General features: G+C 35.3%; 4 protein-coding genes and 1 long non-coding RNA gene across 6 annotated transcripts; 4 read left to right on the top strand and 1 right to left on the bottom strand.

The window, feature by feature from the left end:
* The first annotated feature begins 11,140 nt into the window (after positions 1-11,140).
* LOC129940620 (uncharacterized) lies at positions 11,141-11,953 on the top strand. Its single transcript, XR_008780726.1, has 2 exons — positions 11,141-11,602; positions 11,724-11,953. It is a non-coding gene; the product is annotated as an uncharacterized LOC129940620 (long non-coding RNA).
* An 18,404-nt stretch (positions 11,954-30,357) lies between these two features.
* On the bottom strand, positions 30,358-62,908 carry LOC129938786 (yemanuclein). The gene is made up of 8 exons (XM_056046538.1): positions 61,507-62,908; positions 41,395-41,607; positions 40,589-41,330; positions 40,380-40,524; positions 40,074-40,313; positions 32,666-32,752; positions 31,373-32,597; positions 30,358-31,307 (listed from the first exon to the last, which is right to left on the bottom strand). The coding sequence occupies exons 1-8, from the start codon at positions 61,873-61,875 to the stop codon at positions 31,200-31,202; spliced, it is 3,129 nt and encodes a 1,042-aa protein (XP_055902513.1). The 5' UTR covers positions 61,876-62,908; the 3' UTR covers positions 30,358-31,199.
* Positions 62,909-67,366: 4,458 nt separating this feature from the next.
* Positions 67,367-87,976, top strand: LOC129940016 (nuclear pore complex protein Nup133). The gene is made up of 13 exons (XM_056048235.1): positions 67,367-67,621; positions 67,686-67,857; positions 67,917-68,423; positions 68,487-68,670; positions 68,737-68,853; positions 78,142-78,745; positions 78,801-78,996; positions 79,048-79,154; positions 79,212-79,777; positions 79,834-80,186; positions 87,191-87,376; positions 87,445-87,661; positions 87,722-87,976. Exons 1-13 carry the CDS (start codon positions 67,467-67,469, stop codon positions 87,874-87,876), a joined length of 3,519 nt encoding a protein of 1,172 aa, XP_055904210.1. The 5' UTR covers positions 67,367-67,466; the 3' UTR covers positions 87,877-87,976.
* A 404-nt stretch (positions 87,977-88,380) lies between these two features.
* LOC129940017 (chorion peroxidase) lies at positions 88,381-97,815 on the top strand. 2 transcript variants are annotated; one of them, XM_056048236.1, is made up of 6 exons: positions 88,381-88,513; positions 94,970-95,164; positions 95,220-96,711; positions 96,772-97,157; positions 97,215-97,384; positions 97,458-97,815. In XM_056048236.1, exons 2-6 carry the CDS (start codon positions 95,010-95,012, stop codon positions 97,730-97,732), a joined length of 2,478 nt encoding a protein of 825 aa, XP_055904211.1. In that variant the 5' UTR covers positions 88,381-88,513; positions 94,970-95,009; the 3' UTR covers positions 97,733-97,815. The 2 variants fall into 2 exon arrangements, with proteins under 2 accessions (XP_055904211.1, XP_055904212.1); XM_056048237.1 differs by having other exon boundaries at positions 88,418-88,513; positions 94,986-95,164.
* A 27,722-nt stretch (positions 97,816-125,537) lies between these two features.
* Positions 125,538-127,441, top strand: LOC129940146 (uncharacterized). Its single transcript, XM_056048399.1, has 2 exons — positions 125,538-125,817; positions 126,483-127,441. The coding sequence occupies exons 1-2, from the start codon at positions 125,714-125,716 to the stop codon at positions 127,369-127,371; spliced, it is 993 nt and encodes a 330-aa protein (XP_055904374.1). The 5' UTR covers positions 125,538-125,713; the 3' UTR covers positions 127,372-127,441.
* The last annotated feature ends 754 nt before the right edge of the window (positions 127,442-128,195 follow it).

Here is a 128,195-nt window from a genome sequence, read left to right as displayed (position 1 = left end):
ATATTTTGCTTTTAAGCAAAGCGCTTTATTTGTTGTTAAGTCGCAGTGCAGGTGGTCACATAATTAAGCAATTTCATTTGAAACAGGTACTTTTATATTATTCCATGTAAATATTTTATCAAAATGTATTAAAACTGTTTTATTATTAAAAATTAACATATTTTTGATAACAGATATGGGGAAAAATAAAACCTCTACTCCATGTGAAAGAAAAATTATTGTCAAATGCTTCAAAAAGTACAAAAATGTTATGAAAGTAAGCAAATTACTAGGTTTTGGTAGAATGAACGCAGTTAAATATTTTAAAAAACACCAAACCTTTGAGAACCTACCTCGAAAAGCCACGAAAAGCCTCCGGCTAAGGACAGAACATTAGTTAGGCTTTCTAAAGTGGATCCATTTTTAACATCCGTTCAATAAAGAGCCCAAATGGATTAGAACTATAATGTACAATTATCAGCAAGAACCATACGAAGTCGACTTCAAGAAAAAAATTGAATGGACGAATAGCCAACCTGTCAAAAAAAAATATTGCTCTAAGATTGAGGTTTGCTAAAGAACACCTTTATAAAAGTCAAAATTTTTGGAATTGGGTCGTGTGGAGCAACTAATCCAAGTTCAACGTTTTTGGCAGTGACAGATACACAAAAAAAAAAATAAAACATGGAGGGTTTTCCGTGATGGTTTGGGAATGTTTTTCATCATCAGGAGTTGGTCCATTGGTGCAAATTCATGGAAATATGAGAGGAGAAATGTACAAGAATATTTTGGACAGTCATTTAAATAGGGATTATGCTGACAATTGACCGTTAGCCTGGATATTTCAACACGACAATGACCCGAATACATTGCTCTCGGATCGTTAAATCCTGGTTTAAATCAAATTCAATCCAAGTCCTGGAGTGGCCTGTTCAATGCCCGGATCTGATCTAAAAAAGCAGTTGCAGCTAGAAAACCTACGAATAAGGTTTTTTTGGAACATTGTTAAAGAGGAGTGGTCAAAAATAACTCCTGCCCAGTGTTCATTGCTTGTAGGTACAATGCGCAGCTGCATAGAAGGTAAAAAAGTTTTCCTCAATAGGGTTAGTTACTTATAAACGTACTTCATTGCAGATGGCTTAATTACGTGTCCACTTCCAAAATCGATTCAACATATCATTACTGTAATAAGTTTTTCAAAGATATTTTTTAAAAATAAAATATCATCTAAACTTCTAGTTACTAAATGTATATTTTGCATAAATAAATTAATTTATCATTGTGTTAAGTTTCTTCATTTTTAATTAAATCTTTTGCTATATATTGATGGCTTAATTGTATGACCACGACTGACTGCAATATGGAGCAGCTGATTGTGAAACATCAAAGTCAGTGTGCACTAACTTTGTAGCTGAAATTTTTACACTACGTCGCGGTCGAAGGGGAAAATTTTAACTTATTTTGTAGTCGGAAATAGCCAATCAGAATGACTTCACTACGAAGTGACTACACTAGTGAACGCACCCAGTTAGAAAGCCTTGACTACGTAGCCGCTAGCTTATTAGTGAATGTCCACAAATACATCTTTACCTTTCGCTAAGTAAACTGTCAAATTTTGTATAAGAAATGGTTACACAATTTGATAAAAATTCTCCCAACATTTTGGTGGGTAAAATTATACAAATTGTTCTGATAAACTTAACCAGACGTCATTGTGACTTTCAATTACAAGAATTTCACTTTTGTTAAAAAAAATTACACAAAATATAATTTTTGCCGAACAGTTCTATAATAAGTAAATTATTAAAAGCGATTTGTTCAGATAATTGAGAATTCTTTAAATATATATAATAAATTATAATTATGATAAAGAAATCGTTTTTGTTAGAGCAAAAAACAATTTTTGAAGTTTAATATTTGACGTTTTATGAACAACTAATTCAATTACACAGTTATTTAGTTAAATGATTTTGTCATCGAGCCATAAACTCTCCCGTACTACAAATTATTCTGGCAACACCGCAAACGCAATGAACAAAGAAAAATGAAAAAAGGCTGGAGAATTTTCCTCGCCATGAACCTAACCTATAGGATCATTTTTCTCCTCAAAACTTAGGCCCAACTATAATATGCATAAAATTCTAAATTGTAACTTTTAGGAAATAAAAACAACTTGAATAATTTTGGACAAACACGGTTTGTGTTTTGGGAGAAATTTGGTTATTTTTGCACCAGACTGTGCGCGTTGACACAGCGGAAATGGACACGCTGAAAGTGTAGTTGGTAGCAACATCGTCAGTTGCAAGGCAAGAAGCGAGTTCTGTTCATTCTGCAGATTTGAAAAAGCTTGCTAGTGAGAGGCTCGAGGCGATTCGACAAATTGATTGCAGACACAAGTACGTCCTGCTGCTGCTCACTTAAGTCCTCTGTCGGGTCAAAAAGACTGCAATGTTAAATTGAAAGACGCGTCACAAGACAGTTCGTGCCATCAGTCAGATATGGCAAATTTATTGACGATCTTGAATCACAGTCAGGTCCAGGAGTTGCCCTCTTTTTCGGGGCATGATAATAAAGAATGGCCGTATTTTGAATCGGTATTCATATCAACAACGATTGAAGGCAAACACAGTGCCAAAGAAAATGTTGCTCGTCTAAGAAAGGCACTGAAAGCCGAAGGTTACAATCTGGTGAGCGATCGTCTAAGGTATTCTACTGATGCAAACGAAGTGATGGACTCATTACGTGCGTTATATGGGAGAGTAAATGTTTTAGTGTACAGTCTCACTACGAATCTGCTTAAGTTGCCTTCGTCAGAGAGAAAAAAACTAAACACGCTATAAAAAATGAGAGTAAGAGGTTCCAAAGGGACGGAGACGAGGAAATTTGGCTCTCTCATTTAGTTTTTTCTCTCTGCCTTCGTTGAGCTCACCGAGTGATACAAAACTGCGTCAGTGGGCTGTGGTTCTGAATGGGTTTGTTGCGAACATCAAGTCGATGGATATAAGTAAGGAACCAGACAACAGTTATATCCTGACAGATCTAGCCAGTATGTCGTTTTGATTTCGATTTTGCTTTATGATTCGTAATACGGACCCAGAAAATTGAGTTTTAGAAAAAGAATGTTGGCCATATTTCTTTCCAGGAAAAATGTTTCCTTTTCTGTAAAACATTATTTCATTAAAATATGTGTACCCTCATTCTTCAGCTCATTCAGTTATCATCGCAAATTTTCGACTGTGATGGTTAATGCGTAGGACCCGATTAATTGATAAATACTCCAAGAGTAATTCTTGTCATGATGTGTGCTTCCCCAATTGGAAGTTTAGATTCGGTATAAACATTGAAGGTCCAAATTCATTCGTGCTATTACTCGCACACAACAATTTGTAAGATCTGTAAGTCATTAGGACCTGGTACTTCTCGAGCTGTTACGCCATAAAATTTAATTTATTTATTTCAAAAACTCTGAAAATGGTTAAACAAATAGTGATATTTTGTATCATATTCGAGCTTAAGCTAGTTGAATGCATATCAAATATCAAACCAAAGTCCGATATGAAGTGTAAACATCCGACTGCGATCAATGCTATCTGATGGATACATTCTCACGATTGAGTGTTTACATTTCAAATTGATGACTAAGTATTTTACTCTAGATTTTAAGTCTCAGAGAATATTTTTCAGTTTGTATAAGTTAGTTCTTAAGATCCGATACTTCAGGTAACATCTCGTTAGCTGTAAAAATAAATAACACTTTTTTAAAAAAAACATTTAATTTCACTAGCTATTATTTATTCCCCAAAACCAAGCCTTAAAACTAAACTTAGAACTTAAAAGACTCTGGTTTGGAAAATGAAAGCTAGATTAGATTTAAATAATATAATACGCTGGGTATACATGATCCCGGTATCTTAGTTGTTCAATGAAAGATATGGATTATGGAATGACTTGCAGAAAATAGTTATAATTTTAATAATTATTGTAACTAACACGTTTACAAATCTATTTTTTTTTTTAAATTCATTTTTATTAATTCATTCTTAAACCTATCTTAAAGCTAGACAAAAATTCATAAAACTAGCCTAATTATCCAATACTTACAACTAACTTAATGGTTCCATTCGGACACTCTAAGTTAAACTATGACACTAACTACTAATGTCTTTCGGCCCTAAAATCTATTTTACTTCAATTTATATTTTATTTATTTTGTATTTATTAGAAAATTATGAGAAAAAACTAATATCAAGGTTCTTTTTTATTTTTATTTAAAAACTACTTAAATTAAGGTCCTTATTCTACCTTATTCTACCTATAAACTACTTAAAACTAGAATAACCACAGCAGCAAATCTAATATTTTTTTGTTTTTATATTTTACTGTCTTTTTTATGTTTTTTTCAATTTTTAATTTTTTTTTTATATTTTTTTTTTATATTACATGTTTTTTTGTATTTTTTTTTGTGCCACTATGCCTATTCTATTTAAAACTAAACCCTAAAACTATAAAACAAGTATGTAAGCCGGCCAAGGCTTAAAACCCCATCCCGACTACCCAATATCAAGTGCCGATTGAAGCCACCAAAACTGGTTCTCCTGCTTCACCCTATCAGTTCGGCCCCGTTCGGACACAGCCCTACTGAACCGAAGGAGCTCTGCTCCGCCTTGTGCCATGACGTCCCGATTGTACAGGAGTCGCCTATCCACGGTTCTTCGTCTGACGTGGTAGATTAACGGAACTGCCAATCTATCCTGTATCAGACCGCATCTATCTAAAAAGAGGAATGCCTTTGGGGGAATGAAGCCGCTCAAGCGTGCACTCTCAAAATACTCGTCGTTCGGATAAAACGCCCCGAAAATTAAATTGTTGGTCGAAGACATAACTCTTGCAATGTGACCTCGAACGAGTTTTATCACGAAATTGTCAATTCTGATGATTCGAGTCCCGTTGTATAGGACCTCGTTGAATAGTAATGCACATAAGAAGATTCGGCTGTTCGATATAAGCCGGTACAGCGTCGTAAACACTGCCGCTCGAACACCCGAAACTTCTCCATCTGGGAAGGGGCAACGTTGAACCACACAGGACAACCATAAACGATCATCGGCCGTATGAGGGCCATGTAGCAAATTACCTTCACTCTGAGGTCAAGCCGACTGCTCAAAAACAGCTGTTTCCTCAGAGCGAAGGCTCCTCTTGCCCTGGTCAGAGCAGCATTTATATGTCTGTCGAAATATAAATACTGATCTAACCAGATACCGAGGTACTTCACTACACTTTTGCTCGCTAATGGCTGCCGTGAAGATCAACGATCTTGCGCCAATTCTTACACGTATCCCTCGTGGCCCCAGCCAACGGAGTTCGGAACAGAATTGTCTCTGACTTCTGGACATTTATTTTCAGTTTCCAGTCGTCGCAATATCGCTGAATCTTGTCGAAATCACGCTGCAAGAGAATTCTAATAACCTCAACCTTTTGGGCCGTTCTGTACGCAATTAGATCGTCGGCGTACGCAATTGCCTTTGTAAGACTACTTATCAGATCGCTGGTGTAAATGCTGAAAAGAATCGGCGAATTCACCGCTCCCTGTTGAAGACCATTTTTAATTGAGAATGTTGTGGTAGAAGTTACATTGCCACTTTTGACAACAAACTTTCTACCGTTAAGCATATCATAAAGTATATACAAGAATGGCTTGCTTATGCCAAGCCTGCTCAGTTTTAGGTAAAGACCCTCTAACCATACGGTGTCAAAGGCCTTTTCCAAATCAACCAGAACAGCACCTGTGCATTGTTGTTTTGATTTATTCCATTGGATATCAGAAACGAGTTTAGACGCAGCATAAATTGTGTCATGACCCGCCTTGAACCCGAACTGTTTATCCGGAATTATTTTGCTGTCCGCAGCCCACTTAGTCAGAGCCCTATTAATGATCTTTTCGAAAACTTTGCTGATGCTCGGAAGAAAACTTATCGACCGAAGATTTGACGGGTTGGAGTTGTCCTTTCCCTTTTTCGGGAGAGGATGAACCACAGCGGTCTTCCAATGCACTGGATAATATGCATTATTCAGTGCATTATTGAAGAGTGTGGTGAAAATGTCAATTATTTATTTTGACGTTTATAAATCTATATTCATTGAGCTGCTGACACCCGCTGGCTTTTCTTATGTAAAAAATTTCCAAACGTTCTCTATGTTTGGTGCAGTTTGCACGCTTCATCATCGGCTCCAGAAAAAAAAAACTAAATTTTAGTGTGAAAACCGAGCGTTATTGACCTCCTATACTGACTGAATATTCTTAGGTGCTTAGTCCACAATTTATTGCTAAATTAATTTAACTTGACCACTTTATTTCCAGAAGTGATCATTTAAACTTTTCATTTTAAGAAATTGATTTATACCAACAACCAAGTGAGACATTGGGAGCCAATATTTAAGCCCCATCATTGACGCCATACAAGCAGTTTTATTAAAATAAGTATTGAACATTTTTAACTATGTAACTCGTAGCGGAGGAGAAATAATATTAAGGCAATAATATTAAAACCATTTGGACTTCAAACGGGTTTTAACAGAAAAAAGTTTTAGAAAATATGAAAAAAATATATTTGTTGAAAACAGGTATTTTTAAAACTCGAGCAAATCAAAGTTCGGCACTAAAAATAAACTCCCAAGTCTATATTTTATTTTAATATAAATGTATTAAATTCAAGGTTTACTGAATTCTTCATATAGAGTCAAAAACGATCCGGTGTGGGTGAGCCATAAAGCTTATGCAGTTAAGTTGTTTAAGTAAAGATTTGTTAGTAATTTAACGACATTCACCAAAAAGTGGTTTGTTGTCAAAAACATTTAAAATTTGTGTTACTTGAGTAATGCTTTAAATTATTTTGATAAAATTTGTTTCCAAGAAAAAGAGCAAAGATTCAGGTTTTTAAAAAGAAACCTTGTATAAGAGATCTTCAATTTTATATTAAGTTCCTTTTTACTGAAACTAGCCTTCAATTCCATTTTATTTTTTTTATGCACATAAATAATGAACATTGAAGTGATTTTTACTTGCGACACATAGGAACTATGTATATGGCAAATACTTGCATTCGTAAAAAAATTAGAATTAAACATGACATTAGGATGTTAGAAAAGTCAAAAAAAAGTGGGTCCCCCATTCCATCCGGCTGTCTGTCTGTCCTGGCCCCTAAAGCCTAAATCAATGTGCCAATTTGTTTACTAAAAATAACAGCAGTCCCCATTCAAATTTGTTGGTGTAAATTCGAAAATTAAAATTTTTTTTTAGAAATGAAGCGATAGATTTGTTTAGAGCTTTCTCTGATTTTTTTTCTTATTTCGGTTCTTTCTACAGGAAAAACATATTTTGGTATTGCTCCAGAAGGGCACCCCTCATAAGGCCGTTAATTTGTTTTCAAATTTACTCAAGAACTTAATAAACAGATTTCAATAATCTTGTCTATCAATGCAAGCTCTTGTCGAGGGTCAAATTTTCAAATTGATGATGGTTTTTCATGATAGAAAATGTCATATTTTTTTTTAATTTTTGAAAAAAAATTAGCCCGGCAACATATTTCTTTCAAAATTGATTTTCTGTTTTGAAGTGCATTTGCTTTGGATGTTCTAGAACTGAGATTTACACAGCAAAAGTGACACTTTTGTAAAACTTAATTAATATTCGTAGGCTAAGGGCAAATTTTTCCTTGGCATACCGCCATACTGTTTCATACAGGCCAGCTGTTGTGGCACTAAGTGAAACCCAAGTAGGTGAGGATTCCGATCCTGCTGAATTTTTTATTCATGGGTATAGCTTGGTGCCTTTATTCTTTTCCCACCATGGCCTCGCCATATACATTAGGAATTTGCACCAATTCCTTTTTAATAATATGTGGTTTAAATTCTCCGTAAATAAGCAAATCATTCACTACTGCTTCCTTTATCGAAGCCCAAATTTAGACAGAGTATCAACTTTGTTTCGTCCTACCCTCGCACTGAAATTGTTGTTACGGTCGATTTCAATGTACACAATTCTTCATGGTTTCAACATTCAGGCCAGTCAACACCAGAAGGAGTGTGTGCAGAAATCTTCGCTGAGTTGAACCACCTACCTCAGCTAGTCAATGAGCCCACCCGGATATCGGACGTTGAAGGTCGAGCAGAAAACACTCTTGACTTGTTTCTTACCCTGATAAATACACTGTTAGTGTTCTATCTCCTCTAGGCAATTCCGACCATTGTGTTATATCAGCAAATTTCTCGTGTCAAAACTGTTCAGTTAAAGAAAGAGCTCCTAAGAGAACCCTTTGGTAATACGAGAAAGCCAACTGGGACGGTCTCAATAATTACTTCAGGATCTTTAACTGGTCACTATGCTTCCTCGATAGTGACGTTGACGCCAGCGCTGATATGATCACAAGTTTAATTCTCCTGAGAATGAGAAATTTTATACTGAACAGGGTTAAAAGTATCAGACCCAAGGGAAACATTTGGTTTGATGCGAGCTGTAAAGAGGTTATTAGGGCCAAAGAGGTTAGTTTCCGTTGCTATAAAGCCAACCGTACTGGGAAAAGCCGGAAAAAGTTCAAAGAAGCTAGGAAGTCCTGCAACGCCCATATTCGACGGACCAAATTTTTACATGAACAAAAGTTACGGCAAAAAATACTGCAATGTCCCAAAGGCAGTAAAAATGTTTGGTCATTATTTGTAAAAAACATGAGGAATTCTTCCTCTTCTTCGGTTCCTACGCTCGTTGTCAATGAAACTCCTTTTTTTTAGCTCTTTAGAGAATACAAATCTCTTTGCTAGGCAGTTCCCTGCCAATTCTACGCTGCAAATGAGTGTTATGACTCCGCATGTACTTGAGCGAGTAAGTGATTTTATGGGACCAATCTTTTTTCGCACTGGTACTGAAGAGGTGTTCTTCAACGCTGGCAAAACCTATGCGTAAGCTTTTTCATCTGTCCTACTCCTCAGGTCTCGTTCCGAGCGGATGGAAAACGGCATTTGTCCAGCCTATTCCCAAAAAAGGCGAATCTTCCTCACCCTCTTACTACCGACCGATTGCACTTACGTCCCTTTCTTCCAAGGTCATGGAAACGTTGATTAATTATCAGCTCAAGAAATATCTTGAAGATCGAAAGCTTCTTAATGGCCGGAAATACGGCTTTCGTAGCAATAGGTCCACTGGTTCATCTTACCGAACAGTGGAGCAAATCTTTTCATCGTTTTAGAGAAAGTAAGATTATTACACATCATATTTGAAAAGCATTTGATAGGGTTTGGCATCAGGCTCTCTTATCGAAAATGGGTGCATTCGGTTTTCACGAATCCCTGGTTCATGGGATTAGTAATTAGCTTTCGGATCGTTCAATACAAGTAGTATTGAATGGATTCAGGTCTGAAAACCATAAAATAAATGCTGGTGTGCCCCAGGGCTCTGTTTTCTCTCCAACACTCTTTCTTATTTTTATTAATGATCTCCTGTCTGCAGCATCTAATCCAATATATTGTTTCGCTCACGACAGTGCTCTTAGCTTTTCATATTCGTTTTCAGACTCACATCTCTCTTCTTCAGATGTGGAACTGCAACGACAAAATATGATAAGCTCATTTAATTCCGACATAAACAGCATTGTTCAATGGGGATTAAAAAACCATTTGGTACCCGTAAACAGTTCAACCGCAATACTCGCGCTTCTAGGAATGCTCATCAATATACCCTCGAGCCCAACTTTGGTCGTACTGTCAAATACAGAGATTCGTTCTTCAGCCGTACTACGTGAATGTGGAATGCCTTACCACACCCTGTCTTTCCTAGTCATTGCAATATTCAGGAATTCAAAATAAATGTGCACCGACATTTCCTTTTAAACCCTCTCTCCTCTTCCTAGTGCTCTCACTGTGCCTCTGCATAATAAGGGTAGTAATATCCCCTTGAGTGTGTGTTTATTATAAAAAAAAAACTAATGGCTAATTGAAAAACACAATGCGCGTTTCGTATCTATTAATATAAAAGCTTTGAATATCTTGAGAACTGAAGCGAAAAGAGATTCTAAAACGTGTAATTTGTGACTGCCACACAAAAGTTTCTTTCCAGCTTATTTGTTTACCTTAGTTTGTTTTTATTTTATATTCAGAGAAATTATGTACTTAAATCCACTTATTTCCTTAAATTCAAGAACCAAACATTTTTCTTTCTACAGTTTTAAAGTTTTATTGACTCCTTTAAGATCAAACTATATTCCAGCATCAGCTCCAATTTAAGCAGAGTAATACCGAAAAAACTACGTCAAACAAAAACAGAAAATTCTTGATATCAGATTCTTTCTCATTTTCTGGGTTTTGGAATTTTTGTAGCGTTTTTCGCATTAATTTAAATGGCAACAAAAAAGAATATATTCTTTTTGGAAGAAAGCAAAGCTTCAAAACAATTTCGTACATTTCTCCATGAAAGCAATAAAAACTCTCTAAAATATGTGTTTTGCTCTTAAAGATGGCATATTTAGAAAACTGTTAGAATCTTGGAATGCTTTCATAATAAGAAGGTCTTATAAATTAAATAGTTAGAGTATATCTTGCTGCACAATAGCGTTCTGAAATAATTTAATAACTAAAGTTGTCACTTTAGCCCTTGAAATGTGTACATTTAAGGTTAAGATGCACATTATGTTATTTAAATTTTGTTAACCTCCTTTAAAGAACATTTTTAAGATGTGAGTAAAAAATCGTCTATATTTTAAGCGCGTGACCCCTCCCTGATTAAAAGTCTGTATCCGCCCTTGGTTTCCTTTAGCATTTTTTAAGGGGCATATTTTCAAACCTTATATATGATAGAAAAACTCAAAGCTGGATTCGATTTAAGGACATCTTAATCCTTTAAAAAAGTATTGTTCTATTTGTTCAAAAAGAAAAATACTATCGACCGGTGTTACATAAAGTTATCAAGCTCACAAAAAAATCATCCCATATTTAAAGCGTCGTATACTCCCTGATCCAAAATTTTAAGAACAAAGGTAAACAACTTAGCATTCGTGTTTTGGCATTTCCTAAAAATTCTGTTATCATATCATAAATAATTTGGCAGAACATTTTTTTCTGTAAGAATAAGAAATTCCAAAGGTTAGTTCTTGTTGTTGCAGACTCAACATATTGAAAGGAAATAAATAACTTTATCAATAACTTATTAAATACCAACAGCAGCAATCAAACACAAAGGAATGTCAATTAAAATCGTGAACATATCACAGGGTCTTGAGATGGTCCCTCTTTCCACGTCGACACCCTTCTTCAATTCTACGAAAACATTAAAGAATTGAATATTGCATTCTTTCCAAATAATAACATCATCATCATTATATGGTGTCGATGTCGACTCTTGTCAAGTCTTGCGCAGATCTCTTCTATCTCTAAATCGGCAAACTTCGAGAAATTGAATGCGTTAACGTTTGCTATATCATTCAGTTTATCACATACTTCAATAGATAGCAGTTCGCATTTAGAGCATTTTTAGAGACCGGTCAAGTTGATATAGTTAATACTTCTTTATAAAATCAATTTATTTCAATCTTTGCAAATTATATCATACTCAAGATGCCTTGCGGTGGATGTGGTTCTGGTAAGATTGATTGAGATATGGAGAAAATAAGCTCCTTCATGTTTGAATTGTGGGATTTTATTACAAATTTAATGCGCTATTGATTTTTCATGAATTTAAGAAACAATTTTCGTTTTCACAGATTGTAAGTGCACTGCCGAAAAGTGTGATGAAAGGTGCAAGTGTGACCATGCTGGCAAATGTGGATGCAGCGGCGCCGGTGCTGAAAAAAAGGAACCTTGCTGCAAGGAAAAGTCCAAATAAATAAGTTTTTTTTATACCTATATAAAAAGTTGCTGAATATTGAACCATATGAGTTCTGGAGCTGTTATTCCATGCATTTGTTTTGAATATAAAGAAAAAAAATATTGATCGGAATGAGTTTTGTATTTCTTTTTAAGGGCATCTTTAAGGTTAAGTATAATATTGATTGATGTACCATTTTAATGTTCAGTCTGCCATGATGTTATAGGATTTGGAAAATATTGTTAATGATTTGGATATCATCCCGGCGGCCATATAATCGGAAGAATATTTACATACTTGTGCTCCCTGTGGTCTTTTTCAAAAAATTGTAGTTACAAGAATTTTATTTTATGAATTAATATAGTTGTGACTATAAGAGTTTTTTTTAACAAATTTTATTTTTTCGTTTAACCTTCCGACCACAACAGGGGTGCTATAACACCCCAGGCATTTTTATTTGTATTGGATTTTGATTTTGCTTCATTCTTTTTTCTACCGTTTTTCGTAACACAATTTATTAACTTTCCATATGAAGTTATTGTAATGGTCCGATTTGTCAAATTGAAAATTTTGACATTTCTCGACGTTTCAAGGTCCCAAGGTTTTTAGAAAGATGTCTGTGCGTGGTGTGTACTTTCGTTCGTACGTTCGCGCCGTTTTTTTGTCCTCCATAGCTCAAGAACCAGAAGGGATATCAACTTCAAATAAATTTTATTATACAGATAATAAGGCAGAAAGATGCAGAAAACGCTCTCAAGAAAATTGCGTGGGTGGTTTTTTTAACATAGCAGTTTGAAAAAAAGGTGAACATTTTAGTTATCCCTAAATATCTTACGAACCAAAAACGCTAGAGACTTGAATTAAATTTTATATAATATATTGTACCGTGATACCAAACAGGTATATTTTTTGGAAAAAATCAATATAACGGTTTTTTTATAAATCAATAAAACTGAAAAAAAAATTTGTCACCTCCAAAATTTTACGACTGAAATATGATTTTATCTCTAAAACAATTTTGTGCAACGAAGAATAATGTGTTTGACATCTGATAAAATTTTGAGAAAAATCGAATTGACAGTTTTTTTTTATAGAAAATAAAAATCGAAAAAAAACATTACTCAAAGTTGGTAAAAATTGAATATCGATTCAAATATCTTTTCAAAAACTTGAAATTTAGGCTTAAAGCTTATTTTATCTTATAAGAAATATTGTTTTCAACATTTGGTAAGATTTTTAAAAAAATCGAATTGACACTTTTTTTTACAAAAAAATTAAAAACCTAAAAAAAATTTAACAAAATTTGGTAAAAATTGACTTTCGGCTCAAATTGCTTTTCAATAATTAAAAATATTGGCTTCAAACTTATTTTATTTCACAGAAAATATTGTTTTCGATATTCAGTAATTTTTATATAAAAATCCAACAGTCCGTTTTTTCATAAAAAATAAAATCTACAAAAAATAGTACGCAAATTTGGTAAAAATCAGTGTGGGTCGCATCCCAGCCTCTTTTTTTTATGAATTAAGTTTTTTATGTTTTCAACAAAGTATATTAATTGTAATGTTTGAATACAAATTTTATGTTGTACTTTAAAGTATTTTTTTATATATATTTTCTTGGCTGGGGTGTTATGTCACCCCTGTTGTGGTGTATGTATATTTGAAAAGTGTTGTGGTCGGAAGGTTAAATGAAGTTTCAATAAAAGTTTTTGATAGCTATTTTGTGGTTGTGTTATATAAAAGAAAATATATTTTTTCGGTTTCACCAAAAAAGCAACTAAATTGTAACAAACCTTTTAAAATACAATTAAATTGTAACTTTCTGTTTCACCAAAGAAATTAAATTTACAAAATTTGTTAGAATATTCTAGAGGCAAAAGTTCGTGTGTAATTTCCCTCACAAATTTTTTCGCTTCATCAAATCTTAAAAATAGGCAGGTTGGGACGATATAAGGGACTTAAAATTTAGGCAACTTTCTTGTATCTGATTGCCCAGCTGCCAAAAATTACCTTCCAATTAAGGCAACTTTAATGGAAAGTTCACTGGAAAGTTATTCAAGAAAAATCTGCCTAACTTTTAAGTCAAGTCTACTTCTACAAAATAACAGTTGATCATGTTTTTTCATTCAACTGTAAGCTGAACTTTATTACTCTATGATTTATTTATTTTCTCCACAGCTTTATTTAATGTTTTGTGTAAAAGGTTTCCTTGACAATTTGGAAATGAAATAAGGAATATTTCTTTACAGTACAAAATACAAATCGTGAATTCGTGATGGACTTGTAGCTTGCCTGAGGAGTGTTGTGTAGACAATAATTTTGTTGCTACTTTTTCTACTATAAACTTGAAGTAAAGATTTGCGAAGTAAGGTTCTGAATTTGAAATTAATGACATAAGAAAAACAAACGAGTTGCTTTGGTCAAAATGTTCGTTCAAAGAATGAAGTTGACTGCAAATGAAGTCCCTTATGTTTCCTGAACCTGCCCAATGTGAATAACTAAGACAGTAAGCTGGTAAACTCTAGATTACACATCGTGTCACATGAATAGGGTTAATCTTTTTAGTTTCTTATTTGACGAGATTTTTTAACCCCTAAGTTTTTTTTTTGGGAAAACCCAAATATGAAATGAATGAGGTATGTATTAAGTTTCTATTGCAAAAAATATGTTTGATTAAGTTGATAAATACGGTGGTTTTTCCGAAGAAAGGCATACAATGTACATGTCTTTTTGGTCACATGGATAGGGACAAGATCTAAATACCTATTTGCATGTTTAAATTTAGATAAAAGGATACTTTGATTGTTTGGGAGCTTAGAACGAGTATTAATTTGATAGCATCAAGAAGTAAAGGGTAGAGGTAAGGGTTTAACCAAGGAGGTTATAGGCCAAATTCGAGTTTACCGGGATCATACGTTTTATATATAATGTTGTATACAACTACTTCAAGGACCATGAGAGGTATGAAAAAACCACAAAGGAAGAGTCAAGAAAGCCACATCATTTCAGAAAAAGCCAGCGATAGTGAGAGTTTCTACAAATTCAAGGCTTTCCATTAGTAAATTCAAGGCAGAAGTTTGTGTAAATGATAGAAGATCGACTGTTGCGCGTTGATACAGAGTACGACACCAAAAAATTAAGAAAAAGCCACCAGAGAATGCTGCACACCAGAGCCTACGTCTTAATTTTGCAACAAATCACATCAGATGGAATCGAGCTTGGCATGTCTTCGTCTTTTCCGATGAAAATAAATGAAATGGGGAGCAATCACCTATTTCGGGACAGTGGAGCTGGATTTTCAAAGCTTTCAAATTACTTAAAAATCGATTCTGGAACTAGATTTTCCGCAATCTTGGGAATTATTTGGTGGACAACGATGGACTTTCTAACAAGATATATGTTGTGGCCGATACATCAATTTAACACAAAAACACAACTGTTCTCTACGGATGTTTTTCACGACTGACTTTATTATTCTTATTAAAATAGATTCACATTAGTAGTTACATGGGCGCGTTCAAAGACTTCTTGATTTTAAACTTAAGGTTATAACAGTTCTTCGCCCCTTAAAAAAAATAAAAATAGTATATAATTTTGTTATTGTTACAAACATACAGATACATTTTTTCATTGTATATTTAAATCAACAAGAGAAGAATTAAGAATTAAATTAAATAAACATATGTACTTTTTTTTATAATAATTGCTTGAAAATGTAAAGTTAGGAACTTAAATATCTAGTCGATCTGGTGCTTTAATAATACGATTTGATCTTCGTAAAATCTTAATTACATTTTTATTTTGATTACAATTTGAGTCATCATTTATACCTTCACCAGCAGTACAGTTTTGATGATTTTTTTCATTATTCATTGAAATGTTATTATCGGATGTTTCAGTATCTGTAAGCATATCTCCACCATTGTCATGTTGCTGAATGTTAAGTGAAGGAGGATGTTCTTCTCTGGAAACGTCATAGGTTTGTTGATTTTTTACATCTATGCCTATTTGGCGAATCTGGTCAATGTGGCGTTTCCAAATACGATTATCATCCAGTCTTACTAAATAATGAAGAAGTCCTAGCTTTCTTATGATTTGTCCAAATCTCCACATTACTCCACGGTCGAGGTATTCACGCACAGCAACTCTGTCATTGTCAAGTGATCTTCCCCTCTTAGCTTCGATTGAATTGAAACACCTAAATGGTATCATGCAATCAATTCTGGATCTAATTTCGCGTCCGAATACCATCATAGAGGGCGATTTTCCTGTCGCAGGATGAACCATCTTTCTGTAGTCCAAAAGGATTCTGCATAATTCGGTATTTAAATCTGTCGTGTCCGGTCCTAATGTTTTTAATTTTTGTTTAATTGTTTGCACGTAACGTTCTGCCTGGCCGTTAGTTGCAGGGTGGTATGGCGCTCCCATTTTGTGCACGATTCCGTTCATCTTCAAGAATTCTTTGAATTTGTAATTTGTAAATTGAACTCCGTGATCGCTAACTAAAACCGACGGTATACCAAAACGGCTGAAAATATTCCTACAGGTGGTTATAGTTGTATCTGTCGTCATGTTTGGAATTACAAAAACTTCTGGCCATTTTGAGTAAGCATCGACTAAAATAAAAAAAAGCTTACCGAGAAATGGACCTGCAAAATCAATGTGTACTCTTTGGAAAGGTTCAGTGGGTGCTTCCCAACAATGCACGGAAGTTTTAGTTTTGGATTGTAATGTGTTAAAAAGTTATCGGTTTGCATTTCCATTTTGATTTTGTCAAAAGCAGTTTGGCAGCTTTTATTCCAAACAAATGGTACATTTTTCTTAAGTAAATCGTTTATCGGATAAAGAGTTGTACTTAGATTTTTGAAAAATCTTCCGTAGTAGTTTACTAACCCTACGTATGATCTCACTTGGTCCTTGTTTTCTGGTACTGGCATCTGATCAATGGATTCGATTTTATTCTTTGTTTTATGAATACCGTTTTTATCGATTTCGTATCCGACATATTCGATTTTATCTTGAAAGAATTGACACTTGTTTACATTGATACGCATGTTGTTTTTATCGAGACGACTCAAAACTTGAAACAATCTGTCCAAATGTTCTTCATTATCCCGGCCAGTTATCTTGACATCATCGATGAAAATGGATACTCCAGGAATATCGCTCAATAATTCCTCCATATATCGTTGCCAAATAGCTGGCGCTGATGAGATGCCATACATTAGTCTTGTTGGTCTATATAAACCTTTATGTGTACTTAAGGTCAAATAATCTCGACATTCCTCGTTGACTTCTAATTGCAGATAAGCCTTGGTCAAATCAATTTTTGAAAATTTATTTTCTCCGCTAATTGATGCAAATAACTCTTCAATTGTTGGCAGAGGATGCTCATCAACTATCAAACACGGGTTAATCGTGACTTTGTAATCGCCACACAGTCTTATCTGGTTATTAGTTTTCCTTATTGGAACAATCGGTGTCGCCCATGCACTAGCATTTACTTTTTCCAAGATACCATCGTTTACCATCTTGTTAATTTCCAGTTCTACCCCTTCTCTTATAGCAAATGGTATAGATCTATGCCTTACAAATACTGGTTTCGCGTTAGCTTTAATGTTTAATTTAGCCTGAAAGTTTGGAATTTTACCTAAAGAGGTTTCAAAAAGGTTAGGAATTTTTTTTTAAATTTTATCAATCAAAACTGTATCGTCAGTTGAGGTATCGTCTGAATTAATTTTGTTAATATTATTTGAATCAAGATCATTATAACTTATACCTGCCAATTCGTTTAGATTTATGTTTAGTGCTCTTACCCATTGTCTCCCTAATAAAGGATGTTTAGAAATAGAAGTCAAATAAAGTTTTAATTTATACATTATATTTTTGTATCTAACATCAACAGTACAGAATCCTAAAATTCCTACATTGTTGCCTGTAAAACTTTTCATTACAATATCAGGTTTTTCGATAACTTTATTTGGTATGATGTTTTTAAAATTTTCCATGGACATAATTGTGAATTTCGAACCAGTATCGACTTCAAAAGTTACATTTATATTATTAATGTACATTTTTGCAAAAAGTCCATCGTCATTATTTTTTGTTATTTCATTTATTTGAAAAATACTCTCAATTTGGTTTATTTCATTTTCGTTTTCATTAATTTCAACATAATTTGCAAAATTATCACTATTTTTATTCAAAGAAAAACAAACTCTTCTTAAATGACCTTTTTTTTTGCAATATGAACACACCGAATTATAATGCTTGCAATTTGTAGCTAAGTGCAATTCACCACATCGAAAACATTTATTTCCACCATTTCTAACATTGTGAATAGGCCTACTACTACCATATTTATTTTTATTTGTATTTGTATCATTAGGATGTATTTGAGAATAACCGATCCCGTTACCAGACAAACCCTGTCTCGACTTGTTCGTCGTTATTTTGTTCACTGCCGATGTAACATCCTGAACATTTCCGAGCACTACACCACCTTCTTCGGATAACTCGATGCCTTTCGCAATATCAAGTGCCATTTCCAATGTTAATTTTCTCTGTTCCAGGCATCGGTTTTGCATAACTTTTGATTTGAGTCCGAAAACGAATTGATTTCGAAGAGCCGTAAGAAGGTACTCACCAAAATTACATGATGCCGCCAGTCTTCTTAGGTTAACGAGGAATTCGCAGACATTCTCCCCCTCCTGTTGCTTCCGCAAATGGAATTTATAGTTTTCGACGATCTCCAAAGGATCCGGGTTGAAGTGCTGTTCCAATAATTCGACGATGTCTTTAAACGTTTTGTCATTTGGCTGCGCAGGTGATAACTTGTCGCATAATATATCGTAGGTTTCCGAACCCATGAAATGGAGGAGAAAGTCTCTCTTCTGTGCCTCCAGCACATGAAACAAACCGAAAGCACCTTCGAGTCGACTCACCCAGCGACTCCACTTCGTTTTATTCTTGTCGAATGTTTCGACGCAGAAAGCAGCTTGGAATGCTTGAGCCATAGTTATAAATTATAATAGTTTGTTCTTTCTCTTTTTTAAGAACAAAAAAAAAAACGCACTCCTTTTTTATCCAATTTTCGTCGCCAATTTGTTGTGGCCGATACATCAATTTAACACAAAAACACAACTGTTCTCTACGGATGTTTTTCACGACTGACTTTATTATTCTTATTAAAATAGATTCTCATTAGTAGTTACATGGGCGCGTTCAAAGACTTCTTGATTTTAAACTTAAGGTTATAACAATATACCGCAACAAAAGCCTAGATTCAGGTACAAAATGTGAACCTATTACCATGGCCCCAAATTATCTTCTGACCTAAACATCATAAAACATGGGGGGATGGCTTTCAAGAAAAGTCTTCAAAGGAGGACGGAAATAAAAAAAACTAAGAGATTATTGAAGCCATAAAACGGTCCTCTGCCCAAATTTTACTCAACTATCTGAGGTTATTTCAATTGATTCAGAAATCAGGAGGCAGCACACATTACTAAAAAACAAATAAAAACGAAAAAAGCTTGTACTTATTCATATGACATGAAGTGTATGTATCTATGTGACTCCATCCAAGAATATTATAGGCATTAGAATCAAGCTGACTATTCGAGTGACGGAGCCGGTGGCCTATTTTACACTTGTACTTGTAATACAAATTTGTCATCTTGTTTTTCGTACTTATTATACCAACTTTTTTAACAATTGTACTGGCTATCCACTTAAATAAGTAAGTTGAACAAGCAAACCAAAAATATTTACTACTTTTTTAAAAACTAAAAACGAAATCAATATAAAGGCACGCATATTTTAATTGTTGAAAAATCTTTTAACTTTTATTAGACGAAATCTATAATACTATCATCGGAGAGACTTTAGCGAACTAGTGGCTATGGCTTAATTAGCTTACCTTTAAAGTCCTTCTTTTCCGAGAGTTCGGCAAATCCTGAAAGAGTAATTCTTAGCATGAAAAGAGCTTTTTCAAAAATTAGTTGTTCGAATTTGGCATGTAAACTGTAGTTCCCCTGCATTAGTGCCATGACTCGCACAAAAGAATGGCTGAGAGTTGTAAGCCACAAGGCCCCGATTCTCTATGAACTCCTGCGCCACCTAATTTATTTATTTATTCTAGGGACTTTAAAACTTTGACTTTAATTTGTTAACACATCCTTTTACTAATCATCAGACTAACAATATCAATTTATTTAGTAAATTCAGTATTTTTGTCTTAAAAATTTGAGTTCGGTGACCGCACTTTTAAGTAGTTAACTCCAATTTTCGCTCTCAATTCTTGCCCTGGTAGACAGGCAAGAAATATATTTTAGTGCAAAAATTTTAGTCCACATAGGCATAGTCCAAAAAATCTCCGTACAGCAGCCTAATTTTAGTGATTTCTAAAAAAAAGTACTAGATATTTATGCAAAAACCAAAGTTGTAATATTAATACAAAAAGCTTAGTTTCTACCTTATTACCTTTTTACCAAATTTTAAAAAATTGTGATTGTGATTTTCAAAATGCTAGTTTAATAATAATTAATGATAAATATTTTATCTCAAAATCAATAAAAAAAAATGCTGCTGTACAGAGACTTTTTGGACTATGTGTACCAGTTCGTTGTGTAGTGTTGCCATGTCAGTGACAAAAAAGGGTTGGTCGAATTGTCTAAAATATCGCTGTTGTATAGGCATCCGTAGCAAACGGTCCTAATCAGCCAATTCTGTGGCTGTAAGTTTTATTTTATTTTCTATACATTTTTAGTTCGTAATGTTCTTTTTTAAAAAGACAGTGAATTAAACCTTTCATATACAAAGATTAAACAAAAATATACAAATTATTCACAAGAAATTGCTTGGACAATTATGAGACATGCAATAAAGGGCTAAGTATACACAACCGGAAGCTACTACCTCCAATTTAATTTTCGTCCACACATCCAAGACACGAACCAGAAAGAACAAAATACACCAACACCAATTTTTGCCGAATTAAGTTTCCAATTTATCGAAAAGTGGAAATGGTACAACAATGTACTAGAATAATACAACAAATTAAACGTTTCTTTTTATAATTTGAAATTTGAAATGTAACCTTTGTATATGAAATGGATAGTTTATACTCGTATATACAAAGATGTAACAACTTTCTATTGCGGAGTTCAAATCATTCCATAGAGCGGTTTGAATCAAGAGAAAACTTTGAATTAAAGGATTTGATAGGCAAAAGCAAAATTAAAATACGATCCATCTCTTTTTCTTTACAAAAGTTTGACTCCAGTAAAAGTATTTAAATAATATAATTGTTTTAAAAATGTTTATAGTGACATTTAGCATTAATTTATTATAATTATTTTCATATTTGTAATATGGCCCGGAGTTCGTTGTGGAAGAAATACTAGGTATTTAAACGGCCATTTTGTGATTAATTGATATGCAGCCAGTACTTTCTTTTGAAATCATTTAATGTTTTCCTTTAGAAACATAGAAGTTTGTCTTTCTAACAACCATTTTTCTGTGTTTAAGAAATTTAACTTGTTCAAATTACTTTCTTTTGAAATCATTTAATGTTTTCCTTTAGAAACATAGAAGTTTGTCTTTCTAACAACCATTTTTCTGTGTTTAAGATATTAAACTTGTTCAAATTTCAATATAATATTTATTTAACAACATTTTATTTTTGGTTCACATTCAAATCAAATTCGTGGAAAACTGAAAACTCGAACCAAACTTATAATTAATTTTTGCAGTAAATGCTACATTTCCTATGAATAATGATGGTACATAAGGTTTTGCCCTTGGAAAAGAAATTATACTTTTTCGAAGCTTTAAAGTTCAACCGACCTTAAAATTACTGTCCCATCAGGTTTTTGAGTAATATCACCTTTAAAAATATGTAACTGGAACTAACTTTCTAGTTAGTTAGATTTTTCTTGACTAATTTTCCAGTCAACTTTCCAATAAAGTTGATTTAATTGGAAGGCAATTTTTTTGGCAGCTGGCCAATCATGTTCTAGAAACTCGCCTTAGTATCAAGTCCCTTATATCACCTGAACCTGCCCAATGTATATGTAGCTTAAATAGAATTTGAAATTAAAACCAACAATTTAGTCTGAAACGTAATTTTTTAAAAACTTGACACAAGCTTTTTTAAAACTTCATACAGAATGGCATCAACGCTCATGTTACATTTTATAACTAATGAGAATTTCTTCAAAACTTTGTGAGAAAATAAAATGATTTTAACTGTATCGAGAAGACAAGAAATTATTTTTATAAACATAGTAAAAAACTGCTTTTATACTTTTTTAATTTTTTAAAAATTAAAATTAAGGAGAGCTTAATCCATTGATATTGTTTGGTTTGAGGAACAGAAATAAAACTTTATTTTGCTGACCAGTGTAATTATTAAAAGACATTATGAAACTTTTTGATTTCGTTCAACGAAATCGAATATTAAAAAAATGTATCCATTTTATCCACATTTTAAACTATCATTCTCTTAAAATTAATTTTTTATTAAAGTACAAATCAAACAGAAAAAAATATTGATATAAATCATGTTGTTACCAAAGAGTCGGCCATAAATTAGTTTAAAATCTAAGGACTTGGCCGATCTAAGGACTTGGCCGATCTGTTTATTAATATTTCACAACACTTTTCAGTTTGCAACTTTACAAAAAAAATAATAGAACAGAATAGAATAGAAATTCATTTTTTTATATGTAAAATTTAGTTATACAATAAATAATTACAAGTCTTTTATGACCTAGTTTTGAAACCGTCGGTCAGGTTGACAGAAGCGAGAACAAACAAAACAATAAATATAAAAAGTGAGATCAATAGTTTATATAAAAACAAATTTTAATTTCAATGAAAAGATAATGCAAAAAGAAAAAAAAATATGCACTGGAAAAATTAAAAACTCTCTGTAAGAATTCTTTTTTCTGTAAGTCATTGCGCATTGGAGGAATTTGTTAAGTTTATCCCAGGCTTTCGCTCCATTAAGGGTTTGGATTAATCTTCAGTTTTGAATTGGTTCTTCCCAAAAATGTCTAGACGAATTTCTTGGACAATTGGACAAAATCCTAAAAATTGTCCGATATTCTCTCTTTCATGGGTGTTGCATTTGATAGGCAGATCATGTCTGTGAGGTATGTAGTCCAAAGGAAATATCTCATCTCGGTCTCGAAGAATTGAAGAAATCATATCCGCTGAGTTCGTGTCGTCAAAGTAATTTGATTCTCCAAGATTAAGCTCCAACTTACTATAGAAGGCTTACTGCGATGCTTTGGCCTGGTTGATGAAATCTTGCCGATATTTCTCATCGAATTTCGCAACAAGGGAATAAAGACTTCCTTTAAAAGCTGTTATATTGTCCAAATCAAATTCGATCGATTCACCAAATTAGCAAGATCGATCACAGTTTGTACAAAATTAAGTCGATTTATGATGATAAATTTTAATACTCAATTGACCAGCCTTGATGAATCCAATCGGAGTATTTTGATAATGTAATCGAAATGAATCTTGAGCGTGTCGATGAACAACGGTGGCAAACGTGTTTCGATATGAACCAAATAATTAGGCGTTGTTGATAGGAGAGCAAAGACTCGCTTCAAAAACAAACGCTATAGTTTTTCCACATTCTCATATTCTTTGCAGTCCCACACTTGCGAAGAGTAAAGCATAATAGATTTTGCCATAGCTTGAAACTGTTAATATTTTATTTTGTTCATATTAATATTTTTTATTTATTTGCAATGCAGTTTTTCCAGGAAACGCAGAGGGCAGCCTTCGCCTCCTGAAGTTTTAACTTGATATGTTTTTTTCATACAAAGGTTACTTGTTATGGTCATACCGAGGTATTTAACTTCCTTAAACTTCCTGATCCTGGTACTTCCATTTTTCGTAACTAGCGTATCTTCCGTGTCCTTTTCTGAAGATCATTATGTTACATTTGCTAAAGTTGAATGATAAATTCCATGTATCGCATAATTTTCAAGTTCGACGATCAATTCTTGGAGTTGGTTTGGGGATTCCGATAAAAGTTCGATATCATCAGCATACAATTTCTCCCGCAAAGTTCACCCTTCCTCCCGTGTGCTCCACTTATCCTCAATTAATAGAGCGAATAATAGAGTACTCAACGCACATTCTTGTTTTAAGCCCATTGAAGAACTGAAATCTTCGGAAAAACATTCTTCATCCCAGAACGCTATTGAATCTTTAGCATAAAGAGCTTTTAAAATACTGATAATTTTGGAAGATATGCCGATATTCAAAAGTTTTATAAAAAGAGCCTCTCGATCAATGCTGTCAAATGCTGCCTTAAAATCTTTAAAAAAGGCAAATAGTTTTTGTGAACGATTAAAGTACACATTTGCAATATCAAGTAGCAGAAACACCTAATCTTTCAGTTCACTGAGCTTGGAGTTCAAGTTCACCAACGAAGTCTACTGAATATCATACGCGTTTAAAAACGATATCCCTCGTCTTCTTTTTTAAATAATGAGAAAATCACCGACTACAGAAAACTAGGAGTAATGACTCTAAACTCGAAGATTTCATTATAACAGCAAAGAAGTTGGACTCATAAACCGCGGGACTTGAAAAATTCAACTGGAATTCGATCTGTTCCACCTGCCTTGTGTAGTTTCGCTCTGTCTTTCACTGCAATCAATTCTTCTTCCAAAAAGTTTGAATCCAGAAAATTATCTTTGATTTATGGCGAAGCATAGTTAAACTTTGCAAAAAAAAAATAATAATATCCTGCAACGTAAAATTCACAAAATTTGCAAAGTGAAAATACTTTTCAATTTTACAGACTATTTGAAAAGTGAAATGTTTCTAATTAATTTAAAATGCAGACGAATTTCTTTGCTTATTCAGTATAAAGATGCAACACCCAGATATTGGGCTTCATTGCCAGCCTAATGTAGTGTATAAAAAAGCTGTTAGAAGGGACATACACACATATTCCTTTGAATTGTAGCTTATTTACAATTTAGGACAACACATATTCGATGGTACTTTTTGTTAATCGAAAACTCTCTTTTGTCGATAAATCATTTCCAATATCGAATTTAATTCTTAGTTTCACTACTATTTGGTCACTGTTATTGACTTTTTTGCTTTCAAAACATTATTTTAAACGATTCATTTTTGTATGAATTAACCTACGACAGCTTTGCAAAAAAAAAAAACGTTTTCTTTTTGCTATAAACTTTCAAATTCCATTTTAGGATGTCTACGATGTCGATTGCCCTAAAATTCAAAATTCATGTTGTAAGTCCTTTAAAATTAAAAAAAATAACCTATGTCCATTGTGTTGTTAGCTTCTTCATTTCTAAATACAATTTGTATAGTTTATTGCGTGGTGAAACATAAAGAACAAAAACCTGCAAAATTATAAAAATGTTTACTTTTCAGAAAATTCGTAGTACGAGTACTTTACAAATTTGAGTTTGATGAAAAGTAATTTGCAAAGATGCAATGTGAAAAGAGTTTGGTGAAATAGGGCCCTGATATTCTCAAAACAGGTAACTCTAATAAATACGTGTTTTTAAATTAGGGCCTTATGCAAAGTTGAATAGAGCCTTAAACACTGTGTAACCATATAACCGTGGAGAGTTGTGTTAGAGAATTATAAAAAGTACGACTTACACCTTATTAAACTTAAAAGAATGTTTCTTATTAGTTAGGAAATACAAAGAAAACGTTTGCCTTTCTAGTAATCACCTTTATTGCGAGTATGAACTATCAATTGATAATTATCAAAGTAAACTATAAAATTGGTGATAGTTTTCGTAGTTTAAATTGTTCCAAGATTATCTTGAATTTAAATGAAATGTTAAATTATCAATCAAGAATGGTTCAAATTCTTAAAAACACATTTTAATATCTATCTTCGACCATCTCCCTATTATTGTAAAAATAGGACTTGAAGTGTCGAAGTGGATAACATGCGTGTGCTTAAGCTACCGTCAAAATTTGTGTGGGCCAATTCGATGGCTGAAACCTATAGACTTAATATTAACAACCTGTTATTAGAGCGATCTACAAGTAATATGATAAACTTAGAAGAAGTAATTAAACTCTCTATTCCAAACCAAACTCTTTCAGGCAATAAAAGTCCTAAAACAAACTTCAGAAATGAATGGTTTGATAATGAGTGTTTAAAAGCGAGAGGGAAGACATTTGTTTACCTTAGGTCGTTTAGAAAATTCAACACCGCAACTTTCCAGGAACTCTACAATACAACCAACAGTCACTAAAAAAACAGTCGAGCAAAAAAAAAGGAATATTTTGAATCGGAAGCCAAGAACTTTCAAACTGCAATAATCCTTCGGATTTTTGGAAAGCAGAAAATAAAATAAAAGGAATTAAACCAAAGGTAAACTTTGAATTAACAGTCGAAACTCTTAAATATCACTTCCAAAACCTTTTATGCCCACCTATCAGAGTTGTAAAGACTGCAGTCTTTTGGGTAATGCATTCAATTAAGTCGCAGTTAATTAACTAATTTTTTGAATGTAAGTTAATACTGCGACTGGGAAATTTAACTGCAAAAAAACAGTCAGCAGTCAGTACTTACTTTCTGACTTGGCAGTTAAAAAAAGCAGTTAATTGACTAAAAGTTAATTAACTGCAGTTCTTTTAACTGGTTTTAGTCTTTTTAGTCAGTACAAATTCTTTTGTACTGGGGCATTAGAATTTTTAGTCAGTAAGTCTTTTAACTGCAGTTAATTAACTTTAAGTCAATTAACTTTTTTTAGTCTTTTGACTTCTTTTAGTCTTTATAAGTCCAAACATTTTTAAGTAGTGTGAAAAATTCATTATAATTCTGACATACGGTGTCAGAATTAATATGTAATCCATTATTCTTAAATGTAATTTAACGAACTACCAAGTGTTTATTTTGTATGGAAATTATTTTTACCTTTTCAATAATTTTGAAATTTTGGTTAAAAACCACAATAACATTCGACTCATTTTCGCTTTCCAAACTAGTAGAGCTTAACGGCTCTGCGGAATGTGATGTGTCCGTTTTTGAAATGTTTTCCAAAAATGTCGAATCCAGTCGTCTTTTTTTTGCACGATCCCAGAAGTATTTGATGGATGACGTTTTTTGGCGTTCTTGTTTATTTTTGCAGACGATGGACCTGCCATTGAATCATCCAAACAAAAATCCATGGTAATGGGTATACAATTTTTTTTTACTTTAAGCAATAAACCAAATAACTTGCACTTCTTATACACGACTAATAATGATGTTTAAACAATTTAGAAAAATAGAACAGCTTGATTTGGCTTTTGAGAGAATCTTAAGATAATGAACTAAGGTATAAGTAATATGCAAAACTTTGTGCCTTCCAGTTAAAGTTTCATTAGTCAGATATAATTAATAAATCGTTTCTTAAAAAAAAATTGTGAAAAATATTTTTAAATACTTTCAATAATTAAGTTAAGTTTATTCTGTTGAAACAAAATAATAAGGAAAATGTAAAATGTAATTCTTTTTGTCTGTGAAATTGTTCAAATCTTGTATGTTGAACATTACAGATTAAATTGTTTTTTTATGTATTGGTTAATTACATAAGTATTTATTTAACTCATATATTGTACTTTAAATTAAATTCACAACTCTGACTCGTGTAAGTACATTAGGGTGTCGTAATATTGTTCTTATTTGTTTTTCACAAAGGTTTTAAGATTCATATAGTCGCTGTTGCCGTTTATTTAAAAAAAATGTTTTATATTATAAAGGCACAGGCTAATTCGGTACACATGCAGATTGGGAATAGACCTTTTGAGAGGGGGTCCATTTACAATCTTTGATGGGAAGGGCATTTTTTAAAGAATAAATATTTGATAATCAATTATTCAAAAACTATTTGATTACAACTTAATTTTGAAACAAAAGAATTATGTCTTTATTTGGAGGTAATTTAGGCCCATTAAACACGAACTTCTTACCACCCGTAACATATCAATCAAGCAAGAAATAGAAGCATCTGATCATGTTTTTTTCTTTCTAAGACTGAATTAGCATATTACAATGATATCAGATCATTTGGGAAAAACAAAATATTGTTTAATTATTACAACAATATATTATACATACTATACATGAAATCTGAACACATCTTTAAAGGCGTTTTCAAAACGCATCAGTATTCAAACTTTTTGAAAAAAAAAAAACAGAAATACAGATGTACATATTTTACTTTTATATTTATCTCTTTACTTTGTTTTTCGATTTACAATATACTTTCAAACGACTAAAAGAAGTCAAAAGACTAAAAAAAGTTAATTGACTTAAAGTTAATTAACTGCAGTTAAAAGACTTACTGACTAAAAATTCTAATACCACAGTACAAAAGAATTTGTACTGACTAAAAAGACTAAAACCAGTTAAAAAAACTGCAGTTAATTAACTTTTAGTCAATTAACTGCTTTTTTTAACTGCCAAGTCAGAAAGTAAGTACTGACTGCTGACTGTTTTTTTGCAGTTAAAGTACTTTTGTAAGTTAAAAGACTAATTAAAAAAAGTCTTATTCGTGACTTAACTGCAGTCCCAAAAAGACTGCAGTTTTTACAACTCTGCCACCTATGAAGGATTCGTATTTTCTCTACAGTAGACCAAACTATTTTAATGAAAACTTAGATAAGCCAATCTCGACCTCAGAAGTTGAGGAAGCATTAGTTAGGGGAAGGAGCTAAAAGCTCCAGGATTAGACTGAATACCCATGGAATTTTATAAATATAGTTCAACAGAATTCAAGAACACACTAACTGAAACATTTAATAATATATTGGGACTGGAATCGTACCGATTGGTTTCAAGCAAGCAATAATTTACCCGGTTTTTAAATTTGGTAAAACCTTAGAAAACTTGTACGATGAAACTAAACAGCTGTATGGTGCGGGAGCAATTTGTCAGAGTGGTTTACAACAGAAGGTGGAGTCAGACAAGGATGCAAATAAAGTGTATCAATTTTCGCCCTTTACATCTAAGACATAACTGATCACCTTTCAGGTGGAATCACTTTCGCAGGAATGCATATCAAGGCTCTTTTGTACGTTGACGGCATTGTAATCACCCGAATCTATGCAAATGATGATAAATTGAGTTGCGGAATATTGTAATCTTTGGGACCTTGAGCTTAACCTAGCAAATCAAAAATTATGATATCCAAAAGTGATGGAGGTAGAACGTCCAGAGCAGAAAAATGGGAATTTGCGAGAGAATCAATCGAAGTTTCCAAATTGTTTCCAAAGTAAGTGCAAAAGTGCAAAATACCAAGTTTTTGAAGCAGTAGCGAAATACATTTTGTTTTATGGTGCCCAGGCATGGGGCCACTTATACTTTCATACGGTTGAAAAACTGTTAAGATATTACCTTTGTAGAACATTACAACTAACCGGATTTTCACCGAATTATATGTTGATGATTGAAACAGGAACGTCCGCTTTATTTATTCAAACCCTAAAACTAAGTATCAACTATATACTTAAAGCAATTAATATGGATGCAGATAGACTACGACGGAAACTTATTAACTTTGCAGTCACCAATAACACCTTATGGTATAAGGATATTCTGGACCTAGCAGAGAGCTACAACTATCCTCTTCAACTGAACTGGGACTCAAGAACCCAATGGAAGGAAACCCTTTACAAACAAGGACAGTCATAGCACCCAAAAAATTTCATATATCTTTAGAGCAAGAGAAGTGGTGCTTCCGTTCATACCCCATAGAAGTGATCTACCACTCTTTTGTTTAATATGCAACATGGTACAGCGTGGAGATTCCGTAGGAGTATGCCCAGCATTTAAAGACATCAGAAGGAGCTGCTTTGGGAAACCAAGCTTGTCATCCGAAGAAGTGAAAAATGCTTTAAACGGTCCCCACTGGGAAGCTATCAACAAATTTTGCTAAGTAACCGAAAAATGATAATTGATGAAGACTTTTGAATCAGATGAATCGACTTAAACATAAAAAAAAGGAACTTAAAAAACAAATTGAAACTTATGCTAAGAGTGTTAGTGTTATAGTATTAATATTAAATTTAAAAGAAAAAAGAAATAATTAGATTAAAACTCAAGATGTAAATGTACTCAAAAATTGATAGTTCTTGGCAGATAGACGGCTTTTAGCCATGTCCTTATGATAGATAGGATTAAATGTACAAGTATTTTTTGTAAATAAATCTATTTTTGAATTGAAATTGAATATCTATCAATTGATAGTTGACACTAGCAATAGGTTTGAATGTCAATCAAACCAGTTGCAAATATATTTCCTATTTGAAACAACCACTATTTTTCCTGAAAAAGATAAACTGCAGTTTATTTCTAGATTTCATCGGTGTATTTCTTTGAAAATCACATTTCATATGATCTCGGTGCTAATAATTCGAAAAATCCATTTTCAATGACAATCCTCCATTATTTCAGCTAAAATCTTACTTTGCAATGAAGCATATTTTGTTTACCATGAATAATTAACATAATAATTACATGGTTACAATGTACTACACCTCCATGGACAATTTATTAACAAAATATTTGATATAGTCCTACGTTACATTTCTTCTTGGGAGTACTTAAGTGCTGCTTGTTTGCCTTCAGACAAGAATTACTTTTTTCTTTTTCCTTTTGAACAAAATAACTTTTGTCTTTTGGGAACATCGGAAACGATTAATGCATTTAAATGTTTTATTCCTTAAATTATAAATATCTTTACAAAATGTATTAATGTTTAGTAAATAATTTTCATAACATTTTACATAGTTGAAGAAGTGGTTTCTTTTTCTCTTTTACAATTTGTTTTCTTTTTGTTGTTTTTCTCTTTATTTTTTATCATTTTTTCTTTGTATAATATAATCTTATAAATTTGTTTTATTTTTAAATAATAATTAATTAATTTTCTCTTGATATAACAAACATATTTTTAAAGCGAGATGCTCACGGAAATATAACTAAAAACATTTTTTTCTTTTTCTCTATTCTTCTAGATTTTTCCAACGCAACAAGGACCAAAACAATAAAATAAATAATAATAATTGGGTATGCGAAAGGAATGCGAAATTCATGTATAATTTGTATGCGGTTAATTATAAATTATAAGAAAAAGAAAATCACAAACTCTGAAAGTATAGGATATAGATAGAAACTAACTCTAAACAAAAATAATTTGGGGGATGGGGGTTGGTTGTTAGACTTTTGCGGACGCATTAATCGTAGGTTGCCTCTATTGAAAGGGGCCATGTGACTGGTTCGTGCCCTAAAGGCGCGAGGAAAAGTTCTCATAGAGTGATGAGAGTAGAACAGCTGTCGTGGGGTTATAATACTCTTGTCATTGGGTCAAGTCCTTTCCGTAGGCAAGTGGTGATGTGTTTGCATTGTGATTACTGTTCGTAAAAGCCGATATGTCAGGCACAAAGTTGCCAGTTTGTTGCAGCTCCTAAAACAATATAATATTCAATCATTTACAAAAAAGTTTCGGATATGCATAACTCTAAGACTAACCTCAAGCTCTTTTAGAGCTTTCATTATTTTATTTACATCTAAGTCCGTGCATTCGAGTGATTTCTTGGGAACAGTGGTGGCAGTCTTGAGTTTGTCATGCAAACCTGGTGAATCGCTTCGACTTCCGTGATGGCTTGATTTCTTGTATTTGTTCTTGCTGACAATGGGCAGTGAGTGGGAACTACTGCGAGCTTGGTAGACACCTACTATCTCAACACCATCCGACTCGCTACTACTGTCCCGACGAATGAATTCCGCCTTCAACGGTGAGTGGTTGTGCGAATTTATATCGAGACCAGATGATCGACCTCCTTTTTGACGTTCGTTCAGCGAATGCGACTTGCCGGTGGTGTGGTTGATGAGCTGGTTGGACGTATTGATAATCTCAGAGGCGGATTTGAAGTTATCAATATTAATCACGTGGGTGTTGTTGTCCACATTCAGTGAGTTACCCAGATAACCGGCGGAATGTTGCGGCTGCGGAGTGGTGGATACCGACGAGGAAGTTGACGATGGCGATGACATTATGCTGTTTATGCTGTGATCAGTTCGTTTGGAGGGAGAAACCAGATCAATAGGGTTTTTGGAAATATTTACAATACCGGTGCCGGTGGATGATCTATTGCTATTTAGATTTTGGTTTGGATTGGCGTTATTGTTGTTATTGGTTACAGATCCACTTGCGGATTTATCACTCTTCGAGCCGCTTTGACTTTGGCCACTGCAAAGGTTCAATGGACTGCTCGTCGACGAACGATGCAATTTTCCGGAGGACGAGGAGTAAGCCTTCGATGAATGCAAGTGCTCAGCAGAAGCATTACTGTGCGCTGCCGTCGGCAACAGTTTCGTCATATCATTTGGTTTAAGATTGGCGGCGTTTGAGGATTCACTTGAAGACGCCGTTGCATGGTTGTCAGTGGTGTTGATTGATAACTTGCTGCTTGTGGAAACAGCCGATTCTTGATTGAGTAATTGTGATTTTTCCGTCGAACTGAGTGCTGTTCGAGATTCATCGGGTTTTTTGTTCTCTTTTAGTTTTTTAGGTGCGTTCTTCTTCTTTTCGATTTCTCGCTTCAGCTCGTCCAATTTCATCCAACCACTTGGCCAAATATTGATGACTTTGTCTTTAAGGAAGTTGGTAACAAAATCTTCGAATGATTCTTTTCGGGTACGCAGAACTGTAAACGACATCCAACGCACTTGATAGAGATCATACAGTAGAGTCCTGTAGAAGGAAAGATTTGTTATTTTATTTAGCTTTTTTCGGGTTTTTAAATCAAAATAAATTCTCACCTTGAATTATCATTCCATTGGAATCTCTTTTTAGGCATTTTAGGAGCATTCTCTAACTTATGTACGTCCACTCCAGGATGAAGAGATCTAAGGAAGACATAACATTGATCACATAAACAAAATAAATCTAATTTGCCTAAACAAAACTAGAAAACTACAAAAGGAAGAAGTTAAAGCTTAATATCAGACTTGATAGAGTTTTAAGCCAAAGAACTGAAATAAATTGACATTGGATTTATAGGCTGAAATTGCTGAGGTGCACGAAAATTAGGCTTTGTTACTAATTATTTTTCCTTATTAAAGACCTTTCCCAAGAAGTTATTTTTATTTTATTCAACATTCTTGATGTTCGACGGAAAAAAGAATTTTCTTACTGGACAGTATGTTCTCAATCAAGCTTAAGAGCAAACTAATGGAAATGCGACTATATATGTATTTAAGGACAGAATGCAACTGCATCTTCGGAGAAATTCAAACAATAGTAATAGTAGTAGTTTCAAAAACATCGAATATTTTATCATTGCACAAGTGACGACCAATTTTTACTACCCTTACTATGTAGATACTAAGAAGATGTCGGTGCACATTGGTTTTGAGTTCCTGAACACTGCAATGACTAGGAAGGCAGATAGTGGTAAAGCATTTCACATTCGCGTAGTACGGCTAAAGAACGAATCTCCGTATTTGACAATACGACCGAAGTTGGGCTCAAAGATATGCTGATGAGCAGTCTTAGCAGCGAGAGTATTATATACGGTTGAACTTTTTAACGAGACGAATGCAGCTAAATATTTCCTCAGAGCATAAACCTTTAAAATAACGGTAAATAGGGTTAGATAACAAACATAATGACAGTGTTTAAGCGACGTTAATGATCCAATAATGGTGATATCACCAATCAATTTTAATGTTTTATGTTCAACTCTGTGAAAGAAGCTTAAGTAAGTTGCAGGAATTATACTTAAGCTCAGGACATATATAAGCGAGCAAGATCAAAGGGGGAGAAAAACTGCTTGCATCGCCTAAAGAAACCAAACATCTTGCGGCATTTTTGGCAACATCGTTTACGTTATCGTTCCTCAAGAGGTGATTAGTGACACACATTCCTAGAATATCGAGATGTTTAGTCTTATTGATGAAAGTGCCACCACTAATTGATAATGGCATTTGGGATATAGCTCGCTTTGACGATACAAGGTTATGTTAACGTTACTATTGGTTGGGAAGTCCAACACACTTAGACCAAAGTATGGTCCGTTGTGATACCACATGGATCAGTTGATCAGCTTATCTCGTCGAACCAATTGGAGCTCCGAATGAAGCGTATGAGAAAAATAATGTCAGAATTTTTTAGATCGCTGGTATCGTTAAAGTAGTAGTCTCCAAGGTGGATGCTAAGTCTTTGTGATAAGGCATGACATGTGCACAGAAGATGAGAGATTGTCTGCTCCTCCTCCTAGTCCATGCAACTCCTACAAAAATCATTTCCATGGGCTCCAAGTCGAAGAGCATGCCTTCCTATCAAGCAGTGCTCAGTCAGGACACCAATAACGTAGCTAATGTGCAATCTACTCAGAGAGATTTATTGTTTTGAGCGCCTGGCGCTAAGATGAGGCCAAATTAGTTTTGTCGCTAAACAGGTGGTGGTGTTATTCCACCTGAAGTTTGTTTTCTCTATGGTATCTTGCTTTAGCATGAGTTGACATGTAGCTAAGGGGATACCTATGCTTGAATTGAGTGCCAGCAGAGGTAAAGTTGTTCCGCTTTTTGCAAGTTCGTCAGCTTTGCTATTTTCTGGACTGTCTCTATGGCCCGGCACCCAGAAAAGGTGAATGTTGAACTGTGTAGCCATCTCCGTAAGAGATGATCGATAATTTAGTGCTGTTAGTGAGTTAGCTAGGGTATCCGAGAAGATGCGTATATCATAAGTTGATATAACGTTTTCTCTAAGCCATGATAGGACTTCTTTTATAGCCAGGATTTCAGCTTGGAACACGCTACAATGATCGGGTAGACGAAAGGAGAGACTAAGTTAAGTCTATCTGAGTATACGCCTCCGTTTTTGATCCGTCTGTATAAAAGTTTATAGGATCATCGTTCAAAAATGATGTATTCTCCCAAGAAGACCTGGGAGGTATAGTCACTTTGAAGTTATAGTTATTAAACTGAGGATGGGGTATGGTGTAGTCAATATTACTGTTTATAGTTTTGAACGAGTTCAAAATAGTGGGAGGCTTGAAGCCGTTTGCTTGCTTAAAATGTCCAGCGGTATTAGATGGAACAGAACATCAAGTGAGGCGGAGGGGGTAGAGGGAAGTGCTCCTCCCATACACAGGCAGGCTGTTTTTTGGACTTTGCTGAGTTTATCGCGATTTGTCGCTATATTTAGCGCCGTCCACCATACCGCTACTCCATAAGTAAGGATCGGCCTTATGACCGAGATATATAGCCAGTGTGTAATGCGGGGCTGTAGGCCCCATTTATTACCAATGGCCTTTTTACAGGAGAACAGGGCTACTGCGGCCTTGTTTATTCTGTCTTGAATATTAGGTTTAAAACTTAATTTCTTATTCAAAATGAGACCCAAGTATTTTGCTTGTTCAGTGAAGTTAAGTGGTACACCGTTTCTAAGGGGAGGGTCAATGAGTGGGACTTTGTATTTCCTTGTGAAGAGGATAAGGTCGGTTTTTTGTGGGTTAACGCCTAGTCCACACCGATTTGCACATCTGATGCGCTTATTTAAAGCGTTTTGTAAGAGTGATTTTAGTTTATTGGGATGTTTACCCGTTACTGCAATAGCAACATCGTCCGAATAAGCAAACATTCTGTATCCCTCTCTTTCTAGAGTAATTAGTAATTCATTTATTACTAAATTCCAGAGGAGAGGGGATAGGACATCACCTTGTGGCGTACCTCTGCTGACACCCCTTTGCACAGTAAAATAGCTCAGTTTTTAATTGATAATCCTGCTTATCAGTATCTGATTAATCAATTGGCTGATCGACTTATCTACCTTTAGAGATGTCAATACACGTGCAATTGCAGATGTGTCGACATTGTTAAATGCACCTTCTGTATCTAAGAAGGCAACTAAGGTGTACTCTTTATGATGGAGGGAATATTCGATTGTACGTACTATACTGTGTAGAGCCGTTGTAGGCGTGTTGAGCCTTTGAAAGGAGGGACTTATCAATACTTGCCCTTAAGTGGATATCGATCAAACGTTCAAAAGTTTTGAGAAGGAATGATGATAAGCTGATAGGTCTTTAGGGTTAACGTGGCTGGATTTTCCAGCTTTTGGAATACATGCAAGACATCATTGGGTTTTTGAAGCATTAAATTGGAAGTGGTTTTTTATTCTATATGGATCTTATCATATTATGTCGTTCAAGTTCTACATTCGAAGAACAGGGATGTGAGTCTGAAAACGAATATGGAAAGCAAAGATCACTATCGTGAGCGAAACAATGTATTGAATTAGAAGTTGTAGACAGAAAATCATTAGTAAAAATTATAAAGTGTTTTGGAGATATAGCAGAGCTCTGGGGCACAGCAGCATTTAATTTGTTTTTCAGACTTGAACCCTTCCAGTATTACTTTTATCATTCATGAAAACCGAAAGCACACATTTTCGATATCAAAAGTTTTTAAAATATTACTTTTTCCAAAGTAATGTAAAAATGTGCTCAACTGTTTGCTGAGATGAACTATGAGATCGCCGTACTGCCGATCATTAGGAAGCTTTCGATTTTCGAGGTATTTCTTGTACTGATACCTAATCGACGCTTCCATGACCTTGTAAAGAAGGTACAGTCGGTCGATTATAAGAGGGTATGGAAGATTGGTCTTTTTTGGACAAATACTGTATCCGCTCTTATGCAATGGTTTTGCAGGTGTTGAAAAACACCTCCTCAAAACAAAATCGGGGATACAATCCGGCACAGCGGATTAATGTATAGTGAGTTCTATTAGGACTTTCACCACGAGTGTGAAAAAAGATAAGTTCCATAGAATTTCTAGCGCGCTCAAGAACGGGCGGAGTTATAACACCAACTGGCAGCGTTGAATCAGCGACGAACTGTATAGCAAAGAAATAAGCTTTCTCTATAGTCTAGTAACAGAGGAAGTAGAATAATTGCTTATGTTTTTAACGAAAGATCTACGAAAGACTACGTTTGGGACATTGCAATATTTGTTGGTGTAATTTTTGCTCATGCAGAAATTTGGTCTTCCTGACTTGCTTTATTTTTTTTCCGGATTTCCTCAGTTGGGTTGGTTGTAAAACAACGGAAACTTACCTCCTAACCCTAATAAACTCCGTTTAATTTACGGTAAAAACGCAAGTACAAAAAGCTCTTATTAATACTGCCCGAGAGATGGTAGGTAGGTAGGTAGAAATGGCGATTTCAAGGCAACCTAGACTGAGATCTAATTAGCGCTGTAGTGCGCCGTTTTGATACCAAAAGGAATGTTAACCATTTCCGCAAATGAGCTATGAAGGGCCGATCCTCGCCTGGCTAGCTCGTCAGTCCGTTCATTTCCCACAATACCACAATACCACTACGGCCCGGAACCCAGATCAGGGTGACACCGAGGTTAATATTCAGGCTCGCAAGCTCATCGCGACATTGCTGGACCAATTTAGATGAGGATATGGCCGAATTAATGGCTTTGACAGCTGCCTGACTGTCTGTAAAGATAGCCACATTTCGGTTTTGGTTTGGGTTTTGTTTAAGTATCTTACATGCCTCCCTTATTGCCAGCAGTTCAGCTTGAAAACGCTAGCAAAGTCAGGAAGCTTAAAGGATTTGGCTACATTTAGGGACTCAGAAAAGATCCAGGACTAACTCCGCACTTCATTTTGAGCCGTCAGTAAAGATGGTTGTGTCGAAATCTATCGACACGATGTCATAATCCCAATCTTCTCTCGATGGGAAAATGACCTTAAAACCCTTACTAAGGTTTAAAGTACGAGCGCAGTAGTCAGTGTCTACCGAGATAATATCTGAGGGAATTAATTTCGTAGTGTTGCTGTGACCGTAAGGTTTTGACAACCAGCTATTTGATTCCTTCAGCCTAATAGCGCTGCAGGAAACTATGTATTTAATAAAAAGGTCGATTGGTAGAAGATCCAAAATAACGTTTAAGGCGTCCGTTGGGCAAGTACGCATGGCTCCTGTGGTGCCCACGCAAGCTGTTCTCTGAACCTTCTTTAGCCTATTAATGTTATAGGCTTTGCTAAGAGCAGGCCACCACACAATCGAACCATATGTTAAGATAGGGCGTACTATGGCTGTGTACGTCCATAAAATCCGACTGAAGTCCCCACTTCTTGCCGAAAGTTTTGCTGCAGGCGTAGAAGGCGACACAGGCCTTCTTAACCCGTACTACAATATTTAGTTTCCAGTTTAGTTTAGGGTCAAGTATAACTCCCAAATATTTTGCACTGGAAGACAATGATAGGATTTGACCATTGAGTCGAGGTAGCGTGAAGGGCGGTACTTTAGTTTTGGTGGTAAAGAGCAACAGTTCAGTTTTACTTTGGTTAACTCCTAGTCCACAACTAGTGGCCCAGTTGCTAACTTTCTTCAAAGCTGACTCCGTGATTTCACTAATCACAGAGGTGTACTTTCCTGACACCAATAGCACCAAATCATCCGCGTAGGCTACCGCCTTCACTCCTCATCTCTCTAATTTAACGAGAATTGTATCCATGACCAGAAGCCATAGAAGAGGCGAAAGAACAACACCCTGGGGTGTTCCCCTACTCACGTGTTTTGTTGTGATTGTATTGCCTAGAGAGGTTCGAATCTTTCTACCACTGAGCATGAAAATAATCCATTCTCGAATGAAGTCTTCTACACCGAACTTCTATGGATTCTGTAAGGACGTTGTTAAAAGCATATTCTATGTCTAGGAAGGTGGCAAGAGTAAATTCTTTATAATGGATTATTTGTTCTACAGTACGCACTACCTCATGGAGGGCAGTCTCCGTAGATTTGCCCTTAAGATAAGCATGCTGAGAGCTTTCGAGAGGTCGTCCAACTAGGATTTCTCTAATATGGTAATCAAGAATGCGCTCCAAGGTTTTAAGCACAAAAGATGTTAAGCTTATTGGTCTGAAATCCTTCGCGGATTCGTGACCTCGCCTACCCACTTTCGGAATAAAAAATACTTTGACCTGTCTCCACGACATGGGTACATGTTTAAGAAGGAGGCATCCTTTGAAAATTTGTTTCAGCCATGGAGCTGGCACATCATGCAACGTTTGAAGCATAACTGGCAGTATGCCATCCATGCCTGGGGATTTATATGGAGAAAAAGTATTGATGGCCCACAAAATATTTTCTCTGGTTATAACGGAATTGACTTGCTCCACATGAGCTACGTTTAGCTCTGTGGTTTCAAGCGATTCGGGGTTATCACTCTCGCAACCCGGAAAGTGCGTCTTCATCAGTAGCTCAAGAGATTCGGCTGGAGAGGCTGTCCAGGTTCCATCAGGCTTTTTTAGAAATGAAGGATTACAATGTTCCTTCGATAAAACTTTGCTGAGCCTTGCGGAGTCCTTTATGTCTTCGATTGTTTGTAAATTTTAAGAGTCTTTATACGGTTGGTAAAACTTATGTTTGTGGCAGATATTGAAAATTGTCCTCGTCATTTTCCTAAGACTGGAAGAATGAAGGGTTTTACGGCTATATTTAACTGGGCAAGAGACTCTAAAAGCTTTACTTATAGAAGTTTCAAAGGTTTTCACCTTTGATTCAAGGTCAGCAACTTACCGAATCTCACTGAATCGATAGGAGAACTTGAAGGAGACCGAGAGATGGTAGTTGGAAGTTTTGTTAATTTTAGTAATATCATAAGGAGAGAAACCAATATATCTTGAGGCCTTTTCGTTGCAATTCCAAATCCAAAGATAGGGGTTGTAAGTCTTCTAATGAATATGAAAAGCTTAAAGGACTTTCTTCGACGAAATAATTAATTGATTTACAAGTTGCAAACAGGAGATACTTTATAAAAGTGAAGAAGAGATTCGGGGACATTTATCTTTGGATTTCAGATTTGAATCTGTCCAAAACAACTTTGTACTCTGTTTAAAGCTTTTGATAGATATCAACTACGATGGAACATAGTGACCAGTTGAAGATCCTGAAAATCCGTCACTACTTTCTTCCTCGTCCCCCTAGAAGCTCTCTATCTTACTCAATTTGCTTGACACGAACAGATTGTGTATTTATTAGGATAAGAGGGGAGAAACAAATTAAGAGTGTTGGTTGCTCGGCTTTAATAAAGTTTTTTAACTAATAAATTTCAATCGGTAAATCTTATCATTCACTGCCGTTAAAGTTTTACATTGAAAGGGAAAACACTGAAAGAAATCGAATTACATAATACACCAAATACTCACTGAAACTCTTCGTATTTTGTTACATTTGCCTGATACTGTTGATTAATACTTTGCATAATTTCAGCGACTGCCTTTCGAAGTTTCACAAAAGCCTTTTTGGTTTTTGTCTTTTCTTGATTGATTCGCAATTGCTTAGCTTTTCGCAATAGAAAATATTTGGGCAGTGAAAGTTGATATTCCAAATGCGCAAAAACATTATTTCTAATATTTTTATCCAAACACAAACATCTTTCGTCAACACTGGAAGAAAATAAATAATTTTAGTTCACAACATTTTCCATTGCAAGATTCTAATCAAATAAAAACCTCAAAAATATATCAGTAAGTTTTTCATCAAATTGGAATTTTTTGCCAGTCCGATTACTAGCTTTGGCAGTATCTTTTATGTTTTGTACGTCCCTCAAAAGTTCATCGGCAAGGTCTGGTAACGCTGTATCGCTGGGACGCAATTCTAAATTAAAACGAAAATAGTTAAATATCAAATTGTAAGAAAGCAATTCATGCTTCAGACTTACTATCACTATCTTCTTCAGAGCCTTTCTTTAACTTCTTTGCATTGGGTTCTTGAGTTGAGTCACTTTCGTCGCTCGACGAGTCAGACCCTGACGCATCTTCGGTGGATGTTGCAGCCTTAGCATCGCCATTTGATGTTTTAGTCTTCAGTTCTTCTTCTTGCATCTTCAGGAAATTATCTCTCTTTGCTTTGAGCATATCTTTTACAGTTGTTGTCTTAACCGTTCGATCCACACGCGACTTGTCTTTATCTTTGTCTTTTGAGCTTGGTTCTGAAAGTATGTCTTCATTCTTGGGCGATCCAGAGGCCAAAGAGTTAACTGACGATGTTGCTGTTGAACTTGCTGCTGATGATTTACTCTTTGATGATTTCTCTTTATCGCTGCTCTCCTTGTCGGAAGAGGTCTTATGGCGTTTCTCCGATTGAAGGGCAGTCTTTTGCTTACTACTACTACTAGTGCTCACTTTAGAAGCTGCACTTTGTTGGGGATTGGCAACTGCGGAAGTTGATGCTGCGGTTATTGCTGTTGGTCCATCGGTTTCTTTGTCGCCATCTTTTTCATCGTCAGACGATCCAGATTCTTCTGAAGATGACGATAATGCTCTCTTTCGTGTTTTGTTTGGCATTTTGATTATTTCATCTGTTTTTTCCGTACTCGAAAGGTGCTTGAATACTAATGCACCGGAATTAATATAAAAACCTCCTTCCACAGTCTCAACCTCTTCTGGTATAATTTCATCGTACTACAAAAGAAAAAGTTGGTTTTTAGTTGTTCTATTTTGACATATTAGTGTTAATTCAACTTACCGCTTCTGTGTTGTCAATAAAGGAGTCATTTTCATCATATCCAAGGCCGATATCACAGAAATCGTCCTTTTTGCTTCGGCCTCTTCCACTGGCATAGGCAGTTCCGTACTTCTTTTCTAATTCTTTAGCTATTCGAGCAACATCATCATCGTTGTCTTCAAATGGATCCGAAAACCCATTTTGTTTGTTGTTTTTAAGCTTCTTCAGCTTTTTCTGTAAAACAAAAACAATCGATATAAATTGAAGGGTACAATTATAAGTTAAATTTATGAGCTTTGGTATAAATGTGATAGTAAGCAAGACAAAAACTAGTATAAAGTTGTTTGAAGACCCTATGACTATAAAGTATACGTATTCATACGATCATTTTTGATTCTCTAGGACAATTTGACTTAGGTTTTGAGTTTTAAGTCTCGCTTTAAGTTTGTTGGTTGGGATTACATTACATATAAACTTTAGGTAATGAGTTGCAAAACGAGTAATTGATTGTTTTGGTAAAAAAGCAGATGCCTACATTTAAAGAACTTTTTAATTTTTCTTATCTTTTGACATTGCAATGCGGTTTTTGGCATTCGGTTTCTAGTTGAACAACACGTAACAATAGTAAAAACGTCCTAAAAGTGCGAAGAGTGTCGCTAAAACGTTGCAAAAGTTTCGTACGAAATAATGTGTTTTGCGGCGGTGGACATGAAAGCCAGTTACCAGAGAAACATTTGATAACCAATAAACGTAGCAATAGCGCAAGACATCGAGTCCGCTTAAGTCGGATCGCCACCGTCATTCACAACAACTAGGTATGTATTATACGAGCTTCATCTGTTTCTATATAAGATTCGGTTGAGACAAGAATTGAAGCTATTGGCTGGAAAGTGGTCACCAATTTCATGAGTTGCATTATTTCATGCGAGTCGTGAGATGGAGGCTTTCGACATTATTTTTAATCATTAAAGACGTTTATGTTAACAATAATTCTAGAAATTTCTATGGTTTTGGATGGACAGTGCGTAGGTCTGACATGAGCTAGCTTCAAACTGTGCCACCTAGAAAGTTTTTTTCCAAGGTTACTGTCAATTGCGATAAATTTTTAAATTTCCGAAGAGTAAGTCTTGTCGTAATTTGCATCTAAAATTAGTCGTTCGGATTCGCCACTCCCTCCTTGCCTCATATTACTCACACACAGAAATGGTTGCGAGTTGTAAGTTGCTAGGCCTTGGTTAGCTACAAGCTTTCCCTTTACTTTATTTAAAACCTTTTGTTCATCACCTAATGTGACATTCAGTTCGATTGTTCACTTTTAAATATCGGTTATAAAAGTCTTTCAGTAGTAAACGAATAAAAGACCTTGGTGTCATTTTTGACACAAATTTATCTTTTACAGAACACGTTAATTTCATAATATCTAAAGCGAATTCGTTGTTAGGTTATTTTAAAGCGCAACACGGTTGTATTCAAAGATAATCATCTTTTTATCAAAACTCCTCTGACAGGATTGAAAATGTTCAAACAACTTAGGGTCCATTGTCCAACTAAAGTTTTAGATGAGCAATCATAGTTTTGAAGTATCTAAAAAGTCGAAGAGAATGATTAAAAAACAAAATAAATTAGGTAGCGAACAGTCCGTTGAGAGCGAGGGGTGGAGGGGAACCAAAGTTTTAAAGCCGAATCCGAACGTCTAATTTGAGAAAGCACTTTTCATGACAAGAATTACTCTTGGAGGATATGTCAATACCTCGCAAGAGCTAGTACCCGTGAATAAACGTTAGATGGCACAGGCAGGGTTTAAACCCAAGACCTCTGGCATGACAGTCCAACCCGCTAACCATCTACTGCTTAAGACTTCTTTTTATGAAGGACATTATCAATGGCAACATAAAATCTTTGGATTTACTTTTCCTGAGTGGAATCTTAGAAACAGGGACGTTTTCTTTTTAATGCCTTATGACAGGATGAACTATGAATGATGATGCTTTTTCACTTTTAAATTTAATTCATCATGATGTCGACCTTCAAATGAGTAGAAACATGTTTAAGAATATTGTTTTAAATTTTTTCAATGACATGTATACAATTGTAAAATTATTAATAACTATTGTAATCAACGAATTATGTATGTATATTATATTCATTGATGATGATACGATAAATAAATAACTTAATTTGAGAAATTTACTTAACAATGGATTTTTGGATTATTGAGAAAAGTGTTATCTAAAAAAGTAGGTGGTGGCCCAGTTTTCCAATTTTAGATTTAAAGAATCATTTTAAAATAACTTAGCTTTCAGCCAATACCATTATTTTCTTTTTTCTTAATCTAACTTCCTTTTTTATTTTACTGTGCACTCGTTTTATTATATTAAAAAAGGTGTTTTAGATCACTTTTGAATGGAGACCATTAGATCTAAGGACACAATCGTAGGCTCAAATTAAAGTACATTTTCTAAACTTTATATTATAGAATATAATTATTGGGCAGGTTTAGACAACCTAAATGGCTTCATTTGCAGTCAACTTCATTCTTTGAACGTAAATCTTGACCAAGGGAACTAGTTAGTTTTTTAAGTGTCATACATTTAAAATTCAGAACTTTACTTCACAAAAATCTACTTCAAGTTCATAGTACAAAAACAACCAAAATCATTATTTTCTATAGAACACAGGCAAGCTACAAGTCCACCATCATTTGTATTTTGTACTTTTTACAGAAAGCATTTAATGAAGGTGTGCAGAAAATAAATCATAGAGTAATAAAGTTCAGCTGTCGATTGAATGAAAAAACATGATCAACTGTCATTTTGATAGAAGCAGACTTGACTTAAGAGTTAGGGAGATTTTTCTTGACTAACGTTTCAGCAGTTCAAATGGTAGACATGTGCATTCAAGTGGACACAAGAGCCCACAGGTTTTTCTCAAAACCCACCATACCTCCCCGTGGTGAACATCGGGTGCCTAGTACCTTAACTGGAGATTGGGTTCCAACCCCAGACGGCAGCGGAGGAATTCCCGAGATGGAGTCAACGGTAGCGTCTACAGTTCCAGTAAGGTTGAACTACTTAGTAAAAAACCTTACAGGGCTTCTTCGAATTATTCAGAGCTCAGGCCTATAAGGAGCGGTTTTATCCGGCTCCCCATCCTTTGAGTTATACTAAGGATCTGGCCCTCCAGGTTGGGGGTTGTGCCGTCGGGTGACTTCCTAGCCACGTAGAAACTTTCATAGTTGCGAAGCACCAACAAGCCTCGGATACGGACGGATTCACTGTTGACAACCAACGCAAACGAATTAAGGACAGAGAACTTCGGATATGCACGTGGAATGAGAAAGACGACAGCACCAAAGATATGTTCTTCTAGCTCTTAGACAAAACATATGACCAGTGCCCTAGCTACGATATTAAAATAGTCCTGGGCGATTTTAATGCCAAGCTAAGAAGAAAAGACATCTTTGGTGGAATAATCGGGAAGAACAGCCTTCACGACAACACTTCCGAGAACGGATTCAGGCTCATAGATTTTGCTGCGGGGCGAAACGTCATGGTAGCCAGTACGCGTTTTCCACACCTCAACATCCACAAAGGAACTTGGACTTCTCCAGATCAATCTACCGTCAACCAGATTGACCATAATGCGATCGACGCCAGACACGCTTCCAGCATCATGGACGTACGAACTTTCCGAGGAGCTAATATCGACTCGGACTACTACCTCGTTGTAGTCAAGGTAGCACTTCGGATTTCCAGACCCACGGCAAAAGAGGGAGGTGCTGGGAGAAGATACAACGTCGGACGGCTACAATCGCCAGAGATCGCCAAATCCTTTTCCGACCGAGTTACAAGTAACCTCTCTCGAAGTTCTCTGCCGCCAACACAATGTATCGAAAACCAGTGGCAACATTGCCAAGATGCAATCAGAGAAGCCGCCTATGATGTGCTAGGTTTCAAACAGCCACCAACAAGGAACCACTGGTTTGATGAGGAATGTCGGCAGGCAAATGCAGCCAAACAACAGGCACGCAACTGCATAAAAGGACGAGAACTGCTCATGAGCTCTATGAGCAGAAGCGACAGGAACGCCGACTTCTCACAAGGAAAAAGAGAGGGCATGAGAAGCGTGCGGTCGAAGATGTTGAGAGGTATAAAAGCAGGGATGAAGTTCGAAAGTTTTATGAACAGGTGAAACGAAATTCACAGGTGCATAAACCTAGAAGCGAAGGTGGCAAAGACGAAAGTGGAAACATCATAGTGGAACCGCAGTCAATGCTGAGGATATGGAAGGACCACTTCCGTTTGTGCAGGATGACCATGGAGAATTCACGCTGCTAAAGGTTGGAAACAGCTTAACAGAACCTTTCAATGTCAAAAAAGGTTTAAGACAAGGCGATGCGCTGTCATGCGATTTTTTTAACATCGTACTTGCAAGAATAGTGCAGAGCTCACACGTCAACACTGGAGGCACTATCTTTCAAAAGTCTGTCCAATTACTGGCATATGCTGATGACATTGACATAATCGGAAGAACTCAGCGTGATGTCAATGGGGCTTTTGTGAGTGTTGAAGCAGAGGCGGCAAAAATAGGTTTAAAGGTTAATGGGGGAAAAACAAAGTACATGCTTTCGTCAAGAAAGAACATACAACACCGATCTTGGCCAAAACGTCACCATCGACAGACGTAACTTTGAGGTAGTCGAGGATTTCGTCTACCTAGGCTCCGCTGTAAACGCAGAAAACAACACCACCGCTGAGATCAAACGCAGAATAACTCTTGCTAACCGCTGTTTCTTTGGACTAAGAAAGCAATTGAGTGGTAAAGTCCTCTCTCGTGGGACCAAAGTGTTGCTATGTAAGACCCTTATCATCCCAGTCCTGCTATGCGGTACAGAAGCATGGACTTTGACAAAAGCGGATGAAAGCACCTTGGGTCGGTTCGAGAGAAAAGTTCTTCGTGTGATCTACGGTCCCGTATGCATCGAAGGGGAGTGGAGGAGAAGATGGAACGACGAGCTGTACGGGCTGTATAGCGACGTATACTTAGCCAGAAGGGTAAAAGTCCAACGACTAAGATGGCTGGATCACGTAAAGCGCATGGAAACCAATGCTCACAAACTGGAGACATCTAGCTAGGGACCGAGCTAGATGGAAAAGTTTTTTGGGTGAGGCCTTAGTTCACACAGGACTATAGCGCCACCTTAAATAAAGTAAGTACTGATTTTTATAAAATATAAAATGTTTGCGTTTGTTAAAAAATTCGAACACGAGGTTTTAATCAAACATGATATTACGATGGCGGAGAAGGTGAAAAAGTGCATCCCGCAATTTTGTCTCCTCCCCTAAACCATTGGAAAGATTGTGTTTAAACATACAAATTAAGGTTTTAAACACTCTTTGGATACGAGACCAAGTTCGTGTGATCCAACATAGTATTTTATTTACTATTCCGATAGCATCACTACAAAAATTACTGATGAATTAGGAGTTCTTTCATTTGTTTTAAGACCAAAAATAACAAAAGTTAAATACAATTAAACAAATTTGTTGGTAAAAACAAAAAAAATAATTTTTTTTTTAAAACGGGCCGATAGATTTAAATTTTTTTGTCAACTTCACTACTTTCAACATAAAAAAAAAACGGATTATCGGTTTCAAAAGAATAACATTTTTTTAGTTGTTATGCGCAACGCATACAAATTGTTAAGGATTACTACAAAAATTGTGATTCTGCCACAGCCACATATATCGCTATAAGAGGAGATCATGGTCTACATAATCACCCAACTACGCAAGCAATTGGCAAAATTGTGCAGAAAATTGAAGACACTGGTTTGGTTACAGATTTGTAAGGCCGGTGCATCATTGTTTCGCTCGTACAACTAAAACAATATACATGCTTTAAATGAAAGTGTTGCAGAAGACCCGAATGTGTCGATTACTCGTCGTTCTCAGGAATAAGAACTGTCCTACGGCGTATTTTGCATTTGGATCAACACTTACATCCATATAAAGTCCAGCTCACACAAAAAATAAAGCCAATTGACTATTCACAACGTCGCCCAGTGGTTCGGTCTGAATGAGAGAGAAGACAAAAGTCTGTAAAATTTGAACTATTAAACGAATTTTAATGAAATTTTACACCCGTTAAGATTAGTCTTATGAAGGGTGATTTTTTTGAGGTTAGGATTTTCATGCATTAGTATTTGACAGATCACGCGGGATTTCAGACATGGTGTCAAAGAGAAAGATACTCAGTATGCTTTGACATTTCATCATGAATAGACTTACTAACGAGCAACGCTTGCAAATCATTGAATTTTATTACCAAAATCATTGTTCGGTTCGAAATGTGTTTCGCGCTTTACGTCCGATTTATGGTCTACATAATCGACCAAGTGAGCAAACAATTAATGCGATTGTGACCAAGTTTCGCACTCAGTTTACTTTATTGGACATTAAACCAACCACACGAATGCGTACAGTGCGTACAGAAGAGAATATTGCGTCTGTTTCTGAGAGTGTTGCTGAAGACCGTGAAATGTCGATTTGTCGCCGTTCGCAGCAATTGGGTTTGTGTTATTCGACCACATGGAAAATTTTACGCAAAGATCTTGGTGTAAAATTGTATAAAATACAGCTCGTGCAAAAACTGAAGCCGAACGATCTGCCACAACGTCGAATTTTCAGTGAATGGGCCCTAGAAAAGTTGGCAGAAAATCCGCTTTTTTATCGACAAATTTTGTTCAGCGATGAGGCTCATTTCTGGTTGAATGGCTACGTAAATAAGCAAAATTGCCGCATTTGGAGTGAAGAGCAACCAGAAGCAGTTCAAGAACTGCCCATGCATCCCGAAAAATGCACTGTTTGGTGTGGTTTGTACGCTGGTGGAATCATTGGACCGTATTTTTTCAAAGATCCTGTTGGACGCAACGTTACGGTGAATGGCGATCGCTATCGTTCAATGCTAACAAACTTTTTGTTGCCAAAAATGGAAGAACTGAACTTGGTTGTCATGTGGTTTCAACAAGATGGCGCTACATGCCACACAGCTCGCGATTCTATGGCCATTTTGAGGGAAAACTTCGGAGAACAATTCATCTCAAGGAATGGACCGGTAAGTTGGCCACCAAGATCATGCGATTTGACGCCTTTAGACTATTTTTTGTGGGGCTACGTCAAGTCTAAAGTCTACACAAATAAGCCAGCAACTATTCCAGCTTTGGAAGACAACATTTCCGAAGAAATTCGGGCTATTCCGGCCGAAATGCTCGAAAAAGTTACCCAAAATTGGACTTTCCGAATGGACCACCTAAGACGCAGCCGCGGTCAACATTTAAATGAAATTATCTTCAAAAAGTAAATGTCATGGACCAATCTAACGTTTCAAATAAAGAATCGATGAGATTTTGCAAATTTTATGCGTTTTTTTTTTAAAGTTCTCAAGCTCTTAAAAAATCACCGTTTACATGTTTGGTCAAGAAAAAATTATTAGAAAAGAATGTATTTACATTTTTATAAAATTTAAGTGTTTTGATGATATATTTAAATAAAAATTTGTTTTAGTAAAATCTTAACTTTTTATTTTGAATTTTTGTTTAAATCTAATTTTTCATTCGACTTAATTACTTCAAAAATATCAGCAAACCGCCGAATTAGGGATTCACTAACTCCAGTGATTTCTATAGTCAGGTTGGATTTGCAAAAAATCTTCTGGATGTGTTGCCGTCATTACTTGTCCCCGTACCTTGTTTTACAAGATCGTCAATGATGCACAGTTTTTCACGAAACTCCTGCTTCTTGCACAGCTTGCACAAATGCTCAATAACTCAATACTGACTTTTTTCATTAATCTTTTATATTTGCATATAGAGAGATTCTTTTTTAATAAGTCAGGTAATACAAAATTACGCAATACACAACAAAAACAAAGCAATAAAACTTTAAAGCTAACACCTTTTTTATTTTTACTTGACCCACTTTTAGCGAAAAATAAAAAAAGGGCTATCCCTAATCTTTTTTTTTATTTTCTATTAAATTCTTTCATATAATTCAAAATATCATACAACTATTAAAATTTTTCGTGTGTTGTTTTCAAGGAAATTGAGTTCAATTTTGAAAAATTTTCTAGGCAGAAATAAATGGTTTCGCAAAAATCGAAATTCTCAGATCTGGGTCAATGTATTGATTTTGTTTTATTTTGAAAATAAAGTTTGAAATTTTTTCTTAAAATAATGGGTTTAACCATTTCATTCTGGGAAAGTAATAGCGAAGAAATCAAACTTTTTGGTAAACATCACCGTCAAGACGGGGTTTTTTGAAATTCGATTCAGTGAAACATTTTTGAGCATAACTTCCACATCTGCACGCATCTGTAGCTGAATATTTCTGTGCTTTAACAGGAATGTTTGGAGCATATGCTGGCACACCCACTTTCTTGGTATCTTTTGGCACTTTTTTTTAATCAAAAAGTTTTTAAATAAATCATTTTTTCTTAGTACTGAAGCTTCAGTCTACTTATAGAAGATATCTCTTATAAATAATCAATATTTTTTTTTTAGATAATCAAAAATAGACAATTTAAATTATTTAAGAAGCTTGAGAATTTATTTAAAGGAACTTCGGAAAAAACATCTCAACATTTGTTGAAAATACGGTTCGCGATTAGAGTAAAATTATTTTTCAACTTTGAGGGCTTGTAAATCACAAAATACAATACATATGTTAAAAAATATTTACAAATCATACGTTCGGGTTATCTAAGAATACTTAAACATACAGTTTAAGAGGATAGATATGACTTTTTCAAAAGACTTTTTTCCGCTCTCGCACCACTGCGCGTTGTAGATACGCCGATTGGGTGCTTAAAGAACAAGCGGTGCAATTCGATTTTTCAACAAGATATTCTTTAGCGACTAAGTACAATTCTTACTTGGTGGTTAATAAACAAAATTGTCGTATTGAAACCTCAAGTAATTGAAGAGAGGCTCTTTTTAATAGCTTAGATACACCTGCAAGAGTTTGAAGTACCTATTTATATTGAACATTTGCAAATTTCGTTTCTATTGGTACATTTTTTTAACCGTCAAATGATTGATAATTGATCTTCGCAATTTTTAGATTTAAATTTTGTGCATAAAATTACACACTAAATTATAATATTTCTTCACTTAACGATTTTGAAAAAAAAAAATATAATTTTTCCCTAGAAAAGTTAGAGGGTCATTAGTAAGAACCCCCTCCTCTATATATACGGCTTTGCCTACTTATCTTCTCTTTAAAATAAAACTAGTTATAAAAGTCATACTGATAACATAACATACTACAATGAATATTAAAACGTGTTTTGAGATAAAACTGTCAAAAGAAATCATCACCTTTTAAAAATGTTTCAATTTACATTTTCAGATACTAGGTACTAAGGTTAGGTTAGGTTAAAGTCCATGATGGAATCGGACACACTTAGGCCAGTTTAATGGCCCATTGTGATGCCACATGAATCTTGAGAGTTCCTCCTAAGCTCAATGGAACCAGTTAGAGTCCCTCACGAAACTAGAGAGGTTGCTTATGCTGATATGATTTAGATCGTTAAAGGTAATTCTTGCGTTTTCGAGCTAGAGCAGGACATGAACAGAGAAGGTTAAGAACTGTTTCCTTTTAGACAGTGTCCAGTTATCACACCTATTATCGAGCTTATCTGCTTAGAGATAGCAAGCATCTTAAAAATTTTAAATCTAGTGTTGGCCAGTTGTTTTTGTGACCTGACACGTGGTGATTGCATTAGGAAAAGTTTACGAGTAGCGATTGCAATGCTAGCATTTGCCAAACATCTTAGAATGGGCTGCACTGTACCGTTCTTGGCGAGTTCATCTGCCTTACAGTTTCCTGGAATGTCTCTATGGCCCGGCACCTAGCAAAGGTGAATATTAAACTGTTGTGCCATTTCCATTAGAGATGATCGACAGTTATGGACTTTTATAGAGTTTGTAGAGACGGAGTCCAGAGATTTTATAGCGGCCTGACTATCTGAGAAAATACGGACACCAGATGTTGATATCCCGTTTTCTTAATTTAACGTTGAGCGTGGAGGATGGTTAATTGATGCACATTGCCCATCTAGAAGATGCGTTTAGTATTTGGGCAATTTTCTCTAAGAAATACGAGAGGTCAACTTTTAAAAGTCGTCTCGGCTTAAGAAGAAAATTATATGGCATTCACTATACTAGTGGTAAAATGAGTGACCATATAGATGCTATTCTTAAGGTTGTAGGTTTGTTGACATACAAATGAAGTTGCTATGTGGTCAAACCAAAGAAGAAATCAAAAGTCTACAAAACCGAAGAAGACGGATGTAAAAGAAGCAAGAACGTGCTTTTATTGTAACAAAATAGGACATGTTAAAGCGGACTGCTACGAGTCAACTTTGCAAAAAGGGAAGTTTGAAGTTTGTGCTGAAGTTCGAGCTGAGTGTGGTGGGTGGTATATTGACTCTGGCGCTACAATCCATATGACCAACGATAAAAACTTCTTTGATTCGATTCAAAATGATAACACAAAAATATATCTTGCTAATGGCTCGTCAGTGATGTCTTCAGGAATCGGATGTGGCTGGTTAAATTGCCGAGTACCTAATGGCATAAACCAGAAGATATTTCTCAAAGAAGTCTTATTTGTTCCTGAGTTTGATGTGGGATTGCTTTCGGTGCAACAAATAGCAAATCAAGGTCATAGAGAAATTTTCGAACACTATGTTTGTCAAATCTACAATGGATCCCGAATGATTGCTGTAGCAAAGCGAAATTACAGTCTTTACAAGCTGGAAACTGAACATTCTATTGAACTGTCCTGTAAAGCTGACAATTCATTGTGTATTCATCAGTTTCATCGTCAACTTGGACATAGAGATCCAGTAGCTATCGAGAGACTTGTGAAGGGAGATCTTGCAACTGGCATTCATTTGAGGAAGTGTACTGAGAAGATCATTTGCGAACAGTGCATCAAAGGCAAGCTGGCACAATATAAGTTTCCTGTGAGACAAAATAGAGAAAAGCAATCATTACAGTTGATACATTCTGATCTGTGTGGCCCTATGCAGACATGAACTCCAAGAAGTAACCGATATTTTTTAACACTGATTGACGATTTTTCTGGTTACATTGTGGTGTATTTGCTAAAATCGAAAAATGAAGTAGCTATTGCTATAAAGGGTTATGTCGCAGCTATGTTCAACAAGTTTGGTAGAAATCCTTGCATTCTGCGATCCGACGATGGAAAGGAATACGTATCTAAAGACCTGGACGAATTTCTGAAGAGGATAGGAATACATCATCAGTACGTGGTTCCATACACACCACAGCAAAACGGTGTAGCATAATGCAAGAACCGAACCCTAAATGAAGCAGCGAAGTGTATGTTACTTGATGCAAATCGTCCAAATCGTTTCTGGGGAGAAGCCGTGTCAACAGCAGCCTATTTGCAGAATAGGCTACCCAGTAAAAGTCTCGAGAAAACTCCAATTGAGTTGTTTACTGGAGAGAAACCTGAGACGAAAGCATCTCATTTAATGACTCGCTTGTTATTGAAGAGAAGCAAGTATTTAAAGAATATGAGCCCCTCGTTATAGAAGAGTCAGTAACCCAAGGCGGTTAGACATTCAAGACATTCAAGATCAGACATAAAATCAGGAAATTCGAATTTCAAAGTGTTCAAATAAAAGCATTCTTCCAATACGTCTGTCGTACAAAGCCCTGGTAAGTATCTCAACAGAACCAGAATCCTGGGATGTAGTATTGCGTTTACCACTTGCCGAGAAGCGCAAATGGACTAAAGCTGCACAAGAGGAAATCAAGTCAATGAACGAGCTTAAAGTTTGGACACTTACAGATTTCAGTTGTGAATGGGTATTTAAAACCAAACTAAATGTAGACGAAAGCATTTGTTTTCATTAAGCCCGACTTGTTGCAAGATGGTTTTCTCAAAATTCGGTGAAGATTACGATGAGAACTTGGCGCCAGTGGTTAAACACGAAACTATAAGAACTCTTCTAGTGGTTACACAATTGAGACGTTTGCATGTGCGGCATTTTGATGTGAAAAATGCTTATTTGAATACATCACTGAGCGATGGACCAACCTCCAGGGTTCAAAATGTTGGGTCATCAAGAAAAGGTGCTTAGACTTAATAAAAGCATATATGGTCTAAAACAATCAGCCCGGGAATGGAACAACAGAGCAACAGAGATCTTACTTGGAATGGAATTCAAGGCATCGACAGCTGATCCGTGTCTGTTTTCAAGGAAAGAAAGCAACGGCCAAACAACATTTATGTTGATTTATGTTGATGACATTCTGGTGGCTGGATTTTCTGAAGAACTTATAAATACCATATATAAAGAACTCCAAAAGTATGTAAAGACTTGGGTGAAGCGAAACATTATCTCGGTATAGAGATCGACGGGGAAAAAGATAGATCGTTCAAGCTAAGCCAAAAGTCAAAAATTAAACAACTGATAAAAACCTACAAACTTCAAGATTCAAAAGGAACTTTAACACCAATTGAAACAGGTTTCTTGCGTCCAAGTAACGAAATAAGTCCGAAGTTACCAAATAATAACTTATACTATAAGCTATTGGATCATTACTTTATATTGCAACCGTTTCAAGACCAGATGTATCCTTGGCTGTTAATCTTTTGAGCAGAAGAAAAGAATCTCCAACTGAAAGTGATTGGAAAGCTGTAAAAAGGGTTATGCGATACCTGGAGACGACTGTTGACAAATCTTTAAGGCTTCAAACAAATGAGATGCTAACTGGGCTGGTGATTCAAAGGATAGAAAATCAATCATTGGGTATGTATTCCAATTCGCCGGAAGTAGCATAGCTTGGTCAAGCCGTAGCATACCTCAGTAGCTATGTCTTCAACCAAAGCGGAGTATGTAGCGGCATCACATGCAAGTCGAGAACTAATTTGGCTACAAAGACTCTTGACAGAAATGGAGGTAGATATTAATCAGCCCACAACTATCTATGAAGATAATCAATGATGCATTCGCCTAATTGCATCCGACAAGTGTGCAACTCGAACAAAACATATTGATATTTGCCACCATCATATAAGAGACTTAAGAGAGAAGATTTTGTTTTTTTTGTTTTAATTCACAAGCACTCAAGGGGTTATTAGTATCCTTTATATGTTTATATTTAAACGCAGTGCGAGCGTTAGGAATATAGGGAAGGATGTAAAAGGAGATACCGGTGCACATTGGCCTTAAAATTCTGAACATCAAAATGGGAGGGAAAAACAGAGTTGACCAAAGCTGAATTGTTTAAGGGGTGGAATACAACTGGCTAGTTCAACAGAACATTGTTTGTAAAAATATCGATAAAACAACGAAAGGCATGAAACATTGCGGCGGTGTTCTAGCGATGTAAACGTTTAGATTATAGTTCTATCGCCTATCATTTTTAAAGCCCTTTTTTGTATTCTATCTGGGCCCTGCCCAGATATGCGAATTATATTCAAGCTTTGGACGGATGAAGCCTTTGTAAATTACAGCCAGATCAGAAGGGGTGACAAATTTTTTGCACCGTCGGAGAAATCCTAAGCACCTGGCAGCATTTTTGGCAATATCAAATACATGATCGTTCCATAAAAGGTGATCTGTGATACACATACCAAGTACTGACAGTTGATTAGTTTCTTGGATGCAAGTGCCACTCATAGATAGTGGCATCGGGGGTGTGTTACGCTTTAACGACAGGAGATGTACAATGCTGTCAAGATCAGAATTTAATGAGCTTATCATACGCTGCTGAAGTTCCACATCTGAAGGACAAGGATGTGAATCTATAAACGAGTATGAGAAGCTGAGGGTACTGCCGTCGGCGAAACAGGTTAATGGATTAGAAGTGGCAGACATAAGATCATTTATGAATATAAGAAAGAGTGTCGGAGACAAAACGGAGCCCTGGGGAACACCAGCATTTATTTTATGAATTTCAGACTTGAAACCATTCAATACAACTTGTATTGAACGGTTAGAAAGGTAATTTTGTATCCAACGAAGAAGAGATTCATCAATACCAAAAGCACGTATTTTCGATAAGAGAGCTTGATGCCAAACTCATGTAGTGCAATAATCTTACCTTCTCCAAAACGATGTAAAGATTTGTTCCACTGTTCGGTGGGATGAACCATGAGATCACCAGTGGATCTATTGCTACGAAAAGCATACTGTCGGTCATTAAGAAGCTTCCGTTCTTCGAGATATTTCTTGAACTGATAATTAATCAGCGTTTCCATGACCTTGGAAAAAAGGGACGTGAGTGCTATATACATATAAATGAGAGTAATTCTGGACATCTTATGTGGCAGCAAAGAATATCCCTCACAAAAACAATATCGTGAGTTGTTCTTCTGGCTCTCAGAGATTGCAATCCTAAAAAGCTTTGCCTAGCTTGGGAATAAGGATAGAAATTCCAGCGCATTTTGTAAAATACATATCTTGTAAAGCGATTCTGAACTCTCTGTATTTTATCTGATAAATTTTGTTGACAAGGATTCCAGATAACATCCGCGTATTCAAGATTTGGCCTGACCAAAAGTGTATGGGTCGGAAAAATCAACGGAATTCCTTTTGAGTTAGCTTTAGCAACAATCGCATCAATATGGAGAGAGAATGAAAATTTAGAGTCAAAAAGAACCCCCAAATCTTTCACTTTTAATGTTCTCTTAAGAGGCTTGGAATCAAGAGAATAGATAAACTCATAAGTAAGAAGTTTTCGAGAGATGGAAATTATGAAGCACTTTTTTATATTTAGATTTAAACCGTTTAAGTTACACCAGTGAGATAAATTATCAAGATCCATTTGCAGCTTGATACAGTCATCTGCACAAGTTACTTTTGAAAATAATTTGAGATCATCAGCATATATAAGACATTTGCTAAAGTTGACATAGTTGACAATATCATCAATGAATAATATAAACAACAATGGGCCAAGGTGACTACACTGAGGAACACCAGACGTACACTTGATTGATCTTGAAGTATATTCCTGAATCTTTACTTTTTGAACCCTGCCAGTTAGAAATGAAGAAATCCATTTGAGTAAGACTGAATGGATTCCAAAAGCATCTATTTTAAGAAGCAATATGCTGTGGTTTACCAAATCAAAATCTTTGCTGAAATCAGTATATATAGCATCAACTTGACCTCTAATTTCGATAGCATCATCAACAAACGATGAGAAACATGTCAAGTTTGTTATAGTTGACTAAACTTTTAAAAAGCTTCGGAATTGCGGACAACTTGCAAATCCCCCTATAATTTTCAATATTATTTTTAGAATCTGATTTAAAAATGGGGATTAGAAAAAAAGAATTCCATTCATCTAAAAATATCCCAGACAAAGAGAGTTCAAAAATTGTAAGCAACGGTGCACAAAGAGAATTAGAACATCTTTTTAATATTATGGCAGGGATGCCATCAACAACTGGATTCGAATTTGGCTTAAGAGAGTTAAGTGCGCTTAAAACATCAAATTAAATGTCAAATGGGGTGGCGCAACAGTCCGTTGTGAACCAGGGCCTAGTGACTTACAACTCTCAACCATTTCTGTGTGCGAGTAATGTTGTCAGGAATGGAGGGGACCTACAATTTTATGCCGAATCCGAACGGCTAGTTTGAGAAAGCACTTTTTCATGACAAGAATTACTCTTGAAGGATTTGTCAATTCCTCGCAAGAGCCAGTACCCGCGAAAATTATTTTTTTTAAATTAAGGTGGCACAGGCAGGGATTGAACCCAAGACCCCTTGCATGACAGTCCAACGCACTAACCATCATGCCACGGGTACTACCGCTTAAAACATCAGAGTATTCCAAATGTATAGATCCAATATCAACCTTAGGGCCGTTCCGAGGAGGTTTTGGAAAGTTTGGATTGAAATTAGAATACACCGATTCAAAAAAGTGGGAACAAAATTTGGGATTCCAAGAGATTTTCGCTTAGAGTTTATAAACGACCAGAAACGTTTAGGATCGCTCTTTAAATCAACTTCCAGATTCAATATATAATTTCTGTGTGAGAATTTACTAAGCACCATAAAATCTTTACGAAATCAGAGCATCAAATTCGTTAAAAGTTGAATTTCTGTCCAGATTTGGACTTCGATATAAAAAACATGTGTGGATGATGTGTTTGTTTGTTTGTAGAGCACAAACCATATTGTGACTGAAGTTGGTATGCAACATCATTTCCTACGTATACGGCCTCTTATATTTTCTTTAAAATAAAACTAGTTATAAAAATCATACTGATAACAATGAATATTGAAACGTGTTTTGAGATAAAACTGTCAAAAGAATGACAATTCAAAAATGTTTCAATGTAAATTTGTAGGTTAGGTTAGGTTATAGTGGCTGTCCAAGATGGAAACGGACACACTTAGGCCAGTTTAACGGCCCATTGTGATACCACATGAATCTTGAGGCTTCCTCCTTAGCTCAATGGAACCAGCTTGAGTCCCTTACGAAACGTGAGAGGCTGATTATACCGATATGATTTAGATCGTTTAGATCGAGTAGAATTCTCCTAGGTAATTCTTGCGTTTTCGAGCTAGAGCAGGGCATGTGCAGAGAAGATGAAGAACCGTTTATTCCTCTTCCTCGTCCATACAGCTTCTGCAAAAGTCATTTGAGAATACGCCTAGTCTCGTGGCGTGCTTTTCTATTAGACAGTGTCCGGTTATGACATCTATAATTGAGCTTATATGCGATCTACTTAGAGAGAGCAAACACCTTGAACCTTTTTAATCCAGTGTTGGCCAGATGTTTTTTGTGACTTGACACGTGGTGATGTTGTTCCACCTGGTGCCTGCCCTCCTCACAGTGTCTTGCATTAGAAGCAGTTTACAAGTAGCGATTCGTATGCCAGTACCTGCTAAACGTGGTAGCATGAGCATGAGTACTGTACCGTTCCTGGCGAGTTCATCTGCATTACCTGGAATGTCTCTATGGCCGGCACCCAACAAAGGTGAATTAAACTGTTGTGCCATCTCCATTAGAGATGATCCAAAGTTATAGACTGTTAAAGAGTTTGTAGAGACAAAGTCCAGAGATTTGATAGCGGCCTGGCTATCTGAAAAAATACGGATATCAGATGCTGATATCACGCTTTTTTTTTAGCAAGAGCAAGAATTCTTTTATCGCCAAAAGTCTGCCTGGAACACGCTGCACTTATCGGGAAGCCGGAATGAGAGACTTAATTTCAGTCGTTCAGATTACAAACCTCCACCAACTCCTTCTTTGTTTTTGAACCATCTGTATAAAAATGGACTAACTCATCCTCCAAGAATGTCCTATCCTCCCAAAAAGATCTGGTAGGTATAGAAATCTGGAAGTTTCTGTCGAATGGTAGTTGGGGGATGGTGTAGTCTGTGTACTTTGGAATTGATTTTAAGTACCTTAGAATTACGGAGTGGCCAATGTTGTTGTTAGTCCAATGCGACGAAGCATTGAGGCGAATAGCAGAGCTTGAAGCTATTTTTTGCTAAATATGTCAAGAGGTGTAAGGTAGAGCAAGGTGTCCAGTGCCGTAGACGGGGTCGTGCGAAGCGATCCGCTTATACATAGGCAGGCTGAACGTTGGACTTTATTTAACTTATCCCTGCTTATACCTTTCTCTAAAGTAGTCCACTATACTGCCACACCGTACGTTAAAATCGGTCTGATTACCGATGTGCATAGCCAATGCGTGATTCTGGGTTGTAAGCCCCATTTATTACCAATTGCTTTTTTGCAAGAAAAGAGAGCTACAGTAGCTTTTTTGACTCTTTCCTGTACGTTGCGTTTCAAATTTAGTTTTTTGTCTAAGACAAGACCCAGGTATTTAGCCTCGTCTGAGAATTTTAATTGGATTCCTTTAATATAAGGGGGGTTGACAAATGGAATTTTGTATCTCCTCGAAAATAAGACCAGATCGGTTTTGTGTCCACACCGATCAGCCAAAAGTATTAGTCTGTCTAATGCATTTTGTAAGAGTTCTTTTAGGATGTTAAGATGCTTTCCTGAAACTGCTATAGCAACGTCGTCCACATAGGCTATCACTCTGAAACCCTCCGCATCCAGACTAGTTAGGATTTCATTCACCACTAGGTTCCAGAAGAGAAGGGATAGAACACCACCTTGCGGTGTAGGTACTAGGAACTTATTTGGGTCCAATATTTACGATTAGTTTTTCGTTTAATAATAAATAGCTGCTAATTACTTAAAAAAAAAAAACCACAAAATGTATAATACATTTTTTTTATTGTCATCGCATAAACTGAGTTTATTTGTAATTATTTCAATTACAAATTTGCGTTTCTACCTACTTTACCGATCATCATTGAAATATTGTTAATTGTTGTTCAAAAACCTATTGATTTTATTTTAAACATATGTACGTTTGAATAAATAGCGCCTAATATTCTATATATATACCTACAAGTAAAAGGCAACAACTAATTATTCACTCAACGTATGACACATATGTATGTACCTATGTACATATGTATTTATTAAATGTACCCTCGACCATAAGCACTGAAGAATAAAAGATTAAGATTGGTATCCTTTGGTTTTCTTTTTAAAATGCCATTTCATTCAATGCTTGATTCAAAATTTGATTGACATTGAAAATCATTTTAAAACTATTCATACTAAACGTTCTTTCTCAAAAACTTTCGTTTTAAATCCATGGCCTTAAAGAAAAGAATTTATCCTCTCATAAATTATACAAAGTTTCATAAATATCTATCACAAAATCAATCTTCACTACAAAACATAAAAATCTCCGCTAAAATCTACCTACCCTTCTTTTTCTCCATGAATGTAATTCCATACAAAAAAATCACACAAACTCAATGTATACCCTTTAAAATAACATCCCCATAGAAACAATACACAAAAATCAACCACCCTCATTTACATCTACCCCAAAAGAAAAGTACACGTATGTAAATCAATCAAATCAAACGTTCCAAAATAATGCACTTAAATAAAACATGTGTCTCCACACACACACAAACGAAATGAATCAACACGCAAAACATTTTATATAATTCAGCCTCACACTCTCACAACAACAACAACGCATCATTCATAACAAAGCAGTAATCCAACGAGTTCATAAATACAAAATCAAATAATTTCCATCCACTGCCACTACGACTCCACTCCACTCCTCCACCATTCCAAATGCCAGATGACCGTATGCTGTGCACACCACGAAGAGGAAAACAAAAGAAAACTTCCCCCCATCAACGTATCTCGACGCTATCGTCGGCCGTCACCTTCCTTCCACACATCGAATCTCGACGAATCTATGTACATCATCTCTGCTTGTTCTTCGCATTCCCTTTTCTGACTATTTGGTTCCCAAACCTAAGCCCAATCCCAATCCCACCAACCAAATTTCAATTCAATTTTAATTAAAAAAAAAAAAAGAAATTGTCTCCAGCATTGCACATACAAAACGACTAAGTAAAGCGAACCAAAACCAAAACCAACGACCGACCGACCGACGACGTTAACTCAACAAAATACCGAACCAATCACAAGGCTAAGGCATCGACCATCAACCGCGGTACCAGGGAACCAGGGGACCGGGTGATCGACCACCCTCAACTTAAATTCGATTTCTTCGACGACCAAATTCGTTTTCCTCCAGCTAAAGAACCTAAACCTACCTACCTAGCTGCTATCCGTGTACCACGTTTCTACCCTACCCTTTCTTTGCCCATTCAACACGCGCAAACATCAAAAATAAAATGGAAAAATGGAACAAGCAACAAGAAGCAGATGAGTGCATTTAATATCAAAAAAGTGATACAACAAAAACAAAAAACGAAAAGATAGATAACAAAACTGAAACCGAAATAGACGCAGCAATCTCTGTGAGGAGGCGCGCACCGCACAAGGCCCAACAAAACACCCAACGACAACCAAAACGGCGACCTGGCTGAAGCCCGAAAACGAACGAAAACGACAAACTCTCTGAATTCGAATCCTCAAACCAAACGACTAAACGACAAAACGACTAAAAGACAAAAAGGAACACAAACCAACAACAATAACAACAACAAAAAACAAACCTTTTCCAAATGAATCAACTTGGAGTAGTTGAATTCCGGGAAGGAGTTCGAATTGGAGGCGAACAGTTCCATATTGAGGCGGATGGTCTTGTTTTGCTTTGACGTCCCCGTCGTTCCCGCTCCCGTTCCCGTCGATCCAGCTGCTGTAATACTGCTGCCGGACTTCTGTGACGTCACTGGATCCGGCACACCAAACCTATGGAGCGCCGCACTCGAAGTCGCCATTGCCATCGCTGAGATGGCTCCGTTTCCTCCAGATGCAGACAGCGAAGGTGCACCAGAGCCGTTTCCACTGACGCTGCCAGTACCAATATTGCTGCTGACGCTACTGCTGATGGTGGTGAAGCCGACTCGCTTAATTTCAGACATTTTGCTGTCGTCACTGTTGTTGGTAGGCGAAAATGGTGATGATGATGGTGGCAATCACGAGGCGGCCGAAGCTGATGCACGCATTGACAATCCGTGTCCGTTAAAGTCGCTGTCGTAAAGAGCTGCTGTTGCCCAAAAAGCAAAAGGAGCACCACCACGATGTCAATGTTCAGTTCACAACAAAACGAGGGAACAGGGATGGATGCCAGTGCCAGCAGCCAGCTACACAACTCACACGGAAACACAAATCCTCAAACACTCGCGACACCGATATAACGACGACAACGAATACGACTTTCCACTACGACCACGAATACGACGACGAGCAACGACAACGACGATGAATGCAGAAGAAAATTTTCGCAACAATTTTTCCTTGTCGATCGAAAAAGCAAAGAAGAAAAATCGAATTATAATAAAAATTTTTATTAAAACAGGAAATTCTAGTTTTCCCCCCCGAAACGAAAGTAAATTAACAAAAAATTCTTGAATCCGATTTGTTTGGAACACTTGGCTGCCAAATTCGAGTCCTTTTCCGATTTCCGTGGATTTCGATTTATTTTCCGTGAATTAATTTTTTTCCATGGAAATTTTTCTATATGTAAGCTTGGTGCCTGTGCCGCCGAGTGCCGAGAATTTAACACACAATTTTTCGTATTCGTTGGGTTCGATTCGAGTACAAAACGAGAAAACGAAAACGAATGAATCCACGGAGTCAATTTTCTTTCGCGAGACAGACTTTTTCGTCTTTGGTCTTTAGGCGACGACGACACGATTTGCAAATTGTGATTTTTTAAAAAAGTTCTTCGATTTAATTTTGTTGTGATTTGATGGGAATTTGGGTTGCTCGGGAGTTGCGGTTGGTTTTAATTGAGTTTTGATGATGTAGTCTTGGGGATGTGGATTTGAATTTTTGCGAAAAATTTGTATTTTCGTGTTAATTGATGGGGGAGAGACAAGTAGTTGCAGAACGCAATCTTTTTTTTTGACAGTCGATTGGCAGCGGCGAAGAAAATAGCCGCTGGAGCGCGTTTTGTCGATGGACTGACAGTGGCAGAGGTGTCATTTGATTTCGCATGGGTAGAGTTCAGTGGGGCAGTGAAGGATGTGTTGAGAGAGTGAATATTAGGCATGGGTTAAAGTTTTTTGGTGGGTTTCAATTGCGTATTGGACTGATTCATTTACTGGTCCCGATGTGCACTTTCACACGACATAAAAAATTCACAGCATATTTAAGTTTGTTAGGTGAAGAGAGAAATGTTTTCTTCATAGAAAATAAAAGGATTGAAAGTTTTCTTTTTTTATATTTCAAGGATTTCAGTAATTTCACGGGTAGAATCGGCTAGGGTGATAATTGACTATCATATTTTTGAAAGTCAATTTTAACTGTCATTTTCATTCCGTATGTGTAAGATGATTCAACTCAATTCAATTGAACAATTTCAATTTAAAATGGTTTATTTAAAATATCTAAATAAAGGTTTCAAAATGGCATGTTAGAATAGCATTCTTACTTTTCTTTTTTTTCCAAATGTAGTAAGCTTTGTCGGTCATAAGAATGGGTTTTTGTACCTATGTATGAAAGGTAACTAAAAAATTGTCCATTCGTTTTTTGTAGGCGTCTGGAAGCTCTATTCAGAAATGACATATCTGTAGGAAAATGACTATCACATTTTTGTTTTGACAGCTTTAGCTGTAATCTTAAATAGATAAAATTCGATTGTTTTCACTGTCATTTATCAACAATCACCTAAGCCGATTCCACCCCAGTATTCCCAAAAATACAAACCCATTTATTGATTCGATTTCTTAAGAAATCTCTATCGCACAATACGAAATGGACGAAAAGATAATATTGTTCTATTGCTCAAAGAACTTCCAAATTATAAAAACCGTGTTCAAGAAAAAAAACTAACAATTTGTTTGAACACTTTACTTTTTATTTTCTATAATAAATTAGAATTAAACGCTGTTACGTTTTATAAGAACGACAAACTTAAAAATACATAAGATGAACAGAATTAACCAATGTATTCTGGTTTCATTTTATCGTTTTCATGATATCTTGCAAATATTCACTAAACCGCTTCACAAGTTGAGATATCAAATATTGAGATCTTCTACTGTGGAGCCTGCTGCTTTGGAGTCCACACAAATATGTGTTAAAAGACAACAATTAATTTAACTCTGAGCTTCTAATAGAGCGATTCACAACACGTAATGACGTCATGAGGAGTTATAAATAAATAAATAAGGTGACGCAACAGTTCATAGTGAAGCAGTGCCTAGTGACTTACAACTCTCAACCATTCCTGTGTGTTAGGAATTGCAGGGATGGAGGGGACCTACAGCGTATATGCCGAATCTGAATGGCTAATTAGAAAAAAGCACTTTTTCATGACAAGAATTATTCTTGGAGAATTTGTCAATTCCTCGCAAGAAGCAGTACCTGTGAATAAAAACTTTAGGCTGCACAGGCAGGGTTCGAACCCAAGACCTCTCGCATGGCAGTCCAACACACTAACCGTCATGCCACGGTTACTACATGAGGAGTTATTCCTTCTAAAATTAAATTGTTAATATTTTTTAAGAGATTGAATCAATCGCTTCCATGGACCTCCCGTCCATATAGAATATGCTGGTATAAAAAAGCATAGCATTCTTTCATAATTTGGAGCTTACCCACTCAGTTCTTATTTTTTAATTCTTGTCAAGGAAATTGTTGGTGAAAACGTATTTGGCAAAACGATGAACAGCTATTAATCCAAACTATGATCGTTTAGGAGCTAAATTTGTACAACTCTGAAATAAAAATTGCTCATTTTATTGCTCAGTAAGGCAACATAGTAAATTATGTTGTTATTTCAGTCTTTTGATCCGTCTGAGAAAATTCTCAGAAATTTTAGAAATAAAAACTGGGAAAACGCCGCCTATTTTCCATTGGTTTAAAGTAGTTCGTTACGAGTTAAATCAAAACCAAATTAGTGCAAACCTTTCCCGAAATTAAGATTTTAAATTAGAAAAATGTGAATTTTTTACATTATGTGCACATAATACAGAAAATCAATGTTATTAAATCTGGCACGACGGTCCATCATTTTACATTTCAACATTAAAAATTGTCTCATCGATTACAAAACGCTGAATACATTCGCAACTCTTTTATAGAATTATGTTATCGACATACGTATAACATTATTACATTGCCTTTTGGTCTTGAGCAAAGGTGACATCTCCCCTTTTGGTAACGAAGTCTTTTGGGGACTGTTCGAAAGACATATCGTTATAAGTCGAAGAACATCCAAAGTAGTTTTTTCTTTTTCGTTTTGTTTGTGAAGGCTGTCAACAGTCATTCACTCCATTAGATCCTACGCAAGTTCGACGAGCTTATCGTTTCAGAATACATTTTTGTTTTGCCTTATTGGGTTTAAATGTCAAAATATTAAGACATTCGCTACTGTTACCACGTCTATCAAGTTGTGACATAAAACCATCCGCCAGCGTTGTGTTTGATGTGTACAGAAATAAATAAAAACCATATGATCGAAAACACCAACACACAGGCTTGTTTTCAGTGCGGGAAGAAGATTTCCCACATTTATTTTCCATCGATAACAAAACAACTTGTTTGAAAATAAGCTACAAACCCCATTCTTTCACAAAATCCAAAGATTGGTGAGTTGACTGGCAGATACTGTTTCCTGTCATCAATAATTTTCCTTACTACAAAGAGGCTTGGCACGTATCTCTTGTTGTCAAGGATTTTTCTCAAGAAGGTGCAATTTTTTAAAGGCCAAGTTCACAGGTTTGAAGAAATTATCGATCGTAAGGTTGGGCCCGACGTTGATATATGATATCATCAACGACATCATCACACCATATGAACAAAGGTTACTATTAAGGGCAAACCGAGAATAATCATAAAAAGTTATATCTCCAATAAGTTTTAAACTTTAGCATTTCATGCCAGTTTTTAAGTCAAACAAATAATATAACAACACATTTTCGAATAACCGAATCGATTAATTTCCTATTGAAATTTCAACTTAATTTATCTGTTAAATGTGTAAAAATCATTATAAAATGAGTTAGAAAAATAAAAACTGAAAAGTATAGCATAGATGTAAAATTATTAATGAAAACCGGGTAAAAACGGACCCAGAACACCATTGTACCGATTTCTGGCATGATGTATGAGAGGGTTAAAATAATTATATGTTGATTTCAATGCAAATTTTATATGACTATTGAGGATTGGCATCTAAAATGGGATGAAGCTTTATTGATTTACGCTGGCCAAGAAATTCTTAATTACTCAGGCCAAACGTCATAATCAAAGTTATGGGTTGATTTTAAGCTTCATATAATGTTGTTGTGGTGGTTGCCTATTGTTTGAGATTTGAGAATGTCAAATTGTTTGATGTTTCTGCCAAGTAAGGTTTGGCAATTCATTATGTATTGTTTAACTCCAGAACAAAATTTGCTAATTGTGGATATTTTCTATAAAAATATAAATAATTTTTTCAGAACTGAAAGAGCAATTTGTGCAGTTGACAGTGTTCAGTAATACAAAGCTCAATTCCAATTAAAAGACTTCGCCAATAAGCAAAAAGTCATAGATGGGACAAAAACAAACCTTAAACCATTAAAAAATCAAGATTTTCCTTCCATACATAGTTTCTATTTGTTGTTGTGGCATTATTCGCCCTCATTCCTTTCGAAATAATGAAGGACTTTTCATTGGAAACGCTTTGAGTTTTCATTATTAATATTAATTTATACAATGTCAATTTTTGAATAGTATTAAATAAGCTGCTGGTCGAATAACGAAACACGATTGTATCGAGTGTTTTTAAAAGAAGTAAAACTTCAAACTCGAATATAAAACTGTCAAACTATCTGTCATTATAATAAAAGATTGTGTTTAAAGTTTTATTTTTAGCCCATTTGGCCACATCACCATCTACAAATTGTAGACATTTCTTTTCAAAATTCGCGTTTTGGTCTTTTCAGGGATTTCTAGGTTAAGAAGTTGAAAAAAGTCCTCATTTTACGATAATGTGAATTGTAAACATTACAGTCAAATGATTCCGGGTTTTATTGCTCATGTATTTCTCAAGAAATTGACATTCAAATGAAATCTCTGCAATGATTGATCATTTAGAAGATAGTATTTGACGCTTTATTGATGAAATGACACCGGATACGTTGGAAACAGTCGTACAAAATTGTAAGATTTTTATTTAAACAACTGGTCCGAAATAAAAATTTATAAAACCTTGATTTAAATTCTGGTAATAATAACTGTAATCAAATTAATTTCACTAAAATTTAATTCAGTAATGTGTACCGTCCATAAATTTCCTCAGTGTGCGCAAGGTCTGATGACACTTCATTACACATCTCTGTTTAAAGCGAAAAGTCCATGAAAATTCAAAGCGAATTCAATTTGACATCTGGTTTTAAAAATATAACCCAACTTTCCCAAATCAACAAAAGTTTGTATCGAATTGAATCTGTCTTGAGAAACCGCCAAAAACTAACTAAGAAAATTTGTATTTAAGTTAATTTATTAAAAATTAAAAACAATCATGGACAAATCACTACACAATCAATTGTTTGGCGGAGTGTCTCGAAGTCCATTTGGTTCTAGAACTCGTCAAAGCTCGGCAAGTTCGATAGTGTCTGGACGCAAGTCGATGGGTGGCAGCGGCGGTGGCGGCATTAAGAAAGGATCCAATACTGGGTATGAGAAAAAACATTTAAGATTTTCTTGCATAAAATGTCCACAAACCTAAACCCCCTTCTAGTCGATTTAGTGTTTCAGGGCGGTCAACTCAATCTTTAGCTGGAATACGATCCGAATGCAATGTCGTGGAAAGTTTTGGCTTCCAACTGCCGGTTCTTGTCAATGAGGCACTAACCTTTAGCGAAAGAAATTGTGGTGTTTCGATAAACTGTTCAAGCAACGGATGGGCATGGGTATTTTTTAAATTTTGTTTTCCAACCTGAAAAAACTTTACAAATGTCGCCCTCTTTAGGCTCTTCATGGAAGACGACTGTTAGTTTGGCAGTACAAGGACAATCGTCAGGGCTCCCCAAAGTACAAAGATCTTTCTCGGACTCCCCAGCGTCGCACAACTACAGCACAATGCCGAGAACTTACTTTGCCTCATTGTGATATTGGGCACAAAGCTTCACTGGTCACAGTCTTTCAACCAGATGGCCAACAAATGGCTTCATGTCTGGCGGTGTCTCCAACTGGAGATGTTCGTTACTGGCCATCAATCGCGCACGATGGATCTTCCATTGACTCCAATGGAATCCTAGATGGCCAAGAGTTCGACTTCCTACTGCCGATTCCTCCTCAGGGATACCTCCTCGTAACCACCACATGCAACCTGCTCTTCCTTCAACTGCAAGTTGTTAATGGCAGGCATGTTATTCACCATCGCACCGTCAAGGCTCCTTCCGGGTTCTTCGGGGGAATTGGGAAGAAGTTTGCTTCGATTATAATCGGAATGAATAGTGGACACGATAAGGAAAATGTAAGATTAAAATGAAGCCTTGTTGTTTGTCAAGTTCTTGAGAAGGTTTTTTTTGTTTTCTAGAAATTTGTAAAAGTAGATAGTGAAAAAGTTTCCGACAACGAATGGAATGTCATCGTTTTGGCCGATCGATGGGTTCAAAAGTGGATTTTTTCGAATAATGGCAACGAACAACTTCTCTTCGAGGAAAACGATGTTATGCGCAAAATTCGTGATGAATTTCATCAAAAGTTTTGGAATGGAAGGGGTTCGAGTTGAAGAATGTTATGATTTTGAATAAAATTTAAAGTATTTTTCTTTTCCCTTTTTGCAGCTGAGAGCACTGAGATCGAAATCAATTTGCTTGATATGCAAATATCCGACGGAAAAGTTTATGTCTTCGCAGGAGCTGTTAACACATCGCATACTCCTCAAATGCATTATGCCATAGGTATGTAATAAAACTATAATAGTGTTTAGTTTGATAGATCTTGGAAGACATGAATGATAGTATTATGAACCTAAGCTAAGAACCGCATATTGAGTTTTGTAAAGTAGGGAACGAAGAAGACTTTTATTGAGAAGGAGCCCCGATTTGAAAGTAGTCCTCACACATAAATTAATACTTTTCAAGTGATTGTATAATCATAAACTATAAGTTCGAGAAAAACTTAAAAAATAATGAAGGTGAAAATGTAAACTAGACTCTCAAATCAAATATTATATTTATGACGGGAGTGTTTGTAACAAAACTAAACTCTTAATAAATCAAGACCGATAGTAAAAATGTAAAAGCAGAAAATTAGTAGAAAGCAGAATTAACAGAAATCAACATTCTGCAAATGGAAGTAATAAGCTCATTTCAAAACTAGCGTGGATAGACTAAATGAGTTAGACAAGTTTAACAATGTCTCTTTATAGCCTACACTACTGCAGCTGTACCCCATAAGAGTTAAAAGCTTTACTGTGCAGTAGGTGAATATGTGCTTAGGATTTCTCCGATGATGCAAACTATTTATCACTCTTTTGATTTGAATATTATCTTAAGCCTTCATTCACTCAATACTTCAATGTAATTCAAATATTAGGGCGGGTACATTGAAAATTATACGTGATAAAAATATAACCGAAACTTTCACTTCGCTTTATGTTTCATGTATTTTTGGTTTCACCGACACTTCTACGAAAAATGTTCTCTCGAGTAAGCCAATTGCCTTCCCCCACTAAGAAATTCTGGCGTAATACTCGCACTTCCTAAAATTTTGAATCACTATTGTTTTAACTTAATTTCGTACGTACGGTGTATGTCAAGTAAACATATTCTTTTTTCAGTTTAGTTTATTTTAGTTTATAAAGAGCTTAGCATAACTTAGGAAATAGTTAAAAGCTTATAGTGGAATAAAATAAAAAAAAAAACCTTAAAGAAAATTAAAATGTTACAATATCAATAAAACAATAAAAAGAAGAGACAAAGTTAGAACAAAATTAACAGAGAATCAGCGATGCCAACAGCAACAAAAGCAGTCTAGACCAGAATCAAGTTATGACATGACATTAACGTTTTAAATTATCGGTATTTCGATTGTGTGGCATTGAATTCCATAAAGGAGCTGCGTTTAAAAAGAACTGTCGCTTTGAATTAATACTTAAGAAGTGGGGAATTATTATTTAGTTTAAAAGTTTAGTTTAGAGAACTGGATTATATTATATTATAAAGGTTACGCACTCTTGGAAGATACCATACATGCTTTTGGTGAAATGTGATGCTTTACCCATTTCTATTTTTTCGCCCATTTAAATACTCAAAACTTGGCTTAAGCTCTATTATATTTTCCAATTGCTCGTAGTTGTATTCATTTGTGTGTTGGTTAGATATAAAAAATTGGATAAGGACGTATAAAGATAAAAACTTGGGAACGGTGTTTGTATCTTGTCACTCTAAACAGAAAAATCTAAGATTAATAAGCTGAACGTCGGCATTTTTGGTTTGGAAAGCGGTGTAGGTTTTGCAATAAGGAAAAAAGACACCAGACGAAGGTAAAGTTAATTTAATAAATATAATTTAAAATCATGAAAAATGAATATTAAAAGTTAAAGCCAGAGGCACAGATATCTAAGGCAGTACTAGAAAAAAAAGGAATTATCTTATTTTAAAATAATCCAAATACTTATGGTGCTCAAAGTAACATATTTTTGGTTAGATGCAGCTTAATGTTGATTCATTTGTCTAATGAAATTCAAAAATGCTTATAGCTCAGAAACTAAATTTATTGTTTGTTCTCCATTGAATACCGTACAAGATTAGAAATTATTCGTTTCATAGCGCTTTGCTGAATGCTTGCTAAAAACGAAATAATGGGGGGAAAAATGCTTTGCTCCCATGCTCTTGTGTTTTTTTTTGCAGTCATTTCACTTTTTACTTGTACAAATAGAAAACTTTAATTAAAATTATTAGAAAAAAATCTGTTTTTCTGTTATATTTCAACTTCGTGACGGACTACTTTGGTTTTCGATTTTTGCTATTAGGTTTTACAATTTCTTATCTTATTTCTTATTATCTAATACATACTATTTACTTACTAGTTCTTCTCGTTTTTGGGGTCCGGATTGCAATCTGCTGGTGTTTAATATCTCTTCTTTTTCGGAGCTGTCTTCCATTGATGTTTCTATTTGTTAACTATAGGCTTAAGCTCTATGTTGAACTATTTTCTGTCAGTTTTGCATGTTGTTAAGTTAGATTTGAAGCTCTATACAACATCATAACCCAAAAATAGGAATTTGGTTATTTATTTGTTTACTATTTTTAAAATGTTTTATATCACTTATCCTATTTCTCAACAAACCCGTTTTTAAATATGGTTTATACCTTCACATGTTCAAATGGTAGACATGTGCATTCAAGAGGACACAAGCGTCCACAGGTTTTTCTTAAAACCAACCTCTGTCTATCAACTCCTACTCTCACCTCCACGTGGTGAACATCGGGTGCCTAGTACCTCAACTGGAGATTGGGTTCCAACCCCAGTGGAAAGTTGTTGGGGGCAGCAAACGAGAGAGGTGGGGAGAGGTGTTTCCACTAAGGCACCTCTCCTTATCCAGACGGCAGCGGAGGAATTCCCGAGATGGAATCAACGGTGGCGTCTACAGTTCCAGTAAGGTTGAACTACTTAGTGAACACCTTATAGGGCTTCTTCGACTTATTCGGAGCCCAGGCCTGTAAGGAGCGGTTTTATCCGGCTCCCCATCCTTGGAGTTATACTTAGGATCTGGCCCTCCAGGTTGGGGGTTGTGCGTCGGGGTGACTTCCTGGCCACGTTAAAGCTTTCAAAGTTGCGAAGCACCAACAAGCCTCGGATACGGACGGATTTACTGTTGACAACCAACGCAAACGAATAAAGGACAACGAACTTCGGATATGCACGTGGAATGTTAGGTCCCTTAACAGACCACGTGCGGCCGAAGAATTAGCGGAGGCCCTAGAACGATATAAAGCAGATATCACCGCCATCCAGGAAATACGATGGGATGGGTCGGGCAAAAAGAGGATGAAAAACTGCGATATTTACTATGGTGACTGCTACCACGAAAACCAACAGCGCTTATTTGGATGCGGATTCGTCATTGGAGCCAGACTTAGGCAAGAAGTCTTGAGCTATAGGTGCATCAATGAGCGCCTCATGACCATACGCATCAAGGCTAAATTCGGCAACATTAGCCTGATATGCGCGCACGCCCCCACAGAAGAGAAAGATGACAACACCAAAGATATGTTCTTCGAGCTCCTAGACAAAACTTATGAGCAGTGCCCTAGCTACGATATTAAAATAGTCCTGGGCGATTTTAATGCCAAGCTAGGAAGGGAAGACATCTTTGGTGGAATAATCGGGAAAAACAGCCTGCACGACAACACTTCCGACAATGGATTCAAGCTCATAGATTTTGCTGCGGGGCGAAACGTCATGGTAGCCAGTACGCGTTTTCCACACCTCAACATCCACAAAGGAACTTGGACTTCTCCAGATCAATCTACCGTCAACCAGATTGACCATATTGCGATCGACGCCAGACACGCTTCCAGCATTATGGATGTACGAACTTTCCGAGGAGCTAACATCGACTCGGACCACTACCTCGTTGTAGCCAGGGTAGCACTTCGGATTTCCAGACCCAAGGCAAAACAGGGAGGTGCTGGGAGAAGATACAACGTCGAACGGCTACAATCGCCAGAGATCGCCAAATCCTTTTCCGACCGAGTGACAAGTAACCTCTCTCGAAGTTCTCTGCCGCCAACACAATGTATCGAAAATCAGTGGCAACATTGCCAAGATGCAATCAGAGAAGCCGCCTCTGATGTGCTGGGTTTCAAACAGCCACCAACAAGGAACCCCTGGTTTGATGAGGAATGTCGGCAGGCAAATGCAGCCAAACAACAGGCACGCAAAGCGGCGCTGCATAAAAGGACGAGAGCTGCTCGTGAGCTCTATGAGCAGAAGAGGCGAGAGGAACGCCGACTTTTCAGAAGGAAAAAGAGAGGGCATGAGAAGCGTGCGGTCGAAGATGTTGAGAGGTATAAAAGCAGGAATGAGGTTCGAAAGTTTTATGAACAGGTGAAACGAAATTCACAGGTACATAAACCTAGAACCGAAGGCTGCAAAGACTAAAGCGGAAACATCATAGTGGAACCGCAGTCAATGCTGAGGATATGGAAGGACCACTTCTGCAGACTGTATAACGGCGACGAAGAACTGAATCCCGCTGTCAGGCAGGATGACCCATTCGATATAGACGACGAAAGCCAACAATCCCGTCCTCCCGACTTAGACGAAGTAAAGATTGCCATATCTAAGTTGAAGTCTAATAAAGCTGCTGGAGCAGATGGCTTGAATGCCGAGCTCTTTAAAGCAGCTGGAGATAAGTTGGTTAGGAGCATGCACCAACTTATCTGTAAGATATGGTCGGAAGAAAACATGCCCGATGAATGGAACCTCAGTATTGTTTGCCCGATCCTGAAAAAAGGAGACCCTCTAAACTGCACCAACTATAGAGGAATAAGTCTACTTAACATTGCCTATAAAATCTTCTCTGCCGTAATATGTGAACGTCTAAAGCCCATCGTCAACAACCTGATAGGTCCTTATCAGTGTGGTTTTAGACCAGGAAAGTCCACAGTTGATCAAATATTCACATTACGGCAGATCCTGGAAAAAACTCAAGAGCACCAAATCGACACCCACCATCATTCATGCTGCTCCATAAAGGTTGGAAACAACTTAACAGAACCTTTTGATGTCAAAAAAGGTTTTAGACAAGGTGATGCGCTGTCATGCGATTTTTTTAACATCGTGCTTGGAAGAATAGTGCAGAGCTCACACGTCAACACTAGAGGCACTATCTTTCAAAAGTCTGTCCAATTACTGGCATATGCTGTAGACATTGACATAATCGGAAGAACTCAGCGTGATGTCAATGGGGCTTTTGTGAGTATTGAGGCAGAGGCGGCAAAAATGGGTTTAACGGTTAATGAGGGCAAAACAAAGTACATGCTGTCGTCAAGAAAGGACATACAACACCGACGTTTTGGTCAAAACGTCACAATCGACAGACGTACCTTTGAGATAGTCAAGGACTTCGTCTACCTAGGCTCCGCTGTAAACGCAGAAAACAACACCAGCGCTGAGATCAAACGCAGAATAACTCTTGCTAACCGCTGTTTCTTTGGACTAAGAAAGCAATTGAGTAGTAATGTCCTCTCTCGAGGGACCAAAGTGTTGCTATATAAGACCCTTATTATCCCCGTCCTGCTATACGGTGCAGAAGCATGGACCATGACAAAAGCGGATGAAAGCACCTTGGGTCGCTTCGAGAGAAAAGTTCTTCGTGTGATCTACGGTCCCGTATGCATCGAAGGGGAGTGGAGGAGAAGATGGAACGACGAACTGTACGGGCTGTACAGCGACGTAGACTTAGCAAGAAGAGTAAAAGTCCAAAGACTAAGATGGCTTGGTCACGTAGAGCGCATGGAACCAATGCTCCGGCCCGGAAAGTCTTCGAATCCGCACCCACAGGACAGCGCAGTAGAGGAAGACCGCGGATCAGGTGGCGCGCACAAGTGGAAGGTGACCTCACCCAACTAGGAGCGCGAAACTGGAGACATCTAGCTAGGGACCGAGCTAGATGGAGAAGTTTGTTGGGTGAGGCCCTAGTTCACACAGGACTGTAGCGCTTAAGTAAGTAAGTTATACCTTCACACTACAAATTTGCTGTAAGTTCTTAGACTATCGCTTTAAAAACATTTCTCTCCATTTGAATGTCGACTTTACAACCTATAGAATAAAAAAGCGTCGATAAACGAGTAAACGGAGTTAATTTAATTCTTAGTTTGTCCTGTGAATGGAACAAAACAACATATTTCTTAAAAAAGTTTACATAACATTTCTCTAACTGTTTTAAACATTTCATATCTATTAAAAAGCACCTTGACTTATATGGGGGTAAGCTTTCGGCCCAACTTAAGTTTCTCAATGCAAACATTGTCAATCTTTTTTGAATGTTATCAATTCTATCAAAATTACTTGTATAAATTATAAATAAAAAAATTCATGTTTTTGGTTGACGTTTGATTTGCCTGGTACAACTGAACCTTGTCAACTCAGTGCATTCTTTTGACCATCTATGACCTAACTTCCGAAGATGGTCGCATTCACAAGGGTAGTGGCTACGTAGTCAAGGGATTTTGATTGGCTTTTGCCAGCTTCCTTTTCTTCCAAAAATAATCTTGATCATTGAATTTGAATTTATCCGTCACCCGATCCATGGAGGGTCTCAGCCTGAAATATTGCGTTCTTTCATCGTTTATGATCCCTGGTAATTTCCTTCCAGTCGTTGCGACCAAGACTCTTGCGGTCTTCCTTTTTGTCTCGAACCTGTGGGAAGACTTCCTTTGCTAGAGCGACAATAGTCCATTTGCTCGATGCGTCCAAGACAGTGTAGTCGGAGTGTTTTGACTCTTTAGACTACATGGACATCTCGATACAACTCGTACAATTCACCATTGAATATTATTTTCCATACGCCCTCTTTGCATATAGGGCCATATCTAGTAAAGGATTTTCTCTCGAAAGGCCGTAAAGTAGAACTGGTAAAAATAAAGTTTTGTATAATGTATACTTTTTTTTTAAAAAAAAGGAGCTTTGAACTAGGGTAATTCTTCGTCAGATTTCCACTAAGGTGACGTTGGTAGAATTAATGTTTATTCCGAGGAAGGTGAAATCCTTGACAACCTCGAAATTTCTGCTACCACAAATAGTGTTGTTTTGTCCTAGACAATAGACAGAGGGGGCTTTATTTGTTGTTTGTTTTGTCTTCATTCGCTTGAAAGCCAATGCGTTTCGCCTGTTCATCTATAGCTGTAAATGCTTCTAAGACATATCGCTTCTAGCGGGAGCCAGTGCCTATGTCGTTCCCTTAGCCAAGCAGTTGTGAAAACCTGTTATCTGCTAGAAGGTTATCTTGAAGAAATAACATGATTGCGCTGTGATGCCGTGGCCGACAGTCACGAAAACGAATGCTTGTGTTGGAGAAATGTGTGTGTGACTGGATAGACGAGGAAGGAAGGACACATATGGGAATTAGCTTGGAAGTAACTCTTGAAAGAGCTAGCAAGCGAGCAGTAAAATAGAAGAAAAGTCAAGAAAGAGGATAGTCAAAAGTTCGAGCAATTTAAAAAAAAGGAATTGAGATTAGAGGTGTGAGAATCATGAATAGAAGGAAAATAGGAAAAAAAAGATGAGCAGTTTGTTTCTTTTGTTTCTTTTGTTTATTTGTTCTTTTCGAATTTATATTTTTCGAGACGCGTCCGGCATTAAAAAGCCCATTTTCTTTTGCCATTTTTTTCTTTCTTTGTTTAATTTAAACTTCATTCCGTTTGTAATTTTAATTTTATTTGAAAAACATTTTGGGTTTTAATCCAGGGATCTTTCATCCCACGGTTTCCCAAAGAATACATTTTAAATTCAAAAACAAACTTTCGTTGTGTTTTTTTTTTCAATCGCTTCACTCATCGCAAAGAGTTTTGAAATTTTCTACTTCGGTTAATAAAAAAAATCTGGTGCCCATTTTCATTGCAACGTACCCCACTGTAGGTACTTGCAATAGAATACTTTCAATTGTAACAATTTTATTGATTTTATTAATCGATCAACGTTGTTACAATTTACAAAAAATCTTCCATAGGAACCCAGCCCAGCTGAGCAGCCGCGGTTACAGCTTCGTCAACGAGCTGTATAGTTGCTATTTTTTCGTTCTCTCCTTTGGATCGCGTTCGTATTCGGTTGAGTGCGAGTTGATAAATAATTTAAAAACCCTCCCCTCGCGGAAAACAAAATAAAGTGTTACAATTTTGTAGCGCTAAAAGGCAAAGGGCTGGATCAGTTAATTGGCCAACCTTAAGAAATCGCTTATATTTAGAAGCTCTTGGCGACTTATGTTATATACGGCTTTGAAGTCGATGAAGAGATGGTGTGCGGTGTTACGGGACATAGGATCACCCTTTGTGTAGATTGGGCATTATGAGCCACTTGACCTGTCATCAGGCATACATATCTCTTCTCAGACTTGGTTGAATGCACCCACCCTATCAGCACCTCACCTCGATAATTTCAGATAATTACAGGTAGGCCTGCTGCTCTTTAAATTTAAATGTCATAAAAAGAATCCAGAGGTATCTGACAGTGGGCAGGTTCAGACGACATAAACGACTTGAAAATTAGGCAAGTTTCTAGTATCTGATTGCCCAGCTGCCAGAAAATTATCTTCAAATTAAGGCAACTTTAATGGAAAGTTGACTGGAAAGTTAGTCAAGAAAAATCTCCCTATCTACTTCTATTAAAATGATAGTTGATCAAGTTTTTTTTATTCTGAAAGCTTTATAACTCTATGATTTATTTATTTTCTTCATTTCATTTGATGTGTTGTGTAAAAGCTTTCCTTGACAGTTTGCAAAAGAAATAAGATATATTTCTTTACAGTACAAAATATAAATCGTGATGGACTTCTATCTTGCCTGAGGAGCGTTGTGTAGACAATAATTTGTTTGGTACTTTTTTTTTACTGTGAACTTAAAGTAAAGCGTTGCGAAGTAAAGTTCAGAAAAACTAACTAGTTGTTTTGGTCAAAATGTACGTTCAAAGAATGAAGTTGACTGCAAATGAAGTCCCTTATATCCTGAACCTGCCCAGTTTATGTTATATAAGCGTATCTGACAGAATAGCTGATTCAACGTATGGATTTAAAAGAGCCTGAAAATGTATAAATAGTTTATGTTTTTGCTAAAAATTCAGTGAATTAAAAACATAATCCATTGAAAAATTTATTTTACAATAACTTATCTTAACTTAAGTATCCAACTTTATAAATAAAGCATCTAAAAATTCATCTATGCAGGATATTCTTTCCATCCGTAAAGTCTTTACTAAAGAATAAGTAGAGAACTGGTTGACTACCCTGAGGAAAATAAACGTTTATACAAAAAACTGATTAATTTGAACAATTTTATTTTTGTAATTTATTTGCATCAGTTTACATTTTTCTATTTCAAAACTCGACTGCCTCTGTTATTGAACTATTTCCCCTAAAATGAATTTCTTGACTTTAGAATTTATGTTAAAATAATACACTTTATTCAAGTGTATTAAAAGCAGTTGTAATAATGCAGTTCTTTATTTTGTTTTTTTTTTTCCAGTTATATTGGAACAGGAACCGGAGTACCTTCGTCTTAGTTCCTTTATTCCATTGAAACTTTCACAATTCTACAGCACTGGAACGGAAGTCAATTGCTTGCAACTTCGTTTCATAATCTGTCGATCCTATGCCTATTTATACTGCGACAAAACAATATACCCCGTAAATCTCCTTAACCCCACTGGTGGTGATTTGGAGGCTGAAAAAATAGAATTCCAACTTCAAGACGATCACATTCTGAGTGCAGCTGTTTGTGGCAATATTCCACTTTTCTTCAGTCGCAACCATGGACTCGTGTGTGTTTCGCCATCGGACTTTGATAATAGTGACTTTTTGAACTCATCATATTCTCCCGATGTCTTCACACCGCCATTCTCCGATTCCTTGAATAATACCGCCATCAATCAGACTGTTAACTTAAATAGTCTTTCAATGTACGAACTGGATCCGGATGAGATTTTCAACGACAACAAAGATGAAGTTAGTCAGTTGAAAGCTGCATTTATCTATCACATCAAACGAAACAACACTATGTGCACTTCGATATTGAAGGATCTGGTTCCGGCAGATATTGGCCTAGATGAGTTGGATGGGCAACTCGATAAGTAAATAATTTTGTTGGGTTTTTAGTTGCTTAAGTTTTAACATGGATTTTTATAGGACCGTTGTAGCTATAGCTGAGGACTTGGCTGAAGACATCCCAGCAGCTGATCCACGATGGGAACAAGTCGAGAAAAATCTCAAGCACTCCCTGGGAAGTTCTTCGTCACTTCAAATTATAAGTCAATTAAAGGAGAAAAATATGGCTTTGAGTCATTTTGTTGACTTTTTACACTCCACTGGTCTTTGGGATAAGGTAAGTCGACCAAAATCTTATTTTACAAATTATTTTATTCTAAATTTCCAGTTAAATGCCGTGTCGTATCGTGGACTAGTTAAGCCAACGTGTTATGTCGTTTCGGATATCAATGAGAAAATTATCGCTGCAATTGCCCTCAAGATGGCTCATAACAAGTAAGAAAAACTTTTGATTAGTTTTCGAAAATTTGCTTGAATATTTACAATTTCCAGACACAATAAGCTCATCGATGAAGCCTTGGAAATTGTCATTTCCCAATGGAAGGAGTTCCCATCTGGAAATCTCACCTCACAGGATCTGTTCTATGTCAGATTGACACAATTTCAAGATGTTATTCAAGCTCTTTGTCAAGTTGCCGACTCAAAGATAGAATCCCATCATCAATCCTCGGCTATTGCGGCGTTCTTGTGTGACCTAAATGCGATTATCCTATCGATCTTACACGAAGTTATATCGTTCAGGGAGCAAAACATGGCCAAATATATTCTGCCAGCAGACAAAAGTAATTCCTACGAGTACTTACCTTGGACAGCAATGTCGGGAAAAAATGGTTTACGGGACTCACTGACACATTTGATTTCAATTACTGTAAAATATGGAGCCAAGTCCACGGGAGAGCCCGAAATAAAATACAAACTCTATCAACAAATTATGGAACTCATTGACTTTGTCCTCGATGGAAGGAAGAACTACTTGGAAAGCATCAAAGACAATGAGAAATACGGAGTTCTTTTGCAGCAATATGAATCACAAAGAAAGGAATTAATTTTGATACTCAGTAAGAACTTTCTGACAACATTTAAACATTTTTGAATAAATATGATTTCTCTTTAGTTGATGAAGGTCAATATGAATTGGCAGCTAAATTAGCAGAGAAGTACCTCGATTTCCAGAGTTTGGTTGTGATTTGTGATCAAACTGGCAACCAAGATCGCTTGGATGGATACATTGAAAAGTATCAGGAATATGATTTTTCACAATTTGCTATCAATTGGCATTTGAGACAAAATCGACAAGGCGATGTGTTTGAGCGTTTTAAGGGAAATCAAGCTGCGTTGTCGCAGTTCTTAAGGGATCATCCATCACTTGGCTGGATTCAATTGATTTTCAATGGAGATTTTGATAGAGCTGCTGGAATACTGTTCCAATTGGGTCAAGATGAAACCGAATTTGTTCAACGAAAGAAGGTAAATTTATGAGAATATGTTATTTGCCACCTCTTTTTAGAATGAATTATATGCGTTTTGGAATTAAGTTCAGTTGGACTTTTAACTTGGAGAGGCATGCTCCTATTTAAACCCTTCTCGTACTCGTTAGGCATACGGCTCTACCTTGGCTGAATAGCGACATCTCTACTCTGATGTCACGACGAGATGCCGCCTGCAGTCAATGGAGACGTTACAAACTGGAGCACTTCTACAAATTGTATTGCAGACTGCGTAATTAAGTTGTCGTAATGGTCAGAAAATAAACTTGGTTCTTTAACCTCTGGCAAAAAAATATGGAAACACCTGCTTGAAATCCGTATTGGCAAACAATCTAAAAAGCCTGTTGGTGACGTCGATTGTGATGCTCTCAACAAAAAGTTTACGTTCATGCCCTTTAAAGTTGTGCTTCATCTGTTCATTCCCTTACTGAGGAGGACCCAACTGCTATCAACAGTTCTCTGAGTTTTATAAGAATGTAAAGGTCAATAATATCGATTAACACTTATGCTACTGGGCTGGACCAAATGGACCCTAAGTTCTTGAGACTACTGCTTCCATATATACTGCGCTATATAACCTACATATTAAACAGCATATTGACTACTTGCGAGTTTCCTTTAGAATAGAAGAAGACTAAGATTATTCCCATGCCCAAAAAGCAAACAGGTACTGCTGCTGAATTTCGGCCGATTGCCATTCTTCCATTTGTTTCGAAGGTGTTTGAAAAAACTATTCTGTGGCAGATCAGTCTAGTTTTCGAGCTTTAAATCAGTCTTACTTTTTCTCATTGATGAAATAAGAATGGCAATGGACAGTGATCATGTTACATTGCTAACACTGTTAGATTTATTCAAAGGCTTTTGATACTGTTAACCACTCAATTCTTTTTAGAAAGCTGTGAATTAACTTTGGGGTTTCTTTAGAGTCATGTAAGATTGTTCTTTCGTATCTCAGCGGAAGGCAACAATGCGTGGTGGCCAATTGATACTCGTCCACATTTATCAATGTTTTGAGTGGAGTGCCACAGGGATCTTTCCTTGGACCAATCCTCTTCTCACTTTACATAAATGAGTTACCACAAGTTTCTAAACATTGTTAATTCATCTTTTTGCTGATGATGAGCTCCTGATAAGTCGACCTTTTGGGTCTAATGAACAGTAGTCAAAAAAGAACCATCTCCGCCTTAACCCTGTCAAATCAACATCTATCGCAAAAACTTTGATCTATAGGGTTTAAACCCCTTGAAAAATGACGACGAAACCATTGAATATGTTAGCACTGCTACAAACCTAGCAGGAGTATGACCACCTTAAGAGGAAGTCTCCGCCTTCTTCCAGCCACTCGAAATTTCATCCCGATCAAAACTAAACCCCTACTTGCTAAGGCCCTTATAAAGGGTGTCCCAAGATTTGAATTAAATAGAAAACGCCGTTTTTAGTCTTTTGATAGTTATATTTTTATTGAGTCGTAAAGTACATAGGATAGGGTTATGTATGGAATAACACATCGGCTTCCACGGCCTTGCATGCACATGCGCACTCTTTTGTTGAAATTTTCCATGACCATTCTGCATAAATGTGGCTGAATTTCGTTGATGCAGCGTTGAATCTCCTCCTTTAATGCACGGGTGGTTGTGGGCTTGTTGACATAGACTTGTGATTTCAAATAACCCCATAAAAAGAAGTCTAATGGTGTTAAATCACACGGTCTCATGCAGTAATTGAATTGTTTCATGGGCTGTATGACATGTGGCACCGTCTTGTTGAAACCACATATTGGACACATCAATATCATCCAATTTTGGCAGAAAGAACTGTGTAATCATGTCGCGATATCGAGCACCAGTAACAGTCACTGCTTGACCAGCATCATTTTCAAAAAAATATGGCCCAATTATGCCTCCAGCCCAAAATCCACACCATACAGTCACGCGTTGTGGATGTATTTGTTTTTCGAAAATCACATGTAGGTTCTCCGAACCCCAAATGCGGCAATTTTGGCGATTGACAAAGCCGTCAAGATAAAAATGTGCTTCATCGCTTGGGATGATTTTGCTCGAAAAATCAGGGTCCATTTGTTGATGTTCAATAATCCATTCAACGAACTCCCTTCTCTTTCATGGTCATTAGGCTTCAATTGTTGTGTTAATTGAATTTTGTAAGCATGAAGACACAGATCTTTGGTGAGTATACGCTGTAGATAGGTTCTTGAAATTTGCAATTCTTGTCCACGACGTTGAATTGAGGTCCCTGGATTGTCAGCAACACTCTCACGCACTGCTTCGATATTCACATTTGAACGGCTTGTTTTTGGACGACAAGTGTGTATGGCGTCTCCAACGGATCCAGTCTCCATGATTTTTTCAATTAATCTCTTCACAGTTGACAAAGTTAAAACACTATTCCGACCATATTTTGTATGAAATTTTCGAACTGCAGCCGTCAAGCTTTCACTATTTTTGAAATATTCTTTAATAATGAAGACACGTTGTTCTATCGTGTAACGCTCCATTTTTAAAAACCCTATACTGTTAGCTGTCAAATTGCTTTTTTCAGGGTTGCCAACACTTCACTGCACAAATTCCGGCAAATTCAAATCTTGCGTTAATTTTGGCACACCCTTTACTACCAATTGTGCTGTATGGGTGTGAATCTTTTGTAAACTAGACTGTGTGACTAGTCATAAATTGAATGTTGCTTATAACAATATTGCCCGCTATATTTTTAATCTACGTCGTTATGATCACATATTAATTTTTGCGGTACGGATTTCTGGTTGTAGCCTAGAAAGCATAATAAACGTTCGCTCCCTGAGTTACCTGCATGAAATCATCCAAACACAACAACCTGATTATCTATACGGTAAGCTAAATTTCCCTCATTCAACAAGGTCCTTTGCTTTAATATTACCCCGATACAATTTTCTTGATACTGTTCGCCAATTTTTTATTCATATTGTATATCTTTGGAACTCTCTGCCCATCGTATAAAAAGCATAAGTAGATTTAAATTTGTACTTTTCAACTATTGGGCAAAAAATTGATGTTAAATATCCCTTTCTTTATATACATTTGTAAATAGAAGTCTTAGGCATATAATTCTTATTCGAACTCTGAAATTAATGTAAAGGCTTGCAACACTTTATAAGACTTCTGTCCTACTTTGTAAACGATTTTTGAAATAAATACAAATACAAATAACAAAATGATTCGCTAACATGGATGTTTTTGGGTTGGAGCTCACGCCACTATTTTTCGAGTCACAATACATATAGTTTCTTTTTAAATCTCTTTACGCACATATTTCGTTTTTAAAATGAAACAATGATTAAAAAGACTATTAACTAATGTACTGAGACTTTGAGAACTATTGTGCCCCATTAAGGGCTGGATAAGTTGTTCGGTCTGCAATAATATCTGCAAAATAGTTTATTAGTGGAACTAAAGTATTTGGGGTATTTTAAGACAGGATAAAAATATCGTATTCGTCTATTTATGGCTTGAATTTTATTCTTAAACCTTTGTCTTACCAATTTTTGTTTCGGAGATAAGCGTCCAGTCCATTCTCATTTTAATCTTCTTTTTTGTTCAAGAATAACTTCAAATATAGTTTGGGATCTTAGATTGTTAGTGATTAAACTTTTGAAATAATGTCACATTCAAAATTGAGAAAATTTTAATTTTGTTGATAGTTCTAGTTGATTGTCTTGTTTAAAAACCGTATGCAAAAACAGTAAGGTCAAATAATGAGATTCGAGTTAAACCTTATCTAGCAGATTCTAGATGTTCCAATGAATCATGAAATTACATATAACTTTCTTCTCATTCTCATTAAAAAAAAAAAAACACTGCTCTCCAATTTTAGGATGCCGAAGTGTCAACTTGCAGTGATCACTTAGTAACCCTGTAGTTAATCTTAGATTTGTTTATACTTTGAGTGATACAGATCGAAACAATTTATGGATGTAGTTCACAAGCTGTATGGTAGCATGCCTTAGTGTGTTCAATCCAAAGCTCAAGGCTCTGATTTAATTTTGCTTTTGGGCACAATCTCTCCAACATAGCAATGCTGCTCTAGCCTTACTAATGCATTCATTGCTTACCGTTTTTACTAATTATTACTCTTCATTGGTCTGGACTCCAATATGCCCCGGTATACAATAAAGTGAGATGTTATTATGCTTGCCTAGCACACATAGTCTACCAACGCATTCCCATTCTAATTTAAGCTGTTGGAATATGAGCTTAATGTTTCCAATAAGCATTTAAAATTTTTTTCTCGAATCTATATTTGTCGGTCATGGAATATCTTGGTGATTAAATACTTCTTGACTTGAAAATCAAGGCTCTATTAACAAAATTTATTAATTTGTCATGCGACAGTTTTTTTGTGTAAAATTGAATATAGCGCCTTTAAGTGCTTCTAAAAAGTGGTGGAAGTGGTAAGTTCTTTTTGTTCTGTTCATTCACAAGCAAACAATTCCAGTCTCTGTATTTTGTTGGTAGTTATTATTTCGGTTCCCTTGTATATATCACGCAACCTTCTCATAAATATTATAAGGCGTTTCCATCAACTATCTTTCAGAAGATTGGTTTGCTTGTGAAAGCATCATCATTAATGGTCGTTCCAAATGGGTGGAAAACAGCATTTGCCCAGTCTGTCCCTTAAAGAGGCGAATTCTCATCCTCATCCTGTAACTATCGTCCAATTGCACTTACGTCGTCCCAAGACCATAGAAACGCGGATCATTCTTCAAATAAAGAAATATCTTGAAGAACGGAAACTTCTTAATGACCGGCAGTATGGCTTTCGTTGCAGTAGTTTCACTAGTGGTATATCTCACCGAACAGTGGAACAGTGGTTGCACTTGATATTTCAATGGCATTTGATAGACTTTGGCGTCAAACTTTCTTATCGAAAATAAAATAGGGTTAGTAATTATATTTCGGACCGTTCAATTTATTTCTATTGAAATGTGATACCCACAAAATAAACGCTGGTGTGTCCCAGGGCTCCGTTTTCTCTCCGACACTCTTCCTTATTTTTATAAATGAACTTTTTTTCTCAAGCTTCTAACCGTCTTCATTGTTTCGCTGATCGCTTTTCATATTTGTTTTTAGATTCTTATCCTTGTTCTTCGGATGTGGACTACCAACCGCAGCGTATGATAAGCTCATTCAATTCTGTTCTTTACAGCATCGTCCAATGGTGTATTAAAAATTTGAATCGATAAGACTAACAGTTCTAAGTATGTGAATAACAAACCATCTCTTGTGGATTGATCACATATTTGACATCCCCAAAAATGATGCTAAGAGCTTAGGTTTTGTATCCCTTCTGATGTTATTGGTCCAAAACTCGGGTATAATTCTCATATTTGGGCTGTTGGCCCAAAAACGTAATGAAGTGTTTTAGATAGAATTGAAGAGAGAGCTCTCTTAAACACTGCCGCGAGATCACATCTTTGATTTATCGATATTTTCAAAAAAAAAATGTTCTAGTAAAAAAGCCAGTTATTTTCCTTCCGTGTAAAAGTTCAACCGAAATACCTGTATTTCTAAAAATGCTCATAAGTTAACCCTTGAGTCCAATTTCCAACGTAGTCTTAAGTATATGGATTCAATCTTTAGCCGCACTGAAAGAGTGTGGAACTTTGCCAGCCTCAATATTTCCCACTCATTACAATGTGCAGACATTCAAAACCAATATCCATCTGTATCGAAAATCTAATCATTATAAGGGTATTCGTAACCCCTTGAGTTCGCGCACAATTTTTGCTATAATTTATTTCCTTTTTAATGTCAATTACTTCACCTGGCAACTCAATAAGTTTCGTATGCGGCAAACGTTTGACTAAACTAATATCTTTGTTTTAATGCAATTATCAACCCCTCTTCCAATGTCTGCAACAGCTCATATAAATATGCCTGATTGGTTTCTACGACCAAAAAGGCAAAAGGTTTCGACTTCAAGTGAAGCTGCCTTGAGTCTTCTCAATATGGAGGATTTGTTTCATGCAATCCGCATTATCATTCTAAGTCAATTCAAGCAGAAAGTACAATTTGTTGTGGTTGTATTTTTGGTTTGATATATGTTATAGTAAGACTGTCATGTCAGCGGCATTCTAAAGTTTTTTTTTTACGGATACTGCCTCTTGTGAGAAGTGGACAGATCCTCTAAGAGTGATTCCTCTCATAAATAGTGCTTTCTCATATTAGTCGTTTGGATTCGGCATAAAACTGTACGTCCCCTCTATCCCTTACATGGGTCGCACACAGGAATGTTTGAGAGTTGTAAGTGGTCGCATTCACAAAGCTAGTGGCTACGTAGTAAAAATTCAACTAGCTTTGTGAATGCAAAACTACACTACAAAGCTTGTCAATGTAGAACTGTCATATTATTGACAAATGAGAAACATTTTTGATTTGATAACTTTAACTTATCTTTTGTATTTTTAAATTCAATAAAATCAAATTTAAGACACAATTTGAATATTTTATATTTGTATTTAAATATTTAACGATTTATTTCATTTTGAATTCTTGTTACTTTACCGAGCAGCGGATTGTGAAACGTCAAAATCATTCGCCACCAACTTTGTAGCCGAATTTTTTACACTACGTCGGAGGGGAGATTTCAACTACTTTTGTAGTTTGATTTAGCCAATCAGAATCTCTTGACCATGTCGCCACTAGCTTTGTGAATGCGACCAATCACTACGCCTTATTTCTTACCGGACTGTTTCGCTACTTAATTTGTTTATTTATTTATTATTTGTCGGCATATCTGTGCCAATGACTTACTAGAGAAAGCTTGGTCCGCCATGTCCATTGTTTGCATACAATAGTTTCAAAGGGTCAACGTTAACATACCTCATATATCCTTTCCTTATTTTTTGAAGTATTTGTTATTTTTCTTCATTCAATATAATTTTTTCTTATTAAAGTATTTTAAAAATCCTAACCTTTTCTCATATTTCCCTAGTCAATATTATCGTTAGCAAAACTAGCATCACTAGCTGCCGATTCAGACCTCTCAAATCAAGTCACCGAAATAAATGCGGAACTCAACTTAGTAGACTACCAGGAGCAGCTTAATGAACAACTTTTGCTATCATATGGCTATGATGTCGAGAATCCCAAAGTATTAAAAGCAGAAGAAATAATTAATGTAAGTTATTGAATAAAAAAAAAATACAAAGTTTACTATATCTTGTATATCTCCTCTTTTGTTTTAAGCTTTTTATATCAGAAGAAAATGAGACTGCCACTGAATTTGATTTCCGTAAAGCCATCGAGTTGCTTAACTACGTCGACGATCCATGTGATGTCCGTCACAAGATATGGTGTGCAGCGATATTGAGAGATTCCTGGACTCATTACGATATGAATTCAGCATTGGATTATCTGCAAAATACAATATTCTTTAAGTTAATAGAAGTCTGTTATTTAATGGGTAAGTTTTCTATCTAAATTCTTTTGAATCTACCTTTAATAAAACTGTTGTCTTTTTAAGATGGAGATTTTGATGAATTTCTGCCATCAATTGATGAATTTCTAAACAGTTCAGACCTGGGGTCTTTAACACAAGACAAATCATTCCAATATCTCATAAAACTTGCATACGAGCATATAACAGATTCATTTCAAAAGGGCATGGATCAGGAATGAGTTGTAGAGTTTTAAGTATATTCGTCTGTTTTGTTATGTCAATCGTGTTTTTTCTAAGTTCTTTATTTCATTTAAAATATAAAATAAAACTAATAACCTACATATTCTTTGATTTAAATTGAACTCTAATGAACCAGGAAAATAATGTCAATATTATATTCTGCAACCCCTAACTCTAATGGTAGTCTTGGTTGTGTGTCTTCTCTTTCCACCAAAGTCAATGACTTTATTTATAATTTTTTCGATATTGTATCTTTTTCAAAGTTGAGCATAGTATGACGTGCATGTGGATAAAGTTTATTTGCATATTTTATTTTAATATTTTTGTTTCTATTCTCTCATTCCATATCTTCGGTTGGTTGAAATATAAGTATTAGCTTATGGGAGTGATTTTATATTCAATCTTCATATACATCACCTTAACCACATTCTACCTAGAGTTGAGGTGGATGTGGAGTGGAAGCCTTAGAAGTGATCTAAAACTGATGCAAAAACATATCTATCTTAGTTTGTAATTTGTGCTTGTTTGCTGCATTCAAGATTGTTACTTATCACGAGGCGGACGTGGCTCCTCATCGTCGGTTATTGTCGATACCGTTTGGCTTGGAATACCATTTGGTGTTAGGTTACTCGCTCGGTTAGTGAAATTTAATTTGAAGTTTTTTTTAAATAATAAATGTGTTTTCTTAACATACATAAATACAAAAGTGATTTCTCAAAAAGAGAATAATAAAAGTAAATGAAAATTAAATTTCATGATTTTATTTTCATTTACTTCCTAATAAGAAAATTCTAACTTTTACTTAAAAAGTAATATATTGAGTAATATTCTAAGTTTTCGGTTTACCTTATTCGAAATTTAGTAAATAATTAATTTGTTTATTGTCACTTTCTGTTTTAATTCAATTTTTAAAATTACAAGATCTTTTCAGGTTTTATATTTAAGACTTGTTTGTAATTGTCTATGTACTAAGAAATAAATTGAAATGAAAACTGGAAACTGTGTCACATAACAGTTGGATGTTTCTATGCCAGTTTTTTATTAATATGTTGTAATGTAACTTGTAGCTGTTCATTGGGTATTAGTTGTGTCAATAGTGGCTAAATTATGTAATTAAAATTAGAAAAAAGTATTAAGTTACATTTTCGTCTCTACTAAGGCTGTGAGCTACCTGGAAAAGTTTGTTCAACTAAAACTATGTTTCATTCATATAAGACTATGAATACTCCATTAGATATGTAATTTGATTTAGATTTTGTTCCCGGTGTGTGATTTTCACGTAGAACCCAATAATATTAATTCATGACAAACTTTGCACTGGTTTCACGGAATTCAGGTATGAATATTTTTCCTTCAACTCTTAAAACCTATTTCGGGAGGTCGCTATATGATTATATCGCTGATCTAAAGGTCAAGTTTAGTAAGTGGTCTCAGACGTGTCTTTTTTTAATTAAAATAATGAAATTAGGTGGCGCAACAGTCCGTAGATAACCAGGGCCTAGTGACTAAAAAATCTTAACAATTCCTGTGTGCGAGTCATGTCAAGGATTGAAAGGACCTACAGTTTACAGTCTATTATTCTATTCCCAACACCTCTTGCATGGCAGTCATACGCACTAACCAGCACGAAACGGGTACTATTAGTCTTTTTAGCAGTCGTCTTTTTTTCAGGGCCTTACTTAGTCTTTAATTTTAAATTGTTATTTACTACTGGGTCAAGAGGACTACAAGCTCTTACGGCTTTCGGTTGGCTGTGATACATAATAATTCAAAAAACAAATCTTTTGTTTTTGAATTTGTTGTGTTGAAAATGTAAAGGATTTCGTGGATGTTGTGATTTAAATTGGTTATCAATGGTTAAAGTGTTCGAGAGTAGACCGAACACGTTGAATGATTTTCTTTAGTTAAAAAGAAATCAAAAGTTTAACCCTTATGAAGTTTGATTGCAATTTATGTTTGAGTAATGGTGATTATAGCTCGTCAAGTTGTAAATCTAGTAGTCTACGACTTATGGATTTACTATACAATTACAATTTTGATATTCTTTTCCAATAAGTACTGATAACTGATAAGTAGCAATTAAATCTTTGTTTAAAGGTGAGTGTCCATTTGAGAGTACTTCTGCTAGTTTACTCTCGAGAGCAACTTTCGGGAGACTGTCCATTTGAGAGCCAAATTTTGCAATCGCGAGCTCTCTGCTAGAATATTGAGAGTTTTCTTGCGGAGGGCACTCTCATAATCGTGCCCATTTGATATATTTCACACACTTAGAATGAAAGTGACCTAACTCGAAAATTGGAACTTGTGGGAAATGAGCAATAACGTCTTCAAGAAAGTATAGTTTTGAGTAATTTTGATTATATTTCTTATCAATAATTTCCAACGAATTATGTAAGGAATACAATCAAAATTACTCAAAACTACACTTTCTTGAAGACTTTTTGCTCATTTGCCATACCAGTACTGGTAACACTTAGATTTTTAGCATCCGGTAAGCATATGAATAGCAAATCATTTTCAAAGGAAAAACTAAAAGTTAATCTATGATCTGTGCAGGTGATTTATGCGGCAGCCTTAAGTCCCTTTTTCGGATTCCAGTATGTATAATAGGGTGCAGTGATCTTATATGAAAAAAAAATAAGAATATGAAAAAAATACACCCTGAAAAGTTGTATAGGGTTATTTTAATAACTTTAAATTTTGTTTTTAGTTTCCAAAATGACCGCTGGGGGTCACGCATCGCAATTTTAATCGAACAAAAATTGACAAAATATTTGAAAAACATACCCCAGCAAAAAATTTGTTTGATCATTTTATGAACAAAAAAAAATTATTTTTAGTTTTGAAAACAAACGCTAGGGGTCGCGAATCGCAATTTAAAACTAAAAAAGGACATAAAGTCTAACAAAAACATACCTCGCGCAAGTTTTGCAAAAGTTTTGTTGGGTAGTTTTATTAGATTTTATTTTTATTTATATATATTTTGTTTTTTTTTTAACTTTTATTTTTTATAATTTTTTTTTGTTTCTAAATATGGCAGTTCTTTTCGAGACATCAAAGTGTTTTTAATAAGTCCATCTCTGTTTTTAAACCCACAAACAGTCTGGGAAGCCTCAGTCACCAACTTAACCGCTCTTTCAACTGCTTGGCTGTGGCACGGAAGCTGTTTTAATAGATTTGACTTACTGGTTTCATTTTGTTGCACAATGTCCCAAAGGTCTTCTTCAGCAAAACCCACTAGTAAAGGAGGTTTATTTAAACGGTTTCTTTCAATTTGCCACCAATCTATCAACTCGTAGTATTCATCTGCTTCAAAACAGAAGTTTGTACTACTTTTTTTAAATCATCTGGCAAATACCTTGCCAACTTAACTGTCTTAAAAAAGTGCTTGGCCCCATATACGAAGGAAGGCTGAGATTTTATCTCAAACCACATAACAGAATAAACTTTTGCAATATATTCGACTATCTGCTTCAATGGCTCTTCTGGAGGTTCTTTTGACACATAAGTTCGAAGAATGCGGTTAGCTGTCGTAAGCCATCTTGAATGCACCATCGTTCCAGGATTGTTATCAAACATTGATCCTTCACGGACACCGTTGCTGATAGCTTTACATATTTCATAAAAATATTTTTGATCCGAGCTCAGGCAAGACAATGGGAGATCAGGTAAGTTAATTTGAACTGCCTGATACTGAGCAACACATACATTTTGGCAGTTCTTTAGATCTTTTTCAATATCACCAGAGTAAGCTTTTGGTCCAGATGTTTTTCCATAAAGCTTCTTAAATAGATGTCTAAGAGGCAGTTCTTTTGCGTGGAGCATACAAATAGACCATTGCAGAGGGCGTTGAATTTTTATCTCAATTTGCCGAATAATTCCACCTCTTAGCCCGGTATTTACATTGGTTCCGTCGCACCCAATAAGTTTAATATTGTGCATTGAGATACCAGTTTGTTCAAGAAACTGGATTATGGCATTTGTAACAGTTTCGGTGTTTCCATTTTCTGGTGAAATATGACCAAGGTACTTGGATTCTGGTTCTGCAATCAATACGATATGATCTTCAATAACATTACCACGAGACGTTTTTGTTGAGTCCCCTAAGGGTTCACGGATAGATGCGTTAATCAATTGCTTCCTTGATTTTGACCTTTCCCTCTTTACTTTGCTTCTGTCAGCAATATTTGATTGATCCATATCATGGATAACACCGTAGTCTCTTAAAACTGCTGTTACCATTGTTGCTGTTGCTCTATCAGACATTCTGAATCCGTCTGCCACCTTCACAACATTAGAGAGACATTTTCGGTTGGTGTTGAAAAGAGCGTCATTGCGCCATTGGCAAACTTTTTTAAATTTTATTTCAAGCAACGGTGCAAGGAAACTAGGATTCTTTTTCAAATTAAATTTTGTAATACTGCAGAAGTGCAGAAATAAAATTAATAATAATAACGAAAGAAACATTTCAGAAACATTGATTATGAAGAACATTATACCAAAACACATCAAATTCTATTATGAATTAAAATATAGGTACCTAATAAATAGAAAATTGCTAAAAAAAAAAGAATAACAAAGGTCTGTTTTATAAAAATAGGGCATTCTTAAACTCGTTCATACATTTCAAAGTTGTAGGAAACCCCATACACTAAATAAAAAAAAATATATTTTTTTTAAATACATTTTTTTTCTTTGCTTTGCGCGAGCCCTAGTGGTGAAAATAAAAAAAATAAAAATTCTTAAAATTGGTTTTATAACTATATGCAACTTTTGCGGGTTGTATTTTTTAGAATTTCAAAGAAAAAAATTTTCACTCCACCCTAATGTATAATAGGAAGAATTGTAAGAGGCGTCTACCCAACAATTGATTTCCTCCAATGTCCACTGCTTTGCCATGTTTACTCTCGACAGCTACTTGCAAAATACGAAATGTTTTGGTATTCCGCGAGCTTATTTTCTATAGTGGTAAGCACAAGTGTCCACTTGCAAGTGACTTCAAAAAGATCGAATGTCGAGAGTTATTAGTGAACTCTCCGCGAGCTACTCTCCAGAGCAGCGGTTTCCAATCTTTTTAAGTCGCGGAGCACTTTGATGCGCATATGCCATTTTTTGTAGTTACATGTAGCAAATTACGTATCTTTTTTTTTTAATTTCGTTTATTTTATTGAATTCAGTGAACAGTTTCTACAACGAAAAACACAAGAACAATGTTAACTTAACATAATACTTTTGGTTCCAACATATGCAGAGAACCCTGATTCGCACATGTATGTTGTTGCAAACGGCAGAACAATTATTTTAGCTTTCTCTGGCAGTAACTGAACTTGTCTTTCAACTTACACCAAAATTCTGATAAAGACTTCTTTGTTGCAAAAAGTTCTTTTATCGAAGAACCTGATGTCAGGTCAATCAAGGTCTCAAATTTCAGCGATGTGAGGCAAGGTGGGTTTTCCATACGTCTGGAAAATAGTATAGCAAACTATCCAGCAAACCTACTAGGTGGATATGAAACTCATTTAAAATATCATCGGGAATGTCCAAAGCTATTTATTCTTTAAATTCTTTGAGCATTGGGAAGCTGTCTAGGTTTCGATTTTTTATAGATTCAGCCCAAAATTGGATTTTATTTAAAAATGTTTCTGTTTTCCCTAAAGTGACAACACATGGCTATTTTAAGTGTTCAGCAATGGTATGGGCTTTACCAGTTCGGGATATTCGGAACTCACCAAGTAGGACGCCATCAACGATTTACCTTCACTGTCTTTGAGTGATAAGTAATAATGGTTTGAGATTTAGTAAGTTCTGCATGCTTTCTTTTGAAGAAATCAGAAGGGTTGCTTTTGCGACTGGGATGAATCCTTGCAGAGTGATGTTTAAGTTTTGGTGGAAACATAGCACTGTTCGGCAACACTTTGCCGCAAGTTACGCCGTGAGGTTTGTTGTCACTTGTCTCAGCAATTCCAAAATTTAAATATGATTCGTGGTTCTTCATTTTAACTGATATTTTTTTCTGTAGCATTGATCACCGTAGAACTAGTACTAGGCAAATCATCAAGCTCAAAATCTGCTGCGATCAAAATTACAAGATCAGAAGCCCAAATTAACTAGTTACTATTTCTGTGGAGCACTTGGATATTCTTGGCGGAGCACCAAGTGCTCCGCGGAGCACACTTTGGGAAACCCGGCTCCAGACTATGTCCACTTGCGAGATCGCTCTCGAGAGCAGCTTGAGAGCGACTCGCAGCACGTTTGCGTTAACTTTTGTAAATTTTTTTTAGATTTCTATATTTTGTAAAAAAAACTGTCAACTCGATTTTCTAAAAATTTAACTGAATGTTGAAAACAGTATTTTTTCAAAGATACAAGTAGTTTAAAGCCGATAGCTCAAAGCTTTTAAAAGTTATTGAGTCGAAAATCAATTTTACTAACTTTTATAAATATTTGTTTATAATTTTATTTGTTGTAGAAAAACTGTCAATTCGGTTTTTCTTAAAATTTTTCTAATGCCGGAAATAATATTTCTTATAAGTTAAAATTTGTTGGAAGACATGATCTCAAATTTTTTAAATGATATTTGAGTCGAATATCAATTTTTACAAAATTTTATTATTTCTTTTTTGGGGTTTTTAAATTTTTTGTCAAAAAAAACTGCCAATTTAATTTTTCTCAACATTTTTCAGAATGTTGAATACAATATTTCTTATAAGATAAAATAAGTTTGAAGCCAATATCTCAAAGCTTTGAAAAGATATTTGAGTCGAAATTCAATTTTTACAAACTTTGAGTAATGTTTTTTTTCTAGGTTTTTGTCAAAATTTTTTATTTGACAAATCGGAGTAAATACAATAACTTCCTATGGGAAGTTAATAAACCTTATCTTTCCCAGCCTACAGAGGGTAAGGAATTTGTTTATAATATTATGAAAATGGAGATCCTTGTGGGATACCATAATAATGAGGAAATTTCGGGTATTATCAATCATTCGCGTTAACACCGAATTTTCGGCTCGAAAAAAAAATCTTTTTATAATTTCAAAATCCAGTGATATAATTGAGATATAATTTTATTTGAATATTTTTTAAATTTTAGTTTTGTTTTATTGAAGTCATTAATTTAAACGAAAAACACTATGTCCACCTCGACTGAAACCACACCATTAACGGCAGCTGCAGCAATGGCAGCCGCACCTCCAACTGGTCCATCGTATGTTTTCCCTGGAGTCCCTTCACGTTCTCGCAGAAGTCAAATGAGGAGATTCCAATGTTGCATGTGGACGGTATTTCTGTAAGCGATTCACGTTACTAACAATCAATTATAACCAATATAATATTTCTTACAGTGGCATGATTATTCTAGCCCTAGTCATTGCAACAAATTTCAGTAGCTATGATCCGTATACGAACTCATCAACAGTGCATTTACTTGTTGACTCGGATGATCTCCCTATGAATTCGTCAGACTTGTTCCTACTGTTAATGGATATAATCGACCCTATACCGGATGAGGAAGTTATTGATTGGAAGTTTCCAGCAATAAATGCCTCCCTCCAAGCTGAAGCTGAAGAATTTGCTGTGAGAGCACTGGGAGACCGTGAACTTTTTGAGGAAACAATTTCTCTAACTCCGGTCAATACTCCAGCATATCGTCATTATCGTTCCATTAGCACAACCCCTGAATCAAGGAAGCTAGCACGACGTGGTTATGTTGAATATCATGCTACACTGTTAATAGCAAAGAAGTTCAACTACACCAAGCGACCGGGCAGAAGCAACATCGGAAATGGACCTCGGATCAATCTCAATGATCCCACCCATTTTGTCAAGTGTGATCCGAAAGAGAAATATCGTCGAGCGAACGGCACATGTAATAATAAACGTAATCCAAGGTATTATGGAGCGGCTTACATTCCCTATCGGCGACAGGTTGCTCCAGACTACGGTGATGGTATTTCAGCACCGAGGAAATCGCACACACAAAAGGAACTTCCTTCGGCTCGCCAGGTTTCGCTACAAGTTCACCGCGCCTCGTATCCAACTGACTCGAATTTCACGGTCATGTTGGCAGTGTTCGGTCAGTTTCTAGACCACGATATAACGGCAACTGCTTTAACTACTTCTCAAGATGGCGAGTCTATTAATTGCTGTACAGTTCCATTAAGTACTCATCCAGAATGTTTTCCTGTGCCTTTGGAACGCAGTGATCCCTTTTACACATTATACAATGCCACTTGTATGAACTTTGTCAGATCCGCCGCTGCACCGACTGGGATCTACGGGCCGCGTCAGCAGCTCAACCAAGCCACTTCATTCATTGATGGTTCAGTAGTTTATGGAAACAGTGAACAGAGGCAAATGTCACTGCGCACGAGGAGGAATGGAACTCTGAGAATGTATATTACCCATGATGGAAGAGAGCTCCTTCCACTATCGACCAATCCCGATGATGGATGTAATCAGGAAGAGATGAATTCCGTGGGCAAGTACTGTTTCGAGTCTGGAGATGATCGTTCCAATGAGAATCTCTTACTCACCTCAATGCACCTGTTGTTTGCCAGGCATCACAATTATCTAGCTCGGGGCTTGCAGGCTGTAAATCCCCATTGGAATGATGAGACAGTTTTTCAGGAAGCTCGAAAAATTATAGGTGCACAAATGCAACACATAACCTACAATGAGTTCCTACCGATTCTCTTGGGCAAGAAGTTGGCCACAAAGATTGGGATAACTTCAGATCCACGATCGAATGTGGATACATATGATCCAAAAGTAGATGCAAGTATCGCGAACAATTTTGCCAGTGCAGCATTCAGATTTGCACATACTCTTCTACCGGTAAGTTTGGTCTTACAAGAAGATTATACAGTCGGATAAATTAAAAGAAATCTTTAATAGAGCCTGTTTCAAGCTACAAAGGACAATTCCACTCAAGGATCGATAGAACTGCATAAGATGCTTTTTAACCCGTACTCCCTATGGGCCGAACGTGGCATCGACAAGGCCATCGAGCTGAGCGTCAATAACCCGGTCTCGCGGGTTGATCGTTTTTTCTCCATAGAGCTGACGGAAAAACTCTTTGAGGGCACCACCACTGCTGAGGATCGTATTCCAATATGCGGTCTGGATTTGGTTTCTTTGAATATTCAGAGAGGTCGTGATCATGGTCTTCCGAGTTATCCGGTATTTCGTAAGCATTGTGGATTTCCGTCGATAAAAACTTGGAAAGATATGGAAGCTTCTATTGAACCGGAATCACTTAAATCCATCCGGGAAATTTATGCGTTTGTTCTGTTTTATTAATTTTTATTTATGTCAATATTTTGTAAATATCATTTCAGAACTCCAGACGATGTAGACTTCTACACCGGAGCTTTGAGTGAACCACCGATTGAGGGTTCAATATTTGGACCTGTTCTTACATGTATCGTTTCAGATCAATTTCTGCGAATAAAGAAAGGCGATTCTCATTGGTATGAGCGCAAAGTTGGCCCCCAAATATTTACTCCTCGTAAGTTAAGAGAAAGTTGAAAAATCTTCAATACTTAAGTTTCTAAAAATCTTTTTTTTTGTTACTCTTTAAGGTCAATTGAAGGAGATATACAAAACTAAATTAGCTCGAATAATTTGTCGCAATTCTGATGCAATTGATCGGACACGAGTTCTCGTTATGGAACGTCGCCCTTCTGAAGAAAATATTTTTGCTAATTGCACAGAGTTAAGGAATTTCAATTTTTCACCATGGAAGGAAAAAATCCGATCGACGAATTTGACTGCCGTGGCTTTTTCTAACAGTGAAACTCTTATAAGAGTAATGACAGTGGTAAATTCTACAATGCCACCAAATTTTAAATTATAGGTTTTAATGTAGTTTTTGTATGTTAATAGTTTTTGTCTAATTTTTTAAAATAAATAAATTAAATAATTTGTACGTTGTTCATATTTAATTTGTTTTTATTTAAAGTCTAACCGTTAATTGAATAAAATCACAGGTGAATGGACGTGTATAAGATAAGATAAAAAGAATGGTTAGGTGCCGAAAAAATAAAATAATAATAAAGTTCATTTGCAGTGAACTGCATTTTTTGATTTGTATTTTGTATTGTAAAGAAATATTACTTATTCCAATTTGACAAGGATAGCTTCTACATAAAACATCAAATAGAATTGTGCAAGAATAAATAAATCCCAGAGTAATAAAGTTCAGCTTTCAGTAAAATGACAAATTATGAAAAGCTGTCTTTTTGACATAGTTAAGGAGAATTTTCTTGACTAACTTTCCAGTCAATTTTCCAATAAAGTTGCCTAAATGGGAAGGCAATTTTTTGGCAGATGGCCAATCAGATTCTAGAAACTTGCTTTACTTTCAAGTCGCTTGTGTCGTCTGAACATACCTTAGGTTAGGTAAATAAGTTAGCGGTTAGTACCTAGGTTAGTTAAGGCAAATGGACTGGCTGTTGATGACTTTATCGCCACACTTAGGCCCATGTAGATCCATTACGATACCTCGAAGTATCTATTAAACTACCTTGAAAATAATATGATTTCTATGGATTCTCTTGTTCAACTCATTTAGAGCCTTTATAAAGCCTACCAGTTTTTCAAGATTATTGCTGAAGTTTTGTCAAGAAACCTGCGGCCTTTTTAAGCCGCCACAATTGATTTTCCTGAACATTTTTTAAGATCAGTCAACACTAGTTTTTTTTTAAATGAGTGTTATAATGTTTTGATTCCAAACTTGTATAAGGTGGCTTCTATCTCCGAAAATGTCACATGATGATCTTGCACTACTAGGTTTTACACAGCATCCTTTGTTTCTAGCAAAACAAATGTTTTTTAAGAATTACATAAACTTCATCACTGTTTGTAGGACTCCCAGAATTGAATTCAATATATCAGGATTTTAAAATGCTATTGAAATTTGTTTATAAAGACAAAACTTTTAACTTGATATAAGAAATACAAATTACTCCCAAATACCAAAATATTGTGCGGGCAGCTATTTTCAGAAATGATAAACTTTTCAGCTTTTATGTGAAGTATGTTTTATTTTAGTTCATTTGAATATCTGTAAAATAATCACTGTAGGAAAATCTGCCCAGTTCAGATTCCTTAATTTTATGTTAGCTGGTATACAGAAATCTTACTTATTTGAGAAAGCACTTTTCATGACAAGTAGTATACGGAATTTGTCAATTACTCGCAAGAGACAGTACCCGTGAAAAAACTTTCGATGGCATAGATAGGGATCGAACCCAAGACCTCTGGCATGACACAAGAAGGCGTAGTGTATTTAGGCAGTACCTCGTAATATATTTTGTATTTTTTAAATAAGCGAAAGCAAAAACTAGTAACTTGAAGACTAACGATAAACTGCTTTATATTCCAAGAGCCCGAGCCGGGCAGACATACCTTTTATCATAAAAGCTGAAAGTTTGTCTATATGTGCCTCTAGTACAGGTAAGAACGATCCCCACCCATGATACCTCTCTAGTGGTTTCTTTGGAAGGTAACTGGTAGCGAAGGTGCATAAAATTCCATCTTACTTTCGTTATTTTATAAAACTCAATTTGTTTATATTTCATTCGTAACAGCATCAAAATTCGCTTTACTCAATGCCAGACACTTGGTATGGTTCCAATCCCCTGTCAGACACCTCTAAACTATAATATTTTCTAATTCAATTTAAGTTATATTATAATATATGTTTTTTGGGGAGCTTTTAAACGATGTTTCCTTAGCAGCCAGACATTTTCGAGGGTTCTATCATCCTGCCCGACATCTGAATTGAGCAAAAATTGCAAGAGCGCGTAGCATATGTAGTAGTCGGTGCGAGCGAAACAGAGCATTTGGTTAATTGCGATATTTGGGGAGAGTGCGAAAACTCAGGCGACAAAGTTTAATGACGGATTTGTACAGAACAGTTAAAAACAAGAATTTTTTACTATGGGGGTCTATGTCCCCCCGTTTAGGAGGGAGGGGCAATTTAAAAAATAGTTATTAAAAATGTCAGTATCATATTTTTCTATTTACTGAAACTTGGCTATATAAAGGCACATATGATGAAGAGTTTTTTGATACATCTTTGTTCTCCGTTTTTCGTCATGATCGCATTGATGTTAACAAATCAAGAGGAGGGGGTGTTTTGATTGCTGCGAAGCGCATTCTTGGAGCTATTGCTGTTGAAATTGATGTTGTTTTTGCTGATAATTTACATATTGATCAACTTTGTGTTCGTGTGGATGCTGTTGGCTGTGGTTTCCTGATATTCTTGAGTTATGTTTCACCTAAAAGCTCCTTATTTATATACGAAAAACATTTGTCAAATATTGATATGGTTACCTCAATGCCAGAATATATGAATTATAAATTTTGTGTAATTGGTGATATTAATTGCGGTGATATAATTTGGTCATTACGAAATAACAATTGCTTTGTTCCATTTTCTCTTCCATCGGATATTGATGTTTTATTAATTGATTCATTGTTTTCGAATAATCTTATGCAAATAAATAATGTTACTAATTCGCTTGGAAGATTTTTAGATTTAGTATTTATTTCTAAAGAGTTACAATCTTCTGTCATGGAGAATTGCCCTTTGCTTTCGAATTCTGTTCACCCTAAATCTATTGATATTTGTCTTAAAAACTACAATTATGATAATTTTAGCAAACTTAATAGTTCTAAAATGGTTTATAAATTTAATTTTCATAATTTATCTTTGATAAATAATTGTTTTAGTAATATTAATTGGTCAAATGAGTTTTAGGATAAAAATATACATGAAAAGTTCCAATGTTTTAAATTCTTTTTTAACAATGTTTTAAATGCTTGTTTACCTATGTATAGCAGAAAAGTTAGCTCTCATCCGGTTCGGTATAATAAACGAATATTAAATTTGAAAAATGCTAAAAATGCAGCGTTTAAAAAATATAAAGAAAAACCTTCCGATGGTTCTTATGCAGTTTTTTCTCGTCTCAGGAAAGAATTTGTTTTTCTTTCAAAATTTCTTTATTGTAATTATATTCAGTCTGTTGAAAGTAATCTAAAGCAATCTCCAACATCTTTTTGGAAATTTATAAATACTAAACGAAGTACTACTGGATTTTCAACAACTATGTTTTTTGGTAATAATAAAACTAGTGATCCGAAAATGATTGTAGGTTTTTTTGGACAGTTTTTTGAAAGTATTTATAATTCTTCTACATCTTCAACAATAAATTATCAATACATTAATGCCTTGCCATCTATTTTTGATAGTTCTAGCATATCACTTGACTTAACTGAGATTGAAGATGCTTTGCATAAACTTAAACCTAAAAAAACTGCAGATATATTAGGAATTTTCCCTATTGTTTTTCGTCATTATGCAAGTTCTCTTTCTGTTCCGCTATTACATCTATTCAATGAATCTATTTCCAATGGTATTTTCCTGAATGAGTGGAAAGTCTCTATCATTGATCCGATTTTTAAATCTGGATCGAAAAACCTAGTAACGAGCTATAGACCAATAACTAAGCTACCTGTTGTTCCAAAGCTTTTAGATAGCCTTGTTCCAGGTAAATTTAAATCTATCATAAAGCAAAATGTAAGTAAATATCAACATGGTTTTTGGAAAGGTAGGTCTACTAATTCTAATCTAGTAGAATTCACAAATTGTACTCTAGACAATCGAAAACAAGTTCATGTGATTTATACAGACTTTGTAAAAGCCTTTAGTAGGGTTAATTTAAACATACTGTTAAATGTTCCATGGAACGCTACTTCAATGGCTTTCTTCATATTTACTTGGTCGGAAACAATATGTAAAGATCGGGGACTTTTTCTCAAAAGAGATTAAAGTAACTTCTGGTATTCCAGAAGGTAGTCGTATGGGTCCTTTATTGTTCTTACTTTCTATTAATGATCTTCCAAATGTTCTTAAAAATTCTCATTGCCTTATGTATGCGGATGACATAAAGTTCTTTTCTCGAATTTCTAATTTAAATGATTGTTTTCTGCTTCAAAATGATCTAAATTCATTTGTTGATTGGTGCAAGTCAAATGATCTGTTGTTAAATGTTGACAAGTGTGCTTGTATGGCCTACAATAGAATTTGTTTAACATTATTCCAAACTATTCATTAAATAATTTTCCGTTACAAGTTGTTGAAAAGTTCAAAGACTTGGGCGTTATATTTGATTTTAAATTTAAATTTAAATTACATATTAATTGACTTGATTTAAAAACTGGTTGTTAGAACAGAATGTTGGCTTTAAAAATATGTAAAATACTTAATTGTAAGTGTTACCGTTATTTCGTAACTATTTTTTTTTCATTTTAAATAACTATTTTTTAAATTACCCCTCCCGCCTAAACGGGGGGAGATAGAACACCCCCCCATAGTAAAAAATAGTTTAGGTTAGGTTAGGTTAATACATTTTAAGAAGAAGATAGGTTATTGCAATAACTTTTTATGTACGACATTTTTCGTTTTTCCTTCCTTGGCCAATACGTAAAGATTTTGTGGTTTTAAGACTCGTGCGCACGCTACATATAATTATTTTTTTTTTTCAAATTTACACCTGAAACTTTCAGCGTTTGTCCCTGAGCTTTATTTATTGTTATTGTAAATGCGGCTTTCAGAGCAAACTGCACTCTTTTAAGCTGAAACGGCAAATCGGTTAGAGTTATCGGAATGCGGGGTATAAAATCATTTTTTCCTTTTGCTATTCAAGTCATGATTATAGCTTTTATAATATTTCGTCCTAGGTGAGTAATCTATAGCCGTGTACCACTACATCATGCATCAAGATTTCTCATTAACAGGACTGGAACACTAACCTTCAATCTCAACTTATGAGGAGGGACCCCTGATAATTCCAAAAAATTAAGAAACTCTATTGGGTATTCTACCGCGTGGGACCTCCGCCCGCGCACTCGCCCCACGCCTCTACCGAAACAGAATTATCAGAAGTAGAAGACAGACCCGTATTTATTTATTTATTTATTTATTTCATCAATGGACTATAGTCTGCTGATTACATTTAATATAATAAATAAGCTTACAAGATAATAATAGATATTAAAACACAGCTTTGATACAAAACAATTAATTGATTAACTATCGGTATGATTATACAGATTTACATATGATAAGTTAAAAAGTCTAATACTTGTCGTTTAAATTGATCCCTACTCACTACAATGTCGACTTCATTGCAGACGGAATTAAACAATGTCAAGGATCGCGAGATAGGCTCATTTAAGCCATAGTTGGTTCTATGATTAGACACATAAAAAAGGACACGTCTGTTCCGAAGTAATCTTTCCGGGACATAGAACTTTATTAGAGACAATAATTCAATTGAATCGATACGTATACATAAAATATCTTTAATAAATATTATGTTTTGAGTATTTCTTCTAACTTCAAGCGTTTTCAAATCGATAAGTGCACATCTTGAAATATAGTTCAGCATATCATCGGTCCAATATAGATTTCAAAGTGCGAATCTGGTAAATCTTTTCTGAATTCGTTCTATTCTTTGTACACCATTCGCATAAAATGGACTCCAAATTATAGAACAATATTCAAGATAGGGGAGAACTAATGAATTAAATAAGGTTTTAAGTGTATATACGTCTCTAAATTCTTTCGAGTTTCGTCTTATAAAACCAAGCATTGAATTACCTTTGGATACAACAAAATCTATGTGCGCTCTGAAATCCAATTTTGAATCTACAAACACACCAAGATCTTTCACCAATTCGACCCTTGAAAGTGGTTCATGATTGAAGTTATATGAATAATTTATAGTATTAATTGACCTAGTTGCACTAAAAATCTTGCATTTTAAAGAATTTAACTCTAGGTGATTGTATTCGCACCAGTTTAAGAAAAGATCAATTTCCATCTGAAAACTTAAACAATCAGTTAAAGAGCGAATGGGATAAAACATTTTTACATCGTCAGCATTCATTAAGCATTTAGATTTATGAAAGGTTAAGGGTAAGTCATTAATAAAAATGAGGAAGAGCAATGGACCAAGGTGACTTCCCTGAGGAAGACCTGAGTCAACACTAATAGGATTAGAGTAATACCCGGATATGTTAACGATTTGACTTCTATCAGATAGGTATGACTCTAACCATAAAAGAAAATATCTATCACAACCTAACAACTTAAGTTTTTGGAGTAGTAAACCGTGGTGGACTCGGTCAAAGGCTTTAATAATATCCGTATAGAGTACATCTACTTGGAATCCCTTTTCGATTTCATTTCAACAAAAATTAGTGAAAAGAACGAGATTTGTGGCCGATGAGCGACCTTTAATAAAGCCATGTTGACTAGGCGATAAAAACTGTTTCACGGATGCATAGAATTTATCAGTAATAATTTTTTCAAGAAGTTTTGGAATAGCTGAAATTTTCGAGATTGGCCTATAATTTTTAATTAATTGTTTGGGGCCACTTTTATAGATAGGGTTGATAAATGATATTTTCTACTCGTCCACAAACTCTCCTGACAAGAGTGATTTGTTATATAGGAGTGTGAGAGGAAAACAGATAGGTGAGGAGCATTTTGATAAGAGAAGGGGCGGAATTTTATCATAGCCTGCTTTTTTAGAAACATCCAATTCACATAAACCATCTAAGACTTCATTCACAAATGCGGAAGAACAAAATTTATATCGGCATTGAAATTTGAATACTTAGAATTGAGATCCTCGATTATGTTTTTATTGTGAGATGATTTAAAAAATTTAGCAAAAAGGTCGGTAGAAGATTGTAAATCATTAGATTTTTCATTACCATATTCCATACACTGTGGAAAATGAGACACATTTTTGCGCTTCGAATTTATAAAAATCCAAAAAGATTTACTATTTTTTCTTATATTTGATTCAGTAGAATTTATGTATTGTTTATATAAAAAACGATTTAAAAAATCAAATTCTCTTCTAAATTGAAGGAAACGAAATCTATCAAAATTTTGCCCCGTCAATTTGAAACGCTTGAAGGCTTTATTTTTTACATTTTCCAGATTTTTTAGTCTTTTGCTATGCCATGGCAGTTTTAATGATGTTTTTTTCTTTGAAATTGGGACAAAAAGTTCTAAGCCTTCAAAAAGAATACTTTTGAAAATTGTGTACATGTCCTTGAGGGAACCATTTTGAAAAATATTTTCCCAATCAAATGCACTATAAAAACTATTCAATGCAATGAAATCGGCATTCACAAAGTTGAAATTTCTGTCTTCAGTAGGTGAAAGAAGTGCAAATTCATAAAATTCAAAATTTAACTCAAAAGCAATATGGTGAACCGAGTTATTTAATAATGGACATTGAACAGTCTCTATACAATATTTTAAATCATTATTAATAAAAACGAGATCAAGTATTCTGCCTAGATAGTTTGTTATATGATTAATTTGAAATAAATTAAGTGAAGATAATGAATCGACAACTAAACTTTCAATTTCTTTGGATGTATTGAACGGAACTAATGTGAATTCATTTTCTATGAAGCACCAGTCGATTTCACCAAGATTGAAATCGCCTAGTACGCAAGGATACTGATCAGTTGTCAATTCACTAATTAAAGAATTTATATTAATAATATGAACAGAATATAAATCTATTGTACTACGTGGTCTTATATAGCTTGCGATAAAATAAAAATCCTTAGAACTAAGACCTTTAGAGCTGACACACACACAGATTTGCTCGATATCATCAGAATCATTTAACAATTTACATTGCTTACTGTTGAACTTCAAATTTACAGCAATCAACACACCTCCATCTCGGTCCATTCCTGTTGAGGTAGGTCGGTCTTTCCGGTATACTTGATAATAATTATCAAAGAATTCATTTGAGAAAAAATGTGGATTCAGCCAAGTCTCCACAATAACGATGACGTCAAACTCATGAAGTGATGATGAAGTAAATAATTGATGAGATTTAGTTCTTATACCTCCAGCATTTTGGAAATAAACTCTCAGTTTAGACGCAGATGGTGATATACTGTAGTTTACTTGAGGTATGTCGATATTTGCTGGGTTTGCAGAGCTACAACTTATTTCACCTTGGAGTTGTCCTCCTTCTTGGGAAAATTTACAAATTTTTTGATTTGTACATGCATTACCCGTAGCGTGATGTTTAGTACGTTGGTCTGTCATGCAACGGGTCTTGCGTTCAATCCCAGCCTGTGCCACCTAACTTTTTTCACTGGTACTGCCTATTGCGAGGGATTGATAAATCATCCAAGTGTAATTCTTGTCATGAAAAAGTGCTTTCTCAAATTAGCCGTTTGGATTCGGCATATAAACTGTAGGTCCCTTCCATTTCTGACAACATTACTCGGAATGGGTGAGAGTTGTAAGTCACTAGGCCCTGGTTCTTCATGGACTGTTGCGCCACCTAATTTATTTATTTAGAAGACATATCTAAATAGTATCTACAGTCCCTGGCCATATTATATTAAAAAGTGTGGGAGCTAATGAAGAGGGAGGTAGCTATTAGCTAAAGAAGCGGTCACTTATTGAAAGAGTAATTCACGTGTGGAATCACCACCCACAAATGCAGGAAACAGTCAAATTATGTATTGACAGTATGCCGCGAAGAGCTAAGGCTCTTATTAAAGCAAAAGGAGGTTCAACAAAATATTGAACAAAATTACAAAAATAACAACAACAAAACTGAAAATATCAATTTGAATCAGTTGCTTTATTTCTAGGAAGTAGCTTATATTCTGATTACAAAATAATTAAAATGCATTTAAATATTCAAAGAACTGGATGAAAATAGCTGGAAATCAAGATTTTGCATAAAATCTTAAGTGCGTCTAATAATATGGCCAGGGACTGTATATGGAAGAATTCAACCTCAGGTTTCTACACCTGAGGCATCCTCCGGATTATCCACTGTATTATGAGATTATGTTGTTAGCTATTATTTTATAAATCATTAATCAAACGTTTTAAAATACAAAGGAAGCTAAAATATGTTATGAGGCAGCCGTTAACAGTTTATCAAAGCTGTTCACAACTTTGGCACGGCCGAACACTTGAAGTGTCTTATGCTTTAAAAACCAATCACGCCTTAATGATGTCAGGTTAGTAAGTAGTGACGCTTGTTTCTCGATTAAGAACAAGTTATATAGAATCAAGAAAGGTTGTGTTAAACATTTTAGCAGAAAATTGTTTCTTTTGATGAAAATCAAAACATATCAATAATTTCTTTAAAAAACTAAATTTGACCAATTTTTTAACATAACCTTTGAATATGCACCAAAAAGTTCGCATAACAAAACCGTTCGTCCTTTTTTTAACAATGTCAACCAGCCTTTCAATTTTTCGATCATAAAAATAAAATAAATGAAAACTATTGAATGGATTACATATCGAACAAGTGTATTTAACTATTTTCTAAAACCATTTTGAAACAATAAAATTGATTTATTATGACAACCTACATACAAAAATTATACAAATTGTATTTACATTTATGCAAGAACCACATTTTATTTTTATTTATCCTTCATGAACCATAAATATTACTATATTACCTACAGTATCAATTTAATTGTTGGTCAAGTAAATATCGCCAAGTACATTCGAAGATAATTTCCAATTGTAATCTCAGTATTGTCTTTTGAAAGATTGATAATTCTTTTGATGATGCAATATTTGTTCAAATTATGGCAGATTTCTTCGAAAACTCCATGCAATGCAAATAAGATGCGGATGCATAGCGAAAAATGATTACATTGAATTAAAGATTAAAAATAAGTTTTTTCTTTTATTTTTCTACAATATGTATAATTGTAATCTCTTGGAGAACTACACTGAACTTGTACTCGTAGGTATTAAGGTTGAAAGTGTTATAATTGAATCCATCATTGTTGATAATTTGTTCGTTTCATTTTTCATTGCCTCACAAGATCCATGCCTTACAACAGAAAGTACACAAGCGCTTGTAAATGTCAATATCAAAGTTATCCAAAATGAGAAGAAGAATGTCCGACGGACGTTTTGCCACCAAGGATCATCTTGAAATGGCATCAGTTCCTCAAGGCTTAGACTTTTCAATTTTCTGAAAACAAAAAACGTTTTGGGTCAGTTTTATTGTTAAGTAATATTTGTTTTAGGATTCAAAAGGAATATAGCGGTTATACATAAAAAAGGGTTTGGGTTAGTATTACTTCTTTTTCAGAAAGTCTAAACAAGATTGTAAGGAAGGAAAAAATACACACTTGAAAATACTTATAAAAGAATAACAATTATTTGCTCTAAGTTTATTCGTTTCAAAATTTCACTTCGAATCAAAAATTAAGAATCCGAACAGCCTCCAAAAATGTTAGTCTTGAAAATTGTTAACTTTCGAGCGAAATCGGAAGTCCCTCGTATAAATAGGAATTTTGGGATGAAAAGTAAAATAGGAAAATCAAAATTAAGTTTTTCCGGCTGAAATACTTTTTTCGTGAAAACCTTATAAGTGAGGTAGGTTAGGTTAGGTAAGGTTCAAGTGGCAGTCCAAGATGGAAACGGAAACACTTAGGCTAGTTTAATGGCCCATTGTCATACCATATGAATCTTCAGGCTTCCTTCTAAGCTCAATAGAACCAGTTTGAGTCCCTTACGAAACGTTAGAAGCTGATTATGCTGATATGATTTAGATCGTTTAGATTGTTAAAGAAGAAGTCTCCTAGGTAATTCTTGCGTTTTCGAGCCAGAGCAGGACATGTACAGAGAAGATGAAGAACTGTTTCCTCCTCTTCTTCGTCCAAACAGCTTCTGCAAAAGTAATTTAAGAATACGCCTAGTCGCGTGGCGTGCTTTCCTATTAGACAGTGTCCGTATAAGTGGGGTAAATGTTTGTTCTCTTAGATCGGTTCTAGAGAAATTCATTGGCCTTAAACTCTATCATAACAATTTTAAAGCCCAAAACTTATACCCGTATGATGATAAGTTCCTGGTTTAAATTGTGATGTTTCATACCCCACAGTAAACCCTGTTATACCAGTACATGGAATCAGAGAAGTCCATAAGGCGGGAAATACCACAAACAGAATGATGCTGTAACGCATGGTTTTTCGAACTAATTTAGTGCTCTTATTTAAATTGAACACTTTGGTGTTCGAAGGTTGACATTGATGTTCAAAATGTAGAATTTGGTGTTTTCAGATTTATAAATATGAATCGGAGATGTGTTTGAAAAAAAAATGAGAGTCTTCATTTAAAAATAATTGCAATTTTTCTTGTGTTCTTGATTATTTGAATGAACCTCTCAACGACCTGAAACCGACAAGAAAAACATGTGTATGTTTTTGTTTTTATTTGCTTGCAAATGAGTTCTTTAACCTTACCTTGATATTTCATCTTATCTAATTAAAAGAATAAAAACAAAACATTTCTTTTCAATACCATTTTGTATTTTTATTAACTAATGATTAAAAAAATGTCAAGCTGGAATTTTAAGTATAAGAACGAAATGTTGCAGGGTATTTTATTAAACTACATGAGAAGTTTCTAAAGTTTGCAGGTTAAAAATTTCAAAGTGCGCTAAACTTTCTGTTCTATTTAAGGTTTTGCAATTTATCATAAATCGTTTAATTTAAAAAAAACGCTTCGTGGATTTTTTTTCGAAGAATTGTGCTTATTGACGAAACTCATTTCGAATTTCTTGTTAGCAGTACTCATGCATTTTTCAAAAAGGGGCTGGGATGCGACCCATACTGATAACTTCTTATCCCGTCTGTCTATTTGGCTTGCTTAAAAGGTTGTAGTTTTTTGTGTTGGGTTTAAAAAGTTGTTAGTTGAATTATTCTTACAAAATTTTAAAATCACCAACATTATTTTTCATGTACAAAATTAGCTTAGTTTGAAAATCTAGTTTTGTTAAATAGATTTTTAGTCGAAAACAAATTTTTACCAATTTTTGTAGCATTTCTTAAATTTTTACAAATTGGATGAATGAAATTAATTTGAGAGATATTAAGAATCGAACATCAATTTTTACCAAATTTGCGTACTATTTCTTGTTTTTTTTTTGTGAAAAAACGGACTGTTGGATTTTTATAAAAAAAAACTACTGCATATCGAGAACAATATTTTCTGCGAAATAAAAAATGTTTGAAGACAATATTTCTAATTTTTGAAAAGTTATTTGATTAGAAAGTACATTTTTACCAACTTTAATATGGTTGTTTTGTTAAGTTTTTTATTTTTTGTAAAAAATGCTGTCAATTAGATTTTTCTCAAAGTTTTACTGAATGTTGACAACAATAGTTTTTTAAAGATAACAGTAGTTTAAAGCCAATATCTCAAATTTTTGAAAAGATATTTGAGTCGAAAATCAATTTTTACCAACTGTGAGTAATGTATTTTTTAGTTTTTATAAAAAAACTGTCAATTCGATTTTTCTCAAAATCTTACCAGATGTTAAAAACGTTTTTTTTCATTGCACAGAACTGCTTTGGAGATAAAATGATTTTGTATTCGTACAATTTTCGAGGTGGCAATTTTTTTTCTCAGTTTTTTGGATTAATAACTTATTGAAGTCGATATCTTTTCTGGTTCTTGAGCTATGGAAGACGAAAAAAACGTCGCAAACATACGTACACACGCACGCACAGACATCTTTCTAAAAATCTTTTATTTCGACTCTAGGGACCTTGAAACGTCGAGAAATGCCAAAATTTTCAATTAGAAAAATCAGAACCATAAAAATAACTTCCTTTGAGAAGTTAAAAAGTACTTTTTGTGTTCATAAATAGCCGAGGGGGCCTAATCACATCTCAAAACAGAGTAATGTCACGATAAATGTAAGAACAGGTGTATTAGGTGCAAATCAAAATTCTAATATTATTGAGTTGGTCTAATTTACTCAATCAAGGGTATTGTAACTGCTGCAGAGTGTGTCAAAAATCTCAATTCTGATATGCGGAGGCGTAATATTGGTGCTCCAACAAGATATTTACACCTCAAAACGGCTAAATAAAATGGTTTCAAAAAGAGAAAACCAGCTGTTTGCAAGATACCTTCTCAATCTCCTGACCTTAATGCCATTAAAAACGTAAGGGGTATTAAAAAAGATGTCCATAAGGCTAGACCAAACAAATGTTGAGGATTTGTGGACAGTTCTGAGAAACACATGCCACCTCTTTACCAGGGCAGATGTGTTGGATTTTGGTTGATGCATAGCGTCCATTACAAATAATGATTATTCCACAAACTATTAATAACTAATAAAATTCACTTACGATTTAGTTAGTAAAAACTGTTTTTTTTTTTGAAAGCACTGCTATTTTTATGAACACAACTGTAAATAGCAATAAGCAAAATTGTTGTATTTGGAGCAAAACAATTCTCGAGTAATTAACAAATCACCATTGCATCCATTATAATTGACTGTTTGCTGGCGTCTACATGCTGGCAGTATTGTTATAGGTGCAAGTGGTGAAGAATTGGACTGATCTAAATCAGGTAGTTACTTAGCCTTGAAGTTATTTACCAGATTATAATCAAGGGCGGACCCAGATTTTTCATCAGGGGGGGGGGGGGGTCACACACTTAGATGAGTTTTTACTCACCGCTTAAAAATGTTCTTTAATGTTTTGTAAAGGATGGTAACAAAATTTAATAATTGCTAAAATGACAAATTTAGTTATCAAATTATTTAGAATACTGTTGTCCAGCAAGTTATGGTCTAAATATTTAATTTGGATGACTCATATGAAAGCATTCCAAGATTCGAACAGTTGTCTAAATATGTTACATTTAAGAGCTAAAATACAATGTCTTAGAGGATTTCTGGTGCATTTCGCGCACGTTTTTCCAAAAACAAAAAAAAACTTTTCTTGTTTTCATTTCTATTTATGCGAAGAACGGGTGCAAAAATTTAAAAATCCATAAAATGAGAGAGGATCTGGAATGTAAAAATGTCAGGCTTTTTTTTGACGTAGTTTTTTCGAACTCAATTTCCAGGAGTCTCTTATTACTATCGTTATCACTCTGCTTACTCGTATTTGGATCTTATAAAGTCGTTAACAAAACTTAAAAATTGTTAAGACAAAAAGGTTTGGTTCTTGAATTTTAGGAAATAGTTGCATTTAAGCACATAATTTCTCTAAAAAAATTAAATTAAAACAAAGTAAGTTAAGTAAACAAATAAGCTGGGAAGAAGAGTTAAGTAGTACTCACAAAGTACAGCTTTTATATCAATAGATATTAAACGTTTATTATGTTTTTTACATAGACATTAGTTTAACAAAAGATTCACTTGATTTTTTGGGACATTTGTATTATTGGGCGTTTTTCTTTTTTAGTTCAGAGCTGAGCTCTGAGCATACTCTGAGCGAACAGAGTAGAGTAGAGTAGAGTTCTGAGCAGAGTATGTTCAGAGCTCTCTGATTTAATTATGAAACAACTTGAGCACTAAACTGTCATTTTTTGGTATATAGTTTTTTTTATGTTAGTTTGAAGGCGTTCAAAATTCTCCTTAATCAAATTAATCAGAAAAACAGTCATACCGTTGGTCCATTTGACACCTGAAATAAATTTGATTCATAAAAATGTTATATGCAATTAGTTTTTCCAAAATTATTTTACCTTCTACACCAGAGCAACCAGCCTCTTCTGCCATTTTTATTGTTTTGATGATGATTTTTTTTTATTTCCCGGCTTTCAGATATCAAATTGTTTGTGCTCAGCATTTTACTCCGTTTACTCTGTTATTTTATTCTGAGCTCACAGAGCGCGCTCTGAACTAAAAAAGAAACACGAATTTGAAGCTCTGAACGCTCAGAGCTCAAAAAGAAACACAATTATTTTTTTGACAGTTCGAGCTCTGCTCTGAACTAAAAAAGAAAAACGCCCATTGAAATTCATGTTTCAATCTCAGTTCTGAGCATCCAAAGCAAATTCACTTCAAAAGTAGATTTATTTAATTTTTTAAGATCTTTTGTATTCAACGGAAACCCAATTTTGAAGGAAATGAAATGCACGACTGGGTCGCAAGAACTTGATAAATTCTTCCAAAAAGCCTGTTCAAAAATATTGCCTATATTTTAAGATTTAAAAATGTACCTCCAAAATAAGTTTTTCTTAAAAATTTAAATTCCATTTTATTTGTCAAAAAATCTAGATTAACCTATTTTTTTTCGAAAATCATTTTAAATTTTGTCTTAAAAATATTTTTGGTATAAGCACTAAATAAAGAGCTTATAAATATATGAACATTTTACATTTACATTTCGTAAAAAAATGTTGTCCCCTTTCTGAGATATCGAGTTTTGTAAACAAAATTAGTATTTTATTATAAATAAAAAAAAATACATTTTTGATCATAAAAAATCATCATTAATTTGATCATTGACAAGAGCTTGCACAGAAAGAGAAGAATTTTGAAATCGGTCCATTAGTTCTTAGAAACTTAAAAACTAAATAAAGGGTTTTTGAGGGGTACCATTCTGGAGCAATACGAAAATCTGTTTTTCTTGTAGAAAGAGTCCAAATTAAGAACACAAAATTTAGAGAAAAATTGAGAAAAATCACATGTTTGAACCAAAAAATTTGTGTGAGGACGGAGAGCTGTTATTTTTCGTATTAAAAAAATGATAAAAACTCCTTACACTAATCAGCTGAAAATCTTAATATCAATCAACACTGTTTGGACTGTAGGGGGCCAGGAAAGACAGACAGACTGAAGGAATCGAGGTACACACTTTTTTCGACTTCTCTACCGTCATAATGTCATATTTGATTAAAAGCTCTACTTCGAAATTGATTACTTATTAACTTGCCATATAGTTCCTTTATGCCGCAAGTAAAAATCACTTCAAAGCAAACCACTTTTTGTTGAATGTCGTTAAATTACTGACAAATCTTTAGATGAAATCTTTAGTTATACAACTTAACTGTATAAGCTTTATGGCTCATATGACCCCCCCCCTGGATCGTCCATTGGTCAAAAGTTGATGAATTTGTGCTGTTTTTTGGAATAGGGCTAAATATGCGATTCATATTATGATCATGGTCCAATCTTCAGTCAAAAGTATACTTTAAGCAACAAAGTTTAAGGAAGTAAAATACAAATGTTGTTTTTATACACAAAACATAAATAGTTCAAAATATAATGGGGGCCATATCCATTAACGCAAAACGATTAGTTTTGAATTGAAGGGAACTCATACGAAAAAGCAAACAAAATAATCTCCCAATGGATCCGCCATTGATTATAATAGTAAACAAAGCTTTCCAACAATTTGGTTGTCTTGTATTATTATTTAAAGTTTTAAAGCACTGAAAGGAACACCCAAAACAAAAGGAAAAATGGAATGTTACATTGCTGTTTATCGGATCACCAAGCTCTTGAAGATGAAGGAGTATTATTGAATTCTCAGACGTTGTATTTTGAAATAATTTTACAACATAAATAATAAGAACGATGTTTCACTTCGGATGTATCTATATACTTACTGGCTTTCATCCAACGCTTCATAAAAATCTTCATCCCTTGGAACCTCTACTAGAAATCCCGGTAAGAGTCTGGTTGTTTCAGTAGCCATCAACTCGTATAATTAACTTCTAAATATAAATTAAAAAGTTCACCTTAAGACAACTTAAATATCACAACATTGAAATTCCACTGAATATTAAACTGTCTTTCTTTTATCTATTTCCCCAGATTATCTTCGTATCATTCACACACAATTCATGTCTTGAAATAAAAAAAAATAGTAACACTTGATATGAAATAAGTGAAAAGTATCTTTTTTTTGTTGTTGTGTATAAAAGCAACCCGCATCTATGTCAACATTATATTCAAAACCAACAAAGTGATATATTTATATTTGCAAGGCGTAAGCGGGAGAGGCAGGCAGAAGCAGAACAAAACAACTGCTCATCTTTAAGCACTAACTCATACTCGATATGCTGGCTGGTGAATTTGAGTTGTGAGGCTTCTGCTGTGGAATAGTAGTTCAGTTTCGGTTGGTGAAAATGTCATTTCGAGATTTTAATTCCTGTAGTAAACAATCTTATCTGTACCGCTTGTGTCTCTGAATACGTGCACCCCATTAAGTGAGCCGCAACGCCCCTCCTCCCACAACTGATGTTGGATCCGAGAGTTGATGACAAAAGAATGAAGCAGTCTTAGACAGATGTTACCCCAAACGCCCAAACCATGTTCCTTCCTGAGTCGGAGAGGTCTGATGATGGGCTCCGTGCTCTGGGCGTGCGATGGTTGATGGAATAAAATTGATAATGTGACTGGGAAATTCCTTGTGCTACATGAACTTGATAATTTGTCTAGAAACTAAAATGACAAAAAGACGATACTAGGCAATGTACATAAGAGCACATACTGTTGAATAAGGACGCTGATGCGGATAGGGGTATTATTCAAGCAACTCCCATGTGTGTTCCTCTGTACATCGTTCCCATCTACTGCCACCAAAATACTAATTGAAAACTGTAAAGCCTTAAATAGCGTCGTCGTCATCGTCGCCACCATCGTCATCATCATCAGGATCCTCCTTTGCATTATAAAGACGTTATTTTTTTTCTGATGAAAGAACCATTTCCATTTGCGTTCTGCGTACATTTTGTAGTGAAAGGCCAATTTGCTAACTAACTATTGAATACTGGTTTCGTGTATACAAATTGTGTAACTTATGTGAAGCGTTCTAATGATAATGCTGTTTATGTTTTCGAATTTACTATCACCATACTAAAAGGTGAGAGCAAAAAGTAACACCTGTTTTACTGCTGTAAGCCAGTCTCTATTTGATGTTATTGTTCTATATGCGGCTTGGCTTCATAAATTGCATTATTTTGAAGATGATAACTTTTATGTATGTTTCATTCAATTTAATTTAATTAAGTGAAAGAGGAATCTTGTTTATTAATCATTTGTTATCTTCAGATTTGAAATTAAGTAATTGCCTACAAAATTCAAGCAATCGTTTACTTGATCTTAGTTTTTAAATAGTGATATTGATTCATATGTCAAATCTTCTACAAGACCTTTTGACATCATATTGTAAACGGTGATTTTTTAAGAGCTTGAGAACTTTTAAAAAAAAAAAAACGCATACAATTTGCAAAGTCTCATCGATTCTTTATTTGAAACGTTAGATTGGTCCACGACATTTACTTTTTGAAGATAATTTCATTTAAATGTTGACTGCGGCTGCGTCTTAGGTGGTCCATTCTGAAAGTCCAATTATGGGCAACTTTTTCGAGCATTTCGGCCGGAATAGCCCAAATTTCTTCGGAAATGTTGTCTTCCAAAGCTGGAATAGTTGCTGGCTTATTTGTGTAGACTTTAGACTTGACGTAGCCCCACAAAAAATAGTCTAAAGGCGTCAAATCGCATGATCTTGGTGGCCAACTTACCGGTCCATTCCTTGAGATGAATTGTTCTCCGAAGTTTTCCCTCAAAATGGCCATAGAATCGCGAGCTGTGTGGCATGTAACGCCATCTTGTTGAAACCACATGTCAACAAAGTTCAGTTCTTCCATTTTTGACAACAAAAAGTTTGTTAGCATTGAGCGATAGCGATCGCCATTCACCGTAACGTTGCGTCCAACAGCATCTTTGAAAAAATACGGTCCAATGATTCCACCAGCGTACAAACCACACCAAACAGTGCATTTTTCGGGATGCATGGGCAGTTCTTGAACGGCTTCTGGTTGCTCTTCACTCCAAATGCGGCAATTTTGCTTATTTACGTAGCCATTCAACCAGAAATGAGCCTCATCGCTGAACAAAATTTGTCGATAAAAAAGCGGATTTTCTGCCAACTTTTCTAGGGTCCATTCACTGAAAACTCGACGTTGTGGCAGATCGTTCGGCTTCAGTTCTTGCACGAGCTGTATTTTATGCGGTTTTACACCAAGATCTTTGCGTAAAATCTTCCATGTGGTCGAATAACACAAACCCAATTGCTGCGAACGGCGACGAATCGACATTTCACGGTCTTCAGCAACACTCTCAGAAACAGACGCAATATTCTCTTCTGTACGCACTGTAAGCATTCGTGTGGTTGGTTTAATGTCCAATAAAGTAAACTGAGTGCGAAACTTGGTCACAATCGCATTAATTGTTTGCTCACTTGGTCGATTATGTAGACCATAAATCGGACGTAAAGCGCGAAACACATTTCGAACCAAACACTGATTTTGGTAATAAAATTCAATGATTTCGATTTGCAAGCGTTGCTCGTTAGTAAGTCTATTCATGATGAAATGTCAAAGCATACTGAGCATCTTTCTCTTTGACACCATGTCTGAAATCCCGCGTGATCTGTCAAATACTAATGCATGAAAATCCTAACCTCAAAAATATCACCCTTAATCTCTCGCAATTGAACTTAAATTTTTGAATTTTGAAACGTTATGAAGTCAGTGAACTATAATTTGCCAAGCCAACTGCTGAGCTGTTAACTCGTACTTTTCGGAACTAAACTGGAATGAAAATATTTAAGAATGTAATTGTTTAAATATGTCTTGTTTTTTTGTTTCTTTAAAGAAAAATATGCAAGTTCATAAATCGGTTTAATTTGACTCGCATTTCAAGAAATTGAAAAATAAATTGCACAAATTGCTGAAAAGTAAAAATTCAAACATTATTTGCTTACATGAATACTTGCTTTGTCGTAACGAATAAAATGTTCTAAGAAAATGATAAGCCCACGCAAAATCTTGACTTCAAATTCAATTTAACACTTTGTAATAATTCTTCAAAGATGATGCAACGATAATAAACATAAATTGCATATCAGCACTTCTTGGCCTTCAGCCTTGTGCAAGAGCATCAAATGAATATCAAAAGTATTTGACAATATTGAATCATTGCATCATCCGCAGTCAAACAAAGGTTTGCTGCGTTAGCATATTAATAATATAAAAGGGATCTCCAGATCTCTTTCTAGTTTAGTTTTTTCACAAGTTTATCAACGTATAGCCGATGATTTCCCCCGACCAACGGTAAAGGATCTGACGCTTGAATAAAAGTGTTTTTAATTAAAATAAAACGGTCTTTTATTTCGGTTGCCCTGTTCCCAGAACAAGAAGACAAATTTTTTTTGAATCTTTGAGAAAACTCAATTAAAATTCAAACATATACAAATAAGGATATTTTCTATCCTTTAGTAAAATTTATCGTTATGTTCTTCTTCAAAAACTTGAAATCTTTGGAATTCATTCGGTTTTGCTTAAATGGATCAAATCAAATCAAACAGTCTGTAACTATTGGTTCAAAACATTTAAAAATTATTTTTAATTATTCTGACGTTCCCCAAGGTAGCCATATAAGTCCAAATCGTGTTCTTATATTTTTTAATGATTATTTCGTTCTATCAAATCTATGCCTAATTGTAAACTGTTAAAGTCTGATGTAGAATGGGCTTAAGATTGGTGTACAAATAATAATCGTTACCACAGAGAAAATTCACAAGATACGTGATTTGGAAGCTGAATTCGACAAATTCAGTAATACCAACATAAATCAATGAGTTGACATGTTTGTTTCGTTCAAGACGTCATCGTCAGTATTATTTAGTTGTGTTTGCAAGAGATGTGATATGCAACCAAAAAAAAAATGTTATTATATTTATTTAAATTGTTGTTAAATTAACTGTATAGATAGATAGATAGATATTTGTATTTAATAAGTTTAAGATTCTTGTTACATACATTTTTTGGTTTAAGGAATAAATAATAAGGCATGACAGAAATGTCGTTATTTAATTTAATATTCAATTTAAAATGAATTTAAAACCATACAATGTTTTAGTTTTTAGAGTAATTGGTACTTATTCACTTGTAGCATAATCTACTTTTAATTCAATCAAACAATAAAAAGGAGAGTAGTTGTGACTTTTTGTTAAGTGGAAACAAAATTATTTTAATTTTAAAACTTTTACTGATAAATGAAAATTTTCTTACTTTAAGTTTATTTACAAAATCCAAGGAAAAACATGACATTTAGTAGACATAAAAATACGGAAAAAAGGTAGTTTACAAATTTTCATCAATGATTCTTCTTCTATATATCTTCTGGTATATATTTGGATTATTAACCAATCATTGTGTTTAGGTTAAAAAGTTCACCTATTACTTTAAAAATAGTTCCAATACTTTTTCTTGAAAAATCTATCTTAAAGTAATTATCTCATCATTTAGATTAAGATTACAATTAAGTCTCGAAAAAATGTCCCTTTCCGCAGATGTTCACGCTTTTCTATGAATGTTCTCCTTTCATTTTCATCCATCGATTGGATAACCTCGTACAGTGTTTTTTTCATCTGGAGACCAGTACATCCATTCAGAATAATACCACAATTTTCAGCAAGATCAATCCAATCCTTGTATAATCCAGTTTTTCGACGCATGACACTTCTCAACATAATATTTGTCAATCGGTTTCTGTCCATATAAATCACCTGTATCAAATAGTCTGCGCTTAGCTTCAATGTGATACAAAGAGTGTCGAAAGCTCTGCTTCCAAATGATACATGTACTTAGAGGGAAGGGGAAACACTTTTCTCATGAAGAATCGAAGCAAATTTTCAACAATTTGATATTTCCATACACCCCAGCTCTGTGCTTCATAAAACAGAACTGCTTTTATAGTTGTGTTAAAAACTTTATATTTGGCGTTTGTTGATATGTTGTTATTATTGAAAATTTTCTTCCAGTTCGAGCAAATAGCCGTTATAGCAGAATCGGCCTTGGCTTTTAGGCGTTTGTCCATGTTCAAATTAAACGTGACAGTCAATCCCAAATAAACATAATCCTTGACTACTTCCAATACTACTCCATCATATCTCCAGTTTTCTCCTCTTGCAGTCCGTACTGAACCATTTTGAAATACCATTATTTAATGTTGCAGAATTTACTTCCAGTCCCCATTTTTTACAATAATCAAATAGCCTATTGATCATAAGCTGCAGTGAAGCTGGAGACTAGCCAAAATGACAATGTCATCAGCATACATAATTACTTTTATTTTTAAGTTTTCAAACTCCACTCCACAAGGAAGTCAATCAACCAAGTCATCAAGAAGTAACGCAAATAACAATGGGCTGAAATTGCATCCTTGACGTAGTCCTCGATTTATTTGGATTATTATGAACGCTAGCTGTCGTTTGATTGTAAAGTTTTTCCACTGCTTTAACAAACTTAGATGACACACCTAAATTGAAAAGTTTATTTACTGTATATACATACATACAATATACATACATATGTTCACATTTTGTTTCTATTGTAATATTATAAGTCATGTACTTAAAATTGAATTCAACAAAATAGCCTTGCGAACTAAATTGCATTAAAAATTGGTATATTGGCGTTTCGTCCCGGGATTCTCACTTGTAGTCATCAATTAACCCTAAAGCTATTTCGAATTTAAAATTCAACAGTCCAATAATAAGTGAAATGTCTCCTACTTATAACACCTCTTTCACACGAGACGATTTCGTCCGTACGGTTAAAATCCGTACGATTTTTTTTCCGTACGGACTTTGTTCTTACACATAACGTATTTTCCCCGTGAATCGAGTACGTTTGGTTTTATTTTTGATATTTTTCTTTAGTACAAGTGACCACAAAAACAGATGGCAGAGAAATAAAAATCATATTTTGTGAATGCGTTCGCGTAGTCACGTACACCACTGATAAGACGGCGACGGAAGGCACGGTCGCCGTATATTTCAGTCGTTGAGACGGCTGATTTAAATCGCCCGTACGGAAAAAAACCCATCTCCGTCCAGTGTGAAAGCTTTAGTTAATTTTTTAAGTTTACTATTAATGGCTCACGGATAAAAACCGTTTAACCGTACGGACGAAATTGTCTCGTGTGAAAGAGGCCTATGTATATAAAACTTTTATCAAACAAATTTCCTTGTTAGTTCTATGTTATATTCTACGAACAATTTCGTTTTACATTAAACGGTCTAAATCCTATTTTAACATCATTCATCATCAAGGAGATACTTACTTCGGTGTAAACTAATCCGTGTTTAAAAATTGTTTTGTTTATGCTTGTTTTCATTTTGTTTTTCAGAGAAATATCTATAAAGTAAATACCTTGTCTCAACCTAAAGATATGTAGTTTCTAGCTGATTGCATTTATCCTGGCCAGTACCTTTTTTTTACTTTGAAGTACTCTTTCAAGGAAAAATCAAATTGCCAATGTAAGCGCCTGATACTGCTTGATATTTCAGTTGTAAGTTTCTCAGCATATGAATATGAATAATGACAAAATTAGAGAAGGATTAAAACTGTAGATAATATGTTTCTTAAAATATTCCTTGTATTTACTTATTATAGAAAAGTATATATTTTTCAGCTAGAATTTTATTGAATAAAATAAAATTTTATTTGAAAAATTCAAAGTAGGTTTACAAAGTAAGACAATTTTGTATGAAATCTGCAATTCAAATCGATGTAGTATAAAAATATGATCATATTTTCATAAATGCAAACATTTTTGCCTGCCTATTAGTTTAAAGAGTACTTTGTATATAGCTCTTTATTTAGTAAATTTAAAGCAAATGTTTTTAGCTAATATTAATACTTGCTTGACTACGAATTTGCCTTTGGCTTTGGCAAAAATACATTATAGTATATGTACCTCTCCACAGAAATGGTGATGATTTCAAAAGGGTTGTTGAATGCGACGAGTAAATGTAAATGTTGACAATTAGTATGGAGCATGGAGTATAAAAGCAAGGAATAGGATTCTCGTTTATAGAATGTAAGGATTAACACATTTTGAGTTACATCATTTAAACATATATAATATGGCTTTTTTGTGGTATTATTCAGAATAAATTATTTACTTTATGTAGGTATTTTTTTAGCTTTTAAAGCACAGAAGATACACGGATTCTCAGTTTCATTTGCATTGTTCAGTTTGTGGTAACAGATTTTATCTAACACCAAAATAATTTAATATCTTTATTATATAGTATAAAGAAAACAAACATTCGAACATTTACTGTAGTACGTGTTGAACAAATTGATACAAATGAAGCTTTTGAATAAAATATATAAATTATACCTCAAGATGTCTTATTGTAGCTATTGCCGACAACCATATGTTTATAATACTTCGTACAAAATATACTTACATGTTTTGATGGAACTATAACTTAAACATTAAATTAGAAAATTAGTAAAATGGATGTTTGGTTAAACCTGGGAGCAAATTTTGGTTCTGTAAAGAAGTTAAATGTACAACTTTTCAAGCTTATACATACTTAGAGCTATAGAAAAATATATCTCTTTAGATAGTATAGGAATAATAACTCTGATTTCATTGGAATGAACATAACTTTGGCTTTGTTACCTGAGGAATGGCATTTAATATTTTAATAAACCAGCGATTTGATGTACCTCCACACAAAGTAGTCCATAAAATTGAAATCATTCATTCCAGGCGTGAGCTTCAAGCATATTTCTTGAGATCACCGTAAGAGTGTTGCCCAAAAAACATAACATATGCTATTCAGGGAATGATGGGACAGGCTATGGACTTAAAGACAAATGAGACGACGACTTTTTCATCAACAAGTTTAATTTTGTCGAGATAAAGGGGTCTCATGAGGGTTGTTCTTACTTAAAAAATGACAATTCTGCAGCTCAAAATATCCGTTAAGACAGAAAGACGTTTGCCCTATAACTTTGTGACATGTCTATGAATTATAAGACAGTATTTACAATACAGTCCTAAAATTTGGCAAAAATCCTCGTATCAGATCAGGTAAGGTCAGGACGTGGGTTCCTTTACTCTATGAATAATAAGACAGTATTTACAATACAGTCCTAAAATTTGGCAAAAATCCTCGTATCAGATCAGCTAAGGTCAGGACGTGAGTTCCTTTACTCTTCAGTAGTTTAACCCACACCAAGGCATTTTGACCACAGATATGGTGTCCCTAATTTTTAGTGGTGGTGTGAGCATTTTCATAATCCATACCGAAAGAAAGGCTGAGGGTTAAACTAACAGATAATGCGTTCATTCGGACGCCTTTCCCTTGGACGTTACTTATAAGTCCAACTAAAAGAAACCATCGGCCGACTTTGAGGATGAACTTTTAGCCTCCGGCTAGGAGACCGTACGGGGAGTATTCATAGCACTGGAACTTCCGATGCTGTAATGCTTCCCAAAACCTCAGGGAGCAAAGCGAGTACCGGACCAAGCCAAACTATCGGGTTTGCAAAGCTACCCATTGTTTGTTAGCCACCCATACAAAGTCCTTCACTTCAATCAACTCTCTGTGCCTTGCTTTTTCCGTCATGATATGATTTAATTAACATACCAATGTGGACCTATTACAACTGAGAATTTGTTTAATTTCCGTGATTTTAAAAATATCAATCTAGAACATTTAAAAAACGATCTCCTTGCAGTAGACTAGTGCAGGATTTATTTTATGCCAAATGTTGATGATCGTGTTGGTTTCATACAAAATAACATTAAAAATCTTTTCGATACTCATGTTCCGCTCATAACAAAGTCATTTAGGTCGGTTTACTCATGTCCATGGTTTACAGTCCGTTGAGAACCAGGGCCTAGTGACTTACAACTCTCAACTATTCCTGTGTGCGAGTAATGTTGTCAGGGATGGAGGGGACCTACAATTTTAAGCCGAATCCGAACGGCAAATTTAAGAAAGCACTTTTTATGACAAGAATTACTCTTGGAGAATTTATCAATTCCTCGCAAGAGGCAGTACCCGTGAAAAAATTTTAGATGGTATAGGCAGGGATCGAACCCAAGACCTCTTGCATGACAGTCCAACGCACTAACTATCATGCTAATGAAATAAAAAATCTATTGCACCAGCGAGATCAATCGTATAAGCGATGGAAAAGATTTAGGTTAGATGTACTTTACAACAATTATCGTGTACTGAGAAATAGAGTAACCTGCAAAACAAACGAGGCAAAAAGACGTTATTATCGCAGGCTAAACATAAATTATGGAAAAATATAAAAGATATTGGAGTTGGCAAACAAGTAAACTGACAAAGCATCAATGTTGATTGTAATAAGTTAAATAAAACGTTTGTTTCGGCTTCTTCCTCAAATGCTGGTGAAGCACCATACAACTTTTATCACTCTAACTGTGATGATTCTTTGACCTTTTTCCGAGATCAATCAGCCGAGTATCTTTCTTTTAACTCTTTTTCCATGCCTTACTTTAGCTTCACAGCTGTTGATGATGCAGATGTCTTAGAAAGTGTTTTGTCAATACAATCTAACTCCACTAGTTTTGATGAGATAATCCCAACTTTTGTTAAAATAATTTGACCTCATATCTTAAAGTACATAATACACTTATTTAATACCATTTTTATGACATGTGTTTTTCCTTCTGCTTGGAAGCATGCAAAAAAAATACCAGTTCCCAAAAATCAAACCGATTTCAGAGCCATTGCCATTTTATCGTTTTTCTTACGTTTCCAAATACGTAGATTTCTTCAAGGTAATAAATTACTCTGTGATAATCAGTCCGGTTTTCGTCCGAAACATAGTTGTACCACAGCTTTAATAAATGTAACAGAAGACATTAGGCAATCGGTAGACAATGACAAAATAGCTTTCCTTATCTTGCTTGATTTATCTAAAGCGTTTGATAAGGTAAGCCACAATGTTCTGTGTAGTAAGCTTCGAAGTTAATTTATTTTTTCCTAGTCTAGACTTCATTCCACTGAGTTTAGGTGTTCCACTGGGCTCAATACTTGGTCCGCTATTCTTCTCTTTATTAAGTTCCTCAGTTGATATGTACGCCAACGATGCGTACGTTCAGCTTCGGAAAAGCTTTCCTTTGGGCCTTGTGGAAAATGCGGCACACGAAGTTAATAAAGCTCTGTTCAGGATTTCATGCTGATCCCAAGCGAATGGTCTCAGTTTAAATCCGTCCAAGTCAAAATGTTTGGTTATTTCCAGAAAAGCGGTTGACACTTCATGTTTTCCAAAAGTGTATCTTAATAAAAGTAGTATCGAATTCGTTGACTCCGCAAAAAATCTTGGTATAACATTTAACAAAACCCTTAACTGGAATAACCATATCAGATTGACACTGGGTAGGGTACATGGAGGCCTTCGCATGCTTGGGTAACACAAAAAATCACTCCAATTCCAATTTTGCTGTTTGGGTGTGAAATTTTTAGCAAATGTGACTATAAGCATAAGCGAAAACTCAACGTGGCGTAAACGCTGTTTAGAGTTATACTGAAGCAGGATCATATGGAGTCTCGATTTATTCGAGAAAATATGCGTCAAGACAAGGTGTAATGGTCATCTTCCGATGAGCCCAACCATTACATCGGGGCGAAACGCATATATGAACACCTACATATGCTAGTTTATTTTTATTTTCGTTTTCATGATTTTAAATAAAAATTTCATTTTCATGATTTTAAATCATATATATTAAAAATAATCGGTGTTCAGGAAAAAACAATTCGACTGTTAACAGTCAAATATTTCATCTGTTTGTAAGACATGCATTAAATAATATATCACAGAATTTTCTTTGAAGCTTGACTGAGCGACCGAGCGACGAGTCGCTGAGCGACCAATCTGAGCGATGGGTGGCCATTTTCTAAACGACACGTCGCTGAGCGATTAGTTGGAAAAATGCCTTCGTGAAGTGCGGTTCATCGTAGCTTACTGGTTGAAAGTCGCGCTCATATTTATAGATCTGTAATAAGATCGAGAATCCGTAGATTTGGTGTACACCCCATAAATCGTGAAAGGGAAAATTATGGTGAATTTCATCATTTATATCTAAATCTTCGCAGATTTCCAGATCGCTTTTGGCAATATTGTCGTATGTCAGTACCATCTTTTGATTTGCTGTTGGAAAAAGTTCGACCAAAATTAACAAGACAAAAGAAAGCAATTAGTCCAGAACAACGGCTGGTTTTATGTTTAAGGTTAGTTTTTTTTTTTAATTTTTTTAATCTTTATTTGTATTCTTCAGTTTATCCAATATAAAATTTTGAATGTCAGTTCTTATCTCAAGTTTTTCAAAATTGTTAAATTGTGCCATAAATGGCAAAAGACTTTTGAAAAATTGAAGGTCATCACTATCCTCTTCTTTTTTTGCTACCTCTTTCTTTAAAATTTGTAGTCTTTCTTTTTCTAACTCGAGAAATTCTGACTCCAAATTGTATGTTGACGCTCTCTTATTTTTATTTTTTCGCACGTTTTGGGGGCAGCTGGTGCTCGTAGAAGGAGTGCTGTTTGTAAGCATATTGACACTTGAAAGGGTTACATCCTCTTCTTCCAGTAAATCTGATATTGTTTCTGCGAAAAAACGATTTTGAGCCATTGAATAACTTTCTGGTTCTCGAAGATTTCCCTCAGTTGGATCGGGTTCAATTGTCTGCCTCGTAAAGGCCATCATTTCAAAAAATGGCCATTTCGGTTTTGTTGGTGGAGCTTCGGATCCCGATACTGGACGTGGAGCTTTTCGAAGAACCCTTCGAAAAGTGTCTTTTAGGTTTTTCCACTTTAGTTTTACATTGGCTCCTGAAATTTGAAATATAATTATACGTACATATACTATTTACAATTTTTGTATCTTCAATGTTTTCAGATTTCTCGCAACAGGTCTTTCGTTTCGAGATTTAGCTTTTGCTTTTCGAATGGGCAGAAGCACAGTAAGTAACATTGTCTTGGAAACTAGCGTTATCATATGGGAACAACTTGTGGAAGAATATATGCCTATACCAACAACTGACCACCTTCGAAATGTTATTAACGATTACTACCGACGCTGGAAATTTCCTAACTGTTTTGGCAGTATTGATGGTAGACATTGCCAAATTCAATGTCCAGCAAATTCTGGCTCTCATTATTTTAACTACCTGCATTATTTTTCTATTGTACTGCAAGCTGTAGCTGATGCTGACAAAAAGTTTCTAACAATCGAGGTGGGTGGGAGAGGAAAACAAAGTGATGGTGGTACATTTTCTGGATCTACTTTGTTCAAATTACTTGAAGCTGATAAATTTAACGTTCCACCTCCACAAGCATTACCAGAATCAAACATTGTTCTTCCCAATTTTTTAATCGGAGATGAGGCTTACCCCCTGAAAAACTATTTACTAAGACCTTATCCAAGGAGAAACTTAAATGCTCAAACAGAAAACTTCAACAAAAAACTTTCAATCGCAAGAAAATGCATTGAGTGTGCATTTGGCATATTAAGCAAGAAATGGCGGTTTTTACAAAAAAACATCGAAACGAAGCCAAGCACTGCAGTTCGTTTAATTAAATGTGCTTGTATACTGCACAATTTTGTGAGAGAGTGCGATGGCGACAGTGACCTTGATTATATACACGTGTCTGCAGAAATGGCTAATGACTTAGCTCAAACAAATGCAACCACCCAAGAAGAACAGTCCCGTTATAACAGAAGCTCAAGCAATGCGTTGAATACAAGAAACGAGCTTGTGCAATATTTTTGGGAATTCGGGCATTGAACAAAAAACACTACTATTTGTAAAGATTAAATAAATTAAACTTACCAGAACAATTACAAATTTGTCCAACTTTTTCCCACTCTTTATCGGTGACATTTTTATTTTTGTGATCTTTGTGGGTGTCCTGCCATAGCATTGGGCGCCTTTGGACAGCTGAAATTAAACTTTCAATGTTTATTGTAGACATCTTTTTTTTACGTCGCTCAGCGATCGACTGAAAAATTAAAACAAATTTGATTGCTAAGCGACGTCGCTCTGTCGCTTGAAAATTCGCTCAGTCGCTTACGGTTTATGTGGCCACCTCCATACGATTTCATGTGTTCTAATTTTTTTGAGTCGCTCAGCGGCTCGTCGCTCGGTCGCTCAGTCGCTCGTCGCTCATTACGTGGCCGGACCCTTACTGTGTAGGTTCTTAAATAAATAAATTAAATTAAATTAAATTAAATAAAAAGTCATCTGGCATTGTTTTCAGGAAACAGTTTAACAGAGCCACCTTCTTTCTTGACAAAATTAAAAAAGACGTTGAGGAAAAAAAAGGCAATCGACGAGTTCAATAATTTGTTGGTTATTTATTTAAGCGTAACAGATCTCGGGCCCCTTTAGTTGAGAAAAGAAGGACCTCCAAGTATCGATTGTGGATGAGCTTTCTACAAACAGCAAAGGTCTACTAGCGGAGTGGAACGGCATCGGGGGCAAGTTCTCTGAGATCGTTTTAATACTTACCTACCTTTTCCTCTATACTATATACAACAATGTAGGGATGAACTATCCAGCCTCAACATCAACATTCGTGCCCTTCTTGTTTGGGTTCCAGGTCATAGTGG

This window comes from Eupeodes corollae, chromosome 1 (genome assembly GCF_945859685.1).
Source record: "Eupeodes corollae chromosome 1, idEupCoro1.1, whole genome shotgun sequence".
Classification (NCBI taxonomy): domain Eukaryota; kingdom Metazoa; phylum Arthropoda; class Insecta; order Diptera; family Syrphidae; genus Eupeodes; species Eupeodes corollae.
The sequence above is the reverse complement of the archived record's forward strand: the minus strand, read 5'-3'. Positions and strand labels throughout refer to the sequence as shown.

What these genes read in the sequence shown, in the direction of transcription:
- LOC129940016 (XM_056048235.1), top strand. Translation starts at nt 67,467, where the DNA reads ATGGACAAATCACTACACAATCAATTGTTTGGCGGAGTGTCTCGAAGT. An exon ending in GTGGACACGATAAGGAAAAT is followed by an intron (nt 68,424 to 68,486) that starts GTAAGATTAAAA and finishes TTTGTTTTCTAG; the next exon opens with AAATTTGTAAAAGTAGATAG. An exon ending in AAAGTTTTGGAATGGAAGGG is followed by an intron (nt 68,671 to 68,736) that starts GTTCGAGTTGAA and finishes CCCTTTTTGCAG; the next exon opens with CTGAGAGCACTGAGATCGAA.
- LOC129940146 (XM_056048399.1), top strand. Translation starts at nt 125,714, where the DNA reads ATGTCAGTACCATCTTTTGATTTGCTGTTGGAAAAAGTTCGACCAAAA. An exon ending in CGGCTGGTTTTATGTTTAAG is followed by an intron (nt 125,818 to 126,482) that starts GTTAGTTTTTTT and finishes CAATGTTTTCAG; the next exon opens with ATTTCTCGCAACAGGTCTTT.
- LOC129940017 (XM_056048236.1), top strand. Translation starts at nt 95,010, where the DNA reads ATGTCCACCTCGACTGAAACCACACCATTAACGGCAGCTGCAGCAATG. An exon ending in TGCATGTGGACGGTATTTCT is followed by an intron (nt 95,165 to 95,219) that starts GTAAGCGATTCA and finishes TATTTCTTACAG; the next exon opens with TGGCATGATTATTCTAGCCC. An exon ending in TCCATCCGGGAAATTTATGC is followed by an intron (nt 97,158 to 97,214) that starts GTTTGTTCTGTT and finishes ATATCATTTCAG; the next exon opens with AACTCCAGACGATGTAGACT.
- LOC129938786 (XM_056046538.1), bottom strand. Translation starts at nt 61,875, where the DNA reads ATGTCTGAAATTAAGCGAGTCGGCTTCACCACCATCAGCAGTAGCGTC. An exon ending in ACAAAATACGAAGAGTTTCA is followed by an intron (nt 32,753 to 40,073) that starts GTGAGTATTTGG and finishes TGTCTTCCTTAG; the next exon opens with ATCTCTTCATCCTGGAGTGG. An exon ending in CAATGGAATGATAATTCAAG is followed by an intron (nt 32,598 to 32,665) that starts GTGAGAATTTAT and finishes TTCCTTCTACAG; the next exon opens with GACTCTACTGTATGATCTCT.